General features: G+C 38.7%; 4 protein-coding genes and 1 non-coding gene across 7 annotated transcripts; 2 read left to right on the forward strand and 3 right to left on the reverse strand.

The window, feature by feature from the left end:
• Window positions 1–7,918: 7,918 nt before the first annotated feature.
• Window positions 7,919–44,085, reverse strand: LOC100706162 (eukaryotic translation initiation factor 4 gamma 1). 2 transcript variants are annotated; one of them, XM_005460994.4, is made up of 33 exons: window positions 44,013–44,085; window positions 36,819–36,869; window positions 36,505–36,626; window positions 35,843–35,926; window positions 35,091–35,123; window positions 34,431–34,451; window positions 33,751–33,945; window positions 32,262–32,364; window positions 26,722–26,861; window positions 23,367–23,459; window positions 22,824–22,914; window positions 20,837–21,838; window positions 20,613–20,701; window positions 20,185–20,377; window positions 19,929–20,062; window positions 19,686–19,811; window positions 19,188–19,598; window positions 17,011–17,157; window positions 16,646–16,882; window positions 16,425–16,529; window positions 14,460–14,786; window positions 14,250–14,361; window positions 14,032–14,146; window positions 13,680–13,921; window positions 12,243–12,370; window positions 11,872–12,044; window positions 11,457–11,582; window positions 11,270–11,351; window positions 11,014–11,112; window positions 10,284–10,418; window positions 10,019–10,100; window positions 9,440–9,580; window positions 7,919–9,268 (listed from the first exon to the last, which is right to left on the reverse strand). In XM_005460994.4, the coding sequence occupies exons 3-33, from the start codon at window positions 36,577–36,579 to the stop codon at window positions 9,087–9,089; spliced, it is 5,223 nt and encodes a 1,740-aa protein (XP_005461051.1). In that variant the 5' UTR covers window positions 36,580–36,626; window positions 36,819–36,869; window positions 44,013–44,085; the 3' UTR covers window positions 7,919–9,086. The 2 variants fall into 2 exon arrangements, with proteins under 2 accessions (XP_005461051.1, XP_025753937.1); XM_025898152.1 differs by lacking the exons at window positions 34,431–34,451; window positions 35,091–35,123; window positions 44,013–44,085.
• LOC112842299 (small nucleolar RNA SNORD66) lies at window positions 17,236–17,302 on the reverse strand. Its single transcript, XR_003214028.1, has one exon. It is a non-coding gene; the product is annotated as a small nucleolar RNA SNORD66 (small nucleolar RNA).
• Window positions 44,086–44,631: 546 nt separating the features above from the next.
• psmd2 (proteasome 26S subunit ubiquitin receptor, non-ATPase 2) lies at window positions 44,632–57,656 on the reverse strand. The gene is made up of 21 exons (XM_003456300.5): window positions 57,428–57,656; window positions 56,004–56,060; window positions 55,722–55,886; window positions 55,103–55,224; window positions 54,179–54,403; window positions 53,899–54,057; window positions 53,575–53,719; window positions 51,564–51,624; window positions 50,447–50,593; window positions 50,197–50,303; window positions 49,803–49,930; window positions 49,611–49,698; window positions 49,365–49,527; window positions 49,096–49,197; window positions 48,852–49,003; window positions 48,657–48,740; window positions 48,144–48,312; window positions 46,217–46,311; window positions 45,936–46,062; window positions 45,697–45,815; window positions 44,632–45,355 (listed from the first exon to the last, which is right to left on the reverse strand). Exons 1-21 carry the CDS (start codon window positions 57,548–57,550, stop codon window positions 45,173–45,175), a joined length of 2,721 nt encoding a protein of 906 aa, XP_003456348.1. The 5' UTR covers window positions 57,551–57,656; the 3' UTR covers window positions 44,632–45,172.
• A 438-nt stretch (window positions 57,657–58,094) lies between these two features.
• prss59 (serine protease 59, putative) lies at window positions 58,095–69,614 on the forward strand. The gene is made up of 9 exons (XM_005460993.4): window positions 58,095–58,329; window positions 58,534–58,715; window positions 59,685–59,917; window positions 60,943–61,078; window positions 62,701–62,815; window positions 66,662–66,863; window positions 68,141–68,231; window positions 68,346–68,548; window positions 69,319–69,614. The coding sequence occupies exons 1-9, from the start codon at window positions 58,096–58,098 to the stop codon at window positions 69,426–69,428; spliced, it is 1,506 nt and encodes a 501-aa protein (XP_005461050.1). The 5' UTR covers window position 58,095; the 3' UTR covers window positions 69,429–69,614.
• A 1,664-nt stretch (window positions 69,615–71,278) lies between these two features.
• serpine2 (serpin peptidase inhibitor, clade E (nexin, plasminogen activator inhibitor type 1), member 2) lies at window positions 71,279–78,241 on the forward strand. Of its 2 annotated transcripts, XM_019345109.2 has the most exons (10): window positions 71,279–71,522; window positions 72,079–72,159; window positions 72,517–72,795; window positions 72,909–73,136; window positions 73,571–73,768; window positions 76,432–76,630; window positions 76,721–76,818; window positions 77,306–77,392; window positions 77,521–77,604; window positions 77,700–78,241. In XM_019345109.2, the coding sequence occupies exons 2-10, from the start codon at window positions 72,129–72,131 to the stop codon at window positions 77,735–77,737; spliced, it is 1,242 nt and encodes a 413-aa protein (XP_019200654.1). In that variant the 5' UTR covers window positions 71,279–71,522; window positions 72,079–72,128; the 3' UTR covers window positions 77,738–78,241. The 2 variants fall into 2 exon arrangements, with proteins under 2 accessions (XP_019200654.1, XP_019200655.1); XM_019345110.2 differs by lacking the exon at window positions 72,079–72,159 and having other exon boundaries at window positions 71,281–71,522; window positions 77,700–77,973.
• Window positions 78,242–133,191: the final 54,950 nt, after the last annotated feature.

Here is a 133,191-nt window from a genome sequence, read left to right on the forward strand (position 1 = left end):
TGTGGGCATCATTCAGGTGTGTGTGTCATCCATAAAGACATGGATGAGCCAGTTTGGTGTGTACGAACTTGACTGGCCTGCATAGAGACCTGATCTCCCGATAGAACAACTTTGGGGTGAATTAGAGCGGCCACTGTGAGCTAGGCGTTCTCATCCAACATCAGCATCCTCTGGAAGAACTGTCAAAAATCCCCACATTCCTAAAGCATGTGGAAAGTCTTTCCAGAAGCTGTTATAGCTGCAAAGGATGTACCAATATCATATTAAACCCTATGGATTAAGAATAGGATGTTTCAATGTGCCACTGTTAGGACACATAATATAAACAAGGTCAGTTTTTGCTGATTTTCATCTCAAAGAACTTTATTTTGTAATGTATAGATGTCACCGATCCAACAGTAATGTTTACTCTCTATTATATTTTTAAAACGCGTGTTTGTTTATCTCCTGCTTGGAGTTAATTGTAGTGTGTGAGAGATTTGCAAAACCTGGCATGGTCACGCAAGATAGTGAATGTGGGGAATATACACAGTGTAATGGCGCCCTCTAGTGTATGCATTACTGACTTTTACTGAACTTTAATGCAAGTTGCTCCTCAGACTTGCAAGATTTTAATTTATTTATTCCATATTTTGACAAGGAAAAGAAAAAATTATTATAGTCGTTTATTCAAGAAGAGTATGAGATATAATATTGTATGTTGTACAAAAAGCATGAGAATCTAGTACGGCCCCATTTAGCAAGATTTATGAAAGGCATTTGATGTTGTTATTAACCCTCTCTGATTTTCACTTTTCTAGGCAAAATTCCTTCAGCTGTGATATTTCTGACTTCAAATTTCCATAAATTCCAATGACATTCCAAATCTGGCTTTGGCAAGGCTGTACCGCTCTACTTTTACTTTTTCAGTCAATCACTGGTGGATTTGTTCTCTGATGAAAGTGTTTAGGATCATTATCCTTTTACAAGGTCCACATCAGGTTAGACCTTAGCTTTCAAGCCATTTTTAATATCCTGTGCTGTGACCCAGACCAGGTTCCTCTCCTGAAATGCCATCTTGTGTCTGAGCCACACAGATCTTAATCCTTTGATTAAAGGGCATTATCTGTAAAGGCCTGGTTTTCCCCATATGTTTAAGTTTTGCAGAACTTTCCTGGCACGTATTGTTGATGTGTCTGCTCTGACAGCAACAGCAGCAAGAGTCATCTGGGCCTGGGTTTCGGGGTCACAGAGATTTCTGCTCTTGGGCTGAATTTGTCAGGCCAGGCTGTGCTGAACAAAGCTGCTGGAAATCTGCCGTCTATGGTGATGGTGGTGTGCAATCGAGTGAATTATTCCACTGCAATTAGTAAAAAAATTTTAAGTTTAAAATTCTTGCTACACCCCCCACCACCCCCACCAAACAAAAGGCCTGAAGGAGCTCTTTACATCTTTGTATGATGACACCACACACTTTACTGTGGTGGATATTTGAATAGCAAGGTTCTAATTAGCAGTCCCTGGAACCTCTGATTCTAATTATCATGGATTAAGTGTACTTTTCCAACTAACTTTGTTTTTGTTTTTTTGTTGTTTTTTTACATATTTATCTTAATATTTACTTGTCCAAACATTCAAAAGACAATTTAAAATCTTCCTCATGATTTCTATATATGGCAAAGTATCTGAAATGAAACTTCAAAGCAGGATGAGGCCATGGAAAAATCCGAATGTGTTCCCTGTGCATTCAAATGCTGTGTTTCAGTGTAGATATTAAAAGGGCAGACAGAAAAAAGTAACAAAATCCCTTTACATAAAAAAAATCATTTTTAATGTCACTTTCTTGCAGGTGTTTACTTGAAAATCAGCACTTTAGATCTGCTTATTAGACTCCTGCTTCCACATACAGTTTATCTTCATATCCCCAAAACCATATTTTTCAGGGTTTACCTGCCTCCATCACAAAGAAAGATAAAATCTTAGTGATATTTCAAACACTCAACAGTGTGTCCTGTAAACCTTCATATATAATCCATTTGCAGATAAACAGGAAAATATACAGCAGATGGATTTAAGATACAGCATCACTCAGATATAAAATCTCAAGTGAATGTCAGACTAAGATCTCGTCTCCATACAAAGCCTCACCACTCACGTTTCCCCTGACTTTGATGTGTGTTTGGAAGTCTCCACTGCAGACAGCTCTGGTTCACATGACTGACTCAAGCCTGTGTGTCCTATCCAGTCAGCAGCACCCTCAAACACACTGACCCACCGTGGAAAAAACACCTTGTAATGCTGTCTAAGGGTTTTCCCTCTGGTCCAACTTTATCTAGTCACAGTACCCAGAACAAACATGCTTTGGAAGGATTACATGGTGAGGAATGATGGTGTAACAGTGGTGGAAATGTCATGTGAAAACCGGTTCCAGCTGAGCCCGATCATGCAGCTGAGGCTGGAGATAAGGCGGTACGACCCCCTCCTCCCTACGTGAGGCAGTGTGGTGTCAGCAGGGAGACGGCGGCTCTCCTAACACGTGTTATAAGATGATACAGGTTTAAAATGAAGGCCTCACCGTGGTTACACACAGGTCGACTTACAGCCTACAAAAGGTGCTGCTGTAGGTCCATTGTGTGAAGCGCTGCTGAACAGAGACCACACTGACTTAAAAGAATATAAATGAATATAAAAAAGGGGGAAGAATGTGGGAACAGCACTGCTTATTTATTTGTACAGGCAGAGTTTCTGCCTGTACGCTCTGTTGGCCCGAGTTGCATTTAGGAGCTGTCCAGCACAACCATACCGTTCTATTTCAGGCTGATGGTGGGAGGTGGGGAAAGAAGGCTTCACTCCACTCTGCAGCTCATATTAGTGTTACAGACTGAACTGGCAGCTTTCTCACAGTATGATATGCCCCCCCCCCAACCCGCCAAAAAAAAAAAAAAAAACACACAGGATATCATAGGAACAGTCAGAGCTTGTGGATTACATAATGAAAAAGGCAGAGAGCAGATTCTTGCAAACAAAACAGGGGTTGTTTTTCCTCCTCTTTATCGGAATAACTAACCTGATCTGTGTATATTTGGACCGAGAGGGGACACCAGAACACAGATCCAAAGTGAACATGTACTCTGAATGTGAGATATTGAATAACTTTTCCTTGCTGTAAGTTTATCACTGATTGCAACAGCAATCAGTGATTAAAAAAGAGATTTTTTTTTTAATTATTATTATTAATGACGCCCATCAGACAAGTGAATAAAATAAGTTAGGCTCATCTCGACACCCCATCATGTGATGTTGGGTCAGCTTCTGTAAGAAATATCTAGCTAGTGATGATACTTAGCTGATAGAAATAGGATTTGAACAAATGTGAATATTTCTACCTGCAGATGTTTGGTATGTCCACCTTTAAGAATAGAAAGAAAACATAAAAACGATGAATTTTTAATGTTTGCACAGATCTATATATTCTACATATCACATCTACTTCCTATAAAAGACTGCAACTGCAGTTTGAGGTAATACCACAGACTGTATATAAAAGATGGAAACAGCCACCCTGACACCACCCAGTGGTTTATGGCCTCTGCATTTTGGCCACTCCCGTTTTGGTTTTGTGGAGCTAAAAGTAACCATATTTGCATGAGAGCATGAAGTACTAATGGTAACATGCATGGTAGGCAAGTCAGTGCAACACACAAGCTGTGTCCCAAAACGTAGGCTGCATCCTTCGGAGGCTGCATTTGAAGGCCGATTTCGTTACAGCCAGGCGACGAAGGCTGTCCCAATTCATCGACTCCTTCAAATGCGGCCGACAAATGTGTCCTTCATTTCCCTGAATTTGAAGGATGGGTTGGGTGTGTCCTTCGTGGCCCACCATATTCCAGAATTCATAGCGCGGCCCAGCCAATTCCAGTGTCCAACAATGGCGGCCGCTACTAAGTTTTACTTATTAATCTTTCTGGGTCACAAAATAAACTTTTAACATATTTTCAGGCGAGAAAGTAGCCGTGTAAACTTCAAATATCTGCTTGGTTTATCAAGACATCGCATATTTGCAGTGCTCCGACGTTTTCGGAGACGTCTGTTACCCACCCTCGATAGCTAGCTGGGGGGTTCAATGGTCACTCGAGCCGGCGAGAGCAGCGTACTCTCGGCTTCATCGTTTTCAGACCCCGCTGTCTTTCGCTACTCAGGTTAAACATGATATTTAATTCACTCGGATAACTTACAAATGTAATTGTTTGGCTTATTTCGGTGTGTTATTTGTTCCAGAGTAAATCGGCTTGGCTGAGATCAAAGTTATTAGATTAGATTAAATAAAACTTTATTAATCCATTGGGTGGGTCCCTCCTGGATTTTCACACAGCTGAATAAACGTCAACAGAAGTGTGAGACGGTCGAGAATTTACGCCAGTGTCCTGTTATATTTTAGATAGCAAGGAGCAGACGGCTGAGTTTATTAAACTCCACCGAGACAGCGGTGATGCAAATCTGAAGGCTAGACCGTCCCATTTCACAGCCTCGCACTTCCGGCCTTCTCGGTCTTCGAAGGACCCGGCCCACGTAGACCGCGAAGGCCGGGTCCTCCGAAGGATGCGGCCTATGTTTTGGGACACAACTACAGACACATACATATTGTAGCTCACTTTTCACATGCCTCTCTCAGTCCTCCATAGCCTGTCTCTGATTGGTGCAGAACACAGCAGAAAGGCTGACGCTCACAAACAACAACTGTTCCTACTTCCTTTCACCAGATCTCATTGAAATTCAGAGTCCACTTTAAAATCCTAATACTAACATATACGTACGTGGCTTATATTGCAGAGCCACTGCTCAGATCATCTGGTCAAGATCTTTTAATCGTTCCATGTTCTGATTTTAAAACCAGAGGCGATCGCACCTTAGAGGTGGTAGGGCCTGAACTTTGAAACATCCTTCCTCTGCCTGTCAGGTCGTCTGAATCTGTCATTTGTTTTAACCAACTTCTGAAAACTCTTTTCATGGTTTAGCTTTCTTTTAATCTTTCCCCCATTATTTCGGGCCATAGTTTACATCTATTTGTGTGTATGTAGGAATAAGGTGGAACATGTATACGTACCTTTTTGTGTGGCTTTAACTGAAATTGTGAAGCACTTTGTAATGTGTAAGGTTTTTTGCTATATAAATAAACACCGAAGTAAAGGACTAGGCAGTAGAAAGCAGCAGTATTTTTCAAATATTTTCAATAATGCTCCAAGAGGCACCAACAGAGGTTCAGTTTTATTCTAATTAGCAGCAATTAGCGGGTAGCGGTTAACCATGTTGATCAGCAACCATGGCCCTAATTTTAAAACAATAATGATAATAACATTTTTGTACCAGGTTGGAAACATGCTTATTTCTGCTTATTTCAGCCTCTATTGGCCACCAGAGGACCTGCTTTTTGTCTTGATTTGTTAGACCTGGAGTTTCCTGTTGATTATTTCAAATTCTAATTCAAAAATACTGTACTGCTTCTATACTTAATGTGTTAGTGTGCAGCAGACTATTGGAAAATTGGCTTGACACAATCATCCCTGTTTCTTGGTGAATTAATCCAGCCCAGCCCTACTTTCTGGAGATCCCCAAGAAGTCCAGCTCTTTTCAGTTCAGTGTGAAGCCCCGCACTGGAATCACAGAACAGATGTCTCATCTGTGTTTTTGTAACCTGTGCTCCTGGCCTCTAGTTACATAACTTCTCCTGCTGACCACAGCAGCATTTCTTGGACTGAGCTGCAGACTGCATGTGACACTCTGTCTCTGAGTTACCAATGTCTAACATGGCATCTGTCCCCTGATACATGTCAGCAGGTATCCCCGGAGTTTAGAGGCTAGCTGTTAAATGATTACCTCCAGGTCATGTTTAAGGTTGATATGAGCTCCATCAGTTAGTGGGTCAGGCCACGTCTGCAGCTGCTGCTTAATAATTAAACAATGTAAAACATAGGGAGGAGGAAAAAAAGACAAAGCAATGACAAAAAAAAAGAAGAAAAAAATGACTTGAGCTGTTTCCCTGTGAAAGTAAAGCTCTTCTCAGACATGGATTACATGTCTGCTAAAGTGAGACCGCCTGTCAGACACGGGCCATTTAGAAATGACGGTTTCTCATGGTTTTGATGTATCGTAACATAACGGCCTCATTTGGATACTTTAATTACTAGAGATGCCACATTCTTAAATTTTATTGGAATGGAGTCATACACTGAAGGTCAGTCAGTGGATCAACTGTCATTACAGTGGAGAAAACAGATAACAGCTCACCTGTCTGAACTGAAGTAGTCAAAGTGATTTGCTGTTGGAGACATTAATGAAGTGATATTTCTACTGTGATTTTTTTTTTTTTTTTTTGGAAAGACCTGAGTCCACCACTGCCAACTTCAAGCAGATGTTTTCGTTTGCTCTGTTTGCTCTGTGAGATTTGTCCTGTAATCTTCAGGTTTTTTGTGTATAGGGAAATAAATAAAAAATCAGGTTTAACTTGAATTCTATAGCCACTTTTTGGCAGTTGAAGAGTACACCTCTTCAACTGCTCCTTAATGCAAATATCTAATCAGCCAATCACATGACTTATTGTCATGTAAACATGTTAAAGTCAACTTGTTGAAATTCAAACCAAGCACCAGAATAAGAAAGGAAGGTGATTTAAGTGACTTTGAACTAGAGTTGTTGGTCCCAGACAGGATGGTCTGAGTATTTCAGAAACTGGTGATCTGCTGGGATTGTCCAGTAACTCAAATAACACTGGTTAGTATCACAGCAAGAGTGTCCTGGGTTTGAATCTACCACCTGGCCAGGGTCTTCCCGTTTCTGCGTGGGTTCTTTGGCTTCCTCCCACAGTCCAGAGACATGCAGTTTGTGTGATTAGGTTAACTGGTTATGTGTGAAGGGCTATTATGTGTTAGCCCTGTGGCAGACGGCCGACCTGTCCAGGCTGTACCCTGCCTCTCGTCCTTTAACAGCTGAGATAGGCTCCAGCAGTCCAGAATCAAATAGGCGGAAGAAAATAGACGGATGGATGCAACCAAGGTATGCAGAAGAGCGGGACGATGGCTGCCTCCAGCAGGATAATATGACATGTCACAAACCTCAAACTGACTTCTTGAACAATGATAACAAGTTCAGTGCACCCAAAAGGCCACCAGAGTCACCTTTTGGGTGATTCACATTCAGTCAACAAATCTGCAGTCACCGAGGAATGTTCCAATCACAGGATCAAAGTGGGAAAGCAGCACTGGCCATGCCACCACTTCCCCAGGCTAAAAACGTATTCATTCTAAAGGTTTTACTTTTCTCATGTTTCTGAATCATGACTCGTGTCTCATAATGAAGCTCAAACTCAGGAGTTAAGCATCTATAATAAAGCCCCTCTGATTTATTTTTTAACCTGAAAGATACTCATTTAAAAAAAAAAAAACAACCCCACCCCCCAAAAAACCAACCAAACAAACAAACAAACAAACAAACAAAAAAAAACACAACCCACAACCTAATATATTGTTAGGGAAATCTGTTTTGCATGTCTGAAAAAAAAAATAAATCAAACATCAACCACTATATTTGATTTTCAAATCATCAGGATCAAAGTGGCAAAACAGCACCGGCCTTGCTGCCGCCTCTGGTCACAAAACCACAAGCATCTGCATTTTCCTTTTTATTTGCAACCATCTTTATTATCTCTTCCAGTTCTGGATGTGAAAAGAGGCAATAATTTTCTTTAATTAAATATCTTTTTTAATAAAGTAAAGCAGAAAAGTATTTACAATTTTTCAATTAAACTGTAATCAATGACTGGGGTTGGATATCACAAGCACCTTCTGCCAGCTAAGGAGAGAAAAATATAAATACAGGGGGGGAAAAAAACTGCCACATTGTTTCAGAGGAGCAGGGGAAATAGGGGTTACATTAGCATAATTTCTTTAAAAGAAAACTATTCATCGTATATTTACAGAACTCTCCTGAAATGCATTTCCACTCATGGAAGCAAAGAAAGGCCTTAGGATTCGTACTGTTAAACTTTTCTTAAAAGTCCTTTGTCATTAAAGTGGATTTTTGTCTGTATACTTTTTCAAGTTTCAATAATGATACTTTTTCTTTAAAAAACAAAACAAAAAACAAAAACACGAAAAGGCTTTGAACGAGGGTGAAACCATGATCCCTCGCTCTTGCTCTCCCTCTCTCAGTCCACAGTTTGTTTTTGAAGCGCAGGAAACAAGTGAAACAGACACAATAGAGGGTGGGGGTGGTGGGATTGAGTTGGGCTGGGGTTTTGAAGGGTAGCATCGCTGCCACCCCTGCCAGCAGCAAAATGGTCAATGTTCATTGCCCCTCTCCTCAGTGACAATGTCCTCAGGAAGTCCACAACCGTTGCATTCACTCATGACTGAAATGTCTCTTAGACGGCTCTTTTCTTTGTAGTTTTCAATTTTTCTTACAAAAAAAAAAAAAAAAAAAAAAAAAAAAAAAAAAAAAATTCAAACCACCCTTAATCATCCAACACTGGGAAAAGGGAAACAAAAAGCTCTACATGAGCACGTCATGTAGATCCAAACGGCAGACATGTAGCATGAAATCTGTCATGTCCACATGATAAAGGGTGAATTCATCAAAAATATAGATGTGAACAGCCTTTTAAAGTCTTCTGTTATATTTTCTGTCTTTAAGCAAAATGTCTTGAGTAGTTTTGCCGTGGCGAGAAAAAGCTTTCTGAAAACAACCCAAAAAATAAAAATACTGAAGGAAACAGCATCAGAGCATCTCCTACAGCTTTCAACTCTTCTCAGCATTCTCCCTCTCTCTCTCAAATCTATTTTTCTCTTTAGTTAATCCTGTGTTTGTTTCAAAAAAAGACATTCGGTTGCACAGAAGAAAAACAAGAAACTGAAAACAAACAAGAAAAAAAAAAAACGATCGAATGTTCGATCCATAATACAATCTCTCCCAGTTGAAGAAGTTTTTTTTTTTTTTTTTTTTTTTTCTGTTTATGCAGAAGGCTTTTGCTGATTCAGCCTCTTGTGAATCATCCACAGAACATTCGCTCTCCCCATGGGTTTGCCCAGAACTCCCATCGATTCTCCGAGCAGCCCCTAGCTGTTATCGGATTCATCCTCGGCTTCGCGGAGCCACGTGAAGAAGGCAGTGACGGACTTCAAGGCCACGCCCTTCCCCTGCTGTTCGGCGGGGTCTTTGCTGGACTCCCACTTGTAGAAGGCCTCCTCTTTGATCACGTCTTCATCGTAGAGTGTGTCGAAGAACATTCGCAGCAGATCTGATGAGGGAGGGGAGAAAGGAAATGATGAGGAAATGAGGAAAATGGTGAGGAATGAGGAAATGATGCCGATCACTATCTTAATCTTTAAAGTTGTAGCATGAAGAGAAGCAGAAATCTGAATTTCAAAGCATTGACAAAGGACAACCTGAGCCTGAATGAGCTACTTACTGGCAGGCTGCTCCATTTGCAACATGAGGGCTTGCAGAGCATACAGAGCCTGTAGCTCCTTCTGTTCGTCCTTTAGGTATTTCTGCAGGAGCTTCGCCCTCCGTTTGATCTGCTCGCTGTCAACCTTGTAGGGAATCTCACCTGCGGGGGAAAAATTTCAAGAATGTTCACATTTCACTCGGACTACATCCTCTGACATGGATTATTTTTACACACTGAGTAGCGGCCCTTTCATTCCTAAAAGTACAACTAAAGCCACACATACTGACAATTAACAGAACATTTTTAAAAAAGGGGAATGAAATAAAAAGATCAAGTTTTTTTTTCCTAGCAGATGAGACTTCTACCAAATGTTAAAGATAAATCCTGTCAGTCATAAGTCCTGTCAGCTGTGAGGGAACTAAAAGCTCACTTTAAGTAACACATGATTTAACTGATTTCAGCAGTAAAAGGTCCCAAAGTTCAGTAATATGGTAAGAGAACTTAAAGCCCATCAGAACTGAAGTGGACCAGGAAGTCTACTAGTCTACTTAGTCTAGTGTTAATAGTGTTTAATGCGAAGAGTGCAGAATGACTCACAAATAATTGCTGACTGGCAGATGCAGGTCATCAGCGCTCTGACAAACATGTTGGAGGAGGTCTGCTGTTCATCCAGGTTGGCCTACAAAGAATCACATTTATTTATGTGTGCACAAAACTGGAAAACACCACCCAAAAGACGACGAGCTGTCTCAATCAGCTCTGTTAGTGCTGCGGTTACGAAAGTTGCTTTGTTAAGACACTAACGATGACACATTTTCAGGTTCTAAAAGTCAGAACCCACATGAGTGGATCTGAAACCAACCTCAATCCAGTCAAAGATCCTCTGGTTGTCAGCCTTGTCCTGGATCAGTCTGTCCAGCTGTCTGGTTAGATCTGCAGCGCTGAGCTCCTTCTTTTTGCCCTTCTCCGACTCATCGCCCAGTGTAAACTCCACATTCTACAGAGAGAGTGGGAGAGGGACATCATGGTCATTTTTCACAACGTTTGTCACATCACATGCTACGAGAATAATTCTTCCTTTTATTCTGCATTACATTAAATGTTGTAACACTTCATATTGGACTGGAGGATTAGACTATTTTACTACTATTATTAATGGAACTCATTTAAGATCCATGTGTGGTATTTTAAGATCACATAAACAATGATGATACCTAACATTTGATAAGTCATTACTTTTCACCTCTGGTCATTTAAAATGGTCTTTTTTCTCCATTTCTTCAGCATCTGTCATTACAATGGTAAGACCCTTTTTTTCTTACTTGGATCTGTATGATGTACAACGCTGATATCCTTAATACGGTCAAAAGAAAATGAATTAAGTAACCCTAATTCAGAAGAGTTTAAAAGAATTGGAGCATGATAAGCCAGTGGAAGTTTTCTTTAACTATGTGAACACAAAGTCATATTCAGACTCCTCGGTTAGGACCTGAGCTTTAGATTCTTGCTTTTTCCTTCGCAGTGATGAATTACATCGATTATAACCACAGACAGCAGGCTGTTAATGATGAAGGCAGTGAGTGAACCCTTACCTTTTCTGTCACAAACTTGTTGACGTCTACGTCCTCGGGGAGGAAGTCTTTCCACTGCAGGCCAGCCTCCCTCCACATTGTACCTGCCTTTTTATGGCTCTGATGGGAGGAAAGAGATATTTGTAGACTGATGGAAAACGCAATCATATTTATGACTGCCACAAGATCTCAATCTTATTTTTTCTGGGACAAAAGTTTAGGTATATATGCTAGCTTTTCAAAACCACAATATGACATAATAATGATCAGCTCTTACCATTTCTTTGCAGAGTAAAGTGAGGATGTGAACCAGCAGGACTCCAGCTTTGTCCAGAGGGATCAAAGGCTTTGAGACATCCCTGAAGACACATCAGGCAACCGATAAATTAACCATCAACAAATAGAAATATCCCATTTATTCCTCATGTAAAGTGTTGAGAGACTTGGCAAGTACTATAACAAACCTGAAAAGTTCTCCCATGGGGATGCCTCCCTCATGAAGCATGGGAGTGAGCAGCTCTGCCAGGTAGAGCCAGATGTGGGGGATGTCTATCGCCATGTCTTCCGCCACCTCCAGGATTTCCTTAAGCCTGAAAAAAGAAGCACAGTACACGGACATCAAAGATTATTCAAGGGTTAAGAAATGCAAGAACAAGCCCAACTTGACTCAGCAGATGGAATTAGCAGCATCGCACCATGCTGGTATCAATATATGGAAACTCACTGCTTTCTGGCCAAACAGGGGGTTTTAAGATTTCACCAAATGCTGAAAAATATTCACAAGCCTGACGTTTCCCTGCGGGCCGCTGGTAATGTGGAGTCTTGCTGGTCCAAACTTTACTGGTTAACCCAGCACCTCCCTGGGGGTTCTGTACTCACCCTTTGTAGTACTGCTCCTTTGGTAGGATGCCGGTCTTAATGAGCTGGTGTAGCAGCAGGCCCATGTGCTCCCTGGCGATCGTGCTGCGCTCCAGTGTTGACTCCAGCCCGTTTCGTACAAACACAAACAGCAGCTGAGTGCTATTCATCTCCTGCACACACTGCAGAGCCTCCTGTGGGGACAGACAAGGACAGAAAGACAGCAGTAAATCATAAGCTCCTCTTTTATCCTCTCATGGCTTTAAGTGTAATAAATAGATGTTCAGGTGTCAACACTGTGGACTTTAGATGATGGAAATACACTGAAACTCTCACTGTGAATAAGAAGACTATTAGAGTTGCATCGTTTAAAAAGCAGTATCAGTGTGTACCTTCATGTCGTTGATATGGAGGTACTCCTCAGTGATGGCTGTGGACTTCTTTTCCAACTCCTCCTCGGTCAAGGCAGGCTTGGTGGGGGTCTGGGGAGGTGGAGTGGTGGCAGCTGTCTCCCTCTTTGCTGTTCACAGAACAAAAAAGAAAGAAAGAAAGAAAGAAAAAGAATAAAACACAAAACACTAATTCAACAATTCAGATTTTAAGCTACATGAGGGGGAAAAAAACTCCAAGGACGAACAGAAACGTTGTTCCCACACTTATCTTCTTGTAAATCTTCAAACTTAAGTCAGTACAGCTAAATAATGAGGAGCACAGCAGTCCTGCCAACATTTTTATGTTTGGGGTGGAGTTAATTTTTCTCTGTAACAAAAAAAAAATAAATAAATATTTGAAGCTTTCAGAGAATCGTGTTCTTATTAAATTGTGGAAAACTGCACTGATGACAAAAAGAGCTGCAGAAGTTATTATGCTACTTTTGAAATCCATATTTTTATTCTTAGTTTGCAGCTCTGTATGATTTCAAAATGAAAAATCATCACCATCTATCTGATCCTCTGTCTGAAACAGGCCTTTTTTAACTGATCTCATATTTCATAATAAATGACATCAAGCAAGCTGGATGCCATTAATTACAGTTTAATTTACTGGCACTCTCCCACAGGTGCTGGAAAATCTGGATCTTTCCCCCCCCCGTGCCCTTGCAGCAATTTTTTTTTTCATGTTTTTAATCATCATTTTTTTAAACAAATGAACTTTGATTACAAACTTTTTTAAAAACTTGATCCATAGCGAGTTTCTCAGAAGAAACAATATTGGAAAAACTTCATCTTTTCAGACTGTTATCACTCCCATGGAAACACTTGCTGGCTTCCTCCTTGGACCCAACCCTTTTTTTCTCCAGTCTGACCATCTCCTCCTTTTTTTGCCTCAGTGGTGCAAGTGTTTTTTGCTTTTGTAAATTTCAAATAGGAGGGGGGCAGCATGCAGAGTGCAGTCAGTGAACACAATCTGGTTAATTTAGAATGAGTCTGCTTCACTAACATATGCATGGCAGTAAGAGCAAAATTGTCCCATCTCATAAATAAGAATGTTTACACGCACATATTAGTAAGTGAGGGCCACTGTGCTCACAGCCAGAGCTATGAGTACTCTGTACATGTCCTGCAACCACCACCTCTAGAAACACTAACTACATCATGGATGTCATTTTTTCATTCATAAAAAAAATGTTAATCTAGGGGCATGGACCCCTAACTTTTGCAGAAAGAATTTTCCAAGTTTATACTGGTGTGATGATTCCATGTATCTAAAAAAGGACTATTTTTTCAAGTCTGGTCTCCTGCTGTCTGATTTCTTTATATAGTATTGTTTTTTTAATTCAAGTTTTAAATATTTAATATTGTATGCTAAAGTTATCTCAGGCAGCCTACCATTCTCTCTGCTTCTGGCCCGTTCTCTGCTGTCTCGGTCGTCCGTCATGCTCGCCACACGGCGGACTGGATCAGCAGGGCCACGCTGCTCTCTGTCCCGACTCCGCTCCTCCTTCTCCCGACTGAAACTGCGTTTAGTGACCTGGAGCTGGTTTCGATCACGGTCGTCTCGTCGCTCGAAGCGGTCGCTGCCACGATCTGAGCGATCAAAACGATCACTTCGTTCTCGACTCAAGCTGTTTCTGTAGAGTTCAAACAAGAAGTCTCAGAGGTACAATTGTAAAATACATCTCTACACACTCACAGTATGAAAAGTTTGAGCTGGTAATGAGAATTGTGTCCCGTTGCTCACCTCTGAGGAATTCTCTTATCTGTGTCTATTGAAGAGCCTGAGGAAGACGAAGGCTGCTGCAGGGCTGAGAACCTGTTGAGCGTGCTGGTGGCTGGTCGGCTACCCGTCTCTGAGCCTGGGGATTAAAACAGGCACATGAGATAAAATTACACTTCAGTTCTGATTCACACAAATAGACAATTGTTTGATGTATAAACACATTTGCGGAAAAAACCTACCAGAATCTGCAGGCTTGGCACTTGTGCCACCGCTGCTGCCCTTTCCCCAGCTGCCCCACGTGCCTTTACCTCCTGGGGCGAGCAGCTGATTGTTGAAGTCAAGAACAGGAGTCTGAGAAGAAAAAGCAGTCATTAGAAGTTAGATATTTTTAATTGATTGTCAAAATGTGTTCACATTGTGCGTGAGAAGAAACCCCCGCCTTCTCTTACCTTAGTGATTTTGCTAAGGCGAGAGGTGTCAATAGGTCTGTTTTTAGAGATGGGCACTGTGTTCCAGCCGTCATCCTGGGGAGAGGCACCACGCCCTGGGGAGTGGGGTCCCCTACGGCCTGGAGAATGAGGGCCTCGACGACCTGGAGAGTGAGGGCCCCGACGGCCTCCACCCATCCTGCCTCCTGAGCCTCCACTGGATTCCTTCTTAGAGATGAGGGCTTGCTGTACCTTCATCTGCTCCCTGTGTTCCTCCAGCTCAGCCTCTTTGTGGATCTGGTCGATGGTCTTGGGACCCTGATCGCCTCGCCGGGGCACCCAGTTATTCTGGAACATGTACAAGACAGATTTGTGAGAATGATGGGGGGGAAACAACAACCAACACACACACAAAAAAAGAAAATTTAAAAAATGAGGATGAATTTGAAAATGTGTTCTTTTTCTGCCCATGTCGCCAACTCTGTCTTGTATGAATGAACACAAAGCAGAGCTTATGTACCCTTGTCATTTTGATGAGTGTCTCTAAATCAGTGACCTTTATAACTACAGTGTTCATAGAACAAGAGAGCGAGAGAGAGTGAGATAATCATTCCAGTCGCATTTCTGTTTTTGTCTTGAAAGGAATAAAACATGCAGTATGTGCTTCAATTAAACTACGCTGACACAGAGCAGCAGATTCCAGCTTGAAAAACACTGAAAACAGCAGGTTTTGTAGGACTTTGTGGGAGGGACTGGAAGCCTAACTAAAGGACTGCAACATTCCTTCAAAAGAAAGAAGCTTCAATACCACCAGACTTAACTGGCTTCAGAAAGTTGCACATAAAAGAGATGAATTGGGGGGGGGGGTGACAGGAAAATTATGAGGCACACATGATGACACAGCATAGGATCACTCAAATCCTGTTACTTCAATTGAGAGAAGATGTCTCAGCCAATGGCACAGAGTAGCTCTGTGTTTAGGAGCTGCCCTGCATTAATGAGCTGAGGAAGACTTGTTTTCTTAGCCCGTGTATGAGCCTCCCACTGGCCAGAGCTGAAGGACCAGTGTGGGTGTCTCTGGGCTGTGGACAGCACCATGCAGGGTCACAGACCATATGCAACAATAATGCATGAGTTATGTGTAAAACTCATCGCATTAACATGACTGCAAAAATTCACAGAAATATAATCACCTTAGTGAAAACATAGTCCTCAACACACAGACACACATACACAAACTACCTACTATGAAGTTAATGTCTAAAGTCCTTGTGTGACAGCACAAGTGAGCGCCGAGAATGTTAAAAAAAAAAGTGGTTTCTTTAAAGTTGAAGAGAAATTGCTGCCAATTTTGTGTTTTAATAAATGTTTGCTAACAAGAACCAAACAAAACAACAACACACAATAACAAAGTAACCAGGCAATCAAGACAGCACTAAGGGTTTCCCCAGATAAAGTTACTGCTTTTGTCAGTCTCTGGTGGAGTGTAAAATCTTAATTTCCTCATCACAAAGACAGTCTGACAGTATGTAAAGCTACTGTAATGTTCTGTATAAGAGTGCACACATAAACCAATACTGATTTGAATGATTTTAGTTTTCTTTCTGATCACAACCACATGCAAAAGATTTCCCACAACTGAGTGGAAACAGTTCAAAATAACCATTTTGAACTGTTAGTTTCCTGAAGCATGCAGCAGCTCCTAATTGGGAACCCAACAGATTTAAATATGATATATAAAATCTCATTTTCTATCATTTTGTCTGATTTAATAAAAGTGCCTGTAAAATCTCAAGTGTTGCATAGTGGGTCAGGCTTAAAAAGCTAGATCTTTTTTTTGGTCTACTCAAATCATAAAATTTATAAATAAGCATTTTTTTAAACAACGAATCTGCAACCAGAGAGATTTGGCTGGGGAAAAGGCTTAAGCTCCAAATTATATATGCAAAACAGCTCATTGAGTCCATATGTGACTTTGTTATTTACCCGTCGAAGGTCCAGCACATCCTGCAACATGAAACGGATCCTGGAGGTGGTCTTCCTCTCCTTTATTATTTTCTCCATCTGATTAAAGTATTGGTCCATACGAGGCTGAAGTGGGACACAATGGTTAGGTTAAGTGCATTGTGCGTTTATCAGTCAAAATTACAGAATCTTGGGTTGCATGCATCTCGGTCATGTGATTCCAACATGTGTGTGTTTTGTACCTTGGCCTTCTCAAAGTCAAGGTCCTTGCCAATGGTGGACAATAGTCTGCACAGGCACTCCAGAGATTCCTCGTCATGGTTTTTGAGCAGCTTGACAATGCAGTCATGCATGATGACCTCTGTGAGCATTTTCAGCTTGAACAGCTCACCGATGAACTTGATATTGCCTAGAGACCTCCTCCTGGCCTTGTCCTTAGCCTCTTCTAACTCCTCAATGAGCCGCTGCTTCTCCTCCTCCTGGGAAACAAACACACAGAAAAAGGCATTTAAAAACAAGTACAGTTAGATGGATCTCTAAAACCTTTCAGATGTTTAACTATTGACTTCCTATGTGCAAATTATACTTCACAATGCAGCATACATACCCCGGATGCAGCTTCCAGCTCTTTCTGCTTCTTCTCGAAAATCTCATCATCGTCCTTATCCTTCTCAAACTCCTTCTGGCATCGATTTAGCAGCAGCTTGCGAAAATTCACAGTGGCTCCTGGTTTATCTGGAATTTCGACTCTAAGCTGAAAAAAGCAGAGACAGAAAACATATGTTAAGTAAAGGGCAAAAGAAAACCGGTTGCAAGCTCAGTGTTGCAGTGGCTCCTCAATCCCATCACTTAGATCAGTGGCCCAGACATGTGGCACTAATTTAAGTTCATCACTGGTGACTCAAAGACATGTGTAAACTAGCAGTACTAGGATTGACACCACTGCAAAAGCATTGTTGCATCTGCCAATCCCGGTGTCAATCTATTACAAACCATGATGTCACTTTTGCGGTGGAGTTCGGGCTTCCTGCATTGCCTCAACAACTACATTTAAGATCAAACAATGTTATTTAAAAAACAAAACAAAACAACAACAACAAAAAACATATATACATGCACACAGACACAAACACACATAGATACACACACAAACACACATGTACATATAAAAAATATAAAGTACAGAGCTATCTCACTTCAAAAGTTCATTAAAAAGAATTGTTGCCCAACAAACCACAGTTTTTATTTTTATTATTGACAATACCCTCAATACACCCACAGCAATGGTCGCTTCGCTCACTGCCTAAACATTGTCTCACAGTCACTTCTATTTATTTCAATAAGGCACAGGATGCTGCTGCAGTATTCTCTTGAATGATAGGTGTCATCACCCAGACAAAACTGGCATAAGTGGTGATATTAGAGGAGAAAAGTCAAAACCAGAACCAAAGACGTGGCTGAGGGTTATTCTGCCAAGTTTTTTCAACAAAGCCTCAAGTTTTCAAACAGTTCCAAGGTCTCCCTTGGTGTATCTGTGAATGTCTGAGCTCCTGTGCTGGAAAATCATTAAAATGGTGGCAAAAACCGACCGTACACTGTACAGATGCAGTTGTGGCACACCGTACCAAATTACAAAAATCGAGAGGTGCATGACCAGCCAAAGTGCTGGCAAGATTGTGGCGTACGACAAAGGATGTGATGTCAAACTAGGCACAGCAGGTAGCGCCGAGTGAGCATAATGACCCTGTAAGAATACATTTTTCACTATGTTACTATGCTGTGATTGCAAGTAAGTAGGTAAAATTTTATTTAAATAGCACCTTTCAAGACAAGAATCGCAAAGGACCCCAAAATGCTTCACTACATTGCAGCCACTCCCCAACTCTCTGCGAATGGTACTTATGGCCATTAACCTTGATAATTTACATATTAATGATCATGAAACTGACTTCGAGGCCTTTTGTTACTCAGTGGTGCTAGTTTCAGTCATTATGTAAATGTACGGTTCGTTAAGGTTGGGAGAAACCTGCAGTCAGCTGATACCATTTTAAATGCTTAGCTAATATCTACAGACTTCTTGCTCTGCAATGTCATGTTAATCACTCGTAGCTGTGTGTGAACAAGCTTAAAAGTGATTTTGTACTCCGTGTTTGGTAAAGCATGCATTACTTTCTCTTCATTTACTGTTTATCCATCAATCACACAACAATATGATACAGACTTGACAGACTGACAAATCTAGCACTGATTTTCTATACTGTGCTGTAGGGCTTGGCGATATGGCCTAAAATCCATATTGCAGTATAATTTGAAGCATGTGCAGTAACGATATATATTGCCCTATATTCTTTTCTTCTGTGTGTGTGTGTATCAAAATGACTGAACAGTATAGAATGCCATTTTAAGAACATTTATTGTGCACACGTTTTTTTTAAAAATGAAGATAAATGGGCAAAAAATTTTGAATTAAAAATACAAGTAAAATATCAGTAAAACACTAAATTCTAAGTTGTTAAAAAAGTGCAAAATGTGCCTTTGGAAAAGATCAGTCTGCTGGTGTGTAGGGACACCTTTTTTCTTTCCACTTGACTGACTGGGCGGTTGTGGAGGGCGCAGTTTTTCGCTTTCCTGATATTCCAAAACGTGCTTCGTCTCTTCGCTATTACTGTCTACCATATACCCTTATACCGCCCACCCCTACTCTGCTGCATAACTTAAACATCTAAACAACAACACTTCCAGTGTAAATATTCAAGCATATATGTAGGGTGAGACATCACTTACCCCCATAAGGCAGCGGCACATGTTGGCATAGGCCACAGAGAAGTCTGGTTCAGAGATGGCCTTTTCAAAGGTGAGGTCTATGACTCCTTTCAACCGCTCTTCCGTGTCAATGGTCAGTTCTGTTACTTGTTTCATGAGCTGCTGAAACTTTTGGGGGGTCAGTTTGTTGAGGATGCTGCGCACCCGTTTAAACAGCTCCTTGGTCTTGATCTGCTCTGGTTCACTCTCGTCTACCTCCTCTGCCCCACGGCTGCGACTGCTTTTCTTCACTGAAGGCTTCCACGCCTTCTCTGCTTTGTTCAGCTGCACCTCATCACTAAGTGGCATGCTGCTGATGATTTTCCTCAGTTCTTTCCTCTGCATTTGTTGAGAGCGACGTGGTCCGACAATCCCCATGCCCATACCTGGAGACTGTAAGGGAAACATCAAAACGTGATTTAATTTAAGTAATTATTCAATTGGAAAGTGCTGGGTTACACAAAGAGAATTTGAACTCACTGGTCCTCTGTTTCCTCCTCCCATGCTGGGCCTGCCAAGGTTGGCAAAGGAGGGCGTGAAGTCAGGACCGCAGTTCATTCCTGGTAGGCGACTGGGGTCAAGTTGTCGCAGAGGTGTCTTATTAGCCTGAAAAGACAGAAAGCAGGAAGGGAACTTATTTACAATTTCCACTACTACGTGATGTAGACATCTTTTTTTGGGTCTTATTTCACTTAGACTTGTTTTTAGGGTAAATCTATGCACCTTGTCCAGCACAACATCACTGATGGCTGGTAGACCCTCAGGCTTGTTCATACTGGCTGAGATGAACTGGAATCCCAGAAGAAACTCACGGTCATATTTCTTCTTCTCTTCTGGGTTGATTGGCTTCCATTGTTCTGAAGCAAACAGAAAACAGAAGATGTGTTCTTGTTAAAAGACATTTCACAACATATGAGAAGAGGAAGGTAGTCCATTCAATGAATAAATTCTTAAATTCTGTCAAGTTTCAGACACCCACCCTCTTTGTACTGATACTTCTTGTCAGTGGCAGCCGGCTTGGGAGGATCCGGCTGAATGTTCTCAGCATCCAGCTTGTCCTCCTTGTCCTCCCAGGTTAAGTCTGCCTCCTCTTGGGCAGGGGGAGCAGTGGCAGGGGGCTGGGGCTCTGGTGCTGGTACTGGCTCAGGCTCTGGTGGAACCACTTTTTGCTGCTTAGTCAGAAAAATCAGTTTGGAATTTAGAAACGGGTCAAGCTCATATTTATGAGATTAATTAAGACATTACAGTAAAAGTCAGCAACTACAGTTCATCCTATGTGGCTGGAAAGGGTTGATGACTTAAACTAGTTTCTTTTCAGCTTCAGTGCATATGGAGTATTTGCAGATTAGTTACAACAGGTAAGAAAAGTATGAGAATGAATGAACAAATACATCATTGATCACATACCTCCTTAAAGGCATCCAGGAGGTCTCCTACTGCCTCCTTTTTGTTTAGATCCTTCATCTTTCTTTTTTTCTTTGGCACAGACACAGCAGCTAGAGAAAGAAAGACAGGCAGGCTCAGATGAGCTTAAAAATACCGCATCTGACAGAAAACCTGAGGATGACTCGATTCTCAGTTTGTAGAAAGCAGAAACAAATGACTAAAATAAAGTTGGGGAAGTGACTGACCTTGCATAGTAGTTTCTACAGGGGCAGGGGTGACTGTCTGTGGGGGAGGAGGAGGAGTGTCTTCCCTCTCCTCTGCTGTAGGAGGGGGAGGAGTGGGCACCTTTTCTGGGGTATTGTCAGCTTTTGAAACTGTCTCTGTAGGAGAAGAAGTCTCTTCCTTAGTGCTAGACTGGTGCACTGGAGTGTCTTCCTTAACATCCAGGGTCGCTGCAGGATCTGTTTCTGGAACCTCAGGCTGAGCAGGTGCTGCCTGAGGGGGTTCCGCTTCTTGAGCAGCGGGCGCAGGGGTTGAATGTTCAGCAGGTGGAGGTATGGCTTCTACATATAGTGCTGCCTGAGCGACGGTTGCAGATGTCTGTATTATCGGCTGCTGACTGATATCTGGTTCAGCTATGGGGCTGTCGTCACGTTCAGCTGTGCTGACGGCAGGCGCTTCGGGGTCTTGAGGGGCTGGGAGCGGCAGCCCGTTGGGTAGGCGGAGCTCCTCAGGCTGTGCAATTGGAGACTCCAGAGGGTCCTCTAGGTGACTTGGTGGTAACGTGACCGACAACCTTTCAGGCTCCAACTCTGCCACACCATTAGTGGAGGAAGGAGGAGTTTGGGGTGTGTCTACAGACATTACATTCTCTTCTGCTTTATTCTCCTCTTCCTTTGCCACCTCCTCTTTCACCTCTGTGGCAACATTGTCAACTTTGTTCAGTGCAGCAGAGGTGGGGACAGGATCAGGAAGGGGTGCAGGGTAGGCAGGTATCTCAGGTGCTGACTGGGGAGGGGGTGTAGGGTCCCTGTGAGTCGGAGGAGCATCCATCACATCTGGAACAGTAGGGCTCGATGCAAGTGCAGAATTAGTGTTAATAGGTGTGTTCTCAGCTTCTGACAGAGGAGCGGGTAAAGGAGTCTTAGTGTTCGTATCAGAGGTGTTAGCCTCTGTAGGGATGGAGTCGCCTTTGAAAAGTTCAGGGGTCTTTGCCACAGGTGGAGGCGTAGGTTTCCTTCTGTCATCTGGAGGGTCAAAGTCAGAAAAAAAAAAAATATGACAGTTATACGGTCCACATTCATGTTTTTACAATTAACACTGAATACATCGTTTCTGAAAACAAGATATTCACCCACAGCCACTGGTCTGTTATGTGGGGACAATAAAGCTTTTTATGTTATATATATCTATACCTCATTCAACCCCCCCCCCACCTTCTCTGTTTCCCTACACTTGGGCGAGCCATTCAGTGATGTTAACAACTCATTTTAACTCTGTTTTAATCCAACAGAGAGAATGGGACCAAGCAGCATGGATTTACTAGGACATCACTCATCGAGTGGTGCTTGATAGCAGTTGCGTGCACTTCAATGCGGATAACCCTACCTAACTTTAAGTGGGGAAAAAAACAAACAAAAACTAAGCTCTGTTTTAAAGAAAAGACAAAATAAAAAAATGCCATGCTGACTGCTCAAGATTCACCTTGTTCACCACAGGGCTCCGCGATATAGCTGCTCACACAGACTAAAATCATGGATAAACAACTGAACAGTAAAAAGCCAATGTGTTTCAACTAAGAAGTGCTTATTCCCACAGGCTGTGACTTAACACGCCTTTATATCCACATAGATGGCTTTTTTTCATGAATCAAGTTTGGTCCCCAGTTACTTTAATAAGATATCCAAAGTAATGAAACATTAAGTCATACATAGCACAGGCTCTACCTTCCCTTTCTCCTCGCTTCTTTAACAGCTATTGCTGTTTACTGGCAGAAGTCAATCTTAACAATTAAGTAATCATATTAACTGGAAAACATAAACTGGAATCATTTCATTTTATAGTTGAATTTAAGACCTATTCAAAGTAAAGAATGGTTTTGCAAAGTACAAAAGGCTAAGCAGGATGCATATAAATAACCATTATAAAAATTGCAGTACTAAAATTCTAGTAAGTAAAATATGTATCAACTGTGCATTCAACTGTGTTCAAGACTATGCATGCGCCACTCACCTGGTCTAACCAGTGCTGGTATAGTAGCAGCTGAGACACTCTCACCGTTGGCCTGGGTCAATGACGTACTTTCTGATCCAGGTATGGCTGTCTGTTGGGAGACATACACGCAAACTAAAAGGTGAGCTTACAATTGAGGTCACTTTTTTCCCCCATTTGGCAATTGGGGGGAAAAGAAAAAGAAAAAACAGGCTAAAATCCCAGCTTGTTTTACAAGGCACGTGTCAAAGTGCCAGTCAGTTTGATTTTGACAGATTGTAGTGTATCGGAAATGGCAATCTGCAGCATTCTTTCCAAGTAGTAACATGTGGACAGAGCATGTGAGTCAATTGTAGTCCCTTCTGTTTTATTTAATCTTAAACTAAATAAAGCAGAAAGTATTTTTTCTATATTTTAAAATGGACCTCAGAAAACAGTAGTTGTCAGGTAATGTCACTTTTAAGTGTTTGAGTTTGGAAAATTATAAAACGTAAAAGCGAACAGTGTGCTTGTATGGCCGCTCTCCTGAGTACTGTTAGTTAAGAATGTGGCACTGTGGCTCACCTGTGGTGGGGTTGGGGTGGAGCCACTACGGCCCCCTGACATAATCTCTTCTGTGATGTCTCGACCTCCTTGGTTTGGGTCTCTTATTCTGATCTGTGGAGGAAAGAAAGCAGATGAGCTGGTGTAAGTAAATAGAACAAAAGGTGAGGGTAAGGGACAGCAGGTAAATAACACAGACAAAGCTTTAGTTGAAACTAACTTCGAATGAAGAATAAAGGCAGGGGGGGGGACCAAAAAAAAAAAAACAAACAAAAAAAAAAAACTGCTTCCCGTGGTGAAGTGCCTACATTCGTCTTCTTTCACAGCCCTCCCTTTTGCTCTTACTCACTAGCTTGCCTCATTGAATGAAAGCTTCTTCACAGCCTGAACACTGAGGCACACAAAATCCAAACTCTAACCACCATGCAAATTCCTCTGCTGCCCAACTGAATGTGCTTCAGCCTCTGAGTCACCAGAAAAGCTGTCTGACTGAGCGTGAATTAAATTAAGCCAACTTGAAGCCAAACAGCGAAACAAAATTCCACTGCTGCTTTAAGCCGTTGTTGTTGAAAAAAGCCTGCTCACGTAAAGGCAAAACATAATCAGATCTGACAACAGAATGCATTCCTGTGTACACACTGCACTCTTCTTATACGTTACAAACACGTGTTTTCTCAATCACACAAAGTAACAATGAATTCAGGAATCCAAATGCTGCTAACTTCAGTGACACAGGCCATTCCTAGAAAAGGATTAAACCGTTTGTAACACTTTTGCTCTCTGACCTACTTTTGACAGTATTAGCTCAACCATGCTGACCTTTACCTGATTCAGCCTGCTTGCAACTCCTCTCCCACAGTGTTACAAACCCCAGTGGGCCTCTATCATCCGAGGGCTGGAGTAACAGATCTGGCTGGCTTAGGGCTGGACTTTAAACCCCCCCCCCCCCCCCCAAAAAAAAAAAAACACGACAGAGGGTGGATAACAAGTAGCTTCTTCTCAACTTAGCTCCCACAATATAAATCCAGCACGAGACAGAAGAGCTATACGGAAGACAGAGCAGGGCTGGGCCTGACTCTCAGTACGCTGGCTAACGACTTGACCGTCTCTCATGTGCTAAGCAGAAGAGCAAAAAAAAAAAAAGGATAAAGCAACTGGCCTTGTAAAGCTTTGGTACTGGAATGCGCAAACCCCCGCCCACAGAAACTAACAAACAGTTAAAGGGGCCAGAGTGTGAAGGAGGGGCATGGCAGGGAGAATGGGAGGGTTTCCAGGAACAAAAAGTTGTCAAATGAACAAGGGTTACCATAAGAAACTCCCCGTTTCCTCAACCCCTCTCTCTCTCTCTGTTCAGTCATCCTGCACACTCTGTGCAAGTTAGACTTTTTTCTGACTTTTGAGAGCAGAAAAGAAAACGTAGAATTGGAGCAGGAAGGGGGGGGTGGAGTGCCACAGCAGCAGAGGAAGGCTGACTGTTTAGCCCTTCCGGCTCAAACGGGGGAGGAGACTGGTGGCCACGTGGAGCTGAGCTATGTGCTGACATGTCCTCCACCCCCCACCCCCCTGAACACTCTCTTTGACATGGGGTGATAGTGAGAGCACACAAACAGGGGAGTAGAGAAAAAAAATGGCATTTAGTTCTTGCAAGTCAACTGATATCCGATTTTTGCAGGGAGAGAACACTAGCAACAAACACTTTAAAAAGCTACAAACGCAGACACATGCACACACACCACTACCTCTGTGTGAAGCTACCTAAAGCTTTATCCATTGTTCACAGTAGAACCTAATTTCTGTCAATGTGCCCTGTACAAGACACCAAATCTCTTGGTGCTCCTTTAAAGCATGTCACTCCCGAAACTCAAGGAATCCAACTCTTGTAGTGTGCACATGAGCACACACACAAACCCCTTTATATTAACAGCCAAAGCACAATAAGGTGCAATTACAAGCAGATATTTTGTGTGATATTACCAATGACATTTATCATCTTGCAACCAGAGCTTCACATTTTGTGTGTCTCATAGACCATGTACAGTGGATCACTCACTTTTTCAGACTGAAAAAAGCAGCAGGTTACACTGTTCAGTCAAATGTAAGCATTGCTGCAGATGTCTCAGATGTAAAAGGATGGTGACACGAGAGGGGCTTGAGTTCACAGAGAGCTACCACATACCAGGCGAGGCCATTTTAGAGTGCAGGGGGAACACTAGACATTCTGTTGAATCAGGGAATACATTGTACAGCAGCTCAGCTATACAACATAAGAAGTTAAAGACAAGTTTATTAATATCTTTTTCAATCAGTAAACTGAATTCAGTGTCCCATTACAAGCCTGAATCATAACAAGCAACAAGAATGTTTCTGTATCCCATTGCATTGTGTTGAAACTGGATTACAATGACACAAAGGTGTAATACTTGCTCATAATGCTACAATGTGTCTCCAGTGACCATAAATTATCCATCTATCCATCCATCTATAAATCATGCAAAAGCTGCAGTAATACACTTACTCTAGCTGACCAATACTTCTAATATAATAATATAATATAATGAAATCAAAAGGGCAACAACATTTTTGACTCATCTCAAATCCAGTTGCAAGACACCACCTTCATTATCAAGGACCTTGATTGCTGATAATGAATATGAAGCTTTCATCAACTTTAGCACACGGTTAAGTTCCCCTGTCTTTAAAGCAGGGATTATACATGGGTCTGTTCGGATCCCAGTGATTTAAATGATATCATCGCATAAAAGTGTCTAAGTACCTGCATGTTTTTTTTGACTGCGCAGACACCTGTCCGTGTCCGCAACTGAGCATAATATCTAGAGTTAATAATATCTATTTTTGTATGTGATACCCAAAAATTCTTGTTGGATATCACATGCAAAACCTAAAATCATTACACTGTACAGCTATAAAGCTGTGGCTGTTTTTTTTTTTTAAAGTAATATGTAGTTTTTAGTATGAAGATAACATAAATGAGATGGTCATGAACGTCTATTGTGAACATTTGACCAGGTGCAGCAACAAGATTGTCAGGGTGTGACCACCTCCCTCTTCAGCATTTCAGAAGTCATTCATTCATAATTTTTTTGCCCGGATTGTTTGAGTGTTGTGTTCACTTTTTTTTATATAAGGTCTCCTCTTTTATAAATTGCAGGGATTTTTTTTTGCTGATAACATAATTACTTAAGATTATGTTAAGTCTGTCTAGAGAGACATGTGGTGATGTTGCATAAAAGCAAATGTAATTGAGGATACACACAAGTCATAAGCAGGTAAAACACATATCCTGTATCACATGCATCTCAAAGCAGCACAGAGTTTGATGTGTGGCACATTTTTGGATGAGGAATGCTGACTGTACCTGTTTGCGTTCCCGTTTGGTAGGGATGTGCTGGGCAGGCTGAGGGGGTGGCTGTGGTTGTTGAGGTGCAGGATTCATAATAACGGGTCCTGCCTGGACCGAGGGGGTGAACTGTGGCTGTGCAGGGTAGTAGGCCCCTGCTGTGAATCACAGACAGAAGAATGTAAACCAAGTCATATTGACTTAACATAAACACATCAACTTAAAACACATACCACTTAAATAAATACCTTGCTTGTGGTTACCAGAGAGCTTTTTGTATATTTTCATTTCGGATTCATTTCAATTAATGTCAAGAGTGAGTTTGCTCGCTTCAGTTTAAGTTTGAACGTTTAAACATGAATGTTTTAAAGGTTTCTCAGGCTGATTGTGTTGACAAATTTAACTGAACTTGTAGCCCTTTTTCCTAGTACCTCCTCGCTCACCTTGCCTTGACTTAACTTTTTGGGGGATTTCTGAAACACCAATTAGGTGGTAGTACCTGGTACCAGGTACTTTTTTAGTACCTACCTACTCGGCCGGGGTTCCAAGTGATCTGACGTGATCTGAAAAATGTGATGTCAGACTGCATGCCACCGATTAGCTAGTTAGTGGTGTCACACGATGTGTGATGAGAATGTCTCCTTCACAAAAATCAAAACCATCATTTTTCAAACCCAGCAATGATGGAAACAGCTACACAAAAACACCGGGGTGTGAGAGTCTGTCAAAAAAGGCATACACCGAGCAGCAGGAACGTCATCGCCTCGGTGTCTCCATTGGTGTGGTATCCGTGTAGCATACAAATGATGTCACAAGCTACATTGCTATAACGATGCCATGCACATTAGGTGGTAGTCGATCGTAATGGAAAATGACCAAAACTGTGCCTATTTTTCGCAAGGTTGCCATAACAACAATTACCATTTTCACCAATTTTCAACGAATCCTTTTTCCCCCCCAATAGCAGAATAATGATTTTGTATAAAACAAATTAAGATAAATGAAAAATTATAACAACTCAAAAATATGAAAAATGACTTAGTTCATGTAATGTAATATTAGGGTGAAATATTATATTTCAGCACTTAAAAAAGGGTAAATGTCTCAAACTCTTGCAGCTCCTTATTTTACAAACAGTAGCTAAGTTAATAACATCAAGTATCGGGTGATTTTAATTACTTATTTTGCTGGGAATAAATAATTCAATTAACTTCTTTCAGTAGAGATTTGCTGGAATAGAAACAACTGCCCCAAATCAGCATTTCACCAAATGCAACAGTTAAGCAAACATGGTACCAAGAAGAACTCCAAGTAGGTTTTCAGACCATGACACAGCAGACTGCTGTGTCATGGTCTGCATTGGTGATCTCATAAGGAATTAAATACTTATCACATTCACAAACTTGCCAAGAAAGCTGCTGCCAGTGTGACGCCCTCCTAAAGAGCAAGCAAACGCTTTTTGCATACCTGGTCAATAATGTCAACAAGACATAAAACCACTCAGTGACATTACCTGGCCGTGTAACTGGCCTCAGCTACAGTTCAAAATCAGGTGTAGCCCACTTTTACAACTTAGACTAAAAACAAAACAAACAAAAACAAGAAGGAAAAAAAACCAAACTCTAAACTGAAGAGGCCTCTCTTTCAGGTTGGGAGTAGCTAGCTCCTGCTCTGCTTCTCTCCCCTGCTGCATGCATTACAGTCTAACTCACATTACTGAGTCTGCATTGTTGCCCAGAAGCAGCACAGCCTAAATATAGTCAAAAACCCACACCGGCTGGGGGAAGACTGCGTGCGACAGGGAAAGGGAGGGAAGAAAGTGAGCGAGAGAAGGACAGAGAGAGGGAGAGAAGGTTCATAAAAGCAGAAAGGGCGGAATGAGACTTGGACAGTATCCCAATACTGTAAAATAAGAGACCTGAGATATGACTCAAAGCACAAAAGTTTGCCATAAGAGGGGGATGGGGGGCTACAAAGAGAGACCGTCTAGACAACACCTACCCTCAGAGTCCTCCTGCTCTCGAGAACCAAGGTTGCCCATGTTGAACTGCTGCAGAATGTAAAGACTGTACAGAAATACAATTTAGAGGGGGTTTTCTCTTTAAACCCCCTCTCTGACTTTTTTCCCTGTTCTCTCTACAGGTGCCCTCTCAGAATGACTTCTTTTAGTCCTCAGCCCTCCCTCTTCCAGCGTGTCTCCATTTTGCTCCTCCCTCTGACCTTCCTGATTCCTCCCCACCTCCCTCCCTCCTCTTGAGTATAGTGGCAGACAAACTAAACTGTGCCATTCCGAGTGGCTCTGACTTCCCTGAAGACTCCTCTACCTCTCCATCACAGGCATGTTATCTGATCTTTGGTTAACACATAAGAGTCAAACGGATCTGGTGTGTGTGTGTGTGTGTGTGTGTGTGTGTAGGAGGGGGGCTGTTTCTATGTATGGTGGAGTGTTAAAAATTGTCACTCTGTCTCTCTCTCACTCACTCTCTCAGTACTGTGTATGTGTGTTTTCAGAAAAACTCCACCACATAGAGGGCTGCAAGGAGGGAGGCAAAATGATATTCTGGGATTATAACTATGCAGCTTATGACAAACATAGATCTTAAGAGGGCAAAAAAACATTACTTCCACACATGAATCCCTTTCTTGGCTCAACACATCTTCATGAAGCAAGCAGCAGTGAAGTCAAGGTCCTCAGCCGCCAGGTTTAAAGAGCCATGTCTTACAGTCACTGGACAGTTTATTTTATGTGATGTGCCATCTGATTTCACGACATGCCAAGGGACTGTCAGAATGACTGATGCAACAAACGCGCAGGAGATTATTTTCAGTGTCATAATAAACATGAAATCAGCAAACCAGGAGAACATGGAAGCCTCACACAGGAAGCCTCTGGCTGACCAGGAGGTTTTGACTCAGTTTTCTTGTTGTCAGGTAATACAAAAACCTGCTACACCACCCTGTTCTACCACTGACACAGGGAGGTGTAGGAATGCAGTTAAACTATAAGAATATGTTTGAACTTGCTGATATCATCCAAGACCACATCGACATGTCAAATCCTAACCGGACACTAGAATTCATTCTCTTGTCTGTAATCTGAAGTGTCATATTAATGTATCCTCCTGATTAAATTTTTCTCACGACCAGTAAAATAACTTTGGATTGCTCCTTTAATCAAAAGGGGGACAAAACCCCAAAGGTATCTGTGTCTACTACCAGAACTGAACCAGGGATCGTTTGCTTGTTAGGCCAATGTGTACAAACTGTCCATAAAACAAATGTAACCATTCAAGGCCACTCCTACTAAAAAGATGTTATCCTCAAAATGCCTGTTAACAGTAGCAAAACTCAGAACAGAATAAATAACACACATTTTCCACACTGACTTCTCTTATAAGCAAAGACATGAATGTAATGGCCTGTTTATGGTCACTGCACTGGTTGTACCACACACCAAATGTGACAAGACCACTGTCCCATCATAATTTATAGTGATGCCAAGGGTGCGCCACACTTGCAGAGTGTGTGTTACCGAAGGTTTCTCCAGAAACTCTCTGCTTTTCAGGCCTTCACAACATCTGTGTAATCTGAGCCCTTGTTATGATATCAGTGGGAAAAAACACAATATGATTATACATTCCAACCCAGTGTGCCAGGCTACAAAAGTGGACAGGTCCACGACTGGCCAAAATGACACCAAAGAGCAGCTCGCAATGGCATTTGTGACATCATTTTCAGAGTGTGTTTGTTTGTTTTGTGAGGGTTACAGTGGTGGGTATAAATATGCCTTCAGTCAAACACACACAGACTGCTGTTCAGAAAGGAACTGCAAAATATCTGAAAATATAAATTTAGATATGCCAAACATGTGAATTTACCATAAATTAATGCAGAAGTCCACCAGACCTTCACCTCTATACAGTTTAACTGTCCCATGCACAACCCAGCACACACATACTCCACATTCAAGAGCAAATAGTGGCACATGAGCAGTCTCATAGGAAGGATTGTGTTTTTAACCGGTCTGCATTGAGGCCTCTGCATTCAGTTCAACAAAGACAACACATAGTTCAAATGCCTGGTAGGAGGAGGTCAGCAAGTTTGTTTCAGGGCATCACTAGTTTTTATGGTCCAATGACACACAGTTACCACTAGATGGAGGCACAGCACGTGTGATCAGCAATAAATGTGTCTGTTGCAGTTATACTCAGTAGATGTGGAACAAAATGACTATGAGTAAATGTAAAATGAGGACACGTTTGTGTGTATTAAATATAATCATTGAAGGCTTTTATACTGTTATATACATAAATTTTACCTCTATTGCTAAGTGCAGATTTCTAAGGATGCTGTTGTGGGCCCATTTTTACATAACCACTTTGACACGAATAGTCAGCAACTTTAAACTTTTTGGGGAATGCAGCCACACCCATCAATAGGAACACAGTGCGCCTTGTAACTGCAATTCATTGTGGTCATATGGTCCATGCTGGCTGAGAGAAGGTTATCTTTGCTGATTTTTCTCTCTCTGACGGTCTGGAAAATCGTCGCTGCTTTTTGCTTCTGAAGATTATAACACCTTATACTCGACTCCTGTTCATTCTCATTTCATGTTAGCCAGAAGTGTCTCGCACAAAGAGATGCATAAATAATGAGTGGGTGGCAGGGAAAAGATGAATGTAATTAACAGAAATCTCAGAAGCGTGTAGTTTATTAAGGGAAGACGGTTGTTTTCTTGTAAACACTTACATGAAGACAAACACTAAAAGACTAACAAGTCAGAATTCCTAAAAAAAAAAAAAAAAAAAGACTTCAGCTAAAGGCTCAAAAAAAGATCACTGTGCAAGTTGTGAGCAACTACTACTGAGGATTTAATGACATGTTACACAGGTCACTGGCTTCCTGTAAAATGTTGCATTAATTTCTAAGATTCTGCTTCTTACTTTCAAGTCTCTTGATAATCTTGCACCCCCATCTCTCTCTAACTTTTTCACATTGCAACTCTTTCCATTACTGAGATCCTCCTCCTATGTTACTCTTATTATAACAGCTGTTTGTCTGACCACCATGGGCTTTAGAGGTTTCAGCCAAGTAGCCCCTCATCTTCGGAAGTCTTACCCACGGCACAGTCACTACTCTGACAGTCTTCCCATCTTTAAAGCCAGTCTTTAAACACATCTTTTTAAGCTTCTCTATTCCGTTTGATTTTAGTTTAAGACGTATTGACTTTTTACCATACAGTGTTTTCCTATTGTTATTTTATCTATACTTAGATATACTTTTGTTTAATTGCTTCTAAGGGCTCCTTGAGTATCTTGAAAGGCACCTATAAATAACAATTATTATTTTGGGTGGGTTTTTTTTTTACTTGCCATTTTCCTCTCCTCTCAGCCTTCCTATTTAAATTTTGTTGGAACTCGTCCTTGTGTTTCATTACAAAGCGTACTATCCATCTTCATAATTGTTTTTCTCTCCAACTGATTTAGTCTGACAAGTGTAAAAATGGTGCTTGTTACTAGATGAGTGGCACAGATGAGACTCCAGGTAAAACCTCTTACCGTAAGTACCATATTCTGCAGGGCTTGTGCCTGGGTAATAGCCTGGGGTGCCTGTTGGGACTGGGAACTGCTGAGGTGTGGGAACGTAGGTTGGTGACCGGTACTGAGAAGGCAAACCAGAGAGAGGGTGGAAGATAGGAAGAGAAGATAAATGGAGAAAAACAAAACAAAACATCATTAGATACAGATATAGATCATTAAAGTTGTAGAAGCAAAAAAATATGAACAGTTTGGAATTACAAGGATTTCTAAAACTGTTACTCTTTTTCAGATCATGCCAACCTCTAACATGGGCTAAAACTTGAATATTATAAAAACTATAAAGAATTCTGCCGTCAGTCTTTGGTTTGTCGTTCCCTCATTGACTACAAGCAGCCTCAAACCATAAGGATCCCTCCATGATGCTTTACAGTTGGGAGGGAGGTTGTGTAATACAATTTTCTTGTTTCCTTTCAGAAGACTTCATTAGAATCTGAATTGCAAAACTAATGTAATGAAAAAAGTAATCTGCTTTTTTGTTACTTCTCCAAATAAGCAATCCATTACTGTTGTAATGTTGCTACATTTTCCTGTTCCTTTTTCTTTTTTTTTGTATTTGTGCGCTTGCTTTCTAATTTTAGTGAAATGGGACACCCTTCACATTTTGGAAGTATTTGTGTTACTGTGTGGCTGGATTAAACTATGTGAGACACAGCTTCAAAACTCTGGTGGTATGTTGAGGAGAAAATACTACAAACTGGCTATGCAATAAGGTGAAATTAATACACTCAGGTGCTTTTCTCAGTACTGTGACATATTGGTACTCATCTGTATCTCACTGTACAACCGTATAGTGACAATAAAGGCATTCTATTCTATTCAAAAGAGGTTAGTACATTATACAAAGCTGCCATCTTTCAAATGTAGTACGGCAGGAGACAGTTCGCCTCAGAAGTTTTCTTGTGTCTGAAAATAATTGAATAATGATGGTTTTTTTGTCGTTAAGATGTGCAAACGGACAGAAACCAAATTGCCTTTATTTATAAATGAGAAGCACCTCTATAACCCACACATCCAAGTAGCAGCAAATGGGTATCTCCAGACACCAGCACATTTTCACACATTCGGATAAGAAGACCAGACCACATTTCGTGAGTAATCAAAGTAGAAATCTTGGTAATTTCTGCAACAAAATTACAAATGCCACTGCGCCATTAACAACTTTGAGCAGTCACTAAGCCTGATTTTGTGGATGCAGGGTTTACAGAATTTATCTAAACAAAAAAATAAATGCATTTTTTTAATAGAGCTAACAAACTTACATTTTCAATTTAATTCAATTTTATTTTTATAGCACCAAATCACAACAGTTGCCTCAAGGAGCTTTATATTGTAAGATAAAGACCCTACAATACAATACAAAGAAAACCTCTAGCAGAAACAAAAAAACAAACAAACAACAAAAACAAACAAACAAAAAAAATCAAAACACACAAGTTGTGCCCCCTACCTGTGACTGTATGATGTAGGCAGGTCCCTGTGGCGAATTGGGGAAGGGCAACTGTTGCTGGGGGATCATCATCATTTGGGAGCCAGGGCCTGCCTGGTAGACGTGGGTGGGGGTCACAGGCCGAGGAGCACTGCTGGGTGGGACACCTCTTGGCCCACTGCTGGGAGGCAGGTTGGGCCTGTTGGGGTAGTAGGGCTAAGAAGATGGCAGAAAAGCAAAGGTGAAGCAAGTGTGGGTTGTGAAAAAGACAAGAAATATGGTGTGATGGACCACAGAGAAGAAAGAAAAACTAAACCTGACCATTTGCTACCTCTCTGAAACCTCTGACATAAATAAATGCCCTTTGCATTATTTTATCTCTTGGACCCAGGGAAACTAGCTTGTTCAGCCTAATAATAAGCTCATAGTGTGTTTATGAATCTGTGGCTCGACTCCAACTGGAAACATATTGGCCCTGTCTGCCAGCAGAGATAAAGCAGCTAATGCTGGTTCATTCACAGCCTCCTCATTGACATTCTGCTGCTGGCCTGGGAGCTAACTGCCGTAGCCAGAAAAATGACACCAAGCCAACAAAGCACAACACTGCCAAATATTAGGCTCACACATATGCACTCCTCGAGAGGGTGAAAGAAGGGAGAAGTGGAGGGAAAAACTGGAAGGAAAGAGAAAACCTGAGTTACCTGTAGCGACCTGAAGCTTCCCTTCAGCAGCACAAGCACAGATCACACATAGACACACATCCAGTAGAAGCAAGAAGAAGGTGGGAAGAGAAAGAGTGAGAAAAAGAAGGCACGACAATCAGTTAGAGGAAAGCGCCCAGAAACCATCTGATCTTAGCCAAGCAGTGGATTAACAAGCAGCATGCAGAGAAAAGGCACAATAGTGTATCCCAGTGAATCAGGCCTAGCTGCTCTTAGAAAGACTTAAGACAGAAACTTTCAAGAGAAGGTGCGCAGTAATGACAACCTGCTGTTCCACTTTAACTAATCAGTCTCCTTACATGTTTGAAATGTTGGTCCAACATTTATGCATTTTATTATAAAACATACCCCAAATGCAATTTAATTTTTACCACAGTAAATTCAATATTTACTTAAAACATTAATTTCAGTTATCATGAAGTTAATTTTGCATTACTGGGCAATGTTAATTACATAAACGTAAAATGTAAAATAAACATAAAATGTTAAAAATATTATCATGTAGTCTCTGAATCAGGAACTACCAGTTCGTGGTCATTTTATTTCTGAAATCTTGGCCTTCTCCACTGCTTCTCACATGCATTAAAATGGTAGAAATCCCCCTCCCACCCTTAAGTTAGTCAGCTGTGCTGTTAGTACCTGTTGATGTATAGGCCGGGGCCCGGGGGCAAACTAGAGGAGGAGAGGCAGACAGAACAGAGATTAAAGACAAAAGCTCAAACTCCATGCTTCACTCCCCACTAACAGGTTATTTCAGTTCTGTACGTTTCCAACTGCAGATCATCATGTGAAAATGGCTTTTATAGCATGTGCTTTTTCTTAGCTTGCCCTATATTTTTTTTATTAAAAATTATTTAATTTTAAATGAATGAATGATACTTACAAGGCTACATACAAAATATTACAGATCTGATATAAATGTATTAATCAAGCCGTCTTTAAGCTGATTGCATTTACTCAACTCAATCAGGGGCAGTAAGAAACAAAAGAATTTAGATCATATAGATTAAGCTCCAATACTTCATAAGACATGTAATGAAGACCAAAGTGACTGTTTACATTTCGCAGAGCTGGAGGAAAGTTTGCAAACAGACATGCAGGCATTCTAAGAACCCTATAAGTTTAGGATAGTGCCAGTGAGTAGACGTTTTGCAAAACTGCACAATAGCATTTTTTACCCTGCGTGGTTTGTCTGGACTGATCAGATGCAAGAGTTAGAAATAAACAAAAATATTTGCATTGCACCACAAAAATGAACTTGTGTGGAAAGCACACAAGTTCATTCATCCTTCATAAAGGTTTCTTTTATAGGTTTTACTAATTTGTAAATTGTCATGCTAGTGACATTTTCCCTGATGGAACAGTCGTTTCTGAGGAGTGAGCAGGCCTACCTGTCGGGGTTGTGGTGTTGGGTTCATTTGTGGAGGTTGGGTGGCAAACACTACAGACGGGGGCTGCCCAGGGGGGAATGAGGGCTGCAAAAGACAGGAAGTGAGAACAACAGCAGAAGAGCTTTAAGAGAGCCAAAAAGGTGAGGACGTAGAGTCCCACAACTGTGTAAAGGCTTTACTGTTTATATTACAGACATCTTTTCCGATTTATGTTTATGGGGTGTAGAAAACCGGCAAGTAAGTACTTTATTGCCATTTTTTAGACAAAGTAAAAGACACACAAACACCAAAATAAATAAAATCACAATTAAAAATAACAGTGCTGAGCTGGATAGGTACAAAGATGCCAGAGGCTATTCTGGCCCCTGACAATGTGATGGCAAGACTGTATAAAGACAGCATTAGTCATAGACATCGTTCCAGTTAATTACTATGGAGGACATCAACTGCTGTGGGACTTTCCACAGTATCGTCAAAAAACAAGACTTGCGTCTGCTGCAGCTATCCTCTATCAGAGAACCTCTATTGTTGAGTGATCTACTTTTCATTATCTTCACAAAGCACTTGAACGACTGCCCTGTCTCTTTGAGAATACACAGTGAGAAAGAAAAACAACACCCTTGTAGAGCCAATATGCAGAGTTAAGTAGCGTGGCATCTTACCTGTGAAAGGCCGGGGGAAGGGGCAGGGTGGGGAGTGGATGGGGGTCCCGTTATAGGCTGTGGTGCTTTATTCATTTCATGGAGTTCTGCATGGGGAGGCAGATGTGGACCTGTGTACAAGTCTGAGAAAAGAAATGACCAAAGGGTTAAACTGGTCTTTGGTGATTATATTACCTGCCATTTCAAAGGTTATGTCACAACGGTAACACAGTGGATTACACAGTGTATTACAGTGGATAGCAGTAGCAGTATACCTGAAGTCTTACATTTATAAAAAAAAAATTTAAAAAAGTGAGAGCCTTCACTAGACTTACATTTATAAAACCTTTAAGGTCCAAGTGTGGTTACGCTGGGTGTTTTTTTCCCTAAAAGTCAAAGACAAAGACAAACCTTAACAATGACCAACATATCAGCTTGCATCACATTTTAAACTTTACAGCCATTACTTTTTAAACAGCTGCCTGACAAACAGGCTGGAAAAATATATAAAGTATACAATATCCAATTCCACACTAATGTAATTGTAAAATATTTATCACCACCAGCACATTTGCAATGAAACATCTCTTGTTTTGGTTTAAGTACAAAGGCTGAGATACTCAACGATAAGACAAAGAAACATAAAGCTAACAAAGCACTAAAGCAGTTTTTACCTTTAAAAGCTAGCCAGGTAACATTGTCTTCCATGCACTTTCTGTTTAACAGCATACATTTTCTGAATGTGAAAACAGTTCAATAGTTTTCTGACTTGAAACATGTTACATTTCAATCATAGTCCTACGTAAAACTTTACTGTAAAAATTAAAAAATAATATTTGAAAAACATGTTTGCCAAACAATAGCCAATAAATTGAATTTGGGCACTCGTTTACAGTAAACCTGAAGTGTTATACCTCATTGTGTTGCAAGATAAATTAACCCCACTGAACAACTGCTAAGTACAGCCTTACCTTGAACAGTTCCGCGGACATCCGTGTAGTAAGTACCTTAGACACTGCATATGTTTAAGACACTTAAACTAATCGGTGCTACAGAGCGAAAACCCCCAACTCTACCTTCCAACATGCTAGGAGTGAGAAATAAACTGCCAGACTGTCTGCTATCAACAACAGCAGTCTTTACGGAGTAAGCAAGAAGAATTCAACCAATGGCGTGTCGCTGTTCCCTAGCCACACAATACCTGTTAAAATATGCTAAGTTCCCACCCCCCAGCGGCAGTCGTCTAACCTGTCGCTATGGACTCCCAACAGCCCCCATTGGGCTTCCAGCTGTGTAGTAGCCCTAGGCCAAACTGTGAGTTTTCTTGTGGACCAAAAAAAACAACAACCCCAAAACGTATTTGTGTGTTGTCTGAATCCCCAATACCGATAGAGTAAAGCAGCAGAATATTTGTGAAGAAAAAAAAAAGGGGGGAAATTATTGATTGTGTGCATCCTAAATAAGTGGAGAAACTCTTCAAATGAACAAGTTTATATTAATGACAAAGAAACACTTTTGCAGGTTTGTACAGTGGTCGTTTAGTGACGCCACTATCAGCACTGACACCAATCTACTGTAAAAGATCAATGCTGCTAACCAAAGTTGAACTGTTTTAAAATTCAGGGAGCATGAATCAGCTCACACCTACCAGAACAATTCTGTGTACAACAACAGATTGCCATTGTCTATTGTTCCAACTGCTCGGTCTCTGAAATGTGCTCTCCATTTAGTCTGATCACCACATGATGATACACTCAAACAAAACAGTCACCCTGCTAACTAAATGGTTATCTCCTTATGTCATACATAGTAAGATACATAGTAAGATTTCTCCTTAGCTTATATAGTCTTCACTAATAATAAATGCATCTGGTATTCATAGCCCAAACACTACATTATCGCTATCGCTGTCACTGACACACACACACACGCTCTTTTTACTGATACACATACACAAGTACTCACACTCAGAGGCAGCAGAATAAAAAGCCTGAGTCATGATGATTCAGGATGTTTGTTTTTTTTTCAAAGAGGAAATCACACTACAGAAACAGTTGTAATCACCACTGTTTCCATGACTATAACAATACACAAATGCAAGGGGACATAAACCCAATCAGTTTCAACAAAGAGGGTTTCTATACAGCCAGGTGAAATCCCTGACATTGATCGAACTATTCACACCATAGTGGAGCTGCAGAGCTTTAAGGAAGGCAGCAATATAAGTGAGGAAAGAATGCAGAAGGGTGATAGGTGGCAGTTCACAGGCTCATCCATGGAAAGACTGCTAGGCTTACCTGGGCTGGCTTGAACCAAATGCTAAGTAAACAATCTCAGGGCTAAAAGAGCCTCAGACTAAAAAGCTACCTACTCCAGTAATTTTGCATCACACTGAAGCGGTTTTCACACATGTGCAGCAGCCCTTAACTTTTCAGCACATCCCCAGACAAAGGTGTGAGTGAGAGGGCAAAGTCTCCCCAGTATAAGGTCTATTTGATTTCAGACTGTGATGTTGTGAGGAAAGTCCAGGTAAAAGTCTGGTGAGATCATAGTGAGCAAGCGGCCCTGTTTCCTAACACGCTCTGCCGACATCATGTCTAATACTATCACTGCATGCGCCATGTCAGAAAGAGCATCTGTAGATAATGTCATAAACCACATTATCCAACTCCAAGACTCCAAGGAACATGTTTCACAGCAGTTCAGAAATTATCTGTCTATACCAACAAGCACAAAGACACAGATTACACGACTAGGAAAATAGCCATTCTCTAAATCTACAGCTCGCTTCATACCTCTGCGATTTGCATGAAAAACAAATAACAAGCTTTATCAAATGGCCATGAAGAAAATAAATTCCATTATTTGGATGCATTTCCAGTCCTCCATTTCCTTAACAATATACCATTACAGCTTTCACCAGACTATCCTATTTTAACTAGGCAATAAGATCTCCATGGGGGAAATATGGTCTATATTGCAGTTTGAATCTCAGCTTCAAAACTGTTACAACCCAACACATGAACAGTCACATACACTGGGTATGCAACAGTAGCATGATAAAATTCAGATTTTAACAGCACAGCAGCTGTTACCAGCACATGTAATTCTTTAAGTATGTTGAATTACCACTAGCAGTTTAGCTCCATATCTTTGTTTTCTTCCAGATAAGGGTTATGTGATAGAGGGAAGGATATGTAGATACTTAGAAGATCCAATCAAGCAGCAAACACAAACTGCACTGTTTATAACAGACTCACTTTCTGTCCACTAACATTAAAATGCATCTGTTTTTTTTTTTAAGTCAAGTGAGCTCAGCAACATGTCTTAAAATTGTATATAATCCAGTAATGAATTGCTGAAATAAGTGTTCACATATTAAAATCTGAAGCACCAAAAATAAACCCAGGAATAGCCTACTGTACAAGCAAAGATCCCAGTGGTCGACCTTTCTTGCAGGAATGTGGGTTTTTTGTTTTTGGGTGGGGGTGGGGGGCAGAGGAAAGTCATCCACACCGCCACCGAACCCCACCCCATCCCCTTATAACACACAGGCCAGTCATTTGAGCTTCTCTGACATGCAGCACTGTGGAAATTTAGCCAGCACGACTGATGGGGAAACATGCTCCTTCAACAGTTACATAAGCTTCTGCTGTCGGTAACCAAAGTTTGCTGCTAGTGAAGTTGGCTGTCATGTCTCCTATAAAGGGTGTAACCACTGTCTGTGTTTGAACACACATGATTTAGACTCCCTTTACCCAGAGCGACATTACTGTAAATCAACTGTTTACTGAACCTAAAAAAAAAAAAATACCATCTGCATTTAGAACTAGACAAACTTTCCTGCCTGAGGGAGACAGCGGTGGAAAAAACAACCAAAGATACAAGAATGCAAGTCACATTTTCATGCTTGCAAATACTATAAACTAAACCACTCATCTCTCAGACTTTTGCACAAAGCCTATTTGCAAATGCACATGACCTTAGTAACTTAACTTTTGTACACATTTTATTGGCAGGTACAAACGTCAGGCCACAGTCAGAGGCACTGTGTAGTCTGTTGTGATAACGTGGTTCAAAAAGCTCCAGCAGTGGCAGGCTTCGCTGGATCACTTTAATGCTCAACGACTATAGTTTTAATTCAGTATGCAAGGACAACAACATGCTTATTTTGCAAAGTTGTGTCTTTGTTCTGCCATTTATAGACAGGACCAACACACTTAGAAGAAATTAGGTCAATATTCAAGTTCACTGACCTAAGCAGAAAGGTAACAGGAAATAAACTGTACTGTGCTGCTTCTCCCAGAGATAGTCCAGAGATTTAGAATAGCACTTACAGAAAGTTGGGGCATTTACAAGAGAAACACTCAAAGCAGAGGCTGATATATTCAGAAGTCTCAGGACTGAGTTGAGATAGATGCAGCCACGGCAAACGACCAAACCACAACCATGCTGGTCCCCTGACCGGGAAACCAAAGAACACTGCACACTCATTGCCTAATGCTTTATTACAAGCTACTGCTGTTTTTCCCTCCTTTTGGACTCTAATGACAACCGTAATTTATAAAATAACATCATTCTGTATTTGATAAAATATGAAAATGGTGACTGAAAGGAAAGCCTTTAAAGACGTCATAGAGCAAGGAAGCAAAGGGCTGTTTTCACAAACAATTCTCTACAAATGGACCCTTTCGTAAACATGGGAGTCACACTGTCTTGGCCATTAGAATGAATACAGATTTAGACCACTTCCATACTGGCTTCACTTCAGACCAGGAAGTTGCATCCATTTTTTGAAATACAGTCTTTGATTAGGAGCCACAGGAAAAGCTGCATTACCACATTTTCCACAAATCTGCTCAATATAACTTCATTTATACAATCCCCATTGAAAGCTTGCAGCTTTTTACCATCATCTTGTTTCTGCTTCTCCTTTCAAGGGTCGCCACAGCAGATCATCTGCCTCCATCTTACCCTCATGTGTCACACTGACCATCAACAGGTCCTCTTCCACTACATCCATCCTCCTTTGAGATCTTCAGGCAGCTCTGTATTCAACATCCTTTGTGCAGTATATCCACTATCCCTCCTGCACACATGTCCAAACCACCTCAGTCTTACTCGTCGCTCTTTTTACTATTACACTTCCATTTTTTTGTTGAAGCCCTAACCCTGCTCATACTTTTCAAGTTTATCTTGTCAGACATTACAAATTTCCATTCAAGTCACTGTTTTCTCAGCCTGGTTAACAATTCCTCTGACAAATATTTATTTTCTTAAGTGGAGTGAATTAAACAGTATGGATGAAACAAACAAAACAATACTTTACAGTCTGTACTCCGCTGTTGACACTGACCAATAATCATCCCATTTGAGCATCAACAGTCTGTGACAAGCAGACATCCCACTCTGAGAATGATTACAGTTAGAACGTAGCTGCAGTGACACAGCATCACGCCAGCACAGCCTGTCTCCTCCCTCCCCTTCTCGGTCCGGTCCCCATGTTCCTCTGGTAACACTCTGCCAAAACCCACACATGCCCAGTCTCCAGGCTTTCAAATTTCACAACAGGATGCTCGGCGGTATCCTTATGTCAGGCAAACTGTGAGAAGCTGGCTCCATGTGTTTGTCTGCTGTGAGTTTTATTCATTTCCTCCAAATAAAGCTTGTCTGAAACCACTGCATATCAAACATGAACGTTCACTGATAGAGACAAGACAGACAGTAAACACCTGCCTGTATTAACTATATAGACTGTATGCCATCTATAAGAAACAGCATCCATTTTGGACCCACATTCCCAGATAAGGTCACATGCTTGCAGTCCTCAACATCAGCCTGGTGTTTGCTGCAGTAGACGAAGTGATCATCAAAAGGTTTAAATGTGAACATACCACCAATACCAGCCTTTGACTGTCCCCCACCATCTGACACAGATACAGCAGCATGTCAAGACAACGGTCTGTCCAAACTGTGAGACACTTTTGCTTTGACACAGGGGCGTGTCAGTGTTTAGGCGTGCACCAAACACACGACAAACGCATCTATTCCCATGTTATTTACAGTAAACGCATATTCACGCACAATAGAAGCTGCCCTAAACATCTGCAAATACAAACCCGCTGCTGCTGCTGTATGTTATGCAGTTAGCCATGCTGCTAACTTTCCTAGGCCCAACCTCGATCTACCACGTGGTTTCTCCTGCTACTGGCGCGATGCACAGCCCAGCTGCCGGCTTCACGCCAGCCACACCTCAGCCGACAGCACATACGACAACCATCTATTTCACGTACAGCACAAAGCATAAACGTCCAACAACGTGTAGAGGAGGCAGCAATGAAGACAAGCGTGACACAGGTCGGATCTAAGGAGGAGAAATACTAACCCGGTCGAGCTGAGCAGGTGGCTCCTGGTTATTAGCTCGTTGGTTCAACAGCTGCTATAGCTTTAGCTATATGAGGATAAACAGCGCGGCAGTGATGCCAGTGGTGTCGTGACAGTGATGAATACTGTAACTAACCCGAATGAGTCAGACACCTCAGTTTCATTTTGCAGCCAAACATCTCGCTCAGTTCTGACAACCTACGCTTACACCGGTGCAGTACAGGGGATGCAGAGAGGAAATCCCAGATTCTCGTGTGGCTTATCTCCCACTGCAGTTGACAAGTTAAAAGCACAGTGATCCGTCTACTCAACCACTCAGGCTCCAAATCACACTGTCCAGTTTCTCTTCATTCCTGGAATTGGAGTTGTAGCATTTGTTTTGCTCATGAAGAAAAAGACTCTTGCTCCATGTACACATCCAGATCTTTAAATCAGCTTTACATGCTTGCCCAACGCAGTGGATTGCTGCCGGCACCAATCATCATCACATGGTTTCAGGTGTCAAGCTCTCAGTATCCATGTTATAATACATACATTAAACGATTACAGTCATCTCTTTATGTAAAGGCGGGCAGCCAAAAAGGTGTAAAGGAGTTCTAATACTTTCAGTCCGGAGCTTGGCACTTCGGCAAAACACGCCTTCACCAGCCAAAAGTAGTTTCGCTGCTCACGTATCTATGTAGGCTACTTTGTAGCTAGCCTACAAACGGTACAATAGCTAGCAGGAGAATTTACGTTTACCGGCGAAACAGCACTGTGACACGACAGTCTGTGTCACTTTTCTTATATGATATAGTACACATAACATAATGTATGTCCCCGAATCAAACGGGCATGTAAGCAACTTGGCTGTCTATCGAAATGCTAGCTTGCTAGCCGGACAAGCTAAAATGAAGAAAGAACACCCACGTCGCGTTAGCATGGAATGCTAGCGACCAGCTAGCTAGCTAATCCCTAAAAACACAGCAGGAACACCAGCCAGCAGAAAGCACTCAACAAAGTCACAGGACACAGCCAAATCACCCCACTAAAATGTGAAAGGTAGGTCTGAACGCCCCCCAGAGTCTCCATAGCACAGAGACTTAACATTTATGTCAGATATTATACGTTTTAATAAAGAATTTAGCTGAGGATCGTGGCGTTACCTTTCTCTCCTTGAGTCCGCGGAGCCGGACGGACGGAAAGTCTTCCCGGAAGCCGGTACCTAGTAATTCCGGCAAAATCCCATCACGTGAAAGTTTCCCAGTAATCATGTTCTGAACAATAATGTAACATCTTTAGTCACCAGTGTTTTCTCTGCTCTTCTTGGGAGTAACAGGCATCCACTGGCTTTTTCAGTGACTATAATAGACTGACGTCCTTTGTGAAAATGATGTAAAGTTGGTTCATTTATCATGGCTACTCTTTTATCATCACATAGCAATAAGGAAGGCATTTAATAGGAATAAATACTATAAATAATAATCTGAAGATCAATGCAAAATAGCAAAGACGCCGCTGAGTATATTCAGCATTTAAAATGTGACAAAAGCTTGGCAATTCTTGTTAAAAACAAAAAATTAATATATCAACTAAAGTGTAATGAGATGCAGTTGGAAATTCAGTTGAACCAAGCAATTTAGGTGGCAGCTATGAACTATTAAAACTATAAACTTCATTTTTACTGCTCACTTGAATGACAAAGCCATGTTAACTGCTTGAATAGGTTTAGCAAGAGAAATATAACATATTTTGCTTCTTAATTACAAAAACACAGTCACAGCATTTCCAGAAACTGGTCGACATTTTTATTACTGATTCAACCTTGTACAGTACTGTAACAAAAACCAAAAAGAAAATCGTGATGCTGAATACACACTTTTAAATGCTTTTATTACAAATGAATTTAATAGTTGGAGGGGGAAACACATGTGAAGCACTGATGAGGATTTTGCAGGATTTTAGTCATTCATTTGCTGATGTTGAACAGGTCCCACTTTATAAACTGGCCTCAGGTCAGTCAAACAGCTGGTTCAGTACATGTGGGAGAGATGGATCAAAATTGGAGCAATGAGGAAACCATCTTTATGTAGAGAGGATGAGGTCCCAGTATGCCCTCCCTGTGTCATACCAGTCCAATTAACCAGACCCTATCCATCCATTTTTAATGACTGCTAGAACTGGGCTGCAGACGACAGATGAAGAAAGACAGGCCTGTCTAGCCCTTTTCCAGCCATGCAATGAACAACTAATTATAACAACTGCCAAGAGCCATGGAGGGCTACCCTTATAAACACGAGAAAAGGCCTGTGAGGACGGGTGCAGTCTAGGTTTCATAGTTAGGGTTCTTGCGGAGGATGACAAAGCCCTCCAGGATGGGCGTGACGGGCAGGTACTCCTCTGTGGCCAGTTCTGCCCTTTCTCCATGAGCCAGCAACACTGGCGTGGTGTGAGTCTGGAAACCTGTGATGGCCTTAGGCTTACCTGCCTGGCCCACAACATCCACAGCCTGTAGACAGATCAGAGAAACTTGTGTTAAACAACCATGTCCATTTTCTGGCCATAAAATTACATACATTCTCCAGCACGCTTCTATTCTTAAACATTTTTATTTCTCTGAAAAAGAGCTGTTAAAGTTTTTCTTGCATTCACTGACTCTCAGAGAGAAAGAAAGACAGCAGAACCTGTTCAGGAGGGAATTAATTACATGGGTAAGTAGGATAGGTAATCTCATCTTTCTCTGAACACAGTTTGAAACTTTATCTGTGGTGCTTTGTGTTAGGGAGAAAAGACAGAGTCAATAAGCTCTGCAGACTTTAATTGTCTCAAATAAGTTATCCCAGGCTTTACCTGTCCAACTCTAACAGACACAGGCAGCGGTCGGAGCTCCTCATCGAATGTGACCAACATACGTGGCTGCATGGCTGCTACCAGGCCATAGAGAATGTAGTGAGATTTCCCCAGGATTACTGTAATGCACACAAAAGACACGAGGGGATGTTAGCACAGGAGACTCTCGGTTCAAAAGAACTTTCAAATTACAGACTAATAATGGATGTGTGCAGCTGAGTGGGAGAAAATTAACTCACTGTTCTTGACGTCGAGGAAGGAGACGAGCACAGTGAGCAGTCCCGCCACGGCAACCTGACTCATCAGCTGCCTGTCGCTATGGTAGGGACAGAGTGTGAGTGTGCCTTTGCCCAGGTGAGTCAGACCCTGCGGAGGCAAACACGGCAAAAAGTCAATAATTACTCTAACACACAAACACGCAAGGCGTGCGCATACACACAAACACACACGCACTCACACACTCTTCCTTCCAAAAGTTCATTTGTATCTTGTACAGGGTTCCTTTTGTTTTGCCACCCACCTGAGCCAGTCGGACCATGAAGAGATTATTGGGATCTTTGGCGTGATATTGTGCCAGCTGCCGCAGCATGGCTGCCAGTCGGGCATTATTTGTGCCTGAGGAAATGGAAAAAATTAAGAGCCTGTTAAACTTGTAAAGGGCATTGACATCGGTGGCACTCTCAGTTGAGGAGGCATTGTGCTCCATTGAAAATGCCAACTAAGTAACATGCACCTTCAAGCATTCTGTGAAATTTTTAGTGAGAAACTTTAGTCCAGTTAGTTTTTCGGACAGCTGGCACTTAGCGTCTTAACCAATTAGCAAAGTTCTGCAGTACTTTGAGCGAGATAATGAACCGTTCTATGCAGGCTGGGACATTTTTAACTGCTACATGACGATGTAGCAGTGTAGTTAAAGATTGAGCCACACGTTTTAGCTGGATTTAAAATACAAGTTTGTTATGAATAGTATGGTGAAAGGCTTGAAATGAAAATATTTAATGTCCCATGAATTGAATGCATGAATTCAACTGCACTCAATTTTAACTGCTTTCGGTATTTTTCTTAATTTTGGACCAGTTTATTATTCTACGTATAACTGAATTGACTAGGAAATTAGCTACTAAGAACATCCCTTGGCCACAGCAGCATTTTTTACAAATAGCCAGCATAGGAAGAGATCCTAGTTCTAAATTGATCTATGATCTCAGCTAACATTTTGAAACTGTGTTTTTGGTGACTAATTTGACAGTCACTAATTTCTAGTCTTACTTAATGCAAAAAGATGCTTATTTTGTAAAGGAGTCTCATTGTAAAATGAAAATAAAACGCACAGCAAAGCAGGGTGAGGGCTAGGCAGCTTTCTGTAATTTCTTCAGGTAGTCCTCAGGAAATGTTCTCCAGGATGCATATTTCTGCCATTTGTTGTGTTTTCTCTCAAGTTTATCCCTCACTGCTTCAGTAATGCTGAGTTTGAGGCTCTGGGGAGGCCAGTCCATGACTACCAGTGTGTGTTTTTCTATCCATATGTGCCGTTACTGCATCAGCAGTGTGATTTGCATCATTATCATGCTGAAAACTTAAGCCGTTTCCAATCAAATGCTTTGTAGTTGGTATTACATGGTGGATAAAAACCTGACAGTACTTTTCAGTGTTCATAATTACATCAATTTTGACAATACCTCCATCAGCACTGGCTGAAATGAAGCAACCATGACAGAGCCTCCACTGTGTTTCATAGGTGGTTGTGGATATTCACAGCTGTACCTCTCTCCTGCCTTCTTCTGTACACATTAACAACTTGAACCAAAACCTTCAAATTTGGATTCATCTCTCGATCAGACCTGTTGCCACTTTTAAGTCCAGGTCTTGTGTTATTTGGCATATCTCAGCCTTTTCTCCTTGTTCTCTTCCCTTAAGAAAGGCTTTTTGACAGCTACCCTTCCACTGAGATCATTTTCATTTCTGATGACACAGATGACATAGTAGGTGGAGGTGCCAGATCCATCTATCAGCTCCTCTGTCAATTCTTTGCTGATTTTTTCCCCCTATTTGTTAAGGACAAGATTTTCAGATACTATTCATTTGCTGTAGATAGAACAAAAAATGGCAGGCTTTAAAACTATCTTTCACTTGTCCAGTTTCCACAAATTAATAAGGATGATAATATTTAGGATCAGATTTAGGATCGGTGTTATCAAAATAACATTCCTCTGAAAATGGTCAGGTACAAGGCCTGGACAGAAAATGAGTGAAAAAGCAGCCAATGGCCAAAGAAAACTCTTCAGAAAGCTGGAGAACTATTGCTCAAGATCATTTTAAAATATTACAAGAAAGTTTCATTGGAAGCGAAATATCAAGAAATGAGGGGCAGCTCAATATTTTTGCACAGTACTGTATAATGGCAACCATTGTTAGTTTTCATGATTTCACACTATTCCTAAACTTACCACTGCCCACCATGCCCATGGCAAAGATGGAGTTGTGGGAGACCTCGGGGTCAGCATCATGGGAAAACTTGCTGAGGGTGTCCAAGATGTTCAGACGCGGGTTAGACACAGAAATGAGGGCCAGGGCCAGGGGCACCGCTCGCCTCAGGGTGGGCTCACCGTAACGCAGCTGATAAAATGTAAAGAAAGAAAATGAAAGTTCATGATAGCATAAATCAGGAATATACAGGAACAAAAATGTGTTTCTAAATATATGAATTGGCTACTTAGGTTGTTGCACACTTGTATACAAATGACAGAAAGGAACTCTTTAAGAATAAGAACAAGAATCAGGATAAAAGGAGGAGTGATGTGAGTGAGAGAAGAATCAAATGCAGAACAGAAGTCAGTGCTGACTTCATTTCTGAGAAAACATGAATACTAACACATTAGAGGTGGTGAGATAAGACAACAAAAAAGGTATTCAGCAATGAAACTGAAAAGATTCACTGCCAGTAAAGTAGTGTAACTGACCAGGTGTCCAAATGTTCGCAGCGCCATCTCTGAACCAATCTCCTCTCCCATGGCAATAAGGGCAATACCAAGAACAGCCACGCCCTGACGGAGTAAACAAAGTAATCAAATTTTTTTCCCCTTCTACCCATGTAGGAAAACGGATAAAGAAAAAGAACTGATGTATGATTATAATGACTACAAGTCTGTCCTTACTTGGTGGGAGCCCATGTCAGCAGCAGTCTCCTTCTTGTCTTTGTCCTTCTTGTCCTTCTTATCTTTGTCCTCCTCTTTTTCCTTCTCCTTGGCTTCATAATGCTCACTACAGATGTGGAGAAGCTGCTGCACCTTTAGCACATTACCAGATCCTGGACAGAAGAGGAGGAAATTATAGCAGTGAAATATAACTAACACAGTTCATTGATCTGTAGTAGATGTATGGTAAGCCTAAAAGACTAACCTGCATATGCACAAATATCCACTAGCGTGTTGGCAAAACTGCGGAAAGGTTCAGGGACAACCTGCAGAGCTGCCAGAGTTGTCTCAATTGCCTCTCCTTTCCCTAAAGTCAATGAAATGACAGCAGTTAGAGCAGCTGACCAGGATGAAAGAAATTATGCACTACAATAAGAACTTAAAGATTTTATTAAGCACAAAATGATTCAGAAAAAGTTGTCAAACTTTGAGAAATTGTGCACTTTATTTTCCTTCTTCTCCCCAAATGCGTACCCAGGTGGTTGAGTCCCAAGCCCAAAGGCAGCCAGCGAGCGTATGTGTCCTTCAACTCCTGTTCATTCTTCTCCATGATGGTCTGGACAATGGTGGAGGTCACATCACCGTTACAAGTTCCTACTGCGATCATACCACATGCCAGCGCCGTCACACCAACCACCTGAGGATTTGAGACACACAGAAATTATACTAATCTGATCCTCCTTAACAGTAGGGAGCTATATAGAAAATGTGAAGCCATACCTCCATGCTGGATTTAGAGTCTCCCATGACGGGGAGAAGGAGAGACAGGACATCTTCTCTGTTGGAGCCAGCATAGGCAAGACCCAGTCTGAAAAAAGAAGAAAGGGAGCAGGACATAATGTGATTACGTAACATTCAAAGAATATAAGACAAGATATAACTAGGGGTGGTTTCTACAAGCATTCTCCTCACCCAAAAATGGCTCCTATCCTCATGATGTTGCTGTTGTGGAGGACGTAGTCAGACAGCAGGGCAAGAGCTGGGTCACACTCATTCCTTACACCTGAGTTTACAATGCCACAGGCCAGAAGGGCACCAGACTGCACATACAAAGATGATGCATGAGGGGACAAAAACAAAAAACGATACCCATAGGGCTTTACTTTTTCCCTTCTCCTAATTCACAATAAGCCTAAGGTTAACTGATGTTGTTCACAGAGTTAATCTCCCAACTCAGTGAAGAGTAAGCTCTAAACTGCCTTGCCATAAAAACAGTGCTGCAGATGCATACAAATGTCAAAGCAGGACACTGATCTGTATATAAGGAAAAGTATGATGTGTCCCCTTGAGTATATCCAAACTATACCTTGATGTAGTCTTCAGAAGAGTAGAGGTATTTGTCAATCTGCGTCAGACCACCATCCACATCCCACAGCAGGATCATACCCAAGGAAGCTGCAGCGCTCAACATGCCTGAAGACAGCGGCAAATAAAATGTGCTGAAGACTGCCAGAAATGCTCACAGATATATGGTTGTGAGATTGAAAAGTACCCAGTATAGCCACAGAAGCGCTCCACCTTTATATGCTGTGTGGGCTATGTGTGTTTTCTCATACCGTGGTCCTTGTTCTTGTACAGCCACTTGTTGCCATCATCTGTGAGGAGTTTATCTTGACCAAAAGCTGCGTTCACAAAGCCGTTCACAAAAGAAGAAGCCAAGTTCATCCGGGCCGAGTCCACTTGGGAGCCACTGCCTCCAAACCCTGCCACATACAGTGCAAAGGTGATGGAGCGTGGGTACATTTAGCTAAACTTACCAGTAAATCACAAAACACAGTGCCTATCAAACTCCCTCATTTTGTCTTTAATAATGTGAATTTGAATGGATTTAAAAAACAAACAAACACCAGCGTCTTAAAATGAGCCAAGAGTCACAGATAGAGAGAGATATAGAGATACAAAAAGAGTAACAGAGAGAGAGAGAGAGAGAGAGAGAGAGAGAGAGAGAGAGAGAGAGTGAGTGTGTGTGTGTGTGTGTGTAACACTTCTACATTCAAAAAGAAGAGAATCCAGCTTTCTGTCTGGTCCACTTCAGCTCTGACGGACATTCACACTATTGATTTTTGTGAAGTAGTCTTGTGAGTCATTCAGTGACGTCACTCCCATGACGTGTTTTTTCAGCTCAACTCAGCTTGGAACCCAAGGTGAGGAGCTACTAAAAAAGGTACCTGGTACCAGGTACCACCACCCAATGGAAAACCCTATAAAGTGTTTTGAGTCGAGTCAAGTCAAGCTGAGTTGAGCCAACTAGGTGTTAGGGGAAAAGAGATTCAAAATTTAATCTCGTCTTGAACGCCAAAAAGCCAAGGGCTGGTCCTCTTGGTGTACTGTCATCACTCTGCAAGTATAGACCCTTCCACTTAAATTCTGAAGTTCATCACTGAAGGGTTGTATAGTTTTTATATCACAAGATTTGTTACCTTCCTACTTTTCTACGTGCTGCAGTTTTGTTATGTTATTACTGCCAGACAGTCTTAACAATGCTCCTCACTTTATCTTCCAGTGGTGAAAGGTGAAACCAAATTGCAGCACATGTGCTCACAATACAGAGGTTAAAGCGAACCAAACTAAGTCTTTAATAACTTTGAGCGGTCTCAAAATGAGTATATGTGTCTTCAAATTGATATACCACCTAATAGAATAGAAATGGAAAATCTTTTCATATGTACTCACTGTTGTTTTCCAGGTGCGTTTTGTAGATGTCATCTGGTACTTTGGGCTCCATGATATCCAACTGGGGAAGACAAGACAAGTTTGTTATTAATAAAAGTGAAAAGGACTGAGTCATTGGAGAGTGAAGCTGTGCTTAGGCTATAATCCTCCATTTCCCTTTAAGAATAATGGTCTATGATTCATAAAGTGCCAGTGATGAGAGTCATTTTAGGCTTTTCATTCAGTGCTTTCACCATCTATTTGTCACCTACCTACTCCATAGGTGATTTATTCTGCCTCTTATCTTCTTTGTACAAGTTTGGCATTATATTAATCCACAGTTCATCTCAATTAAATCTTCAGCTACAACCTTTTTACAACCCCCCCCCCCAAAAAAAACCTTGTGTTTCCTGTTTGTATAAGTGATTCCACATAGTATAGACAAACAGTTTTAATGGGGAGAGTGGTACATTGGGGCTTTCTGGGTACCTGAATATCGAAATCTGGGCACAAGAAGTTTGGATACTGGAAGTTTAGATGTTGCTGACCATATCATCACATTACATACCATCAGTTCTAACCCTTTGAAAAGCATTTTCTCAAAGTTGTTATTAATAACTGGTTGTGCAATGCAGTGGACAAGTTGTTACATGATAGGATAGATCTGAATAAGCTGTCATGATGTGAAAACCGGGCAATCAAAACACTCAGTGTTTGACTTGTAAATAAAAAACAAATCTAACTTCATGAACTCAGCTTTTTTTTGCAGCTTTTTGTTGCAATTTAACAATTTTATTTGTACAGGTTAATCAGAGGTTTACTGTCACTCATCAACTGTTTCTTCAGGGTGGAATGACAGCATGCATGTTTATTTATTTAAAAAAAAATTATTGGCTTCACAAGCTGAATTTATTTTTTGGGGTGATTTTTTTAAAGTTCATTCATTCATCTAATTTTTTATGGCTGTTTCATACTAACGGAGAGAGACTAAATATGAACAAAAAATCCAGCAAAAACACATTACATTGAAGTTATTAATTGATCTGCATGTCTGAGTGATATAGGCATTTCATCCTCTCCATCCAACCAGAATTCTGGGTCTCACAGATTGGTTGTGCTTCTATGTGATGCACAGATTACAGTAAATCTATCTTGTTATGGCTACAAAGCACACTTGTGCACAGAATCAATTTCTTTCATTCCAACCTACCACCACCATTGGCAAGAACAAAAAGCTGTCAAAAGACATCAGGAACAAGACTATAGACATGCAAGAGGCTGGAATGGACTACTAGACCATCAGCAACAAGTTTGGTAAGAAGGTAACAAGTGTTTGTGTGAGAAATGGGGGGGGGGGAGTGACTATCAATGAGTTTTATCAGAAGAAAGGTGGTGGATCAGCCCCAAACTACACAAGCTCACTAACAAGCTCATCAAGAAAACAAGAAACTTGAAGAGGAGTGGGCCAAATTCCATCCTGAGATGTGTGTAAGCCTGGAAACCAACAACAAGAAATTATCACTGTGAATGCCAATGAGTCATGTCTTGCTTGGGGTTCAAATACTTATTTCACTTAATGACATGCAAATCAGTTTATAACTTTTATTTAGTGTATTTTTGCTGGATTTTTCATTGATATTGTGTCTCTCTCCATTAAAATGAAAGTACCATAACTATACTAGATCGTTCATTTCTTTCTAAACTTAGCAAACTTACAAATTCACCAGATGATCAAAAAATTATTTTCCCCACAGTATCCAAACATCTGACCACAGCCTCTTACAGTCTTAGGCCTAACACATAGAGACAGACAACCATTCACACTCACATTCACACCTAAGGGCAATTCAGAGTTAACCCCACTATAAATAAAGCCGGAGTACCCAGAGAGTACGCAAACACAGGCAGAACATGCAAACTCCACACAGAAAGACCCTGTCTTGATAGTGGAATTGAACTCAGGACATTCTTGCTGTGAGGCAACAGTGCCAACACCCCTTATTTAAAACAATTTTATAACCTCCTGTCCTACCTCTCTAGCCAGGGCCAAGAAGTTGCTGTTGAGCTGCACATTTGACATGATCTCAGTCAAGTCTTCGTAGTCCTCTACATCCTCATTAAGCTCCAGGAACATGCCATGACGACCCAACATGAATGCCATCTGTTTCTGGATGACTCTGGAAGGAATAAAATTACAAGGAGTTTGTGTTTAATGCACCTTATCCACTAATATCTGATTAAATAACATTGATACACACACACACTCAAAAATTGTGTCAGTAAGTTTTGCACTTGTGAGAATCAACATGATCATGTTGGGTCTTTAAAGTTAAAGGTAGAACTTGAAAGTTCTTACATGTCTTTGCAGGATGTGAAGATGTTTTCGACAAGCTCCACATCATTGAGCATCAGGGCCAAGCGCAGGGCTTCTGGATAACAGTTGAACTTCCTGAAGATGTTCAAGGCGCATCTCAGCAGTGCTGAGTTCTCTGGCTCAGGAACATAACTCACACAACTGAAGAAGTGAAGCACAAAGTTAAGAGACGCTCATATTCCAGTGAAAAATCACTAATTCATATTTAGACTCTACAACATGCTAATCTAAACAAGGTTTGTGTAGAATGGCTCAAACACACCTGGTGAGGTAGAGGCAGACTTTGCCGTATGCGTTTTCATCAATATAGTCCTCCAGCATGTCCAGCCTCTCAATCTCCATCAGCAGGTCACATGCCTCGTGCTCAGCATTGTGGGCCATGTTGTAGGGCACAATCTCCTTCACTAGTTTCAAAAGAGTTTCCTGCTGGGTCTTATCATTCTCCTCTACCTCCTGCCACTCTTTAGCCACCTCACCTGCAAGGTGTCTGAAAGACACAGACAGAACAGTGTTTGTCACCAAATAATGAGGCAAAGGAAAATAAAAATGTTTTCCACTTATTCAACAGAAGGAAAAACATGATATCTGTCAAGCTTTTATTTAAATTCCTTTCAGTATCAAATCAACACACTTTTAGTGGAGACACCAAACTCAAAATGCAACTGATTAGACCTCAATGACTAATCAAAATAAATCTGTAACTAATCATTTGGGAAGTGGTTAGTACTGTCTTTTGCACTTTTTAAAAAGTTCCAAATTAGTCACAATTTTCAGTTTCATTAGCAATCAGATGGTAACATGGAACATTCTCAATTACTAGAAAGTGAGACAGGAAAAAAAGTGGAGCCACAGAGCTGCTGCAAATTTTACTGTAAAAAAAAAAAAAAACAGTCAATGTTGAACAGTCAAAGCACATTCGTGTGAAAGATATGTAAAGCTGTGGCTGCTCATCTCTGGCTGTGACATAGTGGACAGAAAAGAGGCAGCACTATCCTGAAGAACACTAAGCTGTTCCTCTCACTGTAAGCAAACCGAAACCAGAGAGCCAATTAGAGTCCTTTATGAAAACGTCAACATGTCTAAACATGTGAACCTGAACTCCTCAGTTAGATTATTCCAAAGCGGGGCCCTTTATTCAGCAGAAAACTTTGTGGTGTTCTCAGCACTCCATGATAACATGTCTTACCTGACGTATTCATGTCCCCAGGAGGCCAGCTCTTCCTGGGAGCCCACCAGGCGGTATTTCAAACACTCCCTCTCACCGCTCATGGTCATAGCAAGCACTGATACGACATCAGCACAGAAGCGCTGCAGCGACAAACATGAACACTCACTGTTTAAAACCAATCCTAACATTGGATATTTTTCAAATGACCCACAATGTAATAGAGCACTTTTAACTATTAGTTCCATTTTAATCACACATTCATACAGCATTTCTATACACTTACAAGTACTCTGTCTACCTCACATTCATGGCCAAATAACCCATCATGTATGTCTTTGAACTGTGGGAGGAAACCCACACAGGTACAGTGAGAACACGTAAACGTCACGCAAAAAGCCCCAGCAGAGGTTTGAACTTGTAACCCTCATGCTAACCGCTCCACCACCATGCCACCCAAAACACTTTAAAGACAGTACTTGTTACATATATGAGTGGCAGGACTGTCATACATATTAAAAATTCTTAATGGTCTTGTGCAATGCGTCTAGCTTCTTCCTCTCACATCACATTTGCCCCATTTACATATATACAAATTCTTAGGAATCTATTCACACTTAATTCAGTCCAAGAGCCTCACCTTGTTCTCTCCAGGGGCCATGCCCTCATAGATTTCTTTGAGCTTGCCATAGTGAGGGCGCAGGAATTTCAGGGGTTTAGGTACTGAGGTCATGGAGGTGGTTGAGGAGCGAATCAGTCTGCGCAGTTCTTCTAATGCAGGACGATACAGTGCTGTGTTCTTCTCCTGTGTGTGTGTGGGGGGGGGGGGGGGGGGGGGGGGGGACAAACCATTTTTACCTTGTAGGAATTTGCTTCATATCTCGACACACAAAAAAGTTGTTGGAGAAATCTGAATACTCACACTCAGTCTCTCCACCATCATCTCCAAATCCTCTTGTAATTGCTTATCTTCTTCTGACTGAAATAAGAGGACAACATAAAAACGTTATTAATCAAATCCATAAAAATAAAAAACAGGACTGCTTAAGAGCTCTCAATACTGTCGATGTTGCATATCAAAAAAATACATTTGCTTAATAGATGGCAACTGCTGCCAGTCAGTCAGTATAATATAAACTGTTTGTTTTGGTGCAAGCTCAATCATTCAGTTCAGGAAATCCCAAAATGTCGGGATTTCTCCCACTGAAAATCCTTCGTCCAGATGGACAGAATCAACTTTTTAAAAAAGTTTAAATAAGCTGCTGTTTTAAATACCATTATGCTATGAAATTCGTTGCAGCAAATGCATTGAAAATGAACCTCAGATGGAAACTGATAATTGTCAAATCTGCAACGCATTGTCATGAATCAATTAATTCCCTGAGACCTGCATTCAGATTTCCAAGCAGAACACATGATGACATTTCTTTCTGTTAAATATTAATAAAATCTTATGAATATTCAAGCCCATCAGTGGTGCAGGTATTTATTACTATTTACATACCACCTGGCATCGCTTAAATATGAACAGGAATGTGGTTTTCTACTTTGTAATAACGATCATGTGTCTAATGAACCTGCCTAACAATGAATGCGTTTTAAAGCTACTGTAACATGTGGTTTACTAACAATACGATAATATTATACTTCAATTGCGAGTTATATATGTTTTATCAGCATTTTTAATTTCTACACTTTTGTTAAACCCAATAGCATACAGTGTGTACATTATGCTAACTATGAAGAAAGCAAATTAAAATCAAATTCTCTGTTTGTTTGCACAAACTTGCTCAAATAAAGATACTCATTATAATATATTCAGAATATGAATTCGCGTGTCCATGTTTGCACTGGATTTCACTTAGCTTTCCACTAACTGTAAAATGTAAAGTCAGTCTAATTAGTTCTCAGATATGATATTGCAGAATAGATGGGATTTTGTTGCGTGAGTTTCTGTGACTTCAAGTTAGCTGCTGTGTCATACAGTACGTCTTCCAGCACTAGCTGAACATGCTAGCAGAGCTACATTAATGCCAGCAAAGACAGCGGACATAACAACTGGCAAGCTAACGCTAGCATACCGGCTGATGTAGGCTAGGCTAAAATTACCTAACGGAGGTTATTAGCAGGTTTTTAAAGGCCCACAACGTGCTAATAAGTCAGACTAGTGACATTTCATACGCTTATTAATTGCAGTCCAGTAAATTGAAGCTCGTCAGACGTCTATCTTAAATCCCACTAACTTCTGGCCTGCTCGACCATGTTGTCAAAGCGACAGTGACTAAGGCAAATTAACACGTCTGGCTCGATTACATTTCAATGAATGAGCAAAAAGCGAAAATGTACCAATTCTTGCTCCTCTTTCTTGTCTTTGTCCTTCCCCGAGGGTTGCTGGGCCTTCTCCTTGTCCTTGTCTTTCTCATCAGTCTTTTCGGGCTGCTTATTCTCTTTGTTTTTTGCCTCCTCCATGGTTGTGGCTCTGTGAACTGTTGGTTAGCGAACGGAAATGTTCACAAACCAGGAGAGCACCTTCTTCGGTACAGAAAATCTGTCCTGGTTTCTCGTTACCGCCTCTACTGGCGGCGGGTTGTCGTGGTCCTTTGTGAGTACTTCAGGCCCCGTAAAACAGGAACCAGATACGCGAGATCTCATGGTCAAAAACCAGAAAAACTGCGTTATTTCGCTATTTCTTGATAGCTATAAGCATGCTCCACACAGTAGACGCATAATTATTGACGTCAATTTCACAGTGTTACGGTGACCAAAACTTTAACAGAGGTTGTGTCTTTTACACACCGTTCTGTGCATTATAGGTGGCCAAACGTCATATGAAAAAACACCCAAACAATTTGAAAATATATTTAAGAATTAAAAATAAGGTTTTCAATTATATGCGAAGTTTCTAAATACACAGGCACTGTGTGCGATTTTAAGATGAATGCTGGTATTTCCTATTTTCTGTGAGTTTTCTAAAGTAGCAGAACTTGTCATATGACTTCTCTGCACTATATCACATGCCCTTCACTATTTCCTTCTTTATTAGCACTATGGCTTTTCACACGTTCGTGGTGCTCCTTTGCCAGGTAGCCGTGTTTCTGTCTTTCTGTACTGTTGGAGAGGGTCGCTACTCCATTTTCAGGAGGTTTAAAGAAGCGCAGGACACCAAGCAGGGATCTCTGTTTGAGGAGCAATGGTTTACACAGAAATTGGATCACTTCAACGGCGCTGACACAAGAGTGTGGAAGCAGGCAGGTGTAGATGTTGATTTTTATGGACATTTGTTTGATTTGACTGTGTGATCTAATCTCGTGCAATTTGACAAATGTGTCAGTATGCATGCATCTGTCACGAAAGATGGAGCCTTTTTGGCTCATTTTACTGCAACCCCATTGGTGTTTTTATTTGTATTTTTCTACTTTCTGAATGTCTCTCACTTTGTTGTTCTCTATCAGATGTACTTTATAAATGAAGCCTTCTACAGGCCTGGTGGGCCGGTGTTTCTGATGATAGGGGGAGAGGGCCCAGCAAATCCAGCATGGATGGAGCACGGCACTTGGCTCACCTATGCTGAGAAACTGGGAGCGCTTTGCTTGATGCTTGAACATCGCTTCTATGGAAAGAGTCACCCTACAATGTATGTTTATCCCTCTCATTATGCCCTGTTTATGAGAGGAATCTCTGTCTGTGTGGTCATCTATCTTGGCAACTCTGTATCCAACCCTCAGCTTCACTCTGTGTGCAGAGGGTAACACACACATGCACGCTACTTCAGGTTCAGCAGGTTTATGAGAGCATTTGTTGACATGAATGCATTCCTGATATGCTTTTTCTCAAGTTTAACCATCTGCAAACCCTTACCCTTACCCAAACCTAAAGTCTTAACCCTCGGACAGAAGGGCTGCGACTTGTGGTTTATAATTCACAAAAATGGCCCTACACACAGAATATTTTGATCATCATTTTCACTATATAATTTTTTTTTTTTTCTTCCTGTGACAAATTACTCGAACAACTCACTCATGTAGCGTATATGAGTGGCTCTCAAATACCATGTTTAGTGTGAGTTAAAGCTGGCTTATTTTTGGAACAGGAACTCCAGGATTGCCTGCATGTGATAAGGTTAAGGGACATCTGTGAATTGTAGCTATGAGTAAAATAACTGACTTCCAAAAATTTCAGCTCAGCATGAACAAAAATGATCAAATGCAGAAGTTAAGCAGTACTGCACACCAAATATGTTATTACCCCCCCCCCCAGAAAAAAAAAATGTTGTGGGTGCAGAAACTGGTATTAAAAATGTCGGGCTTCCTTTGTTTATGCTCCAGTGAGCTGCGTGCCTTTCAGGTGGCTAACCTCAGTTTGAATCTTTACACAGGAAGTTTCTGCCAGAGCAAGCTGCTCTTAAGCATGGCTAAATCACTTTGCACAGCTCTTTGCAGGTTTTCAGCAACTCTGGCTGTGCACTGTAGGATCATAACAAATTCACATTGAAACCATCAGCTGGTTTTATCAGCACCACTAGATGGCAGCACTGCAATTTACCCGTAGCCCGGCCTGGATGGAACAATGTGGTTTGATACTGAATGCTTCTCTTTTCTTTTAGGGACCTCAGCACAGACAACCTGCGTTTCCTCAGCAGTCGTCAGGCACTGGCTGACCTAGCACACTTTCGCACCATGATTGCCAAGGCCCGAGGGCTGACTGACAGGAAGTGGGTGGCGTTCGGTGGGTCGTACCCAGGTTCTCTGGCTGCTTGGTTCAGGCTCAAATACCCCCACCTGGTCCATGCCTCTGTGGCCACCAGTGCACCTGTTTATGCCACAGTCAATTTTCCAGGTAAGAAGAGATGTGATGTAACACGTTCAAACAGTGTAACAAAGCCCTAAATAATGTTGTCTAGTTCTGGATTTTATAATGTGCCGAACTCCATTTAAAACAATCTAGGATTTGAACGTGGATATGCTTTCAGGAAACAAAGTGGGATTACCACGTTAAGTTCAAAAATAATTTGTTGTGCTTCTCAGTATTACATTCAGCTTCACATAATGCATGACACATTAAAAACACACTGCAGTATCAACACCCTCACCAAACACACGAAGCATCAAATCGAACCACTCGACAGATTTTCTAGCTTTGGTCAGTGTCACGGAACTAAAAGGCTCAGACACATCAGAGATGAGGGCTCATTCTCTATCTGTGTCTGTGTTGTATTTGGCCGTCTCCTTTGTTTTTCTCCGGAAGACTGCAGGCTGGAATCAAGGTCAGAGGAGCTTTTGAACATGGATTTAGGCTCTTCCACCCACACATGTGCTGTCTTTAAGATGCTATCGCACACATTCAGTAGACATTCTTTTTGGATTTAGGGACATGTAAGAGACAAAACACCTGGGACCAATGGTGTACATTGTGTACTTGCATCAGCCATCTCTTTTGTCCTGCAGTAAGTTTGTGGTTATCATTTCCCAAAACAGCACAGCAGTAAGTCAGAAACTACCAGTAAGAGGTTGGCTTTCACTTAAGAAGGGGGGGGAAAATTCCTGGATTGTGTAATGTGGAGTTTCTCCTCTGAGCTTTTAGACTTTCATAAGCTGTGAAATTCACTCATCATTTCACTTTCAACCTCACTGAAACCCAAATAAACACTCTCAAACATTTAAATGGAACTGGTTCACATGCTGTTTTGAAGATAAATTGGTGCTTTTGCACTGCCTCTAAAATGGTCCTGTATGGTTAACCAAGCCCTTTTTGCTTTTTTGTGTGTGTGTGTGTGTGTTATTGTGGTCTTTTTATACCAGCCCAGGTTTAAGTGTCCACGCACCCTCTGCCTTTTTTTTTTTCTCCCCCCCCCCCCCCCCCAGAATACTTGGAGGTTGTTTGGCGTTCGCTGGCCTCAGAGAACACAGAGTGCCCATTGCTGGTGAAAAAGGCTTCGGATGACCTCGTCGAACGCCTGAAAGACCCCAGAACCTATGACAACATCACCAAAGACTTCAAGTAGGTTACATTTGCTCTCTGGAAGAGATCCTTCTGTTTTGTTATTTGCCGTGACCAGAGGAGCCCTTAGGTTGAGGCAGGTTATATAAAAGGAGTGTCCAGTTTGCAGCCGATCACAGAGCAAGTCTTCCTGATCAGTCGGACGGACCACAGCAAAGTACACCATGCTCACCACAGCTGGGTGTTAGAAAATCTCCTTTGTCACACACTGAAAAAGCTCAGCTTCCTGAGGAAACAGAGGCTGATCATCATCTTTTGTATACACCTTCTGTGTTGGTCTTCCAGTTGAGCCTGTTGGTAGTGCTTGTATTCCTCCACCACATCAACATGCTGCCCCAGCTTAGACACAGACCGTGCAGCTGACATCCCCTTCCTTCTCTAGTCTGATCTTATTCACATTGAGAACCAGATGATTCTTCCATACATCTGACTGCTGGTATTTTGGTAGATGGTGTGACCTGGAGTTGTAGTCAAAGTCTGAGGTTGTACAGGGGTGTGTGTGTGTGTGTGTGTGTGTGTGTGTGTGTGTGTGTGTGTGTGTGTGTGTGTGTGTGTGTGTGTGTGTGTGTGTGTGTGTGTGTGTGTGTGTGTGTGTGTGTGGTTGTATGAGAGGTTCAAGGAGCAGCAAGGGTCATCTTGGGTCAGAGCCTTGTCAACAGCTCCAGAAGTATTGCCTCAGCTATCTGGATGAAGCTGGGGCCCCTGGAGGGTTTCTGTGTGGTTGCGCACAGAAATGTCTCACTGTGTTTCCTTACATCACTTTATCATTGGGTTTATTATTATTACTGTGGCTGTCTAAGATTTCAAGGCTTAATGTTACTTAAAAAGACCTTGAGTAAACAAAAGCACCTCAGCATTTACTTTTATTGGGTCATTTTCTCAGCCCTCTTATTACATTATTTTCTTTTCATTCACTTCCATTATTCTCAGTTACAAACATGAAGTCATTCTTACCCGTGCCATGTGTGCAACCTCTGATGTTATTTTATAGCCTGTATTTGAGGTTGTTATAGTGACTGTCAGCATGATAAATAAGCAGTGTTGAATGGCGTCTTCAATGGCGTGGGCAGTCTTGCAGAGCTAATGCTGTCATGGGGACTTGCGAACACTGCCTATCTTTTTATTTCTGCTTCATGCAGACATGTCCTCATTGCAGGCAGAGGTCACAGGGGTGGTTTGGAGGCTTCCAGCTTTAAAACCGCAAAACATCAGGCAATGCAGCGCTTGCGTCACAGCTTGAGCATGGAGGAAGTTTTGGTTCACTGCACACACAAGGGAGTTGGGTCCAATAAAACCAAAAGTGAACACTTAACTATGTACATCCACAAACGCACCTCAGTAAGGTACAATCACTGCCCCTAATTACTGTCAGCTTGACAGACGGCCCTAATCATTTGCATGGATTGACTTTGAATAAATGAATACTTGATTAAAAGGGAAGTCAGTTCTTTGGATTTACTTCTTGCTGCATAATATAGAAAGTAACACCCAAACACATACTGTTGGCTAGTACTTTACTCTTGTCCCCCCTTTATTTATTTATTTTTTCCTCTGGTTTTTCTAATTTCCTGTCAACCTACTTCTTCATATCCTTCCCTATTCCCATGTTTCTTCTCCTCCAGTTTGTGTTCCAAACTACAGATCCAGACAGACATGGATTCTGCCTATTTCCTGGAGACACTGGCTGGCAACTTCATGGATGTGGTCCAGTACAATGAAGACAACAGGGGGTTTGAGGTGAGGGTAAAGCCAAACTGTATTGGGGGAAAGAGCCAGACATGTGGCTTCTGCAGTGCTTCTTGATATCCTCAGTCCAAAAATGATAATTATTTAATATGTTAGAAGTAGTACAAAAGGAAAACACTTGCTTACAGGAAAATTTCCTATTATTTTGCAGAGGGCACAGCATTTATCCCCTACTGCCCATTTTCTCTAAGCTTTCTCATTGTCATAGATCCACAGATTTGGTCCAGTTAAGAGGAGGTTCTCCCTTTAAGGATGAGGTTGGTAAATGATTGACAGCACAAATAATCGTACACATGCATAAAGATTTACACTAACATGCCGGCAGTTGACTATGCAGGACAGGCACAGATGCATATCTGTAGCTGTTGTTCAGTAAGTAAAAATGGCTTGCGTCGTGTTTGGGTGTAGCTGCTCTACAAAATGTGCCCAAGCATGTATTTTTGATACAGTTTGATGTGAAAAGACATCTGATATGGAAAGAATGTTTTAATTAAGACATGATTTATGTGTGCTGACTAAGCACTGAACGGGCTTTGTAGCTATCAGGGGCTGAGTTGAATGCAAGACCGCTATGAGTCAGGGGTGTTACAGGGAGCCCGGGCTGTGTGCTGAAACATGATAAACCCTGCATTGTCTAACAGTGAGAGGCCCGGAGATATTGCCTCGGAGAATTTTTCCAAGGTTGCGTCGGGGACCTGTTGCTTGCTTACTGTGTCTGTGTGTTTATATAAGAAGTGGGGCCTAGCTTGTTGCTCTGCAAAGTGGAGGCCAACAGAGTAGATAACAGTGGATGGTGGGAGGGTTTGACTTGTTTTTAAATAAAAGAAGCAAGTACGGTGGTGTTTGGTGCTGGTGCTTTTATCTGAGATTTGCTTGTATTTTAGTGGAAATATTTCTAGCACAAGATGAAGCCCATAATAATGATAAATGCACAGTAATGTGCAAGAATCTTAGCCCACCCCTGTGTCTTCATATTCTGCTAGGAAAATGGGTCCAATGTGCAAAAATACAGTATATAAAACAGTTTTTCCAGTGCAAATCAGCTTCAAAGTCAATATTTGGTGCTTTTTGGCACTTTTATTCTTCAGCACTGTCTGAACTTTCCTCGGCAACTTCTTGTCATTTCTGTAAGATTTCAGGAACAGGATACAAATCCATGCAAGTGTGTGATCAGCATTCTGTTGTGGTACAGCAGTAAACATGTACAGCCTTTTAATAGAAGTCCCTTTGTGCATTATTCTTGTCGGTTACTGTACTTTTTCACCTTTTCCTCACTTTTTTTTTTTGTAATTTAAAAAAAGAAAAGTGACTTTTTTTCCCTCCCCATCACTTCCCCTCTCTGTCCCCCTGGTGCCTGGAAGAGACGTGAGTCCGGTTACCAATAAGCTGATGTGAAAAAGTAACAAAAGAGCCTTTGGTCTCTCTGGTTTCCTGTCGCCCCAAGCTAAAGAGACGCTTATAAAAGAACTGAGGGGAGCGTCGGGCCACATAGTCCACAGTACTAGCAGACAGGCACAGCCAGCAGCTGCCTTCTCTGACACAAAAGGCAGAGAAAACTACCAGGTTTTAGGTACCGCTGAGGAATTTGGGGAAAGAACTCGGGGTGAGGTGTAACTCAATCAGTAGAGTCACAGCAGTGGTTTTATGCTTAAGGTTGTCAGTGGGGGGCTTTTTAAAATGCAGAAGGACCTTATGTAACGGTACAGCTTGTAGAGCAAGTACAAATAGTTTCTTTTCCTTTTTCTTTTTTTTTTCTTGCATAGAATAGGGGATGGTAATCACAGGTCACTTAGGTGTTCATTTTGCACGTAAGCACCACTCTGATCACTGCCACCTGTTTGCTCCTGTAGCCTCCCTCTGGTAAATGGCACATTCAGTGTGTCTCAATGCTTCCATTAGTGCTTTTTGACAGAGCAGTGCTGTCTCGAAATAAACACTCAGCAGCACATGTCTGTGGGGGACAGGACTGCCTCCTGATACCTGCTTTACCATGGGTGCTGAAGATGTGTCCTCCTCCTTTGGCTCAATATCATTTGAGCCCTTCCTTTTTCCTTTCTAGCTAAGATGGTAGCCACTGAGTTCAAAAACTGTAGAGTATTCCAAATTTGACTTTTTACTGCTAAAAAGACACCATCCAGGTTCTGTAGAGCTTTTGATGTAGCTTTACTTGATAATGTGAATATGCTCAGGCACTCAAAATTGCCAGTGTAATTTTAGACGGGCTTATACATGGACATGCACACCCAGAGTGCTGGAAAGCAACCACTCAAAAGCCACAGTGTCTCTGATGATCATAATGGGCACACATGGAGCAGGTCACCACACTTGCCAGAAACTGCATCAACGATGTCCACTAATTGTAGATGGCTAGATTTGTAAGGACAAAGACATGAATGTATTATGCGTGTTTGTCCAAAGAGAACAGGCCACTGAAAATGCAACACAGATATTTTCCTCCACAGTTGTGTATCCAGAGTGTAAAACAAACTTATTGGCTATTTCTGCAGCTTGATTTTTATATGCGAAACACTGCACAGCTGCCAAGAGTTAACCCTCATTTGCATAAGATGAAAGGTTTAGTTAACTTTAGCTTTCTTCTTTTGTCAACCTGCTAGTGAGTCTCTCACCGCCTTAAATCCCAGAGTGCCCTGTGAAGGCATTCTTGCATGTTGTTAGAAGATACCTGGGGGCAAACTGTTCCTCACTTCATGCTGCTGGTCTGTGTGCCTATGTATTTTTGCTACTATCACCTTGCAATTAAAACTGAGTGAATTGGGTTTTACCCATGATTAGAGTTTTAGCCATTGGCTTTATTTTGTTTTGTTTTGTTTTTTGGTCCACTGCTCTAAGATTGCAATATCCCAACTATTTGATGGATTGGGTGAAGATAATGTTTGCTCTCTTAAAGGTGGAGCGCATTAGCAACAACAGCCTTTGTTGATTAGTGTGAATTACAGGAACTGATTCACAGGATGGATTTCTTGCCAGCTGGCCTCATCTCAGTGTCACCATCTGGGAACTCTAAAATACCCTGCCCTTGTCCACATATTAAATGAATAAATATTCATGTTATGTTATTGAGGTTCTACAAAATATTTAAAAGGCAATCACACCGCAAGGTCCTTTCAGGAGCTGTTTTGGACCTTCTGGTAATGTCAAAGTCAAAATAATTTCTAATTCAACCTTGGTCATGTCTTTTGTTTTTGGGGGGGTTAAATGTGTTTGCTTTTCCAAACACAACTTCTCGCTCATCTGTTGTGCCATACCAGCCATACGTTTTAGTGTTTGACAAATGCTGACCAAACTTCATCTACTTAACCATTTGAGAAACTGCCACTTTCTGTTGGGACCATCTTTTAGGATGGGGATTAAGGATTTATTATTCACATCCAGTTATACACTCTGTATTGTAGGAGCTTAAATTTGGTCTTGCAGCTAGTTGTGACCATATTAGGGTATTCTCTTTCTGTGATATCATATAAAGCCAAGAGTGAGGGTGAGGGGGGAAAAAAAAAAACAAACAAAAAAACCCCCAGAAACTAAAGCCTAAAGTTATGGCTCAGAGATTATTTCCACATCCATTTTCAGATGTGTGGCCTTGAGTGGTGCGGTATGGTGACAGTCCTAACAACAGCGCCACTGTCCCTCCCTGTATTTGTGCAAACACTGATTTATTTGAAACTTTGGTCAAAGGTATAATAACCCAAAATAGCCGCTCTGAAAAATTAAAATGATATAAGAGCACATCTTGCCATCAACAGAATGGAGAAAACAGTGTTTCTATGCCATCCTAACCATCTACTTTTCCTTGTGGTGTGCTGTGATATGTCATTAAAGGGTCTTACTGGTACCAACATCACCATCAAGGTGCTGTGTAGTGTGATGACTGACAGCTCACTGGGAGACCCCTACGCCAGATACGCAGCTGTGGCCCGTCTCATGATGGAGACCTTCTCTATGAAATGCCTGGACACTAGCTTCAGCAAATACGTCAGCGACATGACTAACACATCCTGGGATGGACCGGCTGCAGGGGCAGGTGGGTGTGGATGCGTCTTCCTTGGAAGTGGTATTTGGTTTGGTCATTTTATTTAGTTTTAGCTTGTGGTCCTTATGAAACAGATATTTCTGTACCTTGCAATTTTAGGCTCTCTTTTGTTGTTTTGCTAGTGGAGTAGTTTATTTTTGTTGTTGCACTTAAGGGAAACTGTCACGTCTCATCGTGACTTTCCACTGTCATCCAACAATAATTCAGGAGCACTGCAGTAGCCTCAGGAAATGTAATAGAACAGTCACAGGCTTGTTCTGGCATGTGGTTACTGTGCTGATGGAAGGATTTGAACAACCAAAATAAAAGAAGAAAAGCTAATTCGGGAGTATTGCTTAACTTTACTACTAAATAAATCCTGGCATAACATCCCCAAATAATGCTGCTTTTTCTAAACTAAGTTTTCACGAGGGCTTAAAGTTCCAATATTGTATCCACTTTTTAAAGTTAAATTAAGTCCGACATGTGCCCCAGAATATATCTTTCCAGTTCCAGCCAAAAGTGTTATACGAGTCATTCCTTTTGCCATGGCTGTGTATGCCGTCACGCTTCCTGTTTTTTGTAGGTTTATATGCCAACGCAAACGGAACACACATGAGCTGCTAGATCTGAATTCAGGAGCTCAGTTCTTTTCTACCTGGAGGTGGTGCTTTTACCTGTGCTGAATCACAACTGGCTGCAAACCACAATGGCTCATTCAGAGACACTTCCTGTTCCGCAGAGAAAAGAAATATTGGGTTAATCTATTCCATTTGTCGGTCTAGGGACACACTGGAGATGTGTTTAAAAACAGGGAAGTGAATTTGGCATAACAGCATCCCCTTTAACACCCATGGTTTATACTGCACATAATATAGAAGAAGAAATGCACACATGACGTTGGGCTCACATATATAACAACTTTGTAGTCAAAATGACATTTTTATCCAGGGTCACTTGTTTCTGTTGTGAGCTCAGACTTCATTAGTGAGAGGGCTGTGGTGGAGGGGTGGGGTGGAGTGGGGTCACGGGAACAGGATGTGGTCTCTTTGAAAAGCCTTTGGGATGCGCTTGCATAACCTTCCCTGCCCACCTCTTTGTCTTGGGGCTCCAGTCAAGTTGTTTCCTGTATTTATTATGGCTGAATAACTGAAAATGAATACTTTTTTTTATCAAGGTGATTTTAAGATGATTATTAGAAATGCTAGCTCTAATAACATAGCGTGTATAATGCTAACAAGGAAATGAACATGCTGTTCATGGGTACATTTTTGTGTATGTCTTGACAGGGAGACAGTGGGTCTACCAGACCTGTGCTGAATTTGGATTCTACCAGAGCACTGATTCACCCAACCAGCCGTTCGCTGGCTTCCCTCTTGTGTGAGTACACCAAACATGGCCAGTAAACCTCACATACTTAATTGCATATTCAGTTGTCATTCTTATTGTTTGTTTGTTTTTTTTGTTTTTTTTTTTCTTTTTCTTCCCATCCAGATATTTTCTGAAACAGTGTACAAACTTTTACAACATCAGTGCTGAGCAGGTGGCGGAGGCTGTCACGCAGAGCAATGAGTATTACGGCGCTTACAACATCCGCTCAAGCAGAATTGTGTTCCCCAATGGCTCCATTGACCCCTGGCATGCCTTGGGGATCACCCAGGACATCTCAGCTGACCTACCTGCGATTTTCATCAAAGGTGAACAAAAATTATGCATAATGAATTTTTATGTTAAGTTTATGTTTTACACTCTGGATACACATTTGTGGGTAAAATGTCTGTTTCAACTCATGAGATCAGCATATCTCCAAATAATCCCTGATAACCAAAAGGTCGGGCTGCACACTACTCTAAACATCCCTATTATCCCTTTTTTTTTTTTTTTTTTTTTTTTTTTGTTGTTGTTGTTGTTGTGTTTTGTTTGTTTGTTTATTTTGTTTTTGTTAAATGATGTCAGTGAGAGCAGTGGTCCTTGATATGTTCATCTCAGGTATACATCTCTGGCTGTGAACACAGAAGCCACAACCACCTGCTGTTTAGATCTTCTGTTTGTGAGGGACAGCCAGTCAGAGGTTGGCTCAAAGGAACAGCAGGCCCCACATAAGATAAAGATTTCTTTAAACTGTGAGTCACTGAAAGCAGAGTTTAACAATATAACAGTGAAGCTGGAAGTGAGGTCCCCTTTAAGTAAATGCCTTACAAACTGTACATCAGATTGCACTGACTTTTTTTTGTTTTGTTTTGTTTCTTTTAACAAGTCCACACTGAGACTGAACTATGTTTGTGGTTGCTTTACATTACATAAGCCAAACAGCTAATTCAGAGTAGAACAATGCTTTACTTGTTCAGCTCTAATTTTATTTGCTGGTTAATTGTGCTTGGAACTCTTGTTTCCATCTATATTTTTTATTTTTTGTCTCTCTTGCATGCTTTATCCACTTTCTTTTTTTTTTCTTTCTTCGATCCAGGAACATCTCACTGCGCCAACATGTACCCAGCCAGGAGTGACGATCCCCCACAGCTGACCCTGGCCCGTGACCACATCTTCTTACTTCTGCAGCAGTGGCTGAAGCAATGACTGAGCTAAATAAGCCAGCAGTGGCTTTGCAACTGAAGCGTAATACTTCAGGTCACTGAGAGTGGGAGAAGAGTGCTTAGCTTCCTGCCAAATTTCTGGTTGATTTGAAATTCTATTTTGCACAAGAATCTTTAGGTCCAAGTTCAAGTTTTGAGCTCATAAATAAAGTTTTCTTTTTTTAAATTATTTCTTGTATTTGCGGGTACTTTGTTTCAAAAATGGAATCTTGCAGAATTAGAACAGTTTTTCTTAGTGAGTTTATAATGTCAGGTTTAACTCTCCTAGGCATATATTTGATTTCTTAGGTTTAGTCATAGGTAGCCTGGATAATTGCTGTAGTTAATCAATTTTCGTGTGGAAAAGCTGTTTGCTTTTGGAGGCAGCACTCGCTAAATCTGGACAAAATGCTTTTGGCACTGAGAAACTTCAGCTTCCGCAGAAGCCTTTAAAACATTAATGAAGCTTTCAAAACCAAGGTTAGCGACCTTTCACTTCAACAGAAGAATGAGAGTCCTGTTTAAACGGGCAGCAGTGAACCTTTCAACTGGGAATTTGACGAGAAATGGCTCCACTTCATGTCTTTGTGTTTTTGTGTTCCACAAACATGCACACATCTGGTTTTGTTCAGCAAAAGTTTAGTTGTGTTTGATAAGAGTGTGTATAAAACCCAGCAGGAGAAGCGTGATTATCATCTCTAGTTTGGCCCAGAGAGAGGTGCACTGGAAACATTTGGGGCTTCAAGTTGCACAATGGGGTTGGTGGCAGTGTTCTTATGTTTTTTGCCTTTGAAGTAGATGGGTTTAGCTTAAAAATCAGTATCAGGAGAGACCTAGGAAGACACGATTGTAGTGCACAGCTGTGGGTTCGCTGACCTTCTCAGAATTCTCCCAACTCAGACAAAATGACCCACTTTCCCTAACAATGATAACGGTCCCATCTCTGCATCTGGACATGGAGGACCCTCCCCATTCCAAACACACACTCAGCAAAAGCTGTAGATCAGAACGCAGCCCCACTGTGGGTGTCCCATGTTGTATTTTTACAGCCTTGATCTAGTTATTTACTCGAGGCTGGGAAAGGAACTTATTAAACCCAAGGTTCAACCTAAAAAATATACAAGTGAATTATAAGGTTATGTGACAGATCACTGTCCAGTGTGTCGAGGTAAACATTTATGATGTCTTTAGCAGTAATTACTCACACACTCCCTTGTAATCCCCTGTAATTCAAACCTCCAGTAACCTACTCCTAATCCTCACTTTGGCAGTAGCGGGGATGTAATTGAAACTCGGCCTCTTCTCAGGTGTGTTTAAGTGTGTGTGAGACACTTTCCAGCTGCACTTTCTACCCATCAGATAGAAAAATTTTCTCATATGGGCATATATTTTTCAAATTCTCTGTGAAATGTAGTTTGTATAAATATAACTGGAAAAGACTAAGCAATAGTTAGTCTTAGAAATATTTAGGGACACTTTGAAAGGGTCTCCGTAGTAATTTGACAATTTTTGATGATGTTGATATTCATCAGGGTAAAGTGTAGGCTCTCCGTAATTTCTCATTTCATATGACAAAACATAACTATTTTTGCACGTTTCACACTGCTTTTAAACATTCCCACACGTCCTGTTGTTGTGTCAAGTTGGATGGCCAAGCCATCACCGGAAGTAGCTTCATGAAGCTAATCATTATCTAATCTGCTTTTGCTTATCGGAGAAATGTGAGCTACAACTTTGCTAAATTATGAGGATAAATCTCATTTTAAATTATGGGAGTTTAAAAACGACAATCTTTAGGGTTTTTTCTGACCTTTACTTTGAAAGTGTAGCGGACGCACATCCGTGTTTGACGCAGACACGGATGTCTGTTTTGTGGTCGGCTGCTCGGTCGGAAGGCGGGGTTCACAGTAGGATAAATTCCTGTTTGAAACTGCGGTGGAGTCACTAGTAGGTGTAACTTTCTCCAGAGTAAGATCTCTCTTCGTGGACTTTGCGGGTTAACTACTTGAGTTGTCGTTTGAACGGCAGTGAAAAAGCGGACTAATACCGGCTGCAATTTCACCTGCGGGACAAGTCTAATCGAAGCCCCTCGGGTTAGGTAAGGACTAGCGTTTTTTTTCTTCTTTTCTTTAACGTAATTTATTTTTAAGAGTCAACACACGTAGCTATTTTAATTGGCATTGCATCTAATTTAAAGAAATAAAATAAGAAAATATGCCCGCACCCTAGCGCAGAAATATTTTGTCGGTTTTTAACGTTTACCAGTTTTCAACAGATTTTTTTATTTTTTTCCCCAAAGAACCATATGGAAGTTAATTGTAGTTCTGCATAATTGTAGTTGTTCACGTGACCTGTTTTGTATTGTTTTTGTTGTTTTTCTTAAAGCACTTTAAAACTGGACTGGTAGTTGTTTAAATGTTTGACGGGTGGGGGTCAACTCTATTACACAAATTAATAAGTTAATGTTCACGCTTCCTGCTATTTCCTCACCTGATACAGTTGCGGAATATTATGGTTGAGTGCTGATTTAGAGTGCGTCAGACTTCTGAATACGATGTTTTGTAAAAGGACTCTGGTTGATTATTTGAAAACTGCATGTTAAATCCATTTCCGTGTTTTCTCAGCAATAGTAATATTATTATTATTTTTAACAGCACGAGCCGTTGGTGAATAAACGTGGCAGCTATACAACTTGCCCTAATTTATGTTCACACTGCAAATACAGCCCCTCTTCAGTAAGTCCCCACCAAGAATTGAGTCTGGCTCTTGTGGCCATTTTTAGGCTGAAGCATTTTCCCCAAAATGGTCTTAAATCTTATTTTGAGCTCAAATTAAAAGGAACGAAGGGTGCAGTTCAAGTGTTCTGGCTATGGATAGCTTGTGATGTTTAGACGCAGTGAGTAAGAGTTAGTCAGACCTTGCAACACTGAATGAATGATTTTGCTGCTTTAAGAGGGAGTAAAGGTATATGTGTTTATTCATGAGTCACAACCATCTATTATAGACGTGGTTTAAAAAATGCATGAAGTGGTAGATGACTTCTTCAAATAAAATGAATGTCATCCTAATTGCCTCTCCTAATGTTTATGTAGGTGTTGCAAGTATCAAAATGGAGCACATGTCCTTATTGTGCCTCTGTGCATTGGTGGCCTTGTGCAGCCATAAGGGGGTGCTGTCCCAAGCACCATCTTACGGTGAAAGGGGCTCTGATCTCGGCATCCAGGTGTTTCAGCAAGTAGTTCATGCCAAGCCCCTGGAAAATGTGGTGCTCTCGCCTCATGGGGTGGCTTCAATCCTTGGCATGCTGTTATCTGGAGCCCACGGGGAAACAAGGAAGCAAATCCTTAATGCTCTCCGTTACAAGAAAAATGGTAAGAAATATTTCAGGCTATAGATGTTGTTTGAGTCCTACAGTTTTAAGCCTAACATATAAAAACCTTGGGTGGTGTTGAGGAACAGTTAAAAGTTTACGTGGTTTGCACAGGTCCTTACAAGATGTTGAAGAAGCTGCATAAGAACTTGACAGGCAAAGCCAACCAGGACATCGTGCTGATCGCAAATGCTATGTTCAGCCAGAAGGGTTTCCCCATGCAGGAGGCTTTTGTGACTTCCAACAAAGAGAACTTCCAGTGTCAGAGCAGGAGCCTGGACTTCAGCAACCCTGATGCAGCAGCCGATGAAGTCAATGAGTGGGTCAACAATAAAACCAAAGGTAACAGTGGCTGTCAATTATAGCTGTATACAGAAACTAAACTTCCATCTTTGAATGCAGTTGAATCTGAGTGTAGGCATTCCTTCCCTAAAGTGGGTGCAGAAGGACTGGTTTTACCTAAGGAAGGGGAGACTTCTGCGTCCATGTTTTGGACTTCTTGTATACTTGGCTACAAGGCTTATTGTCACCTTCAAGATCATTTTCCTTTTTTGCATCAACACATTCAAAATACTGCAGGACTGTTATTCAGCCCATGTTCTAAAATGTCTGACTTGTTAATGCACTCAATTTTCTGCTGTATTGATTGGTTGCCCCTACATGGTGCTACAGTTTTACCTTCTCTGTCTCAAAATGGATAAAAAAGACATGATGTGTGGGTTTTTAAATCAAACCTTGCTGATGGAATAATGCTCCTATGTTGCATATTTATCCAGGTCACATCCCCAGCTTGATCAAAGCAGACATGCTGAATCCTGCTCTGACCCGTCTGGTCGTTGTCAACTCCATCTACTTCAAAGGCTTGTGGAAGTCTCGCTTCCAGCCTGAGAACACCAAGATGAGGACCTTCACCCGGGGCGATGGAACCGATACTAAAGTGCTAATGATGTCCCAGTTATCAATCTTTAACATAGGTGAGCGGTGATGTGAGACAAAAAATTTAAATGTGTCTAAAAGAGCAGTCAGTGTTTTAGATAAATCATGATGCTAAAAAAAGGCCATATTATTCTACATTACTATCAGTCTATATTGCTTTCCACTGCAAAGCAACCTTTAGATACATTTTGGCAATAATTAGAAAGCTCTTCTGCCACATGGCTACAGACTAGTAAAACTGAACTGGCTACTGTGAATGCTTGTGCTACAAAGTCTCTCTTGGCTTATCAACCATTACATTACTGCGGTGTGGGGTTTACAGAAGTTCAGTTTTGTCAGCACCATATATTTGTTCTATGTTACTAACGTAGCTGTACATGATTTGAGCGTTAAGAATAATTCCTGTTTTTTATACTGGATCTTGGTGCAGCTCTTCAGTTTATCCATTGTTGGAAACGAGCTGGTGTCCCTCCTCTCACTGCCCTTTTTAGCAAGCCTTCTTGTGATTGGCAGAAGAAAGCTCACCCACTGGTGAGTGGGGCTTCTGTGCTCACAGCTGGCACGGTGTATTTTAAAGGACCAAATCTGGTGCATTTGCCCTCATCATGCAGTCAAGAATAGGAAAAAAGCTGGGAAATGGTATATTTAGAGCAGCGTGAGCTTTTGCCTTGTCAATTTTTACATACTATGTCCTACTTATATTACACCTTGTTGACCTTGTTTAATAGGAAAACCACTGCACCAGTGTCAGTTATTTGTCACAGAAAATAATGAAAAGCATAACTAGTCCTCTTCAACATAACATTGGGTTGGTTTACTTTTCTTTCAGTACCTGATGCTTCTCTGAACTTCTTTACTTTGTACAGCCTTCATTGATAATAGACCTCATCTGCCATCATCTACTGCCAAATTATTGCACTCCAGCTGCAGTCACTGCCAGTTTATGGTTCATATGCGAGTTTGTGTTGAGTTGGGTTTTTTTGTTTTGTTTTTTAAGGACTTGGACATGCCACTTCTGTAGGATATTATTTAGTCCTGTGTGAAATGAAATGATACACCAGTCAGAGGTCTATATTTAGGTGACTTGTCAGAGTTGTGCTGGCCTGCGAGTGCTGTGGACAGACGCTCTTACAGTGGTGGAGTTGAACTAAGGCCATGTTAAGCTGCAAGTTACAGATATCTGACTTTCTTCAGCGTCCTAAAGTGTTTTGAGTTTAGTGTTGATAGTCTGTTGCTTGGATTATTGTCTTCAAGCTAGCAGATGGGTCCTAAAGAGAACAGTAGAATGTAGTGGCCCTGGTACAGTTATGTTTCATGGCTATGATGGCATTTACACTTACTTGGCAATCTGACTTTGTAATAGGTAGGTTGGTGTAATATGCATAAACAGCCTGAAAATGGGAGGGAGTCTTCATACCTCTGGTGTGGTACTGCTCTTATGTTGTGTGCTTTGATTGAGCTCCACATTTGCTGTTCTTGTACATCATTCTAGGGTATCTACTTGCACGAAAAGGTGTTACTTAAAAGCTATAAAGTGCTGCCTCAAACTTTAAGCAATGTTAATGACATATTTGAATTGGGTGAAATGTTGAAAGCTGCAAAAACTGTACCATGCATATGTCTTATGCTATAGCCCCTTATTAGCTGATTTAACACAGTATCTTTATAGTTGGTGTTCTGCATGGGTCTTTTCTGAGAGAGTATGTTTGTTCTCAGGAAGCCGGGGATTTTCTGCTTCCAGACTAAATAGAAAGTGATAACCATCACTGATTACCATTGTGGTTAAACAAAAACATTTACCCACACAAATTCAGAGTTGTTCACTGGAAAGTCCTGGCAAAATCTGCAGTTTGGCAAGACTTTGAAAAAAATAAATAATATTACATTGTAAAGTTTATGTAAGAAAGAACTGGAGAAAAATGACAAGTGTAACCATGCGATGAAACCTGTTTTTGTCATTCTTCTTTTTTTTATTCTTTCTTTTCTTTTTCTTTTTTTTTTTTACACCTCAAACACTTCAAAATGCGTTCTGTTTTATTAATGTCTTTGCCTTGAAATAACCTTACTTGATTGATCCCACAAGGGAAATTAAAGCAGCAGTTCAAAGTACATACACACACATGCTGTAGTACTTAACTACAAACATCAAGTACTATAGCACCATACTGAAGGCCTCATAATGTGAGGTAATACAAAGTTATACATGCAACAGTAATTAAGTAAAATTATAGCTTGATGTTTTTCTTGATCTTCATTTTCTTAATTCCCCCATAAAACATCTTGAAAACCTTAACTTTCTTCCTTCTGGACCATTCAGTATAAAAGGGTGAGCTTTGACTGACATTTATAATTTTCTGTGGGAGAGCAGAATTCATGTTTCTGTTAATCGTGATGATTAGTGGTGACTGTCTTACAGATAGTTTAACTTAGAACTCAGTAGTTCAGGGGAAAGTTTTGAGGGTCATCAAGGTGTGCTGTGCTAAAAGGGCGATTACAGATGTGTGTGTGGTGTTCAGTACCTGTAGTGTTTACTTGTCTTTTAGATTTTATTTGTATTTGACCATTGTATTCATGGTAAACTTCATTATTATGAAAATGGTGATGGCTGGTGCAGGGTTGGTAGAAAGATAATCTGGAGGGGATGGAATTCTGTTTTGCAGCATTAGCACCATTCTAACTTCAGATTTTTGTATTCTGCTAGGCCTAGCCTCCACACCTCAGGGTCTCAAATACAAGGTAATTGAGCTTCCTTATCATGGCAACACCATCAGCATGCTAATCGTTCTCCCGTCTGAAGAGGACACCCCTCTGTCTCGTGTCATTCCTCACATCAGCACAGCCACAGTGCAGAGCTGGACCAAACTGATGCACATGAGGAAAGTCCGCCTGCTCATCCCAAAGTAAGGCACAAACGCACATAAATATAATGTCCCTTCAAATTTAATACATGGTGACATTGTCGTCTGACATTGTCTACGTTGTGTTCTCAGGTTTATGGCCGATGCAGAGGTGGATTTGAAGGATCCACTTTCAGCTCTGGGAATCACGAACATTTTCAGTGAGGACAAAGCTGACTTCAGACACCTCAGTGAGTGAAAGCAGAGTCACTGCAAACCAGACGCTGACGCATGTTCTCTTGCACCACCACAGTATTTATCCAGTCTATTTGGATATGAGCAGAGCCTGGAAGCATGAATGGATTGTTGGCTGTTTACAGAGAGTCACTGATGGCCAGTAAGGAGCTTGAATCGTAGTTGGCTGTTCACTGTGAAACACTGAATCACTGCTCCTCTTGTCTAGCCATTCATTATCTTATTGAAAGTTTGGAATGAGAAGAGATGGGGATGAAGAGCTCTAGTGCCACCCTGTGGTTTAATTGGCCAAGAGTTTGTAGGATTTTCCCTAGGAAAGTACCCCATCAGCTTTCCAGCAGATGGGGATGCTCTATTGCCATCATGTGATGTAGCTTACAAAGGACTATAACATACTTTCATATTTATGCAGTCTATGTTGCATGTGGCAGGTCTGATTCATACTGAGAAAGCAAAGATGATTGTGTATTGTTGGTTCCTCAGGTTCGGAGCCTGTGTATGTATCCAAGGCACTCCAGAAAGCCAAAATAATCGTGAATGAAGATGGAACAAAAGCAGCAGCAGCCACTAGTAAGCATTTGTTCAGTAAGCCTCGACTTTGACATAAAGTTTCTCCCATGTTTTAACAATGTTCTGTTTTTGTTTTCGGGGGGTTTATTGTGCTGCTTTTTTTTTTTTTTTTTTTTTTTTTTTTTTAGCTGCTATTTTGTTGGCCCGTTCCTCCCCACCCTGGGTTACAGTGGACAGACCTTTTATGTTCCTCATCAGACATAACCCGACAGGTACAGATTTTCTTCCATTTCCACCTTAAAATGCTGAAAAATGTTTGATTGTAAAGCACGACACCATGACGAGTTCTCCTTGCGTCTGTCTCCAGGTACCATCCTCTTCATGGGCCAGATCAACGAGCCTTGAGCGCAGCCCCGTCATCAGCCATAGCATCATTTACCACAGCAGGATATGCTTATACACTGCCATGTATCAGAATACAAAATAAACATAAACACACTCTTACATATACAGAACACACTTTGCTAAACATGTTTGTACAATGTGGATATATGATGTGATTTGTTTTAAATGTTGCTTTTTATGCTACTTATTTTCTGTATTGCATAACATGCTGTATAAAATGTATTTTGCTGACTAAATTTTCCAACTGTTTTAATTTTTTTTTGTATACGTTTTTTTTTAATTGATGACGTTTTTAAAAGACTTTGAATGTCAGTTGTGTATTTTCTCTTCTCTGGAGTAGGATAATCAGTTTATTTATCATGTCAGTGTTTCCGTTTCGTGTTGTAACTCCAGTCTGTATTACGTTTCACTCCTAAGTTACAGCAATATTGATGCTGTTAGAACGATTTTGCTCAATTTGTAAGTTTGCCAAAATAAATAAAGATTCTCTAATGTTTCTGGTCAGTTCAGTTAAGTTTATTTTAATGGAGAGAGACACATCAAAAATCCAAAAACACTTTGTATAAAAGTTATACATTTATTTGGATGTTATTGAGTGAAATAAGTATTTGATCTCCAAGCAAAACATCACTTAGTAATTGGTGGTGAAACTCTTGTTGGTGTGCACAACACTTTCCTGTAGTTGGTTACCAGGTTTGCACACATCTCATGAGGGATTTTGGCCCGCTCCTCTTTACAGAAACTAAATTCTTTAGGTTCCTTAGCTGCTGCTTAGCAACTCCAAGCTTCAGCTCCCTTCACAGAATCTCTGTCTGGAGATTGGCTGGGCCACTCCATGTGCTGGTTCTTTAGCTACTCCTTTGTAGCCTTGGTGGTGTGTTTGGGATCCTAAGTTCTACATATAACTCGTTGAGATCAGGAATATCTGTAATTCATTGACTGTAATCAAATCTGTGGGAGCCAGAATTCAGGCTGGGTTGTAGGGGATCAAATACTTATTTCACTCAGTGACATGCAAATCAATGCGTAACTTTCATGAATATATTTCTGGATTTTCAGTTGCCTTTCTCCACTAAAAGATGAAAGTACCATAAAATTTGGGACTGTTCAATTCTTTTGAAATGAGCAAACTTATAAATTTAGCAGGAGATCGAATAATTATTTATATAATTATATACAACAGGCTAGTCTGCACCTCCTAAGTAGAACAGTGCCGCAGCCATGTTGCCCTCCGGGTCTCCCATGTTCAGGCTCTGGGGCTCTGCCTGAATCATCAAAAGCCTTCCCAGTAGGGTGGGGAGCGGTCCACGAGGGGAGGCTTTCCTCCCCTCTGCAGACTGGCTGCCCAGCTGTGGTTGTGGGCTAACCCCCTTTTCCTCTCCTTCAGGGCAGTCCATGTGCCAGGTCCCCTGAACACAGCAGCGGACATTATGTATGGGGGGGTCTGAGCCCAGAACAGTGGAGGCTCCACCCACAGGTGATCGCACAAATCTGGTGCCATTTCGGAAGGGCGGAAGTAATACAACATGTGACTCAGTGCGAGAAAGTGTCTTTCCAGCACTGAAAAGCACAAAGGCCAACTTTAACATTAAAAGGAGTAAAAACAAGCACAAGACATTTACAATAATTCAATTTGATTTTATTTATATAGCGCCAAATCACAACAAAAGTCGCCTCAAGGCGCTTTATATTGTACAGTAGATCGCACAATAATAGGTACAGAGAAAAACCCAACAATCAAGTGACCCCCTATGAGCAAGCACTTTGGCGACAGTGGGAAGGAAAAACTCCCTTTTAACAGGAAGAAACCTCCGGCAGAACCAGGCTCAGGGAGGGGCGGCCATCTGCTGCGACCGGTTGGGGTGAGAGAAGGAAGACAGGATAATAAACAGGAAAATAAGCAGACCTTAGTGCAAGAAAGTGTCTTTGTAACACTGGAAAGCACAAAGGCCAACTTTTACATTGAAAGGAGTAAAAAAGAAAAAAGTAGAAGACATTGAAAATAAGCAGACCTTAGTGCAAGAAAGTGTCTTTGCAACACTGGAAAGCACAAAGGCCAACTTTTACAATAAAAGGTGTAAGAAGAAACAGAAGACATTGAAAATAAGCAGACCTTAGTGCAAGAAAGTGTCTTTGCAACACTGAAAAGCACAAAGGCCAACTTGTACAATAAAAGGTGTAAAAGAAACACAAGATATTGAAAATAAGCAGACCTTAGTGCAAGAAAGTGTCTTTGCAACACTGGAAAGCACAAAGGCCAACTTTTACAATGAAAGGTGTAAAAAGAAACAGAAGATATTGAAAATAAGCAGACCTTAGTGCAAGAAAGTGTCTTTGCAACACTGGAAAGCACAAAGGCCAACTTTTACAATGAAAGGTGTAAAAAGAAACAGAAGATATTGAAAATAAGCAGACCTTAGTGCAAGAAAGTGTCTTTGCAACACTGAAAAGCACAAAGGCCAACTTTTACAATAAAAGGTGTAAAAAGAAACAGAAGATATTGAAAATAAGCAGACCTTAGTGCAAGAAAGTGTCTTTGTAACACTGAAAAGCACAAAGGCCAACTTTTACAATAAAAGGTGTAAAAAGAAACAGAAGATATTGAAAATAAGCAGACCTTAGTGCAAGAAAGTGTCTTTGTAACACTGAAAAGCACAAAGGCCAACTTTTACAATAAAAGGTGTAAAAAGAAACAGAAGATATTGAAAATAAGCAGACCTTAGTGCAAGAAAGTGTCTTTGTAACACTGAAAAGCACAAAGGCCAACTTTTACAATAAAAGGTGTAAAAAGAAACAGAAGACATTGAAAATAAGCAGACCTTAGTGCAAGAAAGTGTCTTTGTAACACTGAAAAGCACAAAGGCCAACTTTTACAATAAAAGGTGTAAAAAGAAACAGAAGACATTGAAAATAAGCAGACCTTAGTGCAAGAAAGTGTCTTTGTAACACTGAAAAGCACAAAGGCCAACTTTTACAATAAAAGGTGTAAAAAGAAACAGAAGACATTGAAAATAAGCAGACCTTAGTGCAAGAAAGTGTCTTTGCAACACTGAAAAGCACAAAGGCCAACTTTTACAATAAAAGGTGTAAAAAGAAACAGAAGACATTGAAAATAAGCAGACCTTAGTGCAAGAAAGTGTCTTTGCAACACTGAAAAGCACAAAGGCCAACTTTTACAATAAAAGGTGTAAAAGAAACAGAAGATATTGAAAATAAGCAGACCTTAGTGCAAGAAAGTGTCTTTGCAACACTGAAAAGCACAAAGGCCAACTTTTACAATAAAAGGTGTAAGAAGAAACACAAGATATTGAAAATAAGCAGACCTTAGTGCAAGAAAGTGTCTTTGCAACACTGGAAAGCACAAAGGCCAACTTTTACAATGAAAGGTGTAAAAAGAAACAGAAGATATTGAAAATAAGCAGACCTTAGTGCAAGAAAGTGTCTTTGCAACACTGGAAAGCACAAAGGCCAACTTTTACAATGAAAGGTGTAAAAAGAAACAGAAGATATTGAAAATAAGCAGACCTTAGTGCAAGAAAGTGTCTTTGCAACACTGAAAAGCACAAAGGCCAACTTTTACAATAAAAGGTGTAAAAAGAAACAGAAGATATTGAAAATAAGCAGACCTTAGTGCAAGAAAGTGTCTTTGTAACACTGAAAAGCACAAAGGCCAACTTTTACAATAAAAGGTGTAAAAAGAAACAGAAGATATTGAAAATAAGCAGACCTTAGTGCAAGAAAGTGTCTTTGTAACACTGAAAAGCACAAAGGCCAACTTTTACAATAAAAGGTGTAAAAAGAAACAGAAGATATTGAAAATAAGCAGACCTTAGTGCAAGAAAGTGTCTTTGTAACACTGAAAAGCACAAAGGCCAACTTTTACAATAAAAGGTGTAAAAAGAAACAGAAGACATTGAAAATAAGCAGACCTTAGTGCAAGAAAGTGTCTTTGTAACACTGAAAAGCACAAAGGCCAACTTTTACAATAAAAGGTGTAAAAAGAAACAGAAGACATTGAAAATAAGCAGACCTTAGTGCAAGAAAGTGTCTTTGTAACACTGAAAAGCACAAAGGCCAACTTTTACAATAAAAGGTGTAAAAAGAAACAGAAGACATTGAAAATAAGCAGACCTTAGTGCAAGAAAGTGTCTTTGCAACACTGAAAAGCACAAAGGCCAACTTTTACAATAAAGGTGTAAAAAGAAACAGAAGACATTGAAAATAAGCAGACCTTAGTGCAAGAAAGTGTCTTTGCAACACTGAAAGCACAAAGGCCAACTTTTACAATAAAAGGTGTAAAAGAAACAGAAGATATTGAAAATAAGCAGACCTTAGTGCAAGAAAGTGTCTTTGCAACACTGAAAAGCACAAAGGCCAACTTTTACAATAAAAGGTGTAAAAAGAAACAGAAGATATTGAAAATAAGCAGACCTTAGTGCAAGAAAGTGTCTTTGCAACACTGAAAAGCACAAAGGCCAACTTTTACAATAAAAGGTGTAAAAGAAACAGAAGATATTGAAAATAAGCAGACCTTAGTGCAAGAAAGTGTCTTTGCAACACTGAAAAGCACAAAGGCCAACTTTTACAATAAAAGGTGTAAAAAGAAACAGAAGACATTGAAAATAAGCAGACCTTAGTGCAAGAAAGTGTCTTTGCAACACTGAAAAGCACAAAGGCCAACTTTTACAATAAAAGGTGTAAAAAGAAACAGAAGATATTGAAAATAAGCAGACCTCAGTGCAAGAAAGTGTCATTGCAACACTGAAAAGCACAAAGGCCAACTTTTACAATGAAAGGTGTAAAAAGAAACAGAAGATATTGAAAATAAGCAGACCTTAGTGCAAGAAAGTGTCTTTGTAACACTGGAAAGCACAAAGGCCAACTTTTACATTGAAAGGAGTAAAAAAAAAAGTAGAAGACATTGAAAATAAGCAGACCTTAGTGCAAGAAAGTGTCTTTGCAACACTGGAAAGCACAAAGGCCAACTTTTACAATAAAAGGTGTAAAAAAAACAGAAGATATTGAAAATAAGCAGACCTTAGTGCAAGAAAGTGTCTTTACAACACTGGAAAGCACAAAGGCCAACTTTTACAATAAAAGGTGTAAAAATAAACAGAAGATATTGAAAATAAGCAGACCTTAGTGCAAGAAAGTGTCTTTGCAACACTGGAAAGCACAAAGGCCAACTTGTACAATAAAAGGTGTAAAAAGAAACAGAAGATATTGAAAATAAGCAGACCTCAGTGCAAGAAAGTGTCATTGCAACACTGAAAAGCACAAAGGCCAACTTTTACAATAAAAGGTGTAAAACGAAACAGAAGATATTGAAAATAAGCAGACCTTAGTGCAAGAAAGTGTCTTTGCAACACTGGAAAGCACAAAGGCCAACTTTTACAATGAAAGGTGTAAAAAGAAACAGAAGATATTGAAAATAAGCAGACCTTAGTGCAAGAAAGTGTCTTTGCAACACTGAAAAGCACAAAGGCCAACTTTTACAATAAAAGATGTAAAAAGAAACAGAAGACATTGAAAATAAGCAGACCTTAGTGCAAGAAAGTGTCTTTGTAACACTGAAAAGCACAAAGGCCAACTTTTACAATAAAAGGTGTAAAAAGAAACAGAAGACATTGAAAATAAGCAGACCTTAGTGCAAGAAAGTGTCTTTGTAACACTGAAAAGCACAAAGGCCAACTTTTACAATAAAAGGTGTAAAAGAAACACAAGATATTGAAAATAAGCAGACCTTAGTGCAAGAAAGTGTCTTTACAACACTGGAAAGTACAAAGGCCAACTTTTACAATAAAAGGTGTAAAAAGAAACAGAAGATATTGAAAATAAGCAGACCTTAGTGCAAGAAAGTGTCTTTGTAACACTGGAAAGCACAAAGGCCAACTTTTACAATAAAAGGTGTAAAAGAAACACAAGATATTGAAAATAAGCAGACCTTAGTGCAAGAAAGTGTCTTTACAACACTGGAAAGCACAAAGGCCAACTTTTACAATAAAAGGTGTAAAAAGAAACAGAAGATATTGGAAATAAGCAGACCTTAGTGCAAGAAAGTGTCTTTGCAACACTGGAAAGCACAAAGGCCAACTTTTACAATAAAAGGTGTAAAAAGAAACAGAAGATATTGGAAATAAGCAGACCTTAGTGCAAGAAAGTGTCTTTGCAACACTGAAAAGCACAAAGGCCAACTTTTACAATAAAAGGTGTAAAAAGAAACAGAAGATATTGAAATAAGCAGACCTTAGTGCAAGAAAGTGTCTTTGCAACACTGAAAAGCACAAAGGCCAACTTTTACAATAAAAGGTGTAAAAAGAAACAGAAGATATTGAAAATAAGCAGACCTTAGTGCAAGAAAGTGTCTTTGTAACACTGAAAAGCACAAAGGCCAACTTTTACAATAAAAGGTGTAAAAAGAAACAGAAGATATTGAAAATAAGCAGACCTTAGTGCAAGAAAGTGTCTTTGTAACACTGAAAGTACAAAGGCCAACTTTTACAATAAAGGTGTAAAAAGAAACAGAAGACATTGAAAATAAGCAGACCTTAGTGCAAGAAAGTGTCTTTGAACACTGAAAAGCACAAAGGCCAACTTTTACAATAAAAGGTGTAAAAAGAAACAGAAGACATTGAAAATAAGCAGACCTTAGTGCAAGAAAGTGTCTTTGTAACACTGAAAAGCACAAAGGCCAACTTTTACAATAAAAGGTGTAAAAAGAAACAGAAGAATTGAAAATAAGCAGACCTTAGTGCAAGAAAGTGTCTTTGCAACACTGAAAAGCACAAAGGCCAACTTTTACAATAAAAGGTGTAAAAAGAAACAGAAGACATTGAAAATAAGCAGACCTTAGTGCAAGAAAGTGTCTTTGTAACACTGAAAAGCACAAAGGCCAACTTTTACAATAAAGGTGTAAAAGAAACAGAAGATATTGAAAATAAGCAGACCTTAGTGCAAGAAAGTGTCTTTACAACACTGGAAAGTACAAAGGCCAACTTTTACAATAAAAGGTGTAAAAAGAAACAGAAGATATTGAAAATAAGCAGACCTTAGTGCAAGAAAGTGTCTTTGCAACACTGGAAAGCACAAAGGCCAACTTTTACATTGAAAGGAGTAAAAAAAAAAGTAGAAGACATTGAAAATAAGCAGACCTTAGTGCAAGAAAGTGTCTTTGCAACACTGGAAAGCACAAAGGCCAACTTTTACAATAAAAGGTGTAAAAAGAAACAGAAGATATTGAAAATAAGCAGACCTTAGTGCAAGAAAGTGTCTTTGCAACACTGGAAAGCACAAAGGCCAACTTTTACAATAAAAGGTGTAAAAAAAACAGAAGATATTGAAAATAAGCAGACCTTAGTGCAAGAAAGTGTCTTTGCAACACTGGAAAGCACAAAGGCCAACTTGTACAATAAAAGGTGTAAAAAGAAACAGAAGATATTGAAAATAAGCAGACCTCAGTGCAAGAAAGTGTCATTGCAACACTGAAAAGCACAAAGGCCAACTTTTACAATAAAAGGTGTAAAAAGAAACAGAAGATATTGAAAATAAGCAGACCTTAGTGCAAGAAAGTGTCTTTGCAACACTGGAAAGCACAAAGGCCAACTTTTACAATGAAAGGTGTAAAAAGAAACAGAAGATATTGAAAATAAGCAGACCTTAGTGCAAGAAAGTGTCTTTGCAACACTGAAAAGCACAAAGGCCAACTTTTACAATAAAAGGTGTAAAAAGAAACAGAAGACATTGAAAATAAGCAGACCTTAGTGCAAGAAAGTGTCTTTGTAACACTGAAAAGCACAAAGGCCAACTTTTACAATAAAAGGTGTAAAAAGAAACAGAAGACATTGAAAATAAGCAGACCTTAGTGCAAGAAAGTGTCTTTGCACACTGAAAGCACAAAGGCCAACTTTTACAATAAAGGTGTAAAAAGAAACAGAAGATATTGAAAATAAGCAGACCTTAGTGCAAGAAAGTGTCTTTCAACACTGGAAAGCACAAAGGCCAACTTTTACAATAAAAGGTGTAAAAAGAAACAGAAGATATTGAAAATAAGCAGACCTTAGTGCAAGAAAGTGTCTTTGCAACACTGGAAAGCACAAAGGCCAACTTTTACAATAAAAGGTGTAAAAGAAACAGAAGATATTGAAAATAAGCAGACCTTAGTGCAAGAAAGTGTCTTTGCAACACTGGAAAGCACAAAGGCCAACTTTTACAATAAAAGGTGTAAAAAGAAACAGAAGATATTGAAATAAGCAGACCTTAGTGCAAGAAAGTGTCTTTGCAACACTGAAAAGCACAAAGGCCAACTTTTACAATAAAAGGTGTAAAAAGAAACAGAAGATATTGAAATAAGCAGACCTTAGTGCAAGAAAGTGTCTTTGCAACACTGAAAGCACAAAGGCCAACTTTTACAATAAAAGGTGTAAAAAGAAACAGAAGATATTGAAAATAAGCAGACCTTAGTGCAAGAAAGTGTCTTTGCAACACTGAAAAGCACAAAGGCCAACTTTTACAATAAAAGGTGTAAAAAGAAACAGAAGATATTGAAAATAAGCAGACCTTAGTGCAAGAAAGTGTCTTTGCAACACTGAAAAGCACAAAGGCCAACTTTTACAATAAAGACCTTAGTGTAAAAAGAAACAGAAGAATTGAAAATAAGCAGACCTTAGTGCAAGAAAGTGTCTTTGCAACACTGAAAAGCACAAAGGCCAACTTTTACAATAAAAGGTGTAAAAAGAAACAGAAGATATTGAAAATAAGCAGACCTTAGTGCAAGAAAGTGTCTTTGCAACACTGAAAGCACAAAGGCCAACTTTTACAATAAAAGGTGTAAAAAGAAACAGAAGACATTGAAAATAAGCAGACCTTAGTGCAAGAAAGTGTCTTTGCAACACTGAAAAGCACAAAGGCCAACTTTTACAATAAAAGGTGTAAAAAGAAACAGAAGATATTGAAAATAAGCAGACCTTAGTGCAAGAAAGTGTCTTTGCAACACTGAAAGCACAAAGGCCAACTTTTACAATAAAAGGTGTAAAAAGAAACAGAAGATATTGAAAATAAGCAGACCTTAGTGCAAGAAAGTGTCTTTGCAACACTGGAAAGCACAAAGGCCAACTTTTACAATAAAAGGTGTAAAAAGAAACAGAAGATATTGAAAATAAGCAGACCTTAGTGCAAGAAAGTGTCTTTGCAACACTGAAAAGCACAAAGGCCAACTTTTACAATAAAAGGTGTAAAAAGAAACAGAAGATATTGAAAATAAGCAGACCTTAGTGCAAGAAAGTGTCTTTGCAACACTGAAAGCACAAAGGCCAACTTTTACATAAAGGGTAAAAAAAACAGAAGAATTGAAAATAAGCAGACCTTAGTGCAAGAAAGTGTCTTTGCAACACTGGAAAGCACAAAGGCCAACTTTTACAATAAAAGGTGTAAAAAGAAACAGAAGATATTGAAAATAAGCAGACCTTAGTGCAAGAAAGTGTCTTTGCAACACTGGAAAGCACAAAGGCCAACTTTTACAATAAAAGGTGTAAAAAGAAACAGAAGATATTGAAAATAAGCAGACCTTAGTGCAAGAAAGTGTCTTTGCAACACTGGAAAGCACAAAGGCCAACTTTTACAATAAAAGGTGTAAAAAGAAACAGAAGATATTGAAAATAAGCAGACCTTAGTGCAAGAAAGTGTCTTTGCAACACTGAAAAGCACAAAGGCCAACTTTTACAATAAAAGGTGTAAAAAGAAACAGAAGATATTGAAAATAAGCAGACCTTAGTGCAAGAAAGTGTCTTTGCAACACTGGAAAGCACAAAGGCCAACTTTTACAATAAAAGGTGTAAAAAGAAACAGAAGATATTGAAAATAAGCAGACCTTAGTGCAAGAAAGTGTCTTTGCAACACTGAAAAGCACAAAGGCCAACTTTTACAATAAAAGGTGTAAAAAGAAACAGAAGAATTGAAAATAAGCAGACCTTAGTGCAAGAAAGTGTCTTTGCAACACTGAAAAGCACAAAGGCCAACTTTTACAATAAAAGGTGTAAAAAGAAACAGAAGATATTGAAAATAAGCAGACCTTAGTGCAAGAAAGTGTCTTTGCAACACTGAAAGCACAAAGGCCAACTTTTACATAAAGGGTAAAAAAAAACAGAAGAATTGAAAATAAGCAGACCTTAGTGCAAGAAAGTGTCTTTGCAACACTGAAAGCACAAAGGCCAACTTTTACAATAAAAGGTGTAAAAAGAAACAGAAGATATTGAAAATAAGCAGACCTTAGTGCAAGAAAGTGTCTTTGCAACACTGGAAAGCACAAAGGCCAACTTTTACAATAAAAGGTGTAAAAAGAAACAGAAGATATTGAAAATAAGCAGACCTTAGTGCAAGAAAGTGTCTTTGCAACACTGGAAAGCACAAAGGCCAACTTTTACAATAAAAGGTGTAAAAAGAAACAGAAGATATTGAAAATAAGCAGACCTTAGTGCAAGAAAGTGTCTTTGCAACACTTTTTACAATAAAAGGTGTAAAAAGAAACAGAAGATATTGAAAATAAGCAGACCTTAGTGCAAGAAAGTGTCTTTGCAACACTGAAAAGCACAAAGGCCAACTTTTACAATAAAAGGTGTAAAAAGAAACAGAAGATATTGAAAATAAGCAGACCTTAGTGCAAGAAAGTGTCTTTGCAACACTGAAAAGCACAAAGGCCAACTTTTACAATAAAAGGTGTAAAAAGAAACAGAAGATATTGAAAATAAGCAGACCTTAGTGCAAGAAAGTGTCTTTGCAACACTGAAAAGCACAAAGGCCAACTTTTACAATAAAAGAAACAGAAGATATTGAAAATAAGCAGACCTTAGTGCAAGAAAGTGTCTTTGCAACACTGAAAGCACAAAGGCCAACTTTTACAATAAAAGGTGTAAAAAGAAACAGAAGATATTGAAAATAAGCAGACCTTAGTGCAAGAAAGTGTCTTTGCAACACTGGAAAGCACAAAGGCCAACTTTTACAATAAAGGTGTAAAAAGAAACAGAAGATATTGAAAATAAGCAGACCTTAGTGCAAGAAAGTGTCTTTGCAACACTGAAAGCACAAAGGCCAACTTTTACAATAAAAGGTGTAAAAGAAACAGAAGATATTGAAAATAAGCAGACCTTAGTGCAAGAAAGTGTCTTTGCAACACTGGAAAGCACAAAGGCCAACTTTTACAATAAAAGGTGTAAAAAGAAACAGAAGATATTGAAAATAAGCAGACCTTAGTGCAAGAAAGTGTCTTTGCAACACTGAAAGCACAAAGGCCAACTTTTACAATAAAAGGTGTAAAAAGAAACAGAAGATATTGAAAATAAGCAGACCTTAGTGCAAGAAAGTGTCTTTGCAACACTGAAAGCACAAAGGCCAACTTTTACAATAAAGGTGTAAAAAGAAACAGAAGATATTGAAAATAAGCAGACCTTAGTGCAAGAAAGTGTCTTTGCAACACTGAAAAGCACAAAGGCCAACTTTTACAATAAAAGGTGTAAAAAGAAACAGAAGATATTGAAAATAAGCAGACCTTAGTGCAAGAAAGTGTCTTTGCAACACTGAAAGCACAAAGGCCAACTTTTACAATAAAAGGTGTAAAAAGAAACAGAAGATATTGAAAATAAGCAGACCTTAGTGCAAGAAAGTGTCTTTGCAACACTGAAAGCACAAAGGCCAACTTTTACAATAAAAGGTGTAAAAAGAAACAGAAGATATTGAAAATAAGCAGACCTTAGTGCAAGAAAGTGTCTTTGCAACACTGAAAGCACAAAGGCCAACTTTTACAATAAAGGTGTAAAAAGAAACAGAAGATATTGAAAATAAGCAGACCTTAGTGCAAGAAAGTGTCTTTGCAACACTGAAAAGCACAAAGGCCAACTTTTACAATAAAAGGTGTAAAAAGAAACAGAAGATATTGAAAATAAGCAGACCTTAGTGCAAGAAAGTGTCTTTGCAACACTGAAAGCACAAAGGCCAACTTTTACAATAAAAGGTGTAAAAAGAAACAGAAGATATTGAAAATAAGCAGACCTTAGTGCAAGAAAGTGTCTTTGCAACACTGGAAAGCACAAAGGCCAACTTTTACAATAAAAGGTGTAAAAAGAAACAGAAGATATTGAAAATAAGCAGACCTTAGTGCAAGAAAGTGTCTTTGCAACACTGGAAAGCACAAAGGCCAACTTTTACAATAAAAGGTGTAAAAAGAAACAGAAGATATTGAAAATAAGCAGACCTTAGTGCAAGAAAGTGTCTTTGCAACACTGAAAAGCACAAAGGCCAACTTTTACAATAAAAGGTGTAAAAAGAAACAGAAGATATTGAAAATAAGCAGACCTTAGTGCAAGAAAGTGTCTTTGCAACACTGAAAGCACAAAGGCCAACTTTTACAATAAAGGTGTAAAAAGAAACAGAAGATATTGAAAATAAGCAGACCTTAGTGCAAGAAAGTGTCTTTGCAACACTGAAAGCACAAAGGCCAACTTTTACAATAAAGGTGTAAAAAGAAACAGAAGATATTGAAAATAAGCAGACCTTAGTGCAAGAAAGTGTCTTTGCAACACTGGAAAGCACAAAGGCCAACTTTTACAATAAAAGGTGTAAAAAGAAACAGAAGATATTGAAAATAAGCAGACCTTAGTGCAAGAAAGTGTCTTTGCAACACTGGAAAGCACAAAGGCCAACTTTTACAATAAAAGGTGTAAAAAGAAACAGAAGATATTGAAAATAAGCAGACCTTAGTGCAAGAAAGTGTCTTTGCAACACTGGAAAGCACAAAGGCCAACTTTTACAATAAAAGGTGTAAAAAGAAACAGAAGATATTGAAAATAAGCAGACCTTAGTGCAAGAAAGTGTCTTTGCAACACTGGAAAGCACAAAGGCCAACTTTTACAATAAAAGGTGTAAAAAGAAACAGAAGATATTGAAAATAAGCAGACCTTAGTGCAAGAAAGTGTCTTTGCAACACTGAAAAGCACAAAGGCCAACTTTTACAATAAAGGTGTAAAAAGAAACAGAAGATATTGAAAATAAGCAGACCTTAGTGCAAGAAAGTGTCTTTGCAACACTGAAAGCACAAAGGCCAACTTTTACATGAAAGGAGTAAAAAAAAAAGAAGAATTGAAAATAAGCAGACCTTAGTGCAAGAAAGTGTCTTTGCAACACTGAAAGCACAAAGGCCAACTTTTACAATAAAAGGTGTAAAAAGAAACAGAAGATATTGAAAATAAGCAGACCTTAGTGCAAGAAAGTGTCTTTGCAACACTGGAAAAGCACAAAGGCCAACTTTTACAATAAAAGGTGTAAAAAGAAACAGAAGATATTGAAAATAAGCAGACCTTAGTGCAAGAAAGTGTCTTTGCAACACTACAAAGGCCAACTTTTACAATAAAAGGTGTAAAAAGAAACAGAAGATATTGAAAATAAGCAGACCTTAGTGCAAGAAAGTGTCTTTGCAACACTGAAAGCACAAAGGCCAACTTTTACATTGAAAGGAGTAAAAAAAAACAGAAGACATTGAAAATAAGCAGACCTTAGTGCAAGAAAGTGTCTTTGCAACACTGAAAGCACAAAGGCCAACTTTTACAATAAAGGTGTAAAAAGAAACAGAAGATATTGAAAATAAGCAGACCTTAGTGCAAGAAAGTGTCTTTGCAACACTGAAAGCACAAAGGCCAACTTTTACAATAAAAGGTGTAAAAAGAAACAGAAGATATTGAAAATAAGCAGACCTTAGTGCAAGAAAGTGTCTTTGCAACACTGAAAGCACAAAGGCCAACTTTTACAATAAAAGGTGTAAAAAGAAACAGAAGATATTGAAAATAAGCAGACCTTAGTGCAAGAAAGTGTCTTTGCAACACTGAAAGCACAAAGGCCAACTTTTACAATAAAAGGTGTAAAAAGAAACAGAAGATATTGAAAATAAGCAGACCTTAGTGCAAGAAAGTGTCTTTGCAACACTGGAAAGCACAAAGGCCAACTTTTACAATAAAGGTGTAAAAAGAAACAGAAGATATTGAAAATAAGCAGACCTTAGTGCAAGAAAGTGTCTTTGCAACACTGAAAGCACAAAGGCCAACTTTTACAATAAAAGGTGTAAAAAGAAACAGAAGATATTGAAAATAAGCAGACCTTAGTGCAAGAAAGTGTCTTTGCAACACTGGAAAGCACAAAGGCCAACTTTTACAATAAAAGGTGTAAAAAGAAACAGAAGATATTGAAAATAAGCAGACCTTAGTGCAAGAAAGTGTCTTTGCAACACTGAAAGCACAAAGGCCAACTTTTACAATAAAAGGTGTAAAAAGAAACAGAAGATATTGAAAATAAGCAGACCTTAGTGCAAGAAAGTGTCTTTGCAACACTGAAAAGCACAAAGGCCAACTTTTACAATAAAAGGTGTAAAAAGAAACAGAAGATATTGAAAATAAGCAGACCTTAGTGCAAGAAAGTGTCTTTGCAACACTGAAAGCACAAAGGCCAACTTTTACAATAAAAGGTGTAAAAAGAAACAGAAGATATTGAAAATAAGCAGACCTTAGTGCAAGAAAGTGTCTTTGCAACACTGAAAGCACAAAGGCCAACTTTTACAATAAAAGGTGTAAAAAGAAACAGAAGATATTGAAAATAAGCAGACCTTAGTGCAAGAAAGTGTCTTTGCAACACTGGAAAGCACAAAGGCCAACTTTTACAATAAAAGGTGTAAAAAGAAACAGAAGATATTGAAAATAAGCAGACCTTAGTGCAAGAAAGTGTCTTTGCAACACTGGAAAGCACAAAGGCCAACTTTTACAATAAAAGGTGTAAAAAGAAACAGAAGATATTGAAAATAAGCAGACCTTAGTGCAAGAAAGTGTCTTTGCAACACTGAAAAGCACAAAGGCCAACTTTTACAATAAAAGGTGTAAAAAGAAACAGAAGATATTGAAAATAAGCAGACCTTAGTGCAAGAAAGTGTCTTTGCAACACTGAAAGCACAAAGGCCAACTTTTACAATAAAAGGTGTAAAAAGAAACAGAAGATATTGAAAATAAGCAGACCTTAGTGCAAGAAAGTGTCTTTGCAACACTGAAAGCACAAAGGCCAACTTTTACAATAAAGGTGTAAAAAGAAACAGAAGATATTGAAAATAAGCAGACCTTAGTGCAAGAAAGTGTCTTTGCAACACTGAAAGCACAAAGGCCAACTTTTACAATAAAAGGTGTAAAAAGAAACAGAAGATATTGAAAATAAGCAGACCTTAGTGCAAGAAAGTGTCTTTGCAACACTGAAAGCACAAAGGCCAACTTTTACAATAAAAGGTGTAAAAAGAAACAGAAGATATTGAAAATAAGCAGACCTTAGTGCAAGAAAGTGTCTTTGCAACACTGAAAAGCACAAAGGCCAACTTTTACAATAAAAGGTGTAAAAAGAAACAGAAGATATTGAAAATAAGCAGACCTTAGTGCAAGAAAGTGTCTTTGCAACACTGGAAAGCACAAAGGCCAACTTTTACATTGAAAGGAGTAAAAAAAAACAGAAGAATTGAAAATAAGCAGACCTTAGTGCAAGAAAGTGTCTTTGCAACACTGGAAAGCACAAAGGCCAACTTTTACAATAAAGGTGTAAAAAGAAACAGAAGATATTGAAAATAAGCAGACCTTAGTGCAAGAAAGTGTCTTTGCAACACTGGAAAGCACAAAGGCCAACTTTTACAATAAAAGGTGTAAAAAGAAACAGAAGATATTGAAAATAAGCAGACCTTAGTGCAAGAAAGTGTCTTTGCAACACTGAAAGCACAAAGGCCAACTTTTACAATAAAGGTGTAAAAAGAAACAGAAGATATTGAAAATAAGCAGACCTTAGTGCAAGAAAGTGTCTTTGCAACACTGAAAAGCACAAAGGCCAACTTTTACAATAAAAGGTGTAAAAAGAAACAGAAGATATTGAAAATAAGCAGACCTTAGTGCAAGAAAGTGTCTTTGCAACACTGGAAAGCACAAAGGCCAACTTTTACAATAAAGGTGTAAAAAGAAACAGAAGATATTGAAAATAAGCAGACCTTAGTGCAAGAAAGTGTCTTTGCACCAACTTTTACAATAAAAGGTGTAAAAAGAAACAGAAGATATTGAAAATAAGCAGACCTTAGTGCAAGAAAGTGTCTTTGCAACACTGGAAAGCACAAAGGCCAACTTTTACAATAAAAGGTGTAAAAAGAAACAGAAGATATTGAAAATAAGCAGACCTTAGTGCAAGAAAGTGTCTTTGCAACACTGAAAGCACAAAGGCCAACTTTTACAATAAAGGTGTAAAAAGAAACAGAAGATATTGAAAATAAGCAGACCTTAGTGCAAGAAAGTGTCTTTGCAACACTGAAAGCACAAAGGCCAACTTTTACATTGAAAGGAGTAAAAAAAAAACAGAAGACATTGAAAATAAGCAGACCTTAGTGCAAGAAAGTGTCTTTGCAACACTGAAAGCACAAAGGCCAACTTTTACAATAAAGGTGTAAAAAGAAACAGAAGATATTGAAAATAAGCAGACCTTAGTGCAAGAAAGTGTCTTTGCAACACTGAAAAGCACAAAGGCCAACTTTTACAATAAAAGGTGTAAAAAGAAACAGAAGATATTGAAAATAAGCAGACCTTAGTGCAAGAAAGTGTCTTTGCAACACTGAAAAGCACAAAGGCCAACTTTAAAGAAACAGAAGATATTGAAAATAAGCAGACCTTAGTGCAAGAAAGTGTCTTGCAACACTGAAAAGCACAAAGGCCAACTTTACAATGAAAGGTGTAAAAAGAAACAGAAGATATTGAAAATAAGCAGACCTTAGTGCAAGAAAGTGTCATTGCAACACTGAAAAGCACAAAGGCCAACTTGTACAATAAAAGGTGTAAAAAGAAACAGAAGATATTGAAAATAAGCAGACCTTAGTGCAAGAAAGTGTCTTTGCAACACTGGAAAGCACAAAGGCCAACTTTTACAATAAAAGGTGTAAAAGAAACAGAAGATATTGAAAATAAGCAGACCTCAGTGCAAGAAAGTGTCTTTGCAACACTGAAAGCATAAAGGCCATTTCACACTGGAACTTGTTAAATTATTATAGTCATCTAGTGACTCTTGAAATAATTGAAGAAATTTTGAAATGTACCAGGTGTCTGTCGACGAGTCGGGGTCCACGACGAGCCATCTTCAAGCTTTGCTGTTATGATGAAACACAAGTACAAAAAGATCCAAAGATGCAGTAGTTGTTGTCGCTTTCTAGTAAAATCCGCTTTCTGTAGAAATATTCTCCAAACATTATCTTTCCACAAGCTGAGCTTGGAGCAGGTCAAGATAAGTCCAAGAGTGAGTGTAACGGTCTGACTGGAACCTTGTGCAGCATTCATATACCTGCAACGGGCTGTGGTTACGGTTGCTAACATGCGTGTGCACGTCATAGAACATGATAGGGCTTTGGAGCGTGATGTGACGGGGGTGGGCGTGGAAAGGATTTTGGTGTGATACGCCATTTTTCGGGTCCAAACAAAGCGCAAGCAACAAAGGAGCGAAAGCACACACACAGTAGCGGTTTTTGATACGGGCGACACGGCAGTTGCCCGGGGCGGCATCGTGGTGGGGCGCGGCATCGGGCATCGATAAAATAAAAAAAATTGCTCGTACTCATGCTGCCCCGACATCAACCAGCGCATATTGGGAATGTCGTAGGCACTGATCGGTTTTCTATCGCCCATTTGCTGGGAGTAAGGGCGCCCTCCGTTTGCCAGGTGCGCCTGCTGCTTGCGGCACAGGGAGGAGAGGGTAGAGCGGCGGGGGATTCTCTGGCTGGCTGGAGCAGCATCTAATAACCAACTCCCAAAGTAAAACAAAATAAAAACAAACCAACAAACACGAAAACACCAGACATTATGATACAGACTCGAAATTCTATGCGGTGCGCCTGCTCGCTGCTGAAGTCAAACTAAACTTATTGTCATCTGCTACATACAGTCCAGTATATAGAGAGACGAGACGACGAGGCTCCAGTTACAGCAGTGCAAGTAAACAAACAATAAATATAAGAAGAGTAAGAAAATAAATATACACTTTAGGACTAGGGGTGAAGGGATCAATAACAATTTAAAATTTATAATTTACAGTTGGATGATTTAAAGTCTCACACACAACCTGTTGACAGGGGAGGAGGGCCGGCTGCTTCCAAATAGAGCACATTTCATTCATAATGATGTAAATCCAAGCCTATTATGTATTCATGATTTGAATCCTGGGTTGTGTGAAATCCCAGAAATACACCTTAGACAAAGTAAATCTGTGAACTAAGGTGTAGGTCTATTAGGTTATGTCGTGGCGATCCGCGAGTTTGGGGATTTGCGTTCATACTGGAGTGCAAAATTAAAACCAATGGAAGCTGGACAAGAAAAGTCCAAAGCCATCAGGTGATCAGTTTAGAAAAAATAGAAAAGAAGAGGAGGAGAAACGAGCAAAACATACAGGTAAGCAGATGTGTCATTGGATAATGGCAGGTCATCCTGAAACAATCAGAATCATATTCAGAATACTTTATTAATCCCTAAGGAAATAATGTGGGTTACAGTTGCTCCAAAAAGAAATGGTAAAAATAGTAACAGTAACAGACTGAACTCCAAACAATACATTATGTTACAGATTTTAATATTAGTCATTGTCAGTTGTTGATTTGTCCTGTTCTCATTGTATGACGAATTATGATGGCTGTTTGGTATCCGTTTGCATACAATGCATACTCTCTCTCTCTTCGTGTGTGTGTGTGTGTGTGTGTGTGTGTGTGTGTGTGTGCCAGAGGGGCGCCAGAGGGAGTGTTCGCCCGGGGCACCAAACAGCAGGAAAATAGTGTTTATTCTGTATTGGTCACATGGGTGCCAATAAAACCAAGGGTAAAAAGTCCAAATGCTGTGCTACATAAATGCATTAAAGGATATTTTACAAATTGTGAAAAAACCTATATATCATTTAAAATAGGGCAAAGACACCAATTTTAGCCCACATACAGTACTGTGCACACTTTACTGTATCTCCTTGTATGTCTACATGATGCCTCTGTCTTTTTTTTTCTTTTGTTTTCGTTTCCTTTAAAAAAATATAGAGAGAGACGCAAATGGTAGTATATACAATGAGAAGAGAACTGGACCAAGAATGAAACTTTGAGCTGTGGCGTGTCCAGCGGGGTGGCCTGGGGGGGCACAGGCCACCCCCCCAACCAGACTGGCCACCCCAGGTGCCACCCCGAAGCCAAAACAATAAAATCCAATGAAATATCAAATGTACGATTTTGTTTTCACAGTGAAGCTCAGATATCCGAGTGTAAGTGAATGCAGCATCGGCTTCTGCGCTATGAGCATCATGTTAGCAAAGGTAGGAGAGCCAAGCACAAACGACAGCACCACAGAAAACAGTTTTTCGGCGAAAGATTAACAGTTTAACATAGCTGGACTGGCCATCGAGCATGGCGGAGCTTCCACGGCGGCTAGCAGGTGGATGAGGGAAGGGTAGGCAGGAGGAGGAGAGATCCGAGGCAGCCGCCAGTCCGAGTGTCAGGTGAACTGAACTTCAGGTAAGAAGTTATGACCTGCAGTCTATCTGGGTCAGATATAAACCAAGTTTAAGTGGAGTTTATTTTCGTTGTGCTGACTTTTTACAGTCAGTTACAATAACTCTTACTGCGTGCTAGCTAGCATGATGAAGTTTCTATACAGCTGGGTGGGTGCTGTGATGTTACTGATGGTGAACTTTATTTTATTCATAAGGTTAGTAGTTGCCAACGGCTCCTTAAAAATGAAATGGTCCCTCATTCAGCGACAATATTACAGGTTTTGTATTGAGCTGAGAAGAGACGCAGTTTGTCCCGGACTTCAGCTAGAATGAAAAAGACACAAAGCTGGAGTTATTCTGTGTCTTTGCTGCACAGCTGCCTCCTTTTCTCTCATTCTCTCCCCCTCCCTCTCCTGTTGCTACTTCAATCATGAAACTGATCAATGATCAGCTGATCGGCTTTTCTCTCTTGTTTGTTTATCGCCCACTTTGCGCCAGAAAGAGGAAACCAGCAGATGTTGCGCTAAACAACAGCAGCACCTTTAAGCTTGATCAGCTGTTATTAAATAATTCTAACATTACTTTCTAGTATCAGCTGATGTTTGCTGGAGCCACAGCTGTAAAAGCTGCTGGCCATGATGTCGGTTTGGATATGTGGTGAGAGGGAAACATGAAGATGAAACCAGGAGATGTCCTTACTGAATCATCAGAGCTGAACAGGTGATGGAGAAACAGGTTTACCTTTTAGGTCACATGAATGAGTTGAAGGGAAGTTATGAACTGTTTCTGAGAGACAAATAACACCAGGATCCTTTTCTACGTAGCTGACAGCTGGTAACTGTGCAGGGGTGGGTCTAGCAAAGTGTTGCCAGGGGGCCAGGAAGGGCATTAACAGGGAAAGGGGGGGACAAGGAAATACTTTTCTTTCTTATTCTCATTTAAAATATCTAGCTTTTATTAAATAATTATCTGAATCTTGCGAACAAAGTTTTTATCTGATGTAAAATTTATAGAAATCATACATAAACCAACAAGACAGTGTACATCACTGTCACAACAGCGTTTGTTTTCATTCAAAGGCTTTATGGCTTTAATACCTGGTTGGCCGGTCTGTAGTCAAAATGCCCAATTTTTCGTTCCAGTCCAGCCTGCAGGTTAATACTGGCAGTGTCACCATGCCAGCTGACTGTATTTCATCATCAGCCAGTGTTGTTCTTTATACATCAGTATTACCAAAGTTTACCATAAGGCAGCATAGAAAGTATTTACTTGCTTTCAGGTTTCATTCAAATGTTAGTCTTTTCATTTGTTTCCCCACTTTTTTCCTGTTTCAAAATCAAACACCAGTTTGTGAGAAGATTATCTTCTTTTTTTAATAGGCAGATAAAGTTTTGCATTGGCTAATTTGGCAATTATATGTTAAAAATGTTTGTATTTTAATATTCAAAAATGTTTTTGCCCAAAACATATGTGCCCTATATGTCAGTAAAAATACTATGCAAATATTGCTGTCCTTGAATGCTGACTAAACACTGACAAAGCACTGATTGTATCTCTTGTACTTCATCAACGCAGTATCTAAAAACTTTGCACCGTAGTGGTTAAAACCTCATTCTAATAAGAGTCAAAAGCAAATTCAGTTATTAGGTTTACAGGGTTATTGAATGATGGTTAACGGTTGGTAGATTTTTTTTTTTAACATTATCTGCCAATTACATCTGCCACCCTTCTCCAAATCTGTGCCCCTACCTGGCCCCCCCAACAAAAATTTTCTAGACATGCCACTGCTTAGTGCAAGAAAGTGTCTTTCAAACACTGAAAAGCACAAAGGCCAACTTTTACAATAAAAGGTGTAAAAAGAAACAGAAGATATTGAAAATAAGCAGACCTTAGTGCAAGAAAGTGTCTTTGCAACACTGAAAAGCACAAAGGCCAACTTTTACAATAAAAGTGTAAAAAGAAACAGAAGACATTGAAAATAAGCAGACCTTAGTGCAAGAAAGTGTCTTTGCAACACTGGAAAGCACAAAGGCCAACTTTTACATTGAAAGGAGTAAAAAAAGAAAGAAGGAGAAGACATTGAAAATAAGCAGACCTTAGTGCAAGAAAGTGTCTTTGCAACACTGGAAAGCACAAAGGCCAACTTTTACAATAAAAGGTGTAAAAAGAAACAGAAGATATTGAAAATAAGCAGACCTTAGTGCAAGAAAGTGTCTTTGCAACACTGAAAAGCACAAAGGCCAACTTTTACATTGAAAGGTGTAAAAAGAAACAGAAGACATTGAAAATAAGCAGACCTTAGTGCAAGAAAGTGTCTTTGCAACACTGAAAAGCACAAAGGCCAACTTTTACAATAAAAGGTGTAAAAAGAAACAGATGATATTGAAAATAAGCAGACCTTAGTGCAAGAAAGTGTCTTTGCAACACTGAAAAGCACAAAGGCCAACTTTTACAATAAAAGGTGTAAAAAGAAACAGAAGATATTGAAAATAAGCAGACCTTAGTGCAAGAAAGTGTCTTTGCAACACTGGAAAGCACAAAGGCCAACTTTTACATTGAAAGGAGTAAAAAAAAGAAACAGAAGACATTGAAAATAAGCAGACCTTAGTGCAAGAAAGTGTCTTTGCAACACTGGAAAGCACAAAGGCCAACTTTTACAATAAAAGGTGTAAAAAGAAACAGAAGATATTGAAAATAAGTAGACCTTAGTGCAAGAAAGTGTCTTTGCAACACTGAAAAGCACAAAGGCCAACTTTTACAATAAAAGGTGTAAAAAAAACAGAAGACATTGAAAATAAGCAGACCTTAGTGCAAGAAAGTGTCTTTGCAACACTGGAAAGCACAAAGGCCAACTTTTACAATAAAGGTGTAAAAAGAAACAGAAGATATTGAAAATAAGCAGACCTTAGTGCAAGAAAGTGTCTTTGCAACACTGGAAAGCACAAAGGCCAACTTTTACAATAAAAGGTGTAAAAGAAACAGAAGACATTGAAAATAAGCAGACCTTAGTGCAAGAAAGTGTCTTTGCAACACTGGAAAGCACAAAGGCCAACTTTTACAATAAAAGGTGTAAAAAGAAACAGAAGATATTGAAAATAAGCAGACCTTAGTGCAAGAAAGTGTCTTTGCAACACTGGAAAGCACAAAGGCCAACTTTTACATTGAAAGGAGTAAAAAAAAGAAACAGAAGACATTGAAAATAAGCAGACCTTAGTGCAAGAAAGTGTCTTTGCAACACTGGAAAGCACAAAGGCCAACTTTTACAATAAAAGGTGTAAAAAGAAACAGAAGATATTGAAAATAAGCAGACCTTAGTGCAAGAAAGTGTCTTTGCAACACTGAAAAGCACAAAGGCCAACTTTTACATTGAAAGGTGTAAAAAGAAACAGAAGACATTGAAAATAAGCAGACCTTAGTGCAAGAAAGTGTCTTTGCAACACTGAAAAGCACAAAGGCCAACTTTTACAATAAAAGGTGTAAAAAGAAACAGAAGATATTGAAAATAAGCAGACCTTAGTGCAAGAAAGTGTCTTTGCAACACTGAAAAGCACAAAGGCCAACTTTTACATTGAAAGGTGTAAAAAGAAACAGAAGACATTGAAAATAAGCAGACCTTAGTGCAAGAAAGTGTCTTTGCAACACTGAAAAGCACAAAGGCCAACTTTTACAATAAAAGGTGTAAAAAGAAACAGAAGATATTGAAAATAAGCAGACCTTAGTGCAAGAAAGTGTCTTTGCAACACTGAAAGCGTTTGTTTACAAAGGCCAACTTTTACAATAAAAGGTGTAAAAGAAACAGAAGATATTGAAAATAAGCAGACCTTAGTGCGTGTCTTTGCAACACTGAAAAGCACAAAGGCCAACTTTTACAATAAAGGTGTAAAAAGAAACAGAAGATATTGAAAATAAGCAGACCTTAGTGCAAGAAAGTGTCTTTGCAACACTGAAAAGCACAAAGGCCAACTTTTACATTGAAAGGAGTAAAAAAAAAGTAGAAGACATTGAAAATAAGCAGACCTTAGTGCAAGAAAGTGTCTTTGCAACACTGGAAAGCACAAAGGCCAACTTTTACATTGAAAGGAGTAAAAAAAAAACAGAAGACATTGAAAATAAGCAGACCTTAGTGCAAGAAAGTGTCTTTGCAACACTGGAAAGCACAAAGGCCAACTTTTACAATAAAAGGTGTAAAAAGAAACAGAAGATATTGAAAATAAGCAGACCTTAGTGCAAGAAAGTGTCTTTGCAACACTGAAAAGCACAAAGGCCAACTTTTACAATAAAAGTGTAAAAAGAAACAGAAGACATTGAAAATAAGCAGACCTTAGTGCAAGAAAGTGTCTTTGCAACACTGAAAAGCACAAAGGCCAACTTTTACAATAAAAGGTGTAAAAAGAAACAGAAGATATTGAAAATAAGCAGACCTTAGTGCAAGAAAGTGTCTTTGCAACACTGAAAAGCACAAAGGCCAACTTTTACAATAAAAGGTGTAAAAAGAAACAGAAGATATTGAAAATAAGCAGACCTTAGTGCAAGAAAGTGTCTTTGCAACACTGGAAAGCACAAAGGCCAACTTTTACATTGAAAGGAGTAAAAAAAACAGAAGATATTGAAAATAAGCAGACCTTAGTGCAAGAAAGTGTCTTTGCAACACTGGAAAGCACAAAGGCCAACTTTTACAATAAAAGGTGTAAAAAGAAACAGAAGATATTGAAAATAAGCAGACCTTAGTGCAAGAAAGTGTCTTTGCAACACTGAAAAGCACAAAGGCCAACTTTTACAATAAAAGGTGTAAAAAGAAACAGAAGATATTGAAAATAAGCAGACCTTAGTGCAAGAAAGTGTCTTTGCAACACTGAAAAGCACAAAGGCCAACTTTTACAATAAAGGTGTAAAAAAAACAGAAGATATTGAAAATAAGCAGACCTTAGTGCAAGAAAGTGTCTTTGCAACACTGGAAAGCACAAAGGCCAACTTTTACAATAAAGGTGTAAAAAAAACAGAAGATATTGAAAATAAGCAGACCTTAGTGCAAGAAAGTGTCTTTGCAACACTGAAAGCACAAAGGCCAACTTTTACATGAAAGGTGTAAAAAGAAACAGAAGACATTGAAAATAAGCAGACCTTAGTGCAAGAAAGTGTCTTTGCAACACTGGAAAGCACAAAGGCCAACTTTTACAATAAAAGGTGTAAAAAGAAACAGAAGATATTGAAAATAAGCAGACCTTAGTGCAAGAAAGTGTCTTTGCAACACTGAAAAGCACAAAGGCCAACTTTTACATTGAAAGGAGTAAAAAAAAAAACAGAAGACATTGAAAATAAGCAGACCTTAGTGCAAGAAAGTGTCTTTGCAACACTGGAAAGCACAAAGGCCAACTTTTACATTGAAAGGAGTAAAAAAAAAAAAGAGAAGACATTGAAAATAAGCAGACCTTAGTGCAAGAAAGTGTCTTTGCAACACTGGAAAGCACAAAGGCCAACTTTTACATTGAAAGGAGTAAAAAAAAACAGAAGATATTGAAAATAAGCAGACCTTAGTGCAAGAAAGTGTCTTTGCAACACTGAAAGCACAAAGGCCAACTTTTACAATAAAAGGTGTAAAAAGAAACAGAAGATATTGAAAATAAGCAGACCTTAGTGCAAGAAAGTGTCTTTGCAACACTGAAAAGCACAAAGGCCAACTTTTACAATAAAAGGTGTAAAAAGAAACAGAAGATATTGAAAATAAGCAGACCTTAGTGCAAGAAAGTGTCTTTGCAACACTGAAAGCACAAAGGCCAACTTTTACAAGAAAGGTGTAAAAAGAAACAGAAGATATTGAAAATAAGCAGACCTTAGTGCAAGAAAGTGTCTTTGCAACACTGAAAAGCACAAAGGCCAACTTTTACATGAAAGGAGTAAAAAGAAACAGAAGATATTGAAAATAAGCAGACCTTAGTGCAAGAAAGTGTCTTTGCAACACTGAAAAGCACAAAGGCCAACTTTTACAATAAAGGTGTAAAAAAAAACAGAAGAATTGAAAATAAGCAGACCTTAGTGCAAGAAAGTGTCTTTGCAACACTGGAAAGCACAAAGGCCAACTTTTACATAAAAGGTGTAAAAAGAAAACAGAAGATATTGAAAATAAGCAGACCTTAGTGCAAGAAAGTGTCTTTGCAACACTGGAAAGCACAAAGGCCAACTTTTACAATAAAAGGTGTAAAAAGAAACAGAAGATATTGAAAATAAGCAGACCTTAGTGCAAGAAAGTGTCTTTGCAACACTGAAAAGCACAAAGGCCAACTTTTACAATAAAAGGTGTAAAAAGAAACAGAAGATATTGAAAATAAGCAGACCTTAGTGCAAGAAAGTGTCTTTGCAACACTGAAAGCACAAAGGCCAACTTTTACATAAAGGAGTAAAAAAAAACAGAAGACATTGAAAATAAGCAGACCTTAGTGCAAGAAAGTGTCTTTGCAACACTGAAAAGCACAAAGGCCAACTTTTACAATAAAAGGTGTAAAAAGAAACAGAAGATATTGAAAATAAGCAGACCTTAGTGCAAGAAAGTGTCTTTGCAACACTGGAAAGCACAAAGGCCAACTTTTACAATAAAAGGTGTAAAAAGAAACAGAAGATATTGAAAATAAGCAGACCTTAGTGCAAGAAAGTGTCTTTGCAACACTGAAAAGCACAAAGGCCAACTTTTACATTGAAAGGAGTAAAAAAAAAAAGAAGACATTGAAAATAAGCAGACCTTAGTGCAAGAAAGTGTCTTTGCAACACTGAAAAGCACAAAGGCCAACTTTTACAATAAAAGGTGTAAAAGAAACAGAAGATATTGAAAATAAGCAGACCTTAGTGCAAGAAAGTGTCTTTGCAACACTGAAAAGCACAAAGGCCAACTTTTACATTGAAAGGAGTAAAAAAAACAGAAGAATTGAAAATAAGCAGACCTTAGTGCAAGAAAGTGTCTTTGCAACACTGAAAAGCACAAAGGCCAACTTTTACATAAAGGAGTAAAAAAAAACAGAAGATATTGAAAATAAGCAGACCTTAGTGCAAGAAAGTGTCTTTGCAACACTGAAAGCACAAAGGCCAACTTTTACATAAAAGGGTAAAAAAAACAGAAGACATTGAAAATAAGCAGACCTTAGTGCAAGAAAGTGTCTTTGCAACACTGGAAAGCACAAAGGCCAACTTTTACAATAAAAGGTGTAAAAAAAACAGAAGATATTGAAAATAAGCAGACCTTAGTGCAAGAAAGTGTCTTTGCAACACTGGAAAGCACAAAGGCCAACTTTTACAATAAAGGTGTAAAAAGAAACAGAAGACATTGAAAATAAGCAGACCTTAGTGCAAGAAAGTGTCTTTGCAACACTGGAAAGCACAAAGGCCAACTTTTACATAAAGGAGAAGACATTGAAAATAAGCAGACCTTAGTGCAAGAAAGTGTCTTTGCAACACTGGAAAGCACAAAGGCCAACTTTTACATAAAGGTGTAAAAAGAAACAGAAGACATTGAAAATAAGCAGACCTTAGTGCAAGAAAGTGTCTTTGCAACACTGGAAAGCACAAAGGCCAACTTTTACAATAAAAGGTGTAAAAAGAAACAGAAGATATTGAAAATAAGCAGACCTTAGTGCAAGAAAGTGTCTTTGCAACACTGGAAAGCACAAAGGCCAACTTTTACAATAAAAGGTGTAAAAAGAAACAGAAGACATTGAAAATAAGCAGACCTTAGTGCAAGAAAGTGTCTTTGCAACACTGAAAGCACAAAGGCCAACTTTTACAATAAAAGGTGTAAAAAGAAACAGAAGATATTGAAAATAAGCAGACCTTAGTGCAAGAAAGTGTCTTTGCAACACTGAAAAGCACAAAGGCCAACTTTTACAATAAAAGGTGTAAAAAAAACAGAAGATATTGAAAATAAGCAGACCTTAGTGCAAGAAAGTGTCTTTGCAACACTGAAAAGCACAAAGGCCAACTTTTACAATAAAAGGTGTAAAAAGAAACAGAAGATATTGAAAATAAGCAGACCTTAGTGCAAGAAAGTGTCTTTGCAACACTGAAAGCACAAAGGCCAACTTTTACAATAAAAGGTGTAAAAAGAAACAGAAGATATTGAAAATAAGCAGACCTTAGTGCAAGAAAGTGTCTTTGCAACACTGAAAAGCACAAAGGCCAACTTTTACAATAAAAGGTGTAAAAAGAAACAGAAGATATTGAAAATAAGCAGACCTTAGTGCAAGAAAGTGTCTTTGCAACACTGGAAAGCACAAAGGCCAACTTTTACAATGAAAGGGTAAAAAGAAACAGAAGATATTGAAAATAAGCAGACCTTAGTGCAAGAAAGTGTCTTTGCAACACTGAAAAGCACAAAGGCCAACTTTTACAATAAAAGGTGTAAAAAGAAACAGAAGATATTGAAAATAAGCAGACCTTAGTGCAAGAAAGTGTCTTTGCAACACTGGAAAGCACAAAGGCCAACTTTTACAATAAAAGGTGTAAAAAGAAACAGAAGATATTGAAAATAAGCAGACCTTAGTGCAAGAAAGTGTCTTTGCAACACTGGAAAGCACAAAGGCCAACTTTTACAATAAAGGTGTAAAAAGAAACAGAAGATATTGAAAATAAGCAGACCTTAGTGCAAGAAAGTGTCTTTGCAACACTGAAAAGCACAAAGGCCAACTTTTACATAAAAAGGTGTAAAAAGAAACAGAAGATATTGAAAATAAGCAGACCTTAGTGCAAGAAAGTGTCTTTGCAACACTGAAAAGCACAAAGGCCAACTTTTACAATAAAAGGTGTAAAAAGAAACAGAAGATATTGAAAATAAGCAGACCTTAGTGCAAGAAAGTGTCTTTGCAACACTGAAAGCACAAAGGCCAACTTTTACATTGAAAGGAGTAAAAAAAAAAACAGAAGACATTGAAAATAAGCAGACCTTAGTGCAAGAAAGTGTCTTTGCAACACTGAAAAGCACAAAGGCCAACTTTTACAATAAAAGGTGTAAAAAGAAACAGAAGATATTGAAAATAAGCAGACCTTAGTGCAAGAAAGTGTCTTTGCAACACTGGAAAGCACAAAGGCCAACTTTTACAATAAAGGGTAAAAAGAAACAGAAGATATTGAAAATAAGCAGACCTTAGTGCAAGAAAGTGTCTTTGCAACACTGAAAAGCACAAAGGCCAACTTTTACAATAAAAGGTGTAAAAAGAAACAGAAGATATTGAAAATAAGCAGACCTTAGTGCAAGAAAGTGTCTTTGCAACACTGAAAAGCACAAAGGCCAACTTTTACAATAAAAGGTGTAAAAAGAAACAGAAGATATTGAAAATAAGCAGACCTTAGTGCAAGAAAGTGTCTTTGCAACACTGGAAAAGCACAAAGGCCAACTTTTACAATAAAAGGTGTAAAAAGAAACAGAAGATATTGAAAATAAGCAGACCTTAGTGCAAGAAAGTGTCTTTGCAACACTGGAAAGCACAAAGGCCAACTTTTACAATAAAAGGTGTAAAAAGAAACAGAAGATATTGAAAATAAGCAGACCTTAGTGCAAGAAAGTGTCTTTGCAACACTGGAAAGCACAAAGGCCAACTTTTACAATAAAAGGTGTAAAAAGAAACAGAAGATATTGAAAATAAGCAGACCTTAGTGCAAGAAAGTGTCTTTGCAACACTGAAAGCACAAAGGCCAACTTTTACAATAAAAGGTGTAAAAAGAAACAGAAGATATTGAAAATAAGCAGACCTTAGTGCAAGAAAGTGTCTTTGCAACACTGGAAAGCACAAAGGCCAACTTTTACAATAAAGGTGTAAAAAGAAACAGAAGATATTGAAAATAAGCAGACCTTAGTGCAAGAAAGTGTCTTTGCAACACTGGAAAGCACAAAGGCCAACTTTTACATAAAAGGTGTAAAAAAAAACAGAAGATATTGAAAATAAGCAGACCTTAGTGCAAGAAAGTGTCTTTGCAACACTGAAAGCACAAAGGCCAACTTTTACATAAAAGGTGTAAAAAGAAACAGAAGATATTGAAAATAAGCAGACCTTAGTGCAAGAAAGTGTCTTTGCAACACTGAAAGCACAAAGGCCAACTTTTACAATAAAGGTGTAAAAAGAAACAGAAGATATTGAAAATAAGCAGACCTTAGTGCAAGAAAGTGTCTTTGCAACACTGAAAAGCACAAAGGCCAACTTTTACATAAAAGGTGTAAAAAGAAACAGAAGATATTGAAAATAAGCAGACCTTAGTGCAAGAAAGTGTCTTTGCAACACTGGAAAGCACAAAGGCCAACTTTTACAATAAAGGTGTAAAAAAAACAGAAGAATTGAAAATAAGCAGACCTTAGTGCAAGAAAGTGTCTTTGCAACACTGAAAAGCACAAAGGCCAACTTTTACAATAAAAGGTGTAAAAAGAAACAGAAGATATTGAAAATAAGCAGACCTTAGTGCAAGAAAGTGTCTTTGCAACACTGAAAAGCACAAAGGCCAACTTTTACAATAAAAGGTGTAAAAAGAAACAGAAGATATTGAAAATAAGCAGACCTTAGTGCAAGAAAGTGTCTTTGCAACACTGGAAAGCACAAAGGCCAACTTTTACAATAAAAGGTGTAAAAAGAAACAGAAGATATTGAAAATAAGCAGACCTTAGTGCAAGAAAGTGTCTTTGCAACACTGAAAAGCACAAAGGCCAACTTTTACAATAAAAGGTGTAAAAAGAAACAGAAGATATTGAAAATAAGCAGACCTTAGTGCAAGAAAGTGTCTTTGCAACACTGGAAAGCACAAAGGCCAACTTTTACAATAAAAGGTGTAAAAAGAAACAGAAGATATTGAAAATAAGCAGACCTTAGTGCAAGAAAGTGTCTTTGCAACACTGGAAAGCACAAAGGCCAACTTTTACATTGAAAGGGTAAAAAAAAAGAGAAGACATTGAAAATAAGCAGACCTTAGTGCAAGAAAGTGTCTTTGCAACACTGGAAAAGCACAAAGGCCAACTTTTACAATAAAAGGTGTAAAAAGAAACAGAAGATATTGAAAATAAGCAGACCTTAGTGCAAGAAAGTGTCTTTGCAACACTGAAAAGCACAAAGGCCAACTTTTACAATAAAAGGTGTAAAAAGAAACAGAAGATATTGAAAATAAGCAGACCTTAGTGCAAGAAAGTGTCTTTGCAACACTGAAAGCACAAAGGCCAACTTTTACAATAAAAGGTGTAAAAAAAAACAGAAGATATTGAAAATAAGCAGACCTTAGTGCAAGAAAGTGTCTTTGCAACACTGAAAGCACAAAGGCCAACTTTTACAATAAAAGGTGTAAAAAGAAACAGAAGATATTGAAAATAAGCAGACCTTAGTGCAAGAAAGTGTCTTTGCAACACTGAAAGCACAAAGGCCAACTTTTACAATAAAAGGTGTAAAAAGAAACAGAAGATATTGAAAATAAGCAGACCTTAGTGCAAGAAAGTGTCTTTGCAACACTGGAAAGCACAAAGGCCAACTTTTACAATCAAAGGTGTAAAAAGAAACAGAAGACATTGAAAATAAGCAGACCTTAGTGCAAGAAAGTGTCTTTGCAACACTGAAAAGCACAAAGGCCAACTTTTACAATAAAAGGTGTAAAAAGAAACAGAAGATATTGAAAATAAGCAGACCTTAGTGCAAGAAAGTGTCTTTGCAACACTGAAAGCACAAAGGCCAACTTTTACAATAAAAGGTGTAAAAAGAAACAGAAGATATTGAAAATAAGCAGACCTTAGTGCAAGAAAGTGTCTTTGCAACACTGGAAAGCACAAAGGCCAACTTTTACAATAAAAGGTGTAAAAAGAAACAGAAGATATTGAAAATAAGCAGACCTTAGTGCAAGAAAGTGTCTTTGCAACACTGGAAAGCACAAAGGCCAACTTTTACAATAAAAGGTGTAAAAAGAAACAGAAGATATTGAAATAAGCAGACCTTAGTGCAAGAAAGTGTCTTTGCAACACTGGAAAGCACAAAGGCCAACTTTTACAATAAAAGGTGTAAAAAGAAACAGAAGAATTGAAAATAAGCAGACCTTAGTGCAAGAAAGTGTCTTTGCAACACTGAAAAGCACAAAGGCCAACTTTTACAATAAAGGTGTAAAAAGAAACAGAAGATATTGAAAATAAGCAGACCTTAGTGCAAGAAAGTGTCTTTGCAACACTGAAAGCACAAAGGCCAACTTTTACAATAAAAGGTGTAAAAAGAAACAGAAGATATTGAAAATAAGCAGACCTTAGTGCAAGAAAGTGTCTTTGCAACACTGGAAAGCACAAAGGCCAACTTTTACAATAAAGGTGTAAAAAAACAGAAGATATTGAAAATAAGCAGACCTTAGTGCAAGAAAGTGTCTTTGCAACACTGAAAGCACAAAGGCCAACTTTTACAATAAAAGGTGTAAAAAGAAACAGAAGATATTGAAAATAAGCAGACCTTAGTGCAAGAAAGTGTCTTTGCAACACTGAAAAGCACAAAGGCCAACTTTTACAATAAAGGTGTAAAAAAAACAGAAGATATTGAAAATAAGCAGACCTTAGTGCAAGAAAGTGTCTTTGCAACACTGAAAAGCACAAAGGCCAACTTTTACAATAAAGTGTAAAAAGAAACAGAAGATATTGAAAATAAGCAGACCTTAGTGCAAGAAAGTGTCTTTGCAACACTGAAAAGCACAAAGGCCAACTTTTACATGAAAGGAGTAAAAAAAAAAACAGAAGATATTGAAAATAAGCAGACCTTAGTGCAAGAAAGTGTCTTTGCAACACTGAAAAGCACAAAGGCCAACTTTTACAATAAAAGGTGTAAAAGAAACAGAAGATATTGAAAATAAGCAGACCTTAGTGCAAGAAAGTGTCTTTGCAACACTGAAAGCACAAAGGCCAACTTTTACAATAAAAGGTGTAAAAGAAACAGAAGATATTGAAAATAAGCAGACCTTAGTGCAAGAAAGTGTCTTTGCAACACTGAAAAGCACAAAGGCCAACTTTTACATAAAGGAGTAAAAAGAAACAGAAGATATTGAAAATAAGCAGACCTTATGCAAGAAAGTGTCTTTGCAACACTGAAAAGCACAAAGGCCAACTTTTACAATAAAAGGTGTAAAAAGAAACAGAAGATATTGAAAATAAGCAGACCTTAGTGCAAGAAAGTGTCTTTGCAACACTGGAAAGCACAAAGGCCAACTTTTACAATAAAAGGTGTAAAAAGAAACAGAAGATATTGAAAATAAGCAGACCTTAGTGCAAGAAAGTGTCTTTGCAACACTGAAAAGCACAAAGGCCAACTTTTACAATAAAGACCTTAGTGTAAAAAAAACAGAAGATATTGAAAATAAGCAGACCTTAGTGCAAGAAAGTGTCTTTGCAACACTGGAAAGCACAAAGGCCAACTTTTACAATAAAAGGTGTAAAAAGAAACAGAAGATATTGAAAATAAGCAGACCTTAGTGCAAGAAAGTGTCTTTGCAACACTGAAAAGCACAAAGGCCAACTTTTACAATAAAAGGTGTAAAAAGAAACAGAAGATATTGAAAATAAGCAGACCTTAGTGCAAGAAAGTGTCTTTGCAACACTGAAAAGCACAAAGGCCAACTTTACAATAAAAGGTGTAAAAAAACAGAAGACATTGAAAATAAGCAGACCTTAGTGCAAGAAAGTGTCTTTGCAACACTGAAAAGCACAAAGGCCAACTTTTACATAAAGGAGTAAAAAAAAACAGAAGACATTGAAAATAAGCAGACCTTAGTGCAAGAAAGTGTCTTTGCAACACTGAAAAGCACAAAGGCCAACTTTTACAATAAAAGGTGTAAAAAAAACAGAAGATATTGAAAATAAGCAGACCTTAGTGCAAGAAAGTGTCTTTGCAACACTGGAAAGCACAAAGGCCAACTTTTACATAAAGGGTAAAAAAAACAGAAGATATTGAAAATAAGCAGACCTTAGTGCAAGAAAGTGTCTTTGCAACACTGAAAAGCACAAAGGCCAACTTTTACATAAAGGTGTAAAAAGAAACAGAAGAATTGAAAATAAGCAGACCTTAGTGCAAGAAAGTGTCTTTGCAACACTGGAAAGCACAAAGGCCAACTTTTACATGAAAGGTGTAAAAAAAAAACAGAAGACATTGAAAATAAGCAGACCTTAGTGCAAGAAAGTGTCTTTGCAACACTGGAAAGCACAAAGGCCAACTTTTACATTAAAGGGTAAAAAAAACAGAAGATATTGAAAATAAGCAGACCTTAGTGCAAGAAAGTGTCTTTGCAACACTTTTACAATAAAAGGTGTAAAAAGAAACAGAAGATATTGAAAATAAGCAGACCTTAGTGCAAGAAAGTGTCTTTGCAACACTGGAAAGCACAAAGGCCAACTTTTACATTGAAAGGAGTAAAAAAAAAAAGAAGACATTGAAAATAAGCAGACCTTAGTGCAAGAAAGTGTCTTTGCAACACTGGAAAGCACAAAGGCCAACTTTTACAATAAAAGGTGTAAAAAGAAACAGAAGATATTGAAAATAAGCAGACCTTAGTGCAAGAAAGTGTCTTTGCAACACTGAAAGCACAAAGGCCAACTTTTACAATAAAGGGTAAAAAGAAACAGAAGATATTGAAAATAAGCAGACCTTAGTGCAAGAAAGTGTCTTTGCAACACTGGAAAAGCACAAAGGCCAACTTTACATGAAAGGAGTAAAAAAACAGAAGACATTGAAAATAAGCAGACCTTAGTGCAAGAAAGTGTCTTTGCAACACTGGAAAGCACAAAGGCCAACTTTTACAATAAAAGGTGTAAAAAGAAACAGAAGATATTGAAAATAAGCAGACCTTAGTGCAAGAAAGTGTCTTTGCAACACTGAAAGCACAAAGGCCAACTTTTACAATAAAGGGTAAAAAAGAAACAGAAGATATTGAAAATAAGCAGACCTTAGTGCAAGAAAGTGTCTTTGCAACACTGGAAAAGCACAAAGGCCAACTTTTACATAAAAGGTGTAAAAAAAACAGAAGATATTGAAAATAAGCAGACCTTAGTGCAAGAAAGTGTCTTTGCAACACTGGAAAGCACAAAGGCCAACTTTTACAATAAAAGGTGTAAAAAGAAACAGAAGATATTGAAAATAAGCAGACCTTAGTGCAAGAAAGTGTCTTTGCAACACTGAAAAGCACAAAGGCCAACTTTTACAATAAAAGGTGTAAAAAGAAACAGAAGATATTGAAATAAGCAGACCTTAGTGCAAGAAAGTGTCTTTGCAACACTGAAAAGCACAAAGGCCAACTTTTACAATAAAAGGTGTAAAAAGAAACAGAAGATATTGAAAATAAGCAGACCTTAGTGCAAGAAAGTGTCTTTGCAACACTGGAAAGCACAAAGGCCAACTTTTACATGAAAGGAGTAAAAAAAAAAAGAAGATATTGAAAATAAGCAGACCTTAGTGCAAGAAAGTGTCTTTGCAACACTGAAAGCACAAAGGCCAACTTTTACATAAAAGGGTAAAAAAAAACAGAAGACATTGAAAATAAGCAGACCTTAGTGCAAGAAAGTGTCTTTGCAACACTGAAAGCACAAAGGCCAACTTTTACATGAAAGGTGTAAAAAAAAAAGAAAGACATTGAAAATAAGCAGACCTTAGTGCAAGAAGTGTCTTTGCAACACTGGAAAGCACAAAGGCCAACTTTTACATTGAAAGGAGTAAAAAAAAAAAAGAAGACATTGAAAATAAGCAGACCTTAGTGCAAGAAAGTGTCTTTGCAACACTGAAAGCACAAAGGCCAACTTTTACATAAAAGGTGTAAAAAGAAACAGAAGATATGAAAATAAGCAGACCTTAGTGCAAGAAAGTGTCTTTGCAACACTGAAAGCACAAAGGCCAACTTTTACAATAAAAGGTGTAAAAGAACAGAAGATATTGAAAATAAGCAGACCTTAGTGCAAGAAAGTGTCTTTGCAACACTGAAAAGCACAAAGGCCAACTTTTACATAAAAGGTGTAAAAAAAAACAAGAAGATATTGAAAATAAGCAGACCTTAGTGCAAGAAAGTGTCTTTGCAACACTGGAAAGCACAAAGGCCAACTTTTACAATAAAAGGTGTAAAAAGAAACAGAAGATATTGAAAATAAGCAGACCTTAGTGCAAGAAAGTGTCTTTGCAACACTGGAAAGCACAAAGGCCAACTTTTACAATAAAAGGGTAAAAAAGAAACAGAAGAATATTGAAAATAAGCAGACCTTAGTGCAAGAAAGTGTCTTTGCAACACTAAAAGCACAAAGGCCAACTTTACAATAAAAGTAAAAAGAAACAAAGAATTGAAAAAAGCAGACCTTAGTGCAAGAAGTGTCTTTGAACACTGAAAAGCACAAAGGCCAACTTTACATAAAGGTGTTAAAAAGAAACAGAAGAATTGAAAATAAGCAGACCTTAGTGCAAGAAAGTGTCTTTGCACACTGAAAGCACAAAGGCCAACTTTTACAATAAAAGGTGTAAAAAGAAACAGAAGATATTGAAAATAAGCAACCTTAGTGCAAGAAAGTGTCTTTGCAACACTGAAAAGCACAAAGGCCAACTTTTACAATAAAAGGTGTAAAAAAAAGAAGATATTGAAAATAAGCAGACCTTAGTGCAAGAAAGTGTCTTTGCAACACTGGAAAAGCACAAAGGCCAACTTTTACAATAAAAGGTGTAAAAGAAACAGAAGATATTGAAATAAGCAGACCTTAGTGCAAGAAAGTGTCTTTGCAACACTGAAAGCCAAAGGCCAACTTTTACAATAAAAGGTGTAAAAAGAAACAGAAGATATTGAAATAAGCAGACCTAGTGCAAGAAAGTGTCTTTGCAACACTGGAAAGCACAAAGGCCAACTTTTACAATAAAAGGTGTAAAAAGAAACAGAAGATATTGAAAATAAGCAGACCTAGTGCAAGAAAGTGTCTTTGCAACACTGGAAAGCACAAAGCCAACTTTTACAATAAAAGGTGTAAAAGAAACAGAAATATTGAAAATAAGCAGACCTTAGTGCAAGAAAGTGTCTTTGCAACACTGAAAAGCACAAAGGCCAACTTTTACAATAAAAGGTGTAAAAAGAAACAGAAGATATTGAAATAAGCAGACCTTAGTGCAAGAAAGTGTCTTTGCAACACTGAAAGCACAAAGGCCAACTTTTACAATAAAAGGTGTAAAAAGAAACAGAAGATATTGAAAATAAGCAGACCTTAGTGCAAGAAAGTGTCTTTGCAACACTGAAAAGCACAAGTGTCTTTGCCACTTTTAATTGAAAGGAGTAAAAAAAAAGTAGAAGATATGAAAATAAGCAGACCTTAGTGCAAGAAAGTGTCTTGCAACACTGAAAGCACAAAGGCAACTTTTACAATAAAGGTGTAAAAGAAACAGAAGATATTGAAAATAAGCAGACCTTAGTGCAAGAAAGTGTCTTTGCAACACTGGAAGCACAAAGGCCAACTTTTACAATAAAAGGTGTAAAAAGAAACAGAAGATATTGAAAATAAGCAGACCTTAGTGCAAGAAAGTGTCTTTGCAACACTGGAAAGCACAAAGGCCAACTTTTACATTGTAAAAGGTGTAAAAGAAACAGAAGATATTGAAAATAAGCAGACCTTAGTGCAAGAAAGTGTCTTTGCAACACTGAAAAGCACAAAGGCCAACTTTTACAATGAAAGGAGTAAAAAGAAACAGAAGACATTGAAATAAGCAGACCTTAGTGCAGAAAGTGTCTTTGCAACACTGAAAGCACAAAAGGCCAACTTTTACATTGAAAGGAGTAAAAAAAAACAGAAGAATTGAAAATAAGCAGACCTTAGTGCAAGAAGTGTCTTTGCAACACTGAAAAGCACAAAGGCCAACTTTTACAATAAAAGGTGTAAAAGAAACAGAAGATATTGAAAATAAGCAGACCTTAGTGCAAGAAAGTGTCTTTGCAACACTGAAAGCACAAAGGCCAACTTTTACAATAAAAGGTGTAAAAAGAACAGAAGATATTGAAAATAAGCAGACCTTAGTGCAAGAAAGTGTCTTTGCAACACTGGAAAGCACAAAGGCCAACTTTTACAATAAAAGGTGTAAAAGAAACAGAAGATATTGAAAATAAGCAGACCTTAGTGCAAGAAAGTGTCTTTGCAACACTGAAAAGCACAAAGGCCACTTTTACAATAAAAGGTGTAAAAAGAAACAGAAGATATTGAAAATAAGCAGACCTTAGTGCAAGAAAGTGTCTTTGCAACACTGAAAGCACAAAGGCCAACTTTTACATTGAAAGGAGTAAAAAAAAACAGAAGACATTGAAATAAGCAGACCTTAGTGCAAGAAAGTGTCTTTGCAACACTGGAAAGCACAAAGGCCAACTTTTACAATAAAAGGTGTAAAAAAGAAACAGAAGACATTGAAAATAAGCAGACCTTAGTGCAAGAAAGTGTCTTTGCAACACTGGAAAGCACAAGGCCAACTTTTACATTGAAAGGAGTAAAAAAAAAAAAAAGAGACATTGAAAATAAGCAGACCTTAGTGCAAGAAAGTGTCTTTGCAACACTGAAAAGCACAAAGGCCAACTTTTACATAAAAGGTGTAAAAAGAAACAGAAGATATTGAAAATAAGCAGACCTTAGTGCAAGAAAGTGTCTTTGCAACACTGGAAAGCACAAAGGCCAACTTTTACAATAAAAGGTGTAAAAAGAAACAGAAGATATTGAAAATAAGCAGACCTTAGTGCAAGAAAGTGTCTTTGCAACACTGAAAAGCACAAAGGCCAACTTTTACATTAAAAGGTGTAAAAGAAACAGAAGATATTGAAAATAAGCAGACCTTAGTGCAAGAAAGTGTCTTTGCAACACTGAAAAGCACAAAGGCCAACTTTTACATTAAAGGGTAAAAAGAAACAGAAGAATTGAAAATAAGCAGACCTTAGTGCAAGAAAGTGTCTTTGCAACACTGAAAAGCACAAAGGCCAACTTTTACATAAAGGTGTAAAAAGAAACAGAAGATTGAAATAAGCAGACCTTAGTGCAAGAAAGTGTCTTTGCAACACTGGAAAGCACAAGGCCAACTTTTACAATAAAAGTGTAAAAAAACAGAAGATATTGAAAATAAGCAGACCTTAGTGCAAGAAAGTGTCTTTGCAACACTGAAAGCACAAAGGCCAACTTTTACAATAAAAGGTGTAAAAAGAAACAGAAGATATTGAAAATAAGCAGACCTTAGTGCAAGAAAGTGTCTTTGCAACACTGAAAGCACAAAGGCCAACTTTTACAATAAAAGGTGTAAAAAGAAACAGAAGATATTGAAATAAGCAGACCTTAGTGCAGAAAGTGTCTTTGCAACACTGGAAAGCACAAAGGCCAACTTTTACAATAAAGGTGTAAAAGAAACAGAAGATATTGAAAATAAGCAGACCTTAGTGCAAGAAAGTGTCTTTGCAACACTGAAAGCACAAAGGCCAACTTTTACATGAAAGGTGTAAAAAAAAACAGAAGACATTGAAAATAAGCAGACCTTAGTGCAAGAAAGTGTCTTTGCAACACTGGAAAAGCACAAAGGCCAACTTTTACAATAAAGGGTAAAAAGAAACAGAAGATATTGAAAATAAGCAGACCTTAGTGCAAGAAAGTGTCTTTGCAACACTGAAAAGCACAAAGGCCAACTTTTACAATAAAAGGTGTAAAAGAAACAGAAGATATTGAAATAAGCAGACCTTAGTGCAAGAAAGTGTCTTTGCAACACTGAAAGCACAAAGGCCACTTTTACATGAAAGGAGTAAAAAAAAAAAGAAGACATTGAAAATAAGCAGACCTTAGTGCAAGAAAGTGTCTTTGCAACACTGGAAAGCACAAAGGCCAACTTTTACATTGAAAGTGTAAAAAAAACAGAAGATATTGAAAATAAGCAGACCTTAGTGCAAGAAAGTGTCTTTGCAACACTGAAAAGCACAAAGGCCAACTTTTACAATAAAAGGTGTAAAAAGAAACAGAAGATATTGAAAATAAGCAGACCTTAGTGAAGAAAGTGTCTTTGCAACACTGAAAAGCACAAAGGCCAACTTTTACAATTAAAGGTGTAAAAAGAAACAGAAGATATTGAAATAAGCAGACCTTAGTGCAAGAAAGTGTCTTTGCAACACTGAAAGCACAAAGGCAACTTTTACATTAAAGGAGTAAAAAAGAAACAGAAGACATTGAAAATAAGCAGACCTTAGTGCAAGAAAGTGTCTTTGCAACACTGAAAAGCACAAAGGCAACTTTTACAATAAAAGGTGTAAAAAGAAACAGAAGATATTGAAAATAAGCAGACCTTAGTGCAAGAAGTGTCTTTGCAACACTGAAAGCACAAAGGCCAACTTTTACATAAAAGTGTAAAAAGAAACAGAAGAATTGAAAATAAGCAGACCTTAGTGCAGAAAGTGTCTTTGCAACACTGGAAAGCACAAAGGCCAACTTTTACATAAAAGGGTAAAAAAGAAACAGAAGATATTGAAAATAAGCAGACCTTAGTGCAAGAAAGTGTCTTTGCAACACTGGAAAGCACAAAGGCCAACTTTTACAATAAAAGGGTAAAAAGAAACAGAGATATTGAAAATAAGCAGACCTTAGTGCAAGAAAGTGTCTTGCAACACTGAAAAGCACAAAGGCCAACTTTACAATAAAGTGTAAAAAAAACAGAAGATATTGAAAATAAGCAGACCTTAGTGCAAGAAAAGTGTCTTTGCAACACTGAAAGCACAAAGGCCAACTTTACAATAAAAGGTGTAAAAGAAACAGAAGATATTGAAATAAGCAGACCTTAGTGCAAGAAAGTGTCCTTTGCAACACTGAAAGCACAAAGGCCAACTTTTACATAAAAGGTGTAAAAAGAAACAGAAGATATGAAAATAAGCAGACCTTAGTGCAAGAAAGTGTCTTTGCAACACTTGAAAAGCACAAAGGCCAACTTTTACATGAAAAGGTGTAAAAAAAAAAACAGAAGACATTGAAAATAAGCAGACCTTAGTGCAAGAAAGTGTCTTTGCAACACTGAAAAGCACAAAGGCCAACTTTTACAATAAAAGGTGTAAAAAGAAACAGAAGATATTGAAAATAAGCAGACCTTAGTGCAAGAAAGTGTCTTTGCAACACTGAAAAGCACAAAGGCCAACTTTAGTGCAATAAAGGGTAAAAAGAAACAGAAGATATTGAAAATAAGCAGACCTTAGTGCAAGAAAGTGTCTTTGCAACACTGAAAAGCACAAAGGCCAACTTTTACAATAAAGGAGTAAAAAAAAACAGAAAACATTGAAAATAGCAGACCTTAGTGCAAGAAAGTGTCTTTGCAACACTGGAAAGCACAAAGGCCAACTTTTACATAAAAGTTAAAAAGAAACAGAAGATATTGAAAATAAGCAGACCTTAGTGCAAGAAGTGTCTTTGCAACACTGAAAGCACAAAGGCCAACTTTTACAATAAAAGTGTAAAAAAGAAGAAGATATTGAAAATAAGCAGACCTTAGTGCAAGAAAGTGTCTTTGCAACACTGAAAAGCACAAAGGCCAACTTTTACAATAAAAGGTGTAAAAAGAAACAGAAGATATTGAAAATAAGCAGACCTTAGTGCAAGAAAGTGTCTTTGCAACACTGAAAAGCACAAAGGCCAACTTTTACATTGAAAGGAGTAAAAAAAAAAAGAGAAGACATTGAAAATAGCAGACCTTAGTGCAAGAAAGTGTCTTTGCAACACTGGAAGCACAAAGGCCAACTTTTACAATAAAAGGTGTAAAAGAAACAGAAGATATTGAAAATAAGCAGACCTTAGTGCAGAAAGTGTCTTTGCAACACTGGAAAGCACAAAGGCCAACTTTTACAATAAAAGGTGTAAAAAAAAGAAGATATTGAAAATAAGCAGACCTTAGTGCAAGAAAGTGTCTTTGCAACACTGAAAAGCACAAAGGCCAACTTTTACAATAAAAGGTGTAAAAAGAAACAGAAGATATTGAAAATAAGCAGACCTTAGTGCAAGAAAGTGTCTTTGCAACACTGAAAAGCACAAAAGCCAACTTTACATTAAGGTGTAAAAAGAAACAGAGATATTGAAATAGCAGACCTTAGTGCAAGAAAGTGTCTTTGCAACACTGGAAAGCACAAAGGCCAACTTTTACAATAAAGGTGTAAAAAAACAGAAGATATTGAAAATAAGCAGACCTTAGTGCAAGAAAGTGTCTTTGCAACACTGGAAAGCACAAAGGCCAACTTTTACATAAAAGGTGTAAAAAGAAAAGAAGAATGAAATAAGCAGACCTTAGTGCAAGAAAGTGTCTTGCAACATGGAAAGCACAAAGGCCAACTTTTACATTGAAAGGAGTAAAAAAAAAACAGAAGACATTGAAAATAAGCAGACCTTAGTGCAAGAAAGTGTCTTTGCAACACTGAAAAGCACAAAGGCCAACTTTTACAATAAAAGGTGTAAAAGAAACAGAAGACATTGAAAAATAAGCAGACCTTAGTGCAAGAAAGTGTCTTTGCAACACTGAAAAGCACAAAGGCCAACTTTTACATTGAAAGGAGTAAAAAAAAAGAAGGAGAAGACATTGAAAATAAGCAGACCTTAGTGCAAGAAAGTGTCTTTGCAACACTGAAAGCACAAAGGCCAACTTTTACAATAAAGGTGTAAAAAACAGAAGATATTGAAAATAAGCAGACCTTAGTGCAAGAAAGTGTCTTTGCAACACTGAAAGCACAAAGGCCAACTTTTACAATAAAAGGTGTAAAAAGAAACAGAAGATATTGAAAATAAGCAGACCTTAGTGCAAGAAAGTGTCTTTGCAACACTGAAAAGCACAAAGGCCAACTTTTACAATAAAAGGTGTAAAAAGAAACAGAAGATATTGAAAATAAGCAGACCTTAGTGCAAGAAAGTGTCTTTGCAACACTGAAAAGCACAAAGGCCAACTTTACAATAAAAGGTGTAAAAAGAAACAGAAGATATTGAAAATAAGCAGACCTTAGTGCAAGAAAGTGTCTTTGCAACACTGGAAAGCACAAAGGCCAACTTTTACAATAAAAGGTGTAAAAAGAAAACAGAAGATATTGAAAATAAGCAGACCTTAGTGCAAGAAAGTGTCTTTGCAACACTGAAAAGCACAAAGGCCAACTTTTACATTGTAAAAAAAAACAGAAGATATTGAAAATAAGCAGACCTTAGTGCAAGAAAGTGTCTTTGCAACACTGGAAAGCACAAAGGCCAACTTTTACAATAAAAGGTGTAAAAGAAACAGAAGATATTGAAAATAAGCAGACCTTAGTGCAAGAAAGTGTCTTTGCAACACTGAAAAGCACAAAGGCCAACTTTACAATAAAAGGTGTAAAAAGAAACAGAAGATATTGAAAATAAGCAGACCTTAGTGCAAGAAAGTGTCTTTGCAACACTGAAAAGCACAAAGGCCAACTTTTACAATAAAAGGTGTAAAAGAAACAGAAGATATTGAAAATAAGCAGACCTTAGTGCAAGAAAGTGTCTTTGCAACACTGGAAAGCACAAAGGCCAACTTTTACAATAAAAGGTGTAAAAAGAAACAGAAGATATTGAAAATAAGCAGACCTTAGTGCAAGAAAGTGTCTTTGCAACACTGGAAAGCACAAAGGCCAACTTTTACATTAAAGGTGTAAAAAGAAACAGAAGACATTGAAAATAAGCAGACCTTAGTGCAAGAAAGTGTCTTTGCAACACTGAAAAGCACAAAGGCCAACTTTTACAATAAAGGGTAAAAAGAAACAGAAGATATTGAAAATAAGCAGACCTTAGTGCAAGAAAGTGTCTTTGCAACACTGGAAAGCACAAAGGCCAACTTTTACAATGAAAGGAGTAAAAAAAAACAGAAGATATTGAAAATAAGCAGACCTTAGTGCAAGAAAGTGTCTTTGCAACACTGAAAAGCACAAAGGCCAACTTTTACAATAAAAGGTGTAAAAAGAAACAGAAGATATTGAAAATAAGCAGACCTTAGTGCAAGAAAGTGTCTTTGCAACACTGAAAGCACAAAGGCCAACTTTTACAATAAAAGGTGTAAAAAGAAACAGAAGATATTGAAAATAAGCAGACCTTAGTGCAAGAAAGTGTCTTTGCAACACTGGAAAGCACAAAGGCCAACTTTTACAATAAAAGGTGTAAAAGAAAAGAAGATATTGAAAATAAGCAGACCTTAGTGCAAGAAAGTGTCTTTGCAACACTGGAAAGCACAAAGGCCAACTTTTACAATAAAAGGTGTAAAAAGAAACAGAAGATATTGAAAATAAGCAGACCTTAGTGCAAGAAAGTGTCTTTGCAACACTGAAAAGCACAAAGGCCAACTTTTACAATAAAAGGTGTAAAAGAAACAGAAGATATTGAAAATAAGCAGACCTTAGTGCAAGAAAGTGTCTTTGCAACACTGGAAAGCACAAAGGCCAACTTTTACATAAAGGTGTAAAAAGAAACAGAAGAATTGAAAATAAGCAGACCTTAGTGCAAGAAAGTGTCTTTGCAACACTGAAAAGCACAAAGGCCAACTTTTACAATAAAAGGTGTAAAAAGAAACAGAAGATATTGAAAATAAGCAGACCTTAGTGCAAGAAAGTGTCTTTGCAACACTGAAAGCACAAAGGCCAACTTTTACAATAAAAGGTGTAAAAAGAAACAGAAGATATTGAAAATAAGCAGACCTTAGTGCAAGAAAGTGTCTTTGCAACACTGAAAAGCACAAAGGCCAACTTTTACAATAAAGGTGTAAAAAGAAACAGAAGATATTGAAAATAAGCAGACCTTAGTGCAAGAAAGTGTCTTTGCAACACTGAAAAGCACAAAGGCCAACTTTTACAATAGAAGATATTGAAAATAAGCAGACCTTAGTGCAAGAAAGTGTCTTTGCAACACTGAAAGCACAAGGCCAACTTTTACAATAAAGGTGTAAAAAAAACAGAAGATATTGAAAATAAGCAGACCTTAGTGCAAGAAAGTGTCTTTGCAACACTGCCAACTTTTACAATAAAAGGTGTAAAAAGAAACAGAAGATATTGAAAATAAGCAGACCTTAGTGCAAGAAAGTGTCTTTGCAACACTGGAAAGCACAAAGGCCAACTTTTACAATAAAAGGTGTAAAAAGAAACAGAAGATATTGAAAATAAGCAGACCTTAGTGCAAGAAAGTGTCTTTGCAACACTGAAAAGCACAAAGGCCAACTTTTACAATAAAAGGTGTAAAAAGAAACAGAAGATATTGAAAATAAGCAGACCTTAGTGCAAGAAAGTGTCTTTGCAACACTGAAAAGCACAAAGGCCAACTTTTACATAAAGGTGTAAAAAGAAAAGAAGATATTGAAAATAAGCAGACCTTAGTGCAAGAAAGTGTCTTTGCAACACTGAAAAGCACAAAGGCCAACTTTTACAATAAAAGGTGTAAAAAGAAACAGAAGAATTGAAAATAAGCAGACCTTAGTGCAAGAAAGTGTCTTTGCAACACTGGAAAGCACAAAGGCCAACTTTTACAATAAAAGGTGTAAAAAGAAACAGAAGATATTGAAAATAAGCAGACCTTAGTGCAAGAAAGTGTCTTTGCAACACTGGAAAGCACAAAGGCCAACTTTTACAATAAAAGGTGTAAAAAGAAACAGAAGATATTGAAAATAAGCAGACCTTAGTGCAAGAAAGTGTCTTTGCAACACTGGAAAGCACAAAGGCCAACTTTTACATGAAAGGAGTAAAAAAAAAACAGAAGACATTGAAAATAAGCAGACCTTAGTGCAAGAAAGTGTCTTTGCAACACTGAAAGCACAAAGGCCAACTTTTACAATTAAAGGTGTAAAAAAAAACAGAAGATATTGAAAATAAGCAGACCTTAGTGCAAGAAAGTGTCTTTGCAACACTGGAAAGCACAAAGGCCAACTTTTACAATAAAAGGTGTAAAAAGAAACAGAAGATATTGAAATAAGCAGACCTTAGTGCAAGAAAGTGTCTTTGCAACACTGAAAGCACAAAGGCCAACTTTTACATAAAAGGTGTAAAAAGAAACAGAAGATATTGAAAATAAGCAGACCTTAGTGCAAGAAAGTGTCTTTGCAACACTGAAAGCACAAAGGCCAACTTTTACAATAAAAGGTGTAAAAAGAAACAGAAGATATTGAAAATAAGCAGACCTTAGTGCAAGAAAGTGTCTTTGCAACACTGAAAAGCACAAAGGCCAACTTTTACATGAAAGGAGTAAAAAAAAAACAGAAGATATTGAAAATAAGCAGACCTTAGTGCAAGAAAGTGTCTTTGCAACACTGAAAAGCACAAAGGCCAACTTTTACAATAAAAGGTGTAAAAAGAAACAGAAGATATTGAAAATAAGCAGACCTTAGTGCAAGAAAGTGTCTTTGCAACACTGAAAGCACAAAGGCCAACTTTTACAATAAAAGGTGTAAAAAGAAACAGAAGATATTGAAAATAAGCAGACCTTAGTGCAAGAAAGTGTCTTTGCAACACTGGAAAGCACAAAGGCCAACTTTTACAATAAAAGGTGTAAAAAGAAACAGAAGATATTGAAAATAAGCAGACCTTAGTGCAAGAAAGTGTCTTTGCAACACTGAAAAGCACAAAGGCCAACTTTTACAATAAAAGGTGTAAAAAGAAACAGAAGATATTGAAAATAAGCAGACCTTAGTGCAAGAAAGTGTCTTTGCAACACTGAAAAGCACAAAGGCCAACTTTTACAATAAAAGGTGTAAAAAGAAACAGAAGATATTGAAAATAAGCAGACCTTAGTGCAAGAAAGTGTCTTTGCAACACTGGAAAGCACAAAGGCCAACTTTTACATTGAAAGGAGTAAAAAAAAAAAGAAGACATTGAAAATAAGCAGACCTTAGTGCAAGAAAGTGTCTTTGCAACACTGAAAGCACAAAGGCCAACTTTTACAATAAAAGGTGTAAAAAGAAACAGAAGATATTGAAAATAAGCAGACCTTAGTGCAAGAAAGTGTCTTTGCAACACTGAAAGCACAAAGGCCAACTTTTACAATAAAAGGTGTAAAAAGAAACAGAAGATATTGAAAATAAGCAGACCTTAGTGCAAGAAAGTGTCTTTGCAACACTGAAAAGCACAAAGGCCAACTTTTACAATAAAAGGTGTAAAAAGAAACAGAAGATATTGAAAATAAGCAGACCTTAGTGCAAGAAAGTGTCTTTGCAACACTGAAAGCACAAAGGCCAACTTTTACAATAAAAGGTGTAAAAAGAAACAGAAGATATTGAAAATAAGCAGACCTTAGTGCAAGAAAGTGTCTTTGCAACACTGGAAAGCACAAAGGCCAACTTTTACAATAAAGGTGTAAAAAGAAACAGAAGATATTGAAAATAAGCAGACCTTAGTGCAAGAAAGTGTCTTTGCAACACTGAAAGCACAAAGGCCAACTTTTACAATAAAAGGTGTAAAAAGAAACAGAAGATATTGAAAATAAGCAGACCTTAGTGCAAGAAAGTGTCTTTGCAACACTGAAAGCACAAAGGCCAACTTTTACAATAAAAGGTGTAAAAAGAAACAGAAGATATTGAAAATAAGCAGACCTTAGTGCAAGAAAGTGTCTTTGCAACACTGAAAAGCACAAAGGCCAACTTTTACAATAAAGGTGTAAAAAGAAACAGAAGATATTGAAAATAAGCAGACCTTAGTGCAAGAAAGTGTCTTTGCAACACTGAAAAGCACAAAGGCCAACTTTTACAATAAAAGGTGTAAAAAGAAACAGAAGATATTGAAAATAAGCAGACCTTAGTGCAAGAAAGTGTCTTTGCAACACTGAAAAGCACAAAGGCCAACTTTTACAATAAAAGGTGTAAAAAGAAACAGAAGATATTGAAAATAAGCAGACCTTAGTGCAAGAAAGTGTCTTTGCAACACTGAAAGCACAAAGGCCAACTTTTACAATAAAAGGTGTAAAAAGAAACAGAAGATATTGAAAATAAGCAGACCTTAGTGCAAGAAAGTGTCTTTGCAACACTGAAAAGCACAAAGGCCAACTTTTACACAAAGGGTAAAAAGAAACAGAAGATATTGAAATAAGCAGACCTTAGTGCAAGAAAGTGTCTTTGCAACACTGAAAAGCACAAAGGCCAACTTTTACAATAACAGAAGATATTGAAAATAAGCAGACCTTAGTGCAAGAAAGTGTCTTTGCAACACTGGAAAGCACAAAGGCCAACTTTTACAATAAAGGTGTAAAAAGAAACAGAAGATATTGAAAATAAGCAGACCTTAGTGCAAGAAAGTGTCTTTGCAACACTGAAAGCACAAAGGCCAACTTTTACATAAAGGGTAAAAAGAAACAGAAGATATTGAAAATAAGCAGACCTTAGTGCAAGAAAGTGTCTTTGCAACACTGGAAAGCACAAAGGCCAACTTTTACAATAAAGGTGTAAAAAGAAACAGAAGATATTGAAAATAAGCAGACCTTAGTGCAAGAAAGTGTCTTTGCAACACTGAAAGCACAAAGGCCAACTTTTACAATAAAAGGTGTAAAAAGAAACAGAAGATATTGAAAATAAGCAGACCTTAGTGCAAGAAAGTGTCTTTGCAACACTGGAAAGCACAAAGGCCAACTTTTACAATAAAAGGTGTAAAAAGAAACAGAAGATATTGAAAATAAGCAGACCTTAGTGCAAGAAAGTGTCTTTGCAACACTGAAAGCACAAAGGCCAACTTTTACAATAAAGGTGTAAAAAGAAACAGAAGATATTGAAAATAAGCAGACCTTAGTGCAAGAAAGTGTCTTTGCAACACTGAAAAGCACAAAGGCCAACTTTTACAATAAAGGTGTAAAAAGAAACAGAAGATATTGAAAATAAGCAGACCTTAGTGCAAGAAAGTGTCTTTGCAACACTGAAAAGCACAAAGGCCAACTTTTACATAAAAGGTGTAAAAAGAAACAGAAGATATTGAAAATAAGCAGACCTTAGTGCAAGAAAGTGTCTTTGCAACACTGAAAAGCACAAAGGCCAACTTTTACAATAAAAGGTGTAAAAAGAAACAGAAGATATTGAAAATAAGCAGACCTTAGTGCAAGAAAGTGTCTTTGCAACACTGGAAAGCACAAAGGCCAACTTTTACAATAAAGGTGTAAAAAAAAACAGAAGATATTGAAAATAAGCAGACCTTAGTGCAAGAAAGTGTCTTTGCAACACTGAAAGCACAAAGGCCAACTTTTACAATAAAAGGTGTAAAAAGAAACAGAAGATATTGAAAATAAGCAGACCTTAGTGCAAGAAAGTGTCTTTGCAACACTGAAAGCACAAAGGCCAACTTTTACAATAAAAGGTGTAAAAAGAAACAGAAGATATTGAAAATAAGCAGACCTTAGTGCAAGAAAGTGTCTTTGCAACACTGAAAGCACAAAGGCCAACTTTTACAATAAAGGTGTAAAAAGAAACAGAAGATATTGAAAATAAGCAGACCTTAGTGCAAGAAAGTGTCTTTGCAACACTGAAAAGCACAAAGGCCAACTTTTAAAAAAAGGAGTAAAAAAAAACAGAAGACATTGAAAATAAGCAGACCTTAGTGCAAGAAAGTGTCTTTGCAACACTGAAAGCACAAAGGCCAACTTTTACATGAAAGGAGTAAAAAAAAACAGAAGACATTGAAAATAAGCAGACCTTAGTGCAAGAAAGTGTCTTTGCAACACTGGAAAGCACAAAGGCCAACTTTTACAATAAAAGGTGTAAAAAGAAACAGAAGATATTGAAAATAAGCAGACCTTAGTGCAAGAAAGTGTCTTTGCAACACTGAAAGCACAAAGGCCAACTTTTACAATAAAGGTGTAAAAAGAAACAGAAGATATTGAAAATAAGCAGACCTTAGTGCAAGAAAGTGTCTTTGCAACACTGAAAGCACAAAGGCCAACTTTTACAATAAAAGGTGTAAAAAAACAGAAGATATTGAAAATAAGCAGACCTTAGTGCAAGAAAGTGTCTTTGCAACACTGAAAAGCACAAAGGCCAACTTTTACATAAAGGTGTAAAAGAAACAGAAGATATTGAAAATAAGCAGACCTTAGTGCAAGAAAGTGTCTTTGCAACACTGAAAGCACAAAGGCCAACTTTTACAATAAAAGGTGTAAAAAGAAACAGAAGATATTGAAAATAAGCAGACCTTAGTGCAAGAAAGTGTCTTTGCAACACTGGAAAGCACAAAGGCCAACTTTTACAATAAAAGGTGTAAAAAGAAACAGAAGATATTGAAAATAAGCAGACCTTAGTGCAAGAAAGTGTCTTTGCAACACTGAAAGCACAAAGGCCAACTTTTACAATAAAAGGTGTAAAAAAAAAACAGAAGATATTGAAAATAAGCAGACCTTAGTGCAAGAAAGTGTCTTTGCAACACTGAAAAGCACAAAGGCCAACTTTTACAATAAAGGTGTAAAAAAAACAGAAGAATTGAAAATAAGCAGACCTTAGTGCAAGAAAGTGTCTTTGCAACACTGGAAAGCACAAAGGCCAACTTTTACAATAAAAGGTGTAAAAAGAAACAGAAGATATTGAAAATAAGCAGACCTTAGTGCAAGAAAGTGTCTTTGCAACACTGAAAGCACAAAGGCCAACTTTTACAATAAAAGGTGTAAAAAGAAACAGAAGATATTGAAAATAAGCAGACCTTAGTGCAAGAAAGTGTCTTTGCAACACTGAAAAGCACAAAGGCCAACTTTTACATTGAAAGGAGTAAAAAAAAAACAGAAGACATTGAAAATAAGCAGACCTTAGTGCAAGAAAGTGTCTTTGCAACACTGAAAAGCACAAAGGCCAACTTTTACAATAAAAGGTGTAAAAGAAACAGAAGATATTGAAAATAAGCAGACCTTAGTGCAAGAAAGTGTCTTTGCAACACTGAAAGCACAAAGGCCAACTTTTACATGAAAGGAGTAAAAAAAAAAGAAGACATTGAAAATAAGCAGACCTTAGTGCAAGAAAGTGTCTTTGCAACACTGAAAGCACAAAGGCCAACTTTTACATAAAGGAGTAAAAAAAAAAGAAGATATTGAAAATAAGCAGACCTTAGTGCAAGAAAGTGTCTTTGCAACACTGAAAGCACAAAGGCCAACTTTTACAATAAAAGGTGTAAAAAGAAACAGAAGATATTGAAAATAAGCAGACCTTAGTGCAAGAAAGTGTCTTTGCAACACTGAAAGCACAAAGGCCAACTTTTACAATAAAGGTGTAAAAAGAAACAGAAGATATTGAAATAAGCAGACCTTAGTGCAAGAAAGTGTCTTTGCAACACTGGAAAGCACAAAGGCCAACTTTTACAATAAAAGGTGTAAAAAGAAACAGAAGATATTGAAAATAAGCAGACCTTAGTGCAAGAAAGTGTCTTTGCAACACTGAAAGCACAAAGGCCAACTTTTACAATAAAAGGTGTAAAAAGAAACAGAAGATATTGAAAATAAGCAGACCTTAGTGCAAGAAAGTGTCTTTGCAACACTGAAAGCACAAAGGCCAACTTTTACATAAAGGGTAAAAAAAACAGAAGATATTGAAAATAAGCAGACCTTAGTGCAAGAAAGTGTCTTTGCAACACTGAAAGCACAAAGGCCAACTTTTACAATAAAAGGTGTAAAAAGAAACAGAAGATATTGAAAATAAGCAGACCTTAGTGCAAGAAAGTGTCTTTGCAACACTGAAAAGCACAAAGGCCAACTTTTACAATAAAGGTGTAAAAAGAAACAGAAGATATTGAAAATAAGCAGACCTTAGTGCAAGAAAGTGTCTTTGCAACACTGAAAGCACAAAGGCCAACTTTTACAATAAAGGTGTAAAAAGAAACAGAAGATATTGAAAATAAGCAGACCTTAGTGCAAGAAAGTGTCTTTGCAACACTGAAAGCACAAAGGCCAACTTTTACATAAAGGTGTAAAAAAAAACAGAAGATATTGAAAATAAGCAGACCTTAGTGCAAGAAAGTGTCTTTGCAACACTGAAAAGCACAAAGGCCAACTTTTACAATAAAAGGTGTAAAAAGAAACAGAAGATATTGAAAATAAGCAGACCTTAGTGCAAGAAAGTGTCTTTGCAACACTGAAAGCACAAAGGCCAACTTTTACATAAAAGGTGTAAAAAGAAACAGAAGATATTGAAAATAAGCAGACCTTAGTGCAAGAAAGTGTCTTTGCAACACTGAAAGCACAAAGGCCAACTTTTACAATAAAAGGTGTAAAAAGAAACAGAAGATATTGAAAATAAGCAGACCTTAGTGCAAGAAAGTGTCTTTGCAACACTGAAAGCACAAAGGCCAACTTTTACATAAAGGTGTAAAAAGAAACAGAAGATATTGAAAATAAGCAGACCTTAGTGCAAGAAAGTGTCTTTGCAACACTGAAAAGCACAAAGGCCAACTTTTACAATAAAAGGTGTAAAAAGAAACAGAAGATATTGAAAATAAGCAGACCTTAGTGCAAGAAAGTGTCTTTGCAACACTGGAAAGCACAAAGGCCAACTTTTACAATAAAGGTGTAAAAAGAAACAGAAGATATTGAAAATAAGCAGACCTTAGTGCAAGAAAGTGTCTTTGCAACACTGGAAAGCACAAAGGCCAACTTTTACAATAAAGGTGTAAAAAGAAACAGAAGATATTGAAAATAAGCAGACCTTAGTGCAAGAAAGTGTCTTTGCAACACTGAAAGCACAAAGGCCAACTTTTACATAAAGGTGTAAAAAAAACAGAAGAATTGAAAATAAGCAGACCTTAGTGCAAGAAAGTGTCTTTGCAACACTGGAAAGCACAAAGGCCAACTTTTACAATAAAAGGTGTAAAAAGAAACAGAAGATATTGAAAATAAGCAGACCTTAGTGCAAGAAAGTGTCTTTGCAACACTGAAAGCACAAAGGCCAACTTTTACAATAAAAGGTGTAAAAAGAAACAGAAGATATTGAAAATAAGCAGACCTTAGTGCAAGAAAGTGTCTTTGCAACACTGAAAGCACAAAGGCCAACTTTACATAAAGGGTAAAAAAAACAGAAGACATTGAAAATAAGCAGACCTTAGTGCAAGAAAGTGTCTTTGCAACACTGGAAAGCACAAAGGCCAACTTTTACAATAAAAGGTGTAAAAAGAAACAGAAGATATTGAAAATAAGCAGACCTTAGTGCAAGAAAGTGTCTTTGCAACACTGAAAGCACAAAGGCCAACTTTTACAATAAAAGGTGTAAAAAGAAACAGAAGATATTGAAAATAAGCAGACCTTAGTGCAAGAAAGTGTCTTTGCAACACTGAAAGCACAAAGGCCAACTTTTACATAAAGGTGTAAAAAGAAACAGAAGATATTGAAAATAAGCAGACCTTAGTGCAAGAAAGTGTCTTTGCAACACTGAAAGCACAAAGGCCAACTTTTACATGAAAGGAGTAAAAAAAAACAGAAGACATTGAAAATAAGCAGACCTTAGTGCAAGAAAGTGTCTTTGCAACACTGAAAGCACAAAGGCCAACTTTTACAATAAAAGGTGTAAAAAGAAACAGAAGATATTGAAAATAAGCAGACCTTAGTGCAAGAAAGTGTCTTTGCAACACTGAAAAGCACAAAGGCCAACTTTTACATAAAAAGGTGTAAAAAGAAACAGAAGATATTGAAAATAAGCAGACCTTAGTGCAAGAAAGTGTCTTTGCAACACTGAAAGCACAAAGGCCAACTTTTACAATAAAAGGTGTAAAAAGAAACAGAAGATATTGAAAATAAGCAGACCTTAGTGCAAGAAAGTGTCTTTGCAACACTGAAAGCACAAAGGCCAACTTTTACATTAAAGGAGTAAAAAAAACAGAAGAATTGAAAATAAGCAGACCTTAGTGCAAGAAAGTGTCTTTGCAACACTGAAAGCACAAAGGCCAACTTTTACAATAAAAGGTGTAAAAAGAAACAGAAGATATTGAAAATAAGCAGACCTTAGTGCAAGAAAGTGTCTTTGCAACACTTTTTACAATAAAAGGTGTAAAAAGAAACAGAAGATATTGAAAATAAGCAGACCTTAGTGCAAGAAAGTGTCTTTGCAACACTGGAAAGCACAAAGGCCAACTTTTACAATAAAAGGTGTAAAAAGAAACAGAAGATATTGAAAATAAGCAGACCTTAGTGCAAGAAAGTGTCTTTGCAACACTGAAAGCACAAAGGCCAACTTTTACAATAAAAGGTGTAAAAGAAACAGAAGATATTGAAAATAAGCAGACCTTAGTGCAAGAAAGTGTCTTTGCAACACTGAAAGCACAAAGGCCAACTTTTACATAAAGGAGTAAAAAGAAACAGAAGATATTGAAAATAAGCAGACCTTAGTGCAAGAAAGTGTCTTTGCAACACTGAAAGCACAAAGGCCAACTTTTACAATAAAAGGTGTAAAAAGAAACAGAAGATATTGAAAATAAGCAGACCTTAGTGCAAGAAAGTGTCTTTGCAACACTGGAAAGCACAAAGGCCAACTTTTACAATAAAGGTGTAAAAAGAAACAGAAGATATTGAAAATAAGCAGACCTTAGTGCAAGAAAGTGTCTTTGCAACACTGAAAGCACAAAGGCCAACTTTTACAATAAAAGGTGTAAAAAGAAACAGAAGATATTGAAAATAAGCAGACCTTAGTGCAAGAAAGTGTCTTTGCAACACTGAAAGCACAAAGGCCAACTTTTACAATAAAAGGTGTAAAAGAAACAGAAGATATTGAAAATAAGCAGACCTTAGTGCAAGAAAGTGTCTTTGCAACACTGAAAGCACAAAGGCCAACTTTTACAATAAAAGGTGTAAAAGAAACAGAAGATATTGAAAATAAGCAGACCTTAGTGCAAGAAAGTGTCTTTGCAACACTGAAAAGCACAAAGGCCAACTTTTACAATAAAAGGTGTAAAAAGAAACAGAAGATATTGAAAATAAGCAGACCTTAGTGCAAGAAAGTGTCTTTGCAACACTGAAAGCACAAAGGCCAACTTTTACAATAAAAGGTGTAAAAGAAACAGAAGATATTGAAAATAAGCAGACCTTAGTGCAAGAAAGTGTCTTTGCAACACTGAAAGCACAAAGGCCAACTTTTACATAAAGGTGTAAAAGAAACAGAAGAATTGAAAATAAGCAGACCTTAGTGCAAGAAAGTGTCTTTGCAACACTGAAAAGCACAAAGGCCAACTTTTACATAAAAGGGTAAAAAAAAACAGAAGACATTGAAAATAAGCAGACCTTAGTGCAAGAAAGTGTCTTTGCAACACTGAAAGCACAAAGGCCAACTTTTACAATAAAGGTGTAAAAGAAACAGAAGATATTGAAAATAAGCAGACCTTAGTGCAAGAAAGTGTCTTTGCAACACTGAAAGCACAAAGGCCAACTTTTACAATAAAGGGTAAAAAGAAACAGAAGATATTGAAAATAAGCAGACCTTAGTGCAAGAAAGTGTCTTTGCAACACTGAAAAGCACAAAGGCCAACTTTTACAATAAAAGGTGTAAAAAGAAACAGAAGATATTGAAATAAGCAGACCTTAGTGCAAGAAAGTGTCTTTGCAACACTGAAAGCACAAAGGCCAACTTTTACATGAAAGGAGTAAAAAAAAAAAGAAGAATTGAAAATAAGCAGACCTTAGTGCAAGAAGTGTCTTTGCAACACTGAAAGCACAAAGGCCAACTTTTACATAAAGGGTAAAAGAAACAGAAGAATTGAAAATAAGCAGACCTTAGTGCAAGAAAGTGTCTTTGCAACACTGAAAGCACAAAGGCCAACTTTTACAATAAAGGTGTAAAAAGAAACAGAAGATATTGAAAATAAGCAGACCTTAGTGCAAGAAAGTGTCTTTGCAACACTGAAAGCACAAAGGCCAACTTTTACATAAAGGTGTAAAAAAAACAGAAGACATTGAAATAAGCAGACCTTAGTGCAAGAAAGTGTCTTTGCAACACTGAAAAGCACAAAGGCCAACTTTTACATAAAGGTGTAAAAGA

This window comes from Oreochromis niloticus, linkage group LG14 (genome assembly GCF_001858045.2).
Source record: "Oreochromis niloticus isolate F11D_XX linkage group LG14, O_niloticus_UMD_NMBU, whole genome shotgun sequence".
In the NCBI taxonomy this organism is placed as follows: domain Eukaryota; kingdom Metazoa; phylum Chordata; class Actinopteri; order Cichliformes; family Cichlidae; genus Oreochromis; species Oreochromis niloticus.

What these genes read in the sequence shown, in the direction of transcription:
- LOC100706162 (XM_005460994.4), bottom strand. Translation starts at nt 36,579, where the DNA reads ATGAATAAAGCACCACAGCCTATAACGGGACCCCCATCCACTCCCCAC. An exon ending in ACCAGCACTGGTTAGACCAG is followed by an intron (nt 21,839 to 22,823) that starts GTGAGTGGCGCA and finishes TTGACCCTCCAG; the next exon opens with ATGACAGAAGGAAACCTACG. An exon ending in TCCTGGATGCCTTTAAGGAG is followed by an intron (nt 20,378 to 20,612) that starts GTATGTGATCAA and finishes TTTCTGACTAAG; the next exon opens with CAGCAAAAAGTGGTTCCACC.
- psmd2 (XM_003456300.5), bottom strand. Translation starts at nt 57,550, where the DNA reads ATGGAGGAGGCAAAAAACAAAGAGAATAAGCAGCCCGAAAAGACTGAT. An exon ending in GTCTGCCTCTACCTCACCAG is followed by an intron (nt 54,058 to 54,178) that starts GTGTGTTTGAGC and finishes TCACTTCTTCAG; the next exon opens with TTGTGTGAGTTATGTTCCTG. An exon ending in GGATATTTGTGCATATGCAG is followed by an intron (nt 49,004 to 49,095) that starts GTTAGTCTTTTA and finishes TCTTCTGTCCAG; the next exon opens with GATCTGGTAATGTGCTAAAG.
- prss59 (XM_005460993.4), top strand. Translation starts at nt 58,096, where the DNA reads ATGCCCTTCACTATTTCCTTCTTTATTAGCACTATGGCTTTTCACACG. An exon ending in AAGACAACAGGGGGTTTGAG is followed by an intron (nt 62,816 to 66,661) that starts GTGAGGGTAAAG and finishes ATGTCATTAAAG; the next exon opens with GGTCTTACTGGTACCAACAT. An exon ending in ACCTGCGATTTTCATCAAAG is followed by an intron (nt 68,549 to 69,318) that starts GTGAACAAAAAT and finishes TCTTCGATCCAG; the next exon opens with GAACATCTCACTGCGCCAAC.
- serpine2 (XM_019345109.2), top strand. Translation starts at nt 72,129, where the DNA reads ATGTTCACACTGCAAATACAGCCCCTCTTCA. An exon ending in GCAAATACAGCCCCTCTTCA is followed by an intron (nt 72,160 to 72,516) that starts GTAAGTCCCCAC and finishes ATGTTTATGTAG; the next exon opens with GTGTTGCAAGTATCAAAATG. An exon ending in CATCAGACATAACCCGACAG is followed by an intron (nt 77,605 to 77,699) that starts GTACAGATTTTC and finishes GTCTGTCTCCAG; the next exon opens with GTACCATCCTCTTCATGGGC.